General features: G+C 52.3%; 2 protein-coding genes across 2 annotated transcripts; one reads left to right on the top strand and one right to left on the bottom strand.

Annotated features, from left to right (window-relative positions):
- Positions 1–32,244: 32,244 nt before the first annotated feature.
- Positions 32,245–54,110, bottom strand: RUSF1 (RUS family member 1; the record flags this gene model as incomplete). The annotated part of the gene is made up of 14 exons (XM_082262113.1): positions 32,245–32,432; positions 32,571–32,642; positions 32,778–32,876; positions 33,120–33,190; positions 35,390–35,447; positions 41,297–41,481; positions 46,159–46,229; positions 46,762–46,863; positions 47,904–48,009; positions 52,178–52,210; positions 53,038–53,083; positions 53,167–53,281; positions 53,636–53,713; positions 53,979–54,110. 14 exons carry the CDS (start codon positions 54,108–54,110, stop codon positions 32,344–32,346), a joined length of 1,257 nt encoding a protein of 418 aa, XP_082118239.1. The 3' UTR covers positions 32,245–32,343.
- On the top strand, positions 54,014–99,633 carry PRR14 (proline rich 14). Its single transcript, XM_082262114.1, has 10 exons — positions 54,014–54,145; positions 60,272–60,486; positions 74,012–75,239; positions 75,600–75,628; positions 82,183–82,250; positions 82,415–83,102; positions 84,259–84,358; positions 84,810–84,907; positions 95,996–96,067; positions 99,314–99,633. The coding sequence occupies exons 2-10, from the start codon at positions 60,431–60,433 to the stop codon at positions 99,567–99,569; spliced, it is 2,595 nt and encodes an 864-aa protein (XP_082118240.1). The 5' UTR covers positions 54,014–54,145; positions 60,272–60,430; the 3' UTR covers positions 99,570–99,633.
- The last annotated feature ends 7,932 nt before the right edge of the window (positions 99,634–107,565 follow it).

A 107,565-nucleotide genomic window follows, 5' to 3' on the forward strand; every position in this document is an offset into this window, starting at 1 on the left:
GAGAAGGGAGAGGAGAGAGATGGAGGAGAGGAGAGAGATGGAGGGAAGGGAGAGGAGAGAGATGGAGGAGAGGAGAGAGATGGAGGGAAGGGAGAGGAGAGAGATGGAGGAGAGGAGAGAGATGGAGGGAAGGGAGAGGAGAGAGATGGAGGAGAGGAGAGAGATGGAGGGAAGGGAGAGGAGAGAGATGGAGGAGAGGAGAGAGATGGAGGAGAGGAGAGAGATGGAGGGAAGGGAGAGGAGAGAGATGGAGGAGAGGAGAGAGATGGAGGGAAGGGAGAGGAGAGAGATGGAGGAGAGGAGAGAGATGGAGGAAGGAGAGGAGAGAGATGGAGGAGAGGAGAGAGATGGAGGAGAGAAGGGAGAGGAGAGAGATGGAGGAGAGGAGAGAGATGGAGGGAAGGGAGAGGAGAGGGGTGAAGAAAGGAAGGGAGAGGAGAGAAATGGAGGAGGGAAGGGAGAGGAAAGGGAAAAGATGGAGGAGGGAGAGAAGAGGAGAGAAAAGAGTTGGAGGAGGGAAGGGAGAGGTAAGGAGAGAGATGGAGGAGGGGAGATAGAGGAGGGTAATGGAGGAGGGAAGGGAGAGGGGAGGAGGGAGATGGAGGAGGGAAGGGAGAGGAGAGAGAAGGAGGAGTGAGAGAAGAGGAGGGAAGGCAGAGGAGGTTGATGGAGGAGAGAAATGGAGGAGGGAAGGGAGAGGAGAAGAGAGAGATGGGGGTGGGAGGGGAGAAGAGAGGAGAGAAGAGAAGGGAAAGGAAGGCAGAGGAAAGAGATGGAGTAGGGAAGGGAGAGGAGAGAGATGGAGGAGGAAAGGGAGAGGAGAGAGATGGAGGAGGGAGGGGAGAGGAGAGGAAAGGAGAGAAGGGAAGGCAGAGGAGAGAAATGGAGGAGGGAAGGGAGAGGAGAGGAGAGAGATGGAGGAGGGAAGGGAGAGGAGAGGAGAGAGATGGAGGAGGGAAGGGAAAGGAGAGAGATGGAGGGGGGAAGGGTAAGGAGAGGAGAGAGATGGAGGAGAGAAGGGAGAGGAGAGAGATGGAGGAGGGAAGGGAGAGGAGAGAGATGGAGGAGGGAAGGGAGAGGAGAGAGATGGAGGAGGGAAGGCAGAAGAGAGAGATGGAGGAGGGAAGGGAGAGGAGAGGAGAGAGATGGAGGAGGGAAGGGAGAGGAGAGAGATGGAGGAGGGAAGGGAAAGGAGAGGAGAGAGATGGAGGAGGGAAGGGAGAGGAGAGGAGAGAGATGGAGGAGGGAAGGGAGAGGAGAGAGATGGAGGAGGGAAGGGAAAGGAGAGGAGAGAGATGGAGGAGGGAAGGGAGAGGAGAGAGATGGAGGAGGGAAGGGAGAGGAGAGAGATGGAGGAGGGAGAGGAGAGGAGAGAGATGGAGGAGGAAGGGAGAGGAGAGAGATGGAGGAGGGAAGGGAAAGGAGAGGAGAGAGATGGAGGAGGGAAGGGAGAGGAGAGGAGAGAGATGGAGGAGGGAAGGGAGAGGAGAGAGATGGAGGAGGGAAGGGAAAGGAGAGGAGAGAGATGGAGGAGGGAAGGGAGAGGAGAGAGATGGAGGAGGGAAGGGAGAGGAGAGAGATGGAGGAGGGAAGGGAGAGGAGAGAGATGGAGGAGGGAAGGCAGAAGAGAGAGATGGAGGAGGGAAGGGAGAGGAGAGAGATGGAGGAGGGAAGGGAAAGGAGAGGAGAGAGATGGAGGAGGGAAGGGAGAGGAGAGAGATGGAGGAGGGAAGGGAGAGGAGAGAGATGGAGGAGGGAAGGGAGAGGAGAGAGATGGAGGAGGGAAGGCAGAAGAGAGAGATGGAGGAGGGAAGGGAGAGGAGAGGAGAGAGATGGAGGAGGGAAGGGAGAGGAGAGAGATGGAGGAGGGAAGGGAAAGGAGAGGAGGGAAGGAAGAGGTATTAGATCGATGGAATTAGGGGGAGAGGTAAGTGTACAGGAAATGATTCCGGGAGGTCGTGTTGAATCTTCATTTGTCAGACAAATCCGACAGTCTTGATTTTTCTACATTACATATGGTGCGTGTTTCCTCGGTGGGGGGGGGGGGGGGCGGGGGGTGGCGGCAGTAAACTGGGGTGGTCAGGGACACAACGTGGTTCCTCAGTGGAGGGGGGTAGTAAACTGAGGTCAGGGAGACAACATGGTTCCTCGGTGGGTGAGGGGCGTTCAGTACAATGACGTGGTCAAGAAGACGATGTGTCTCCTCAGTGGGGGGGGCAGTAAGTACACCAGGGTGCTCAGGGTCACACTGGGGTGGTCAGGGACACAATGTGGTTCCTTGGTGGGGGGGCGGTCATTACACTGGGGTGGTCAGGGACACAACGTGGTTCCTCGGTGGGGGGCGGTCAGTACACTGGGGTGGTCAGGGACACAACGTGGTTCCTCGGTGGGGGGGGTGGTCAGTACACCGGGGTGGTCAGGGAGACAACGTGTTTCCTCGGTGTGGGGTGGTCATAACACTAGGGGGGTCAGGGACACAATGTGGTTCCTCGGTGGGGGGGGCGGTCATTACACTGGGGTGGTCAGGGACACAACGCAATTCCTCGGTGGGGGGGCGGTCATTACACTGGAGTGGTCAGGGACAAACCGTGGTTCTTCGGTGGAGGGCGGTCAGTACATCGGGGTGGTCAGGGACACAACGTGTTTCCTCGGTGGAGGGTGGTCAGTACCCCAAGGTGGTTCATGGACACAACGTGGTTCCTCGGTGGGGGGCGGTCAGTACAACTGAGTGGTCAGGGAGACAACGTGTTTCCTAGGTGGGGGGCGGTCAGTACACCAGGATGGTCAAGGACACAAAGTGGTTCCTCGGTGGGGGGGGGGGGTCATTAAACTGGGGTGGTCAAGGGCAAACCATGGTTCCTCGGTCGGGGGCGGCAAGTACACTGGGGTGGTCAGGGAGACAATGTGTTTCCTCGGTGTGGGGTGGTCATTACACTGGGGTGGTCAGGGACACAATGTGGTTCCTTGGTGGGGGGGCGGTCATTACACCGGGATGATCAAGGACACAACGTGGTTCCTCGGTGGGGGGCGGTCAGTACACCGGGGTGGTCAGGGACACAACGTGGTTCCTCGGTGGGGGGCGGTCAGTACACCGGGGTGGTCAGGGACAGAACGTGGTTCCTCGGTGGGGGGGGGTGGTCAGTACACCGGGGTGGTCAGGGAGACAACGTGTTTCCTCGGTGTGGGGTGGTCATTACACTAGGGGGGTCAGGGACACAATGTGGTTCCTCGGTGGGGGGGCGGTCATTACACTGGGGTGGTCAGGGACACAACGCAATTCCTCGGTGGGGGGGCGGTCATTACACTAGAGTGGTCAGGGACAAACCGTGGTTCTTCGGTGGAGGGCGGTCAGTACATCGGGGTGGTCAGGGACACAACGTGTTTCCTCGGTGGAGGGTGGTCAGTACCCCAAGGTGGTCAGGGACACAACGTGGTTCCTCGGTGGGGGGCGGTCAGTACAACTGAGTGGTCAGGGAGACAACGTGTTTCCTAGGTGGGGGGCGGTCAGTACACCAGGATGGTGAAGGACACAAAGTGGTTCCTCGGTGGGGGGGGTCATTAAACTGGGGTGGTCAAGGACAAACCATGGTTCCTCGGTCGGGGGCGGCAAGTACACTGGGGTGGTCAGGGAGACAATGTGTTTCCTCGGTGTGGGGTGGTCATTACACTGGGGTGGTCAGGGACACAATGTGGTTCCTTGGTGGGGGGGCGGTCATTACACTGGGGTGGTCAGGGACAAACCGTGGTTCTTCTGTGGAGGTCGGGCAGTACACCAGGGTGGTTAGGGACACAACGTGTTTCCTCAGTGGGGGGCGGTCAATACACCGGGGTGGTCAGGGACACAACGTGTTTCCTCAGTGGGGGGCGGTCAATACACCGGGGTGGTCAGGGAGACAATGTGTTTCCTCGGTGGAGGGCGGCCAGTACCACCGCGGTGGTCAGGGACACAACGTGGTTCCTTGGTGGGAGGGGGTCATTACACTGTGGTGGTCAAGGACACAATTTGCTTCCTCAGTGGATTGCGGTCAGTACCCCAAGGTGGTCAGGGACACAACGTGGTTCCTCGGTGGGGGGCAGTCAGTACAACGGGGTGGTCAGGGACACACCATGTTTCCTCGGTGGGTGGCGGCATTACACCGGGATGGTCAGGGACACAACGTGGTTCCTCAGTGGGTGGCGGCAGTACACTGGGGTGGTCAGGGACACAAAGTGTTTCCTCGGTGTGGGGTGGTCATTAAACTGGGGTGGTCAAGGACAAACCACGGTTCCTCGGTCGGGGGCGGCCAGTACACCGGGGTGGTCAGGGAGACAACTTGATTCCTCGGTGTGGGGTGGTCATTACACTGGGGTGGTCAGGGACACAATGTGGTTCCTCGGTGGGGGGCAGTTAGTACACTGGGATGGTCAGGGACACAACGTATTTCCTCGGTGGGGGGGGGGGGGGGCGGTTATTACACTGGGGTGGTCAGGGACAAACTGTGGTTCTTTGGTGGAGGGCGGTCAGTACACTGGGGTGGTCAGGGACACAATGTGTTTCCTCAGTGGGGGGCGGTCAATACACCGGGGTGGTCATGGGAACAACGTGTTTGCTTGGTGGAGGGTGGTCATTACACCGTGGTGGTCAGGGACACAACGTGGTTCCTTGGTGGGAGGGGGTCATTACACTGCGGTGGTCAAGGACACAATTTGCTTCCTCAGTGGATTGCGGTCTGTACCCCAAGGTGGTCAGGGACACAACGTGGTTCCTCGGTGGGGGGAGGTCAGTACAACGGGGTGGTCAGGGACACACCATGTTTCCTCGGTGGGTGGCGGCATTACACCGGGATGGTCAGGGACACAACGTGGTTCCTCAGTGGGTGGCGGCAGTAAACTGGGGTGGTCAGGGACACAAAGTGTTTCCTTGGTGTGGGGTGGTCATTAAACTGGGGTGGTCAAGGACAAACCACGGTTCCTCGGTCGGGGCGGCCAGTACACCGGGGTGGTCAGGGAGACAACTTGATTCCTCGGTGTGGGGTGGTCATGACACTGGGGTGGTCAGGGACAAACCGTGGTTCTTCGGTGGAGGGCGTTCAGTACATCGGGGGTGGTCAGGGATACAACGTGTTTCCTCGGTGGAGGGCGGTCAGTACACTGCGGTGGTCAGGGACACAACGTGGTTCCTTGGTGGGTGGGGGTCATTACACTGGGGTGGTCAAGGACACAATGTGCTTCCTCAGTGGATTGCGGTCTGTACCCCAAGGTGGTCAGGGACACAACGTGGTTCCTCGGTGGGGGGCAGTCAGTACAACGGGGTGGTCAGGGACACACCATGTTTCCTCGGTGGGTGGCGGCATTACACGGGGATGGTCAGGGACACAACGTGGTTCCTCAGTGGGTGGTGGCAGTACACTGGGGTGGTCAGGGACACAAAGTGGTTCCTCGGGTCATTAAACTGGGGTGGTCAAGGACAAACCATGGTTCCTCGGTCGGGGGCGGCAAGTACACTGGGGTGGTCAGGGAGACAATGTGTTTCCTCGGTGTGGGGTGGTCATTACACTGGGGTGGTCAGGGACACAATGTGGTTCCTTGGTGGGGGGGCGGTCATTACACTGGGGTGGTCAGGGACAAACCGTGGTTTTTCTGTGGAGGGCGGGCAGTACACCAGAGTGGTCAGGGACACAACGTGTTTCCTCAGTGGGGGGCGGTCAACACACCGGGGTGGTCAGGAACACAACGTGGTTCCTCAGTGGGTGGCGGCAGTACACTGGGGTGGTCAGGGACACAAAGTGTTTCCTCGGTGTGGGGTGGTCATTAAACTGGGGTGGTCAAGGACAAACCACGGTTCCTCGGTCGGGGGCGGCCAGTACACCGGGGTGGTCAGGGAGACAACTTGATTCCTCGGTGTGGGGTGGTCATTACACTGGGGTGGTCAGGGACACAATGTGGTTCCTCGGTGGGGGGCAGTTAGTACACTGGGATGGTCAGGGACACAACGTATTTCCTCGGTGGGGGGGGGGGGCGGTTATTACACTGGGGTGGTCAGGGACAAACTGTGGTTCTTCGGTGGAGGGCGGTCAGTACACTGGGGTGGTCAGTGACACAATGTGTTTCCTCAGTGGGGGGCGGTCAATACACCGGGGTGGTTATGGAAACAACGTGTTTACTTGGTGGAGGGTGGTCAGTACACCGCGGTGGTCAGGGACACAACGTGGTTCCTTGGTGGGTGGGGGTCATTAGACTGGGGTGGTCAAGGACACAGTGTGCTTCCTCAGTGGATTGCAGTCAGTACCCCAAGGTGGTCAGGGACACAACGTGGTTCCTCGGTGGGTGGCGGTCATTACCCCGGGTGGTTATGGACACAACGTGTTTCCTCAGGTGGGGGGCGGTCAGGGCAACGGGGTGGTCAGAGAGACAACGTATTTCCTCAGTGGGGGGAGGTCAGTACATCGGGGTGGTCAGGGACACACTGTGTTTCCTCGTGGGTGGCGACAGTACACTGGGGTGGTCAGGGACACAAAGTGGTTCCTCGGTGGGGGGTCATTAAACTGGGGTGGTCAAGGACAAACCATGGTTCCTCGGTGGGGGGCGGTCAGTACATTGGGGTGGTCAGGGAGAAAACATGTTTCCTCGGTGGGGGGCGGTCATTACACTGGGGTGGTCAGGGACACAATGTGGTTCCTTGGTGGGGGGGCGGTCATTACACTGGGGTGGTCAGGGACAAACCGTGGTTCTTCTGTGGAGGGCGGGCAGTACACCAGAGTGGTCAGGGACACAACGTGTTTCCTCAGTGGGGGGCGGTAAATACACCGGGGTGGTCAGGAACACAACATGGTTCCTCAGTGGGTGGCGGTCAATACACCGGGGTGGTCAGGGACACAACGTGGTTCCTTGGTGGGAGGGGGTCATTACACTGCGGTGGTCAAGGACACAATTTGCTTCCTCAGTGGATTGCAGTCAGTACCCCAAGGGGGTCAGGGACACAACGTGGTTCCTCGTGGGTGGCGGTCAGTACAACGGGGTGGTTATGGACACAACGTGTTTCCTCAGGTGGGGGGCGGTCAGGGCAACGGGGTGGTCAGAGAGACAACGTATTTCCTCAGTGGGGGGAGGTCAGTACACCGGGGTGGTCAGGGACACACTGTGTTTCCTCGTGGGTGGCGACAGTACACCGGGATGGTCAGGGACACAACATGGTTCCTCAGTGGGTGACGGCAGTACACTGGGGTGGTCAGGGACACAAAGTGGTTCCTCGGTGGGGAGGGGGGGTCATTAAACTGGGGTGGTCAAGGACAAACCATGGTTCCTCGGTGGGGGGCGGTCAGTACACTGGGGTGGTCAGGGAGTCAACATGTTTCCTCGGTGTGGGGTGGTCATTTCACTGGGGTGGTCAGGGACACAACGTGGTTCCTCAGTGGGTGGCGGTCAGTACACCGGGATGGTGAAGGACACAAAGTGGTTCCTCGGTGGGGGGTCATTAAACTGGGGTGGTCAAGGGCAAACCATGGTTCCTCGGTCGGGGGCAGCCAGTACACCGGGATGGTCAGGGACACAACGTGGTTCCTCGGTGGGGGGGGGGTGGTCAGTACACCGGGGTGGTCAGGGAGATAACGTGTTTCCTCGGTGTGGGGCGGTCATTACACTGGGGTGGTCAGGGACACAATGTGGTTCCTCGGTGGGGGGGGCGGTCATTACACTGGGGTGGTCAGGGACACAACGCAATTCCTCAGTGGGGGGGCGGTCATTACACTGGGGTGGTCAGGGACAAACCGTGGTTCTTCGGTGGAGGGCGTTCAGTACATCGGGGGTGGTCAGGGACACAACGTGTTTCCTCGGTGGAGGGCGGTCAGTACACTGCGGTGGTCAGGGACACAACGTGGTTCCTTGGTGGGTGGGGGTCATTACACTGGGGTGGTCAAGGACACAATGTGCTTCCTCAGTGGATTGCGGTCAGTACCCCAAGGTGGTCAGGGACACAACGTGGTTCCTCGGTAGGGGGCGGTCAGTACCCCAAGGTGGTCAGGGACACAACGTGGTTCCTCGTGGGGGGCGGTCAGTACAACGGGGTGGTCAGGGAGACAACGTGTTTCCTAGGTGGGGGGCGATCAGTACACCAGGATGGTCAAGGACACAAAGTGGTTCCTCGGTGGGGGGGGTCATTAAACTGGGGTGGTCAAGGACAAACCATGGTTCCTCGGTCGGGGGCGGCAAGTACACTGGGGTGGTCAGGGAGACAATGTGTTTCCTCGGTGTGGGGTGGTCATTACACTGGGGTGGTCAGGGACACAATGTGGTTCCTTGGTGGGGGGGCGGTCATTACACTGGGGTGGTCAGGGACAAACCGTGGTTCTTCTGTGGAGGGCGGGCAGTACACCAGAGTGGTCAGGGACACAACGTGTTTCCTCAGTGGGGGGCGGTCAATACACCGGGGTGGTCAGGAACACAACATGGTTCCTCAGTGGGTGGCGGTCAATACACCGGGGTGGTCAGGGACACAACGTGTTTCCTCAGTGGGGGGCGGTCAATACACCGGGGTGGTCAGGGAGACAATGTGTTTCCTCGGTGGAGGGCGGCCAGTACACCGCGGTGGTCAGGGACACAACGTGGTTCCTTGGTGGGAGGGGGTCATTACACTGCGGTGGTCAAGGACACAATTTGCTTCCTCAGTGGATTGCGGTCAGTACCCCAAGGTGGTCAGGGACACAACGTGGTTCCTCGGTGGGGGGCAGTCAGTACAACAGGGTGGTCAGGGACACACCATGTTTCCTCGGTGGGTGGCGGCATTACACCGGGATGGTCAGGGACACAACGTGGTTCCTCAGTGGGTGGCGGCAGTACACTGGGGTGGTCAGGGACACAAAGTGTTTCCTCGATGTGGGGTGGTCATTAAACTGGGGTGGTCAAGGACAAACCACGGTTCCTCGGTCGGGGGCGGCCAGTACACCGGGGTGGTCAGGGAGACAACTTGATTCCTCGGTGTGGGGTGGTCATTACACTGGGGTGGTCAGGGACACAATGTGGTTCCTCGGTGGGGGGCAGTTAGTACACTGGGATGGTCAGGGACACAACGTATTTCCTCGGTGGGGGGGGCGGTTATTACACTGGGGTGGTCAGGGACAAACTGTGGTTCTTCGGTGGAGGGCGGTCAGTACACTGGGGTGGTCAGGGACACAATGTGTTTCCTCAGTGGGGGGCGGTCAATACACCGGGGTGGTCATGGAAACAACGTGTTTACTTGGTGGAGGGTGGTCAGTACACCGCGGTGGTCAGGGACACAACGTGGTTCCTTTGTGGGAGGGGGGCATTACACTGGGGTGGTCAAGGACACAGTGTGCTTCCTCAGTGGATTGCAGTCAGTACCCCAAGGTGGTCAGGGACACAACGTGGTTCCTCGGTGGGTGGCGGTCAGTACCCCGGGTGGTTATGGACACAACGTGTTTCCTCAGGTGGGGGGCGGTCAGGGGAAACAGGGTGGTCAGAGAGACAACGTATTTCCTCAGTGGGGAAAGGTCGGTACCCCAGGGTGGTCAGGGACACACTGTGTTTCCTCGTGGGTGGCGACAGTACACCGGGATGGTCAGGGACACAACGTGGTTCCTCAGTGGGTGACGGCAGTACACTGGGGTGGTCAGGGACACAATGTGGTTCCTCTGTGGAGGGCGGTCAGTACACCGGGGTGGTCAGGGAGACAACATGTTTCCTCAGTGGGGGGCAGTCATTACACTGGGGTGGTCAGGGACACAATGTGGTTCCTCGGTGGAGTGTGGTCAGTACATCGGGGTGCTCAGGGACACACTGTGTTTCCTCGTGGGGGGGTGGTCAGTACCCCAGGATGGTCAGGGACACAACGTGTTTCCTCGTGGGCGGCAGTCATTACACAGGGGTGTTCAGGGACACAATATGGTTCCTCGATGGAGGGCGATCAGTACACCGGGGTGGTCAGGGAGACAACGTGTTTCCTCGGTGGGGCGTGGTCATTACACTGGGGTGGTTAGGGAGACAACGTGTTTCCTCGGTGGGGGGCGGTCAATACTGTCGTGGAAATTAATGGATTTTGGAGCATAGAAATTCGCTTGGTGCGCTGAAAACTTCGCTGCCCTCAAAACGCGCACTTGTAGATAATAATACGCGCCAAATGCCATTAATCCCTGAAAAGTACAATGTATGGCTCTTTCTATAAGGTTATCCCAGCGTGCTCGGCGACAAAGAAAGGAACAGATGCTCGCTGTAGTCAATTCAATGCCAACTGAAGATTCTCTCTGTGTCTTACAGAGCATAGCTCAGGTTTATTTACAGAACAAAAGGGGGTTACCTTCAAGACCACCAATCACAGACATGTATACATTCAAAAGTACAATAGAAAAGGAGTGAATGTTTATGGAATAACACGGCCGTGTGCAGAGACTCCAACTGCCATGTGAACAAAGCAACATGGTTTCTACATGAATTCTCATGGACTCGGCCACGCTAATTCACAAGCATGGACTCATTATAACCTGTTAGAGTGAATCCTATATAATATAGTTCATATAAACCATACCTGATAGTGATCATGCTATTGTTCCAGTGAATGGGACTTTATTATATCTGCAAAGGACAATAGTAGCAGCATTTCAATCATATGGATCAAATATGACAGAAAGATGCCAGCCATTAATCCTGGTAAAGGGCAGATATTATCAAGACAATGAGAATTCCACCTTACAAACATATCTCCGCAGTGAATACCGGGGCCCCGGCTGGCTGATATACATTTGTGCGGTGGAGTTCTCCTTGGCACTGCCATAGATCCGGACCAGCACCGCTGATAGGGATGATCAGGCTACAAGTAGTGTGCAGTCTCCATCTAATGGAAGGTTTCCACAATTACAGGTCTTTCCTCAATGCCAGTTAAAGTAATATTCACTGTACATAGCGATTACCGATAAACTGACACTGGGAGACATAATGGCAATTTAACTAAAAATACATCCTAAAGAAACGTCCACATAAATATTAATAACATTTCTACAACAGTACCCCGGGGTGGTCAGGGAGACAACGTGTTTCCTAAGTGGGGGGCAGGGGGCAGGCATTACATTGGGGTGGTCAGGGACACAACGTGGTTCCTCGGTGGGGGGCGGTCATTACACTGGGGTGTTCAGGGACACAACGTGTTTCCTCAGTGGGGGGGGCGATCATTACACTAGGGTGGTCAGGGACACAATGTGGTTCCTCGGTGAGGGGCATTCAGTATGCTGGACTGGTCAGGGACACAATGTGTTTCCTCAGTGGAGGGCGGTCAGTACCCCGGGGTGGTCGGGGACATACCATGTTTCCTCGGTGGGTGGCGGTCAGTACACCAGGGTGGTCAGGGAGACAACGTGGTTCCTCAGTGGGGGGCGGTCATTAGACTGGGGTGGTCAGGGACACAATATGGTTCCTCGTGGGGGTGGACATTACAATAGGGTGGTCAGGGACACAACGTGGTTCTTCGGTGGAGGGCGGTCAGTAGCCCGGGGTGGTCAGGGACACAATGTGTTTCCTAGGTGGGGGGAGGTCATTACACTGTGGGTGGTCAGGGATACACTGTGTTCCTGAGGTGGAAGGCGGTCATTACACTGTGGGTGGTCAGGGACACAATGTGTTTCCTAGGTGGGGGATGGTCATTACACTGTGGGTGGTCAGGGAGACAACGTGGTTCCTAGGTGGGGGGTGGTCATTACACTGTGGGTGGTCAGGGAGACAACGTGGTTCCTAGGTGGGGGGTGGTCATTACACTGTGGGTGGTCAGGGAGACAACGTGGTTCCTAGGTGGGTGGCCGTCATTGCACTGTGGGTGGTCAGGGAGACAACGTGGTTCTTCGGTGGAAGGCGGTCAGTACACCAGGGTGGTCAGGGACACAATGTGTTTCCTAGGTGGGGGGAGGTCATTGCACTGTGGGTGGTCAGGGACACAACGTTGTTTTTAGCTTTCGGGAGCGGTCAGTACACATTCTGAAATTATGATTTGTAGTAGTGTGCTCACATAAATATCTCCAGAATGACCCCCCCCCCTCTCTTTTTCTATATCTCAGGTTCTATAAGAATAGTTTGGGGTTCAGGTAGGTTCATTGCCTCGGATTTGTAGATGTGTGCTGACATTAACCTAGGGTTCTATAAGAATAGTTTGGGGTTCAGGTAGGTTCATTGCCTCGGATTTGTAGATGTGTGCTGACATTAACCTAGGGTTCTATAAGAATAGTTTGGGGTTCAGGTAGGTTCATTGCCTCAGATTTCATCCTTTTTTTTGTTTTGTTTTTAAAGAGCAACTCCACTTTTGTAGATATAAAGCTCCTCCCCCTCGGGGTGATCTCTGTACATTGCAGGGATTGTAACAATCTTTGTAGCAGATTCCTTCCTTTTATTCTTCTGAAGAAATCCCTGTGTGTCCCCCCCCCCCCCCATCCTGTGCAGACTAATTCTGAATGGGAGGGTCTGGTTCATTATAATCACCTGGTGCACTCTCAGTGTCTTGGTGAGGAAAGTTGCAGGGTCTGCATTTCTTCAGAAGTATTTAACCCCTTGGCGAATATCTCACCAAAACTGAAATTCCTATTGCATGGGATGCCCAAAATACTGTGGGACTTATATCTTAGTGCAGACTTCTGGGAAAATCTGTGAGCCAATCACACAACTGAAAATGACATTTTTGGGGGAGGTCCATATGCCATCTGTGTACTGAATGCCTCCAGTCGGCCATATTGAATGTTACAGGAAATTACAGAAAAGGAAAGGTCATATTATTACAGGAATTGTATACGCTACATTATTATTTTATTTCCCTGAAAGTGAATTTACCCTTTAAGGTTCAGGTTGGACACTAATCTCTTTTTCTCCACTACAGATGGAGGACGTTTATAATTGTTGAGTTTGTGTCAAGCTGGAAGTTGATTGCATGGAGGGAGGGCGAGTGATTCTTCTATGGGGTTATTTCCTCGTCCTCCAGGGATATTGTGGGGGAGGGGGAGGACTTGTCACATTTTCAGGTACAGGAGGATGTATGATTTCGGTCTTTTTATCCTGATCCTTTATTGATATTCTGGTGTCATGTGATAGGACACTGGCCAAGAGGACAGCCCTGTATAACCCCTCCCACTCCCAGCATGCCTCAATTAAAGGACTTTACAGGGAAGATGAAAATCCTATTTTCTTAATTGTACATCACAGGACACAAGAGAAGATTCTGGAACAATGGAGCGTTCCAAAGCATCCCGACTGAGGGGCCGGCAAATAACCAACCGGTCCACCTAACCTTCCGCAGGCTGAGGCATTTATGGGGAACCCAGGCTGTGCCCTCAGCTGTGCCGATACAGGAAGCTCACTTAGTGAATAAGGACAGATATAATAGAGATAGATGAACTTCCTCCTGTACCAGGTCCTCTTACCATCCTCATCCTCCTCCATCCTCCTCTTACCATCCTCATCCTCCTCCATCCTCATCCTCCTCCATCCTCCTCTTACCATCCTCATCCTCCTCCATCCTCCTCTTACCATCCTCCTCCATCCTCTTACCATCCTCATCCTCCTCTTACCATCCTCCTCCATCCTCTTACCATCCTCCTCCATCCTCTTACCATCCTCATCCTCCTCCATCCTCTTACCATCCTCCTCTTACCATCCTCATCCTCCTCTTTAAGACAAGGAGGGGGGAAGGCGGGACTTTAAATGAAACGCACGGTGGGATTAGCCGTGCGCCTCCATCCCTAATATCAATTGAGACAATGCAAAAAAGGTTGGGACTTTGAATGAGAGACATGACTGAGTAAAAAATGTTATATCATATTTATTGATACATAAAAAAGGGGGTAATAATAATGTATTGCACGTATAGGCTAGCATGGTATAATAACAGTAAAGTGATAAAGTACATATGTACACCCCGACAATAACAATCTCAAAAGAACCAACATGGCAATGAAACAGTAGTACAGAGCATTAGCATGACTTCATAACATCCATTGACTGACGCGTTTCGTGGACTAACGCCACTTCTTCAGAGTCGGTGTATGATCATATCTATAAGTAAATGAGTATAAGCGTATAAGTGCATTGCATTAGATGGTAGTCTGGAAATTGGGGGAGAAGGGGAGAAAAAAGGGGGGGAATGGGAAACAAGGTCCCCATAGCCCCAACACTTACACAGTGGTTCCAACAGTGACTGGTTCTGGGGGTGGGGGCAGCAACCCCTGATGTCTCCCCCGGGAGCTGAGGGCACGAGGGGTCCGCGGGTAAGGCGAAGGTGTCACATATAGAGTAAATTTGTAGAAATGTTGCTGGGTAAGCGGAGTATATCTGAATAGAGTAAATGGCCATAATTAATGGTAATTAATTGTATTAGGTATACAACTTGATGTTACTGAACTGAAGTGTGTGGTGAAGGAGAATAAAAATGGTGTAAGGATGGAAAATTAAGTGAGGTGAAATAGGGGGATGTGATGAGGGACTGAGATAATAAAAAGATTGTAAAATGGTCATGGTTATGATAAATGTATAACAGTAGCCAAAGTATATCTATATGAAATGAGTATAAATATTAACTGTAATAGATAAGTATGTACTATATAGGGGATATAAGGCTACTTAGTTGGTATGTATAGTAATAGAATATCTACATGACTATGTACTTTGTGAAGAACATAATGCTAGTAAATGGTATATGTAGTAAGGGAGTTGTGGTAAGGGAATGTCAAAACATTTAGCTTCCTAAAGATTAGCATCTTTAGGATGTGCAGAAGCAATCAGAAGAGAATCAGAGATTGGCGATAGGGAAGAGAATGAAGGAAGAAATCTCAGACCTCCAAGAAGGCTGGAATTTTCCCATAAGTTCAGACATTTCAGAAGAGAACTCCTCTCTCAAAAAGTCGAACCGGAGACACCCCTGAGGGGGCTATGTACATCTCTGAGGAGCAGTCTGGGCTTGCGGGATCAGGAACAGAGGATACCCCTGAGGGGGCTATGTACATCTCCAAGGAGTCTCTGGGCTTGCAGGGTCAGAAATGGAGAATACCCCTGAGGGGGCTAAGGAGGCCTCTGAGGAGCAGTCTGGGCTTGCGGAATCAGGAATGGGGATACCCCTGAGGAGCCCTCCAGCTGTTGTGGAACTACAAATCCCATGAAGGCATTGTAATAGTCTGATATTCACAGGCAAGACTGGGCATGATGGGAATTGTAGTTCCTGAACAGCTGGAGGGCCGTAGTTTGAAGATAGGTATAGAGGCGGATGGATTTCTATGGCCATGAAATGTTCTTCTGGAGGTTTTCTGTGTGAATCCAGGACTGAGCTCTCCTTATCTGCACAATGTTTGTCATAAAATCTATTTTTGAAGTCTTTATTTCAAAGTTCCAGAGGTTGTGATTGATAGGTGTGTGTAATCATTGATCTGCCAGATGGGAAGGTGAATGAGGGCAGTGAGGGTTTCATCATCCCATGTGCTGAACCCTCACCCCACCAACCGTTCCATGAGCTGCACTTTGTACACCAACTACATATTACCCCCCCTACTATACAATTACCCCCCCTCCTACTATACAATTACCACCCCCCTACTATACAATTACCCCCCCTCCTACTATACAATTACCCCCCCTCCTACTATACAATTACCCCCCCCTACTATACAATTACCCCCCCCCTACTATACAATTACCCCCCCCCTACTATACAATTACCCCCCCTCCTACTATACAATTACCCCCCCCTACTATACAATTACCCCCCCCCTACTATACAATTACCCCCCCCCCTACTATACAATTACCCCCCCTCCTACTATACAATTACCACCCCCCTACTATACAATTACCCCCCCTCCTACTATACAATTACCCCCCCTCCTACTATACAATTACCCCCCCTCCTACTATACAATTACCCCCCCCTACTATACAATTACCCCCCCTCCTACTATACAATTACCCCCCCTCCTACTATACAATTACCCCCCCCTACTATACAATTACCCCCCCCCTACTATACAATTACCCCCCCCCTACTATACAATTACCCCCCCTCCTACTATACAATTACCCCCCCCTACTATACAATTACCCCCCCCCTACTATACAATTACCCCCCCCCCTACTATACAATTACCCCCCCTCCTACTATACAATTACCACCCCCCTACTATACAATTACCCCCCCTCCTACTATACAATTACCCCCCCTCCTACTATACAATTACCCCCCCTCCTACTATACAATTACCCCCCCCTACTATACAATTACCCCCCCTCCTACTATACAATTACCCCCCCCTACTATACAATTACCCCCCCTCCTACTATACAATTACCCCCCCCTACTATACAATTACCCCCCCCCTACTATACAATTACCACCCCCCCACTATGCAATTACCCCCCCCTACTATACAATTACCCCCCCTCCTACTATACAATTACCACCCCCCCTACTATACAATTACCCCCCCTCCTACTATACAATGTGACTTCTTACTGGACGTATACAATTACCCCCCCCCCTACTATACAATTACCACCCCCTACTATACAATTACCCCCCCTCCTACTATACAATTACCCCCCCCCCCTACTATACAATTACCACCCCCTACTATACAATTACCACCCCCCCACTATACAATTACCCCCCCCTACTATACAATTACCACCCCCCCTACTATACAATTACCCCCCCCCCCTACTATACAATTACCCCCCCCTACTATACAATTACCACCCCCCCCTACTATACAATTACCCCCCCTCCTACTATACAATTACCCCCCCCTACTATACAATTACCCCCCCCCTACTATACAATTACCCCCCCCCCTACTATACAATTACCCCCCCTCCTACTATACAATTACCACCCCCCTACTATACAATTACCCCCCCTCCTACTATACAATTACCCCCCCTCCTACTATACAATTACCCCCCCTCCTACTATACAATTACCCCCCCCTACTATACAATTACCCCCCCTCCTACTATACAATTACCCCCCCTCCTACTATACAATTACCCCCCCCTACTATACAATTACCCCCCCCTACTATACAATTACCCCCCCCCCTACTATACAATTACCCCCCCTCCTACTATACAATTACCCCCCCCTACTATACAATTACCCCCCCCCTACTATACAATTACCCCCCCCCTACTATACAATTACCCCCCCTCCTACTATACAATTACCACCCCCCTACTATACAATTACCCCCCCTCCTACTATACAATTACCCCCCCTCCTACTATACAATTACCCCCCCTCCTACTATACAATTACCCCCCCCTACTATACAATTACCCCCCCTCCTACTATACAATTACCCCCCCTACTATACAATTACCCCCCCTCCTACTATACAATTACCCCCCCCTACTATACAATTACCCCCCCCCTACTATACAATTACCACCCCCCCACTATGCAATTACCCCCCCCTACTATACAATTACCCCCCCTCCTACTATACAATTACCACCCCCCCTACTATACAATTACCCCCCCTCCTACTATACAATGTGACTTCTTACTGGACGTATACAATTACCCCCCCCCCCTACTATACAATTACCACCCCCTACTATACAATTACCCCCCCTCCTACTATACAATTACCCCCCCCCCCTACTATACAATTACCACCCCCTACTATACAATTACCACCCCCCCCACTATACAATTACCCCCCCCTACTATACAATTACCACCCCCCCTACTATACAATTACCCCCCCCCCCTACTATACAATTACCCCCCCCTACTATACAATTACCACCCCCCCCTACTATACAATTACCCCCCCCTACTATACAATTACCACCCCCTACTATACAATTACCACCCCCCCACTATACAATTACCCCCCCCTACTATACAATTACCACCCCCCCTACTATACAATTACCCCCCCCCCCTACTATACAATTACCACCCCCCCCTACTATACAATTACCCCCCCCTACTATACAATTACCACCCCCCTACTATACAATTACCCCCCCTCCTACTATACAATTACCCCCCCACTATACAATTACCACCCCCCCCCTACTATACAATTACCCCCCCTCCTACTATACAATGTGACTTCTTACTGGACGTATACAATGCATCCCCCCCCCACTATACAATGTGACTTCTTACTGGACGTATACAATGTATCCCCCCCCCCACTATACAATGTGACTTCTTACTGGACGTATACAATGTATCCCCCCCCCCCCACTATACAATGTGACTTCTTACTGGACATATACAATGTATCCCCCCCCCCCCCCACTATACAATGTGACTTCTCACAGGATGTATACAATGCACCCCCCCACTATACAATGTGACTTCTCACAGGATGTATACAATGCACCCCCCCACTATACAATGTGACTTCTCACAGGATGTATACAATGCACCCCCCCACTATACAATGTGACTTCTCACAGGATGTATACAATGCACCCCCCCACTATACAATGTGACTTCTCACAGGATGTATACAGTGCACCCCCCCCACTATACAATGTGACTTCTTACTGGACGTATACAATGTATCCCCCCCCCCACTATACAATGTGACTTCTTACTGGACGTATACAATGTATCCCCCCCCCCACTATACAATGTGACTTCTTACTGGACGTATACAATGCAACCCCCCACTATACAATGTGACTTCTTACTGGACGTATACAATGTATCCCCCCCCCCACTATACAATGTGACTTCTTACTGGACGTATACAATGTATCCCCCCCCCCCCCACTATACAATGTGACTTCTTACTGGACATATACAATGTATCCCCCCCCCCCCCCACTATACAATGTGACTTCTCACAGGATGTATACAATGCACCCCCCCACTATACAATGTGACTTCTCACAGGATGTATACAATGCACCCCCCCACTATACAATGTGACTTCTCACAGGATGTATACAGTGCACCCCCCCCACTATACAATGTGACTTCTTACTGGACGTATACAATGTATCCCCCCCCCCACTATACAATGTGACTTCTTACTGGACGTATACAATGTATCCCCCCCCCCACTATACAATGTGACTTCTTACTGGACGTATACAATGCAACCCCCCACTATACAATGTGACTTCTTACTGGACGTATACAATGTATCCCCCCCCCCACTATACAATGTGACTTCTTACTGGACGTATACAATGTATCCCCCCCCCCACTATACAATGTGACTTCTTACTGGACGTATACAATGCAACCCCCCACTATACAATGTGACTTCTTACTGGACGTATACAATGTATCCCCCCCCCCCACTATACAATGTGACTTCTTACTGGACGTATACAATGTATCCCCCCCCCCACTATACAATGTGACTTCTTACTGGACGTATACAATGCACCCCCCCCCACTATACAATGTGACTTCTTACTGGACGTATACAATGTATCCCCCCCCCCCACTATACAATGTGACTTCTCACAGGATGTATACAATGCACCCCCCCCCACTATACAATGTGACTTCTCACAGGATGTATACAGTGCACCCCCCCCCACTATACAATGTGACTTCTCACAGGATGTATACAATGCACCCCCCCCCCCACTATACAATGTGACTTCTCACAGGATGTATACAATGCACCCCCCCCCCCCCCACTATACAATGTGACTTCTCACAGGATGTATACAGTGCACCCCCCCCCCCCCCCCACTATACAATGTGACTTCTCACAGGATGTATACAGTGCACCCCCCCCCCCACTATACAATGTGACTTCTCACAGGATGTATACAGTGGACCAACACCAGCAGATGACTCCCCAAATCATCACTGACTGTTCAAAATGTTGCATTTCCCCTAGAGCAGATCGGCCTTGGCCCATGCATGCTGGCTAGGATCATGATCCTCTATGATTCTCCCTCCACCAGAATCCGGATCAACGGGTCCCTGTCTCCTGCCTTCGGCATTCATAACGGCACACGCCAGGGGTGCCCCCTATCTCCACTCCTCTATGTTCTTGTAATGGAACACTTGGCCATTGCTCTCCGGACCAACCCTGACGTTTGCGGGATGTCCATTGGCCCCCTACACACCAAACTTGCGCTGTTCGCCAAAGATTTGCTGCTATACGTCACCTCCCCTCATCGTTCCTTCCCTGCGATACTGGCTGAGTTCGGTGACTTCAGCCTGCTGAGCAACTTCAAGGGGAACCATTCCAAATCGGAAATAGTAAATATCTCCCTGCCGGCGCCGACCCTTGGCCGAATATCAAGCAAGTACCCCTTTAAGACTGGATCACCTTCCATTCGTTACCTAGGTGTTACTCTCCCTTCGGACCCCTCCCGTCTTTTTCACGAAAATTTTGTTCCTCTCCTGACCAAAACACTCTCTGATCTCTGCACCTACTCTGCTAAACGACTGACTTGGTTTGTAGGGATTAATGCGTTGAAGATGGACGTTCTCCCTCTCTTCCTATATTTGTTCCAGGCACTACCTGTTCCTATACCGTCCCACTTCTTTGATAAATTACGCAAGGCCCTTTCTCATTTTGTGTGGCTCCAAAATCGACCTCGCCTGCGGTACACGACGCTTACTCTTCCGAAGTCCAGAGGTGGCACCGGTATTCCGGACTTCGCCCTATACTACCGTGCGGCAATCCTCACGCGCCTGGTGGATTGGTTCCATAACGGCCCCAATAAATTGTGGGTACAAATTGAACAGCTCCTCACCCCGGTTGACCTTAGGGCGCTTCCTTGGACCCCCTTACACCTTCGCGGATTGGTACCCGCCCAGGGTGGCCTGACTTCCCAGACCCTGCAGGTTTGGGATCGTCTCAGCGGGACGGGCCGACTCTCGAATCCCCAGGGTCCTATGACGCCCTTTTTTGGTACTCCGGCGTTTCCCCCGGCGGTCTCCTGTTCGACGTTTGGGCCTTGGAATGCGACAAATCATCGCCGTGTGTCCCAACTCTTGCGCACGGACCCTTCCTTGTTGCGCCCCCTCAACTCCAACGCAAGGGCTGGCGATTCTGCTGGCTGGTTGCAGCGGCAACAGGCCTTCTCCTATGTACGCTCCTTGCCTTCGCTGGATGAAGTGCGTGGGGATCCGTCGGCATTTGACGCCCTCCTGCTCCAGGACAATCCTCCCACGCACACGGTATCCCTACTGTACTCCCTGCTTCTAAATACTCTCCGTCCTGATCTTCCGACCTACACCGCCTCTTGGGACAAAGACTTGGGTCGAGTTCTCTCGGTTATCGATTGGTGTAAAAGCTTCGCTGTGACTCACTCGCTGTCGCCCGATACCCGCGTCCAGGAGAAGGGTTACAAGCTCCTGACACGATGGTACCGGTGCCCTTCTTCCGCTAAATACATTGACCCCCTCCAATCTGATGTTTGTTGGAGGTGTATGTCATCTAGGGGCATGATTTTGCATATTTGGTGGGACTGTCCTCAGATGCACCGGCTATGGGCCGACGTCCTTGCTCTGTACTGCCAGCTACGGGCAACCACGATCTCTGCCACACCGAAACTGGCCTTGTTGTCTCTGGTGCCTGGTTCCTTCCGCTCCATTAAGAGGGATGTTCTCAGGTTCTTCTTGGCAGCTGTCAGGGCTGTGATCCCCAGACATTGGAAAACCACCCATATACCCACTAGGCTGGAGTGGACCCTGGAATTGGATGCAATTAGGGACATGGAAAATTTGTTGGCACGGGAGGGGGGCAGAGAAGAGTGTTTCTCCACCACATGGATGTCCTGGGACATGTTCCGGTGCTCGGATGCCTTCAAGACCTGGATTGATGCCGCAGGGTTACCTGGAGCCGGTGGAACGTAGTGGGATGCGCGCAGCACCCCTCCCCCTCTCTGATCTTTCTTCTTTCCCTGTACTTGCTGGTCCTTTCTCGCCTCTCTTTCTGCCTCTGCTACCCCTCGCTCTCGTTATATGTCATTGACCACGATTGTGGTCTTTCCTCTGTTCTCGCCTATTACTCTTCTACATTACCCGACATAGTGCCTTGTCATGGCTCTCTGACCTCAACACTTGATAGCCTCTCTAGTTTAGAGAACCGCTGCACTGAGTTATACCACTGTTTTTTCTTTTATTACATGTCTGCTACAGTCGCCAGGTACCCTCCTGGGATATGACGGGTCTGTTCATGTGCCGCTTCACTCCACTTGGATCCCTATGGGCCTGGAGGTTTTCTCGGAAGACACGCTATTGTTGGTGACTACTGATGTATGCTGTGATTGCCGTATCTGTTTGTATTCTTGATTCTTGTTCTCTGCCCTGTACTACAAAAATGTGTACCTTCTTTCTTTTCTAATAAACAAAGATTGAACTAAAAATTTTGCATTTCATTTGGAAATGAAGGTCCCAGAGTCTGGAGGAGGAGTGGAGGGGCACAGAATACAAGTTCCATTAGGGCCAGTGTGAAGTTCCCACAGTCAGTGATGATTTGGGGAGCCGTGTCATCTGCTGGTGTCGGTCCACCAAAGTCAGCTCCGCCCTCTAGCAGGAAATTCTAGAGCTCTTCATGCTTCCCTCTGCTGACCAGCTTTATGGAGAGGCTGATTTCATTTTCCCCAGCAGGACTTGGCACCGCCCACACTGCCAAAACTACCAATACCTGGTCACATGATTATGGGATCACTGTACTTGATTGGCCAGCAAACTCATCTGACCTAAACCCCATAGAGAATCTGTTGGGGATTGTCAGGAGGAAGATGAGAGACACCAGACCCAACCATGCAGAGGAGCTGAAGGCCGCTATCAAAGCAACCTGAGCTTCCATAACACCTCAGCAGTGCCACAGGCTGATCGCCTCCATGCCACGCCTCCATGCCACACCGCATTGATGGAGTAATTCATGCAAAAGGATCCCCAACCAAGTACTGAGTGCATCCTATACTGTACATGGACAGACTTCTCCTCCTATACTGTACATGGACAGACTTCTCCTATACTGTACATGGACAGACTTCTCCCCCTATACTGTACATGGACAGACTTCTCCCCCTATACTGTACATGGACAGACTTCTCCTCCTATACTGTACATGGACAGACTTCTCCTCCTATACTGTACAGGGACAGACTTCTCCTCCTATACTGTACATGGACAGACTTCTCCTCCTATACTGTACATGGACAGACTTCTATACTGTACATGGACAGACTTCTCCTCCTATACTGTACATGGACAGACTTCTCCCCCTATACTGTACATGGACAGACTTCTCCTCCTATACTGTACATGGACAGACTTCTCCTCCTATACTGTACATGGACAGACTTCTCCCCCTATACTGTACATGGACAGACTTCTCATCCTATACTGTACATGGACAGACTTCTCCTCCTATACTGTACATGGACAGACTTCTCCTCCTATACTGTACATGGACAGACTTCTCATCCTATACTGTACATGGACAGACTTCTCCCCCTATACTGTACATGGACAGACTTCTCCCCCTATACTGTACATGGACAGACTTCTCATCCTATACTGTACATGGACAGACTTCTCCTCCTATACTGTACATGGACAGACTTCTCCCCCTATACTGTACATGGACAGACTTCTCATCCTATACTGTACATGGACAGACTTCTCACTAAGACATTTCTCTATTATAAATCCTTTTTTTATTGGTCTTATGTAATATTCTAATTTTCTGAGATGCTGAATTTTGGGGTGTCACTCGCTGGAAGCCAAAATCATCAAAATTAGAAGGAGGAAATGTGTGAAATCTCTCACTCTGTGTAACATCTATAGAAAATATAGGAGGTTACCTTTTTCAATTACTGAGAGTTTGATGATATTCTCTTTTATGAGATGCACCTGTATATATATATATATATATATATACACACACACACCTATACCCTCACCTGTTTCACCTGTATATATATATATATGTACACAGTGCCTTGCGAAAGTATTCGGCCCCCTTGAACTTTGCGACCTTTTGCCAAATTTCAGGCTTCAAACATAAAGATATAAAACTGTAATTTTTTGTGAAGAATCAACAACAAGTGGGACACAATCATGAAGTGGAATGAAATTTATTGGATATTTCAAACTTTTTTAACAAATAAAAAACTGAAAAATTGGGCGTGCAAAATTATTCAGCCCCCTTAAGTTAATACTTTGTAGCGCCACCTTTTGCTGCGATTACAGCTGTAAGTCGCTTGGGGTATGTCTCTATCAGTTTTGCACATCGAGAGACTGAAATTTTTGCCCATTGCAAAACAGCTGGAGCTCAGTGAGGTTGGATGGAGAGCGTTTGTGAACAGCAGTTTTCAGTTCTTTCCACAGATTCTCGATTGGATTCAGGTCTGGACTTTGACTTGGCCATTCTAACACCTGGATATGTTTATTTGTGAACCATTCCATTGTAGATTTTGCTTTATGTTTTGGATCATTGTCTTGTTGGAAGACAAATCTCCGTCCCAGTCTCAGGTCTTTTGCAGACTCCATCAGGTTTTCTTCCAGAATGGTCCTGTATTTGGCTCCATCCATCTTCCCATCCATTTTAACCATCTTCCCTGTCCCTGCTGAAGAAAAGCAGGCCCAAACCATGATGCTGCCACCACCATTTATTACAGTGGGGGGATGGTGTGTTCAGGGTGATGAGCTGTGTTGCATAACGTTTTGCATTGTTGCCAAAAAGTTTGATTTTGGTTTCATCTGAGCAGAGCCCCTTCTTCCACATGTTTGGTGTCTCCCCGGTGGCTTGTGGCAAACTTTAAACAACACTTTTTATGGATATCTTTAAGAAATGTCTTTCTTCTTGCCACTCTTCCATAAAGGGCAGATTTGTGCAGTATACGACTGATTGTTGTCCTATGGACAGAGTCTCCCACCTCAGCTGTAGATCTCTGCAGTTCATCCAGAGTGATCATGGGCCTCTTGGCTGCATCTCTGATCAGTCTTCTCCTTGTATGAGCTGAAAGTTTAGAGGGACGGCCAGGTCTTCGTAGATTTGCAGTGGTCTGATACTCCTTCCATTTCAATATTATCGCTTGCACAGTGCTCCTTGGGATGTTTAAAGCTTGGAAAATCTTTTTGTATCCAAATTCGGCTTTAAACTTCTCCACAACAGTATCTCGGACCTGCCTGGTGTGTTCCTTGTTCTTCATGATGCTCTCTGCGCTTTAAACAGACCTCTGAGACTATCACAGTGCAGGTGCATTTATACGGAGACTTGATTACACACAGGTGGATTCTATTTATCATCATTAGTCATTTAGGTCAACATTGGATCATTCAGAGATCCTCACTGAACTTCTGGAGAGAGTTTGCTGCACTGAAAGTAAAGGGGCTGAATAATTTTGCACGCCCAATTTTTCAGTTTTTTTATTTGTTAACAAAGTTTGAAATATCCAATAAATTTCGTTCCACTTCATGATTGTGTCCCACTTGTTGTTGATTCTTCACAAAAAATTACAGTTTTATAGCTTTATGTTTGAAGCCTGAAATGTGGCAAAAGGTTGCAAAGTTTAAGGGGACGAATACTTTCGCAAGGCACGGTGTGTATATATATATATATATATATACACATACATACACACATATATACACCTATACCCTCACCTGTGTATATATATATATATATATATACCCTCACCTGTATACAGTGGTGATCGAAAGTTTGGGCACCCCAGGTAAAAATTTGTATTAATGTGCATAAAGAAGCCAAGGAAAGATGGAAAAATCTCCAAAAGGCATCAAATTACAGATTAGACATTCGTGAGATGTTCCCTGTGCCACTGGCTGCAATACAACCCCAAAGCATGATTGATCCACCCCCATGCTTCACAGTTGGACAGAGGTTCTTTTCATTAAATTCTGTGCCCCTTCTTCTCCAAACGTACCTTTGCTCATTCCGGCCAAAAAGTTAAATTTTAACCTCATCGGTCCACAGAACTTGTTTCCAAAATGCATCAGACTTGTCTATATGTTCATCTGCAAAGTTCAAACGCTGATTTTTGTGGTGAGGACGTAGAAGAGGTTTTCTTCTGATGACTCTTCCATGAAGACCATATTTGTACAAGTATCTCTTTATAGTGGAATAGTGTACCACAACTCCAGTGTCTGCCAGATCTTTCTGGAGGGATCGTGCAGTCAAACGTGGGTTTTGAATTGTTTTTCTCACAATCCTGCGAGCCGTTCTGTCTGATATTTTTCTTGGTCTTCCAGATCTTGCTTTAACTTCCACTGTTCCTGATGACTGCCATTTCTTAATTACATTCCGAACAGAGGATATTGACATCTGAAAACGCTTTGCTATCTTCTTATAGCCTTCTCCAGCTTTGTGAGCGTCAACTATTTTCAGTTTCAGTTTTAATTTGAGGGAATTTACATCCAAATCAGGTGAAAGGTGTAGGAATTACAACAGTTTGTATATGTGCCTCACACTTTTTAAGGACCAAAAGTAATGGGACAATTGGCTGCTCAGCTGTTCCATGGCCAGGTGTGTGTTATTCCTTCATTATCCCATTTACAAGGAGCAGATAAAAGGTCCAGAGTTCATTTCAAGTGTGCTATTTGCATTTGAAATCTGTTGCTGTCAAATCTCAATATGAGATCCAAAGAGCTGTCACTATCAGTGAAACAAGCCATCATTAGGCTGAAAAAACAAAACAAACCCATCAGAGAGATAGCAAAAACATTAGGTGTGGCCAAATCAACTGTTTGGAACATCCTTAAAAAGAAAGAATGCCCCGGTGAGCTCAGCAACACCAAAAGACCCGGAAGACCACGGAAAACAACTGTGGTGGATGACCGAAGAATTCTTTCCCTGGTGAAGAAAACACCCTTCACAACAGTTGGCCAGATCAAGATCACTCTCCAGGAGGTAGGTGTATGTGTGCCAGATCAAGAACACTCTCCAGGAGGTAGGTGTATGTGTGTCAGATCAAGAACACTCTCCAGGAGGTAGGTGTATGTGTGTCAGATCAAGAACACTCTCCAGGAGGTAGGTGTATGTGTGTCAGATCAGGAACACTCTCCAGGAGGTAGGTGTATGTGTGTCAGATCAAGAACACTCTCCAGGAGGTAGGTGTATGTGTGTCAGATCAAGAACACTCTCCAGGAGGTAGGTGTATGTATGTCACCTTCACAACAGTTGGCCAGATCAAGATCACTCTCCAGGAGGTAGGTGTATGTGTGCCAGATCAAGATCACTCTCCAGGAGGTAGGTGTATGTGTGTCAGATCAAGAACACTCTCCAGGAGGTAGGTGTATGTGTGTCAGATCAAGAACACTCTCCAGGAGGTAGGTGTATGTGTGTCAGATCAGGAACACTCTCCAGGAGGTAGGTGTATGTGTGTCAGATCAAGATCACTCTCCAGGAGGTAGGTGTATGTGTGTCAGATCAAGAACACTCTCCAGGAGGTAGGTGTATGTATGTCACCTTCACAACAGTTGGCCAGATCAAGATCACTCTCCAGGAGGTAGGTGTATGTGTGCCAGATCAAGATCACTCTCCAGGAGGTAGGTGTATGTGTGCCAGATCAAGATCACTCTCCAGGAGGTAGGTGTATGTGTGTCAGATCAAGAACACTCTCCAGGAGGTAGGTGTGTATGTGTGTCAAAGTCAACAATCAAGAGAAGACTTCACCAGAGTGAATACAGAGGGTTCACCACAAGATGTAAACCATTGGTGAGCCTCAAAAACAGGAAGGCCAGATTAGAGTTTGCCAAACAACATCTAAAAAAGCTTTCACAGTTCTGGAACATCCTATGGACAGAGGAGACCAAGATCAACTTGTAGCAGAGTGATGGGAAGAAAAGAGTATGGAGAAGGAAAGGAACTGCTCATGATCCAAAGCATACCACCTCATCAGTGAAGCATGGTGGTGGTAGTGTCATGGCGTGGGCATGTATGGCTGCCAATGGAACTGGTTCTCTTGTATTTATTGATGATGTGACTGCTGACAAAAGCAGCAGGATGAATTCTGAAGTGTTTCGGGGAATATTATCTGCTCATATTCAGCCAAATGCTTCAGAACTCATTGGACGGCGCTTCACAGTGCAGATGGACAATGACCCGAAGCATACTGCGAAAGCAACCAAGGTTTTTTTAAGGGAAAGAAGTGGAATGTTATGCAATGGCCAAGTCAATCACCTGACCTGAATCCGATTGAGCATGCATTTCACTTGCTGAAGACAAAACTGAAGGGAAAATGCCCCAAGAACAAGCAGGAACTGAAGACAGTTGCAGTAGAGGCCTGGCAGAGCATCACCAGGGATGAAACCCAACGTCTGGTGATGTCTATGCATTCCAGACTTCAGGCTGTAATTGACTGCAAAGGATTTGCAACCAAGTATTAAAAAGTGAAAGTTTGATTTATGATTGTTAATCTGTCCCATTACGTTTGGTCCCTTAAAAAGTGGGAGGCACATATACAAACTGTTGTAATTCCTACACCGTTCACCTGATTTGGATGTAAATACCCTCAAATTAAAGCTGAAAGTCTGCAGGTAAAGCACATCTTGTTTGTTTCATTTCACATCCATTGTGGTGGTGTATAGAGCCAAAAAGATTAGAATTGTGTCAATGTCCCAATATTTATGGACCTGACTGTATATACACCTATACCTTCACCTGTAAAATATTTTTATAAAAATATACATACACACACACATACACCTGTATATACTGCCTTGTCATTGGATGTACAGATCACATGTTCATTCAATCGATGGTGTTCAGGGAGGGGGGGGGGGGAATTATGGACGGGAATGGGCGGATGTGAAACGTCTGCCTCAGTCACCCCATAGCGAGGAGATGACATCTGGTGCCATAAATCTCCAATCCGTGTCACGGCAGCTCATATTGCCGTCTTATCTGCATGCATTGCCTTCCCTCTGATGGTGCAGATATTGTGGACTCTGTCACCCGGAAAGAAATATGGGAGCGGCCATTCCTGACACCAGTGTACTCCATGCGAGGGCCGCGTATATCCTTCAGTGTACTCCATGTGAGGGCCGCGTATACCCTTCAGTGTACTCCATGTGAGGGCCGCGTATACCCTTCAGTGTACTCCATGTGAGGGCCGCGTATACCCTTCAGTGTACTCCATGCGAGGGCCACGTATATCCTTCAGTGTACTCCATGTGAGGGCCGCGTATACCCTTCAGTGTACTCCATGTGAGGGCCGCGTATACCCTTCAGTGTACTCCATGTGAGGGCCGCGTATACCCTTCAGTGTACTCCATGTGAGGGCCGCGTATACCCTTCAGTGTACTCCATGCGAGGGCCGCGTATATCCTTCAGTGTACTCCATGTGAGGGCCGCGTATACCCTTCAGTGTAGGCCATGTGAGGACCGCGTATACCCTTCAGTGTACCGCATGCGAGGGCCGCGTATACCCTTCAGTGTATTTCATGCGAGGACCACACAGCCCGCAGCCTAGATCTATATCCCCCGTATGCAGCTCGCAGCCTAGACTTATATCCCCCGTACACAGTCCGCAGCCTAGATTTCTATCCACTGTACACAGCCTGCAGCCTAGCCCTATATGCCCCGTACAAAGATCTTTATGCCCTGTAATCAGCTCATAGCCTAGATCTCTATCCCCTGTACCCAGCGTGCAGTCTAGAACTACATCCCCCGTACCCAGCCCACAGCCTAGATCTCTATCCCCCGTACCCAGCCTGGATCTAGATCTCTTGTACCCAACCCACAGCCTAGATCTCTATCCCCCGTACCCAGCCCGCAGTCTAGAACTATATCCCCCATACAGCCCACAGCCTAGATTTATATTCCCCGTACACAGACCAGAGCCTGGATCTCTATCCCCCCGTACGCAGCCCGCAGCCTAGACCTATATCCCCCGTACCCAGCCCGCAGCCTAGATACCTATCCCCCGTACCCAGGCCACAGCATAGATCTTTATTCCCAGTAAGCAGCCCACAGCCTAGATCTATATCCCCCATAACCAGCCTAGATCTATATCACCCGTCCCCCGTACGCAGCCCACAGCCTAGATCTCTTTCCCCCGTATGCAGCCCGCAGCATAGATCTCTATCCCCGTACCCAGCCCTGATCCTCGATCTCTATCCCCGTACCCAGCCCGCATCCTCAATCTCTATCCCCCTACCCAGTCCGCATCCTCGATCTCTATCCCTGTACCCAGCCCGCATCCTCGATCTCTATCCCTGTACCCAGCCCGCATCCTCGATCTCCATCTCCCGTACCCAGCCCTCAGCCTAGATCTCTATGCCCTGTACCCAGCCGCAGCCTAAATCTCTATCCTCCGTACCCAGCCCGCAGCCTAGATCTATATCCTCTGTACCCGCAACTCATATTCAATCCTATATACCCCCCCCCTCCATGTCACAGTACTGTATGTCATGGCCAGCACTCCTCTTGGTCAGCTGCTCTTGATATGTGGCTCTGGCCAGTCACAGGTAAGTGAAGGCGTCAGGCTCTTGTGGTGCAGACGCCAGAGCCGGGGGTGGTTCTGTATTGGTGCAGATGCCAGAGCCGGGGGTGGGTCTGTCGTGGCGCAGACGCCAGAGCCGGGGGTGGGTCTGTCGTGGCGCAGATGCCAGAGCCGGGGGGTGGGTCTGTCGTGGCGCAGACGCCAGTCGGGGGTGGGTCTGTCGTTGTGCAGATGCCAGAGTCTACTGGTGGGGCTCTCGTAGTACAGATGTCATGGTCGGTGCGAGGCTCTCGTGGAACAGACGCCAGAGTCGGTGAGAGGCTCTCGTGGTGCAGACGCCAGAGCCGGGGGTAGGTCTTTCGTGGTGCAGACGCCAGTCGGGGGTGGGTCTGTCGTGGTGCAGATGCAAGAGTCTGCAGGTGGGGCTCTCGTGGTACAGGCGCCAGAGTTGGTGAGAGGCTCTCGTGGTGCAGACGCCGGAGTCGGTGAGGGGCTCTCGTGGTGCAGACGCCAGTCGGGAGTGGGTCTGTCGTGGTTCAGATGCCAGAGTCGGTGAAGGGCTCTCGTGGTATAGATGCCGAAGTCGGTGCGGGGCTCTTGTAGTACAGGCTCCGGGGTTGTGATGGATCCAGTACTCACGGGGAGTATGTCCATCGGATAAGCTTCCCTTGCCCGGTAACAGAACGATACAAGATCCCGCAGCCCACCCAGTCACTAATCAGGACACAGTGTAAGGTGGTGAAAAACAAAAGAACGGTTTATTGAAAAATCTGAGAATTTATATACCACACACAATCAGATAAAAGCTTGATCACATTATTGTATGCAAAGGAAAGAGTATACAGGAAAATAATTAACATAAGAACAGCCAACATAAACTATGCTAATCCACCTCTAGCAACTAATAGTTGACAGTGATATAATTAACATGAGCTAATTAACGAGGCACTTTAACCAGCCTAGGTGACCAGACCATTCAGCACCTTCAACCCTGAATACAAAGTACTGTACAATATACATTATAACGAGTATAAAGACAGAGGAGAAGACAGACAGAAACAACAGGGGATCCAAATAACAATGGGAGGAAGACACTTAGGAGGCACACTATGGGAGAGACACATTATGGCAGGAGACCCCAGCCGTTTGAGCCGACTGCCATCTACAGTCATTGCTGGTTAGTAGGAGTCAGTAGGAAAGAGGCCACCCTGCAGTCCCCTCCAAAAGTCCCTGTTCTGGCTGGGTCTGTCACAGCGGTCAGGTGTTGGAACCTTGTAGTTCAGGAGGTGGGTGTCGGGCTCTCGTAGTACAGAGGCAGAGGTCGGGCTCTCGTAGTACAGAGGCAGAGGTCGGGTGTCGCGCTCTCGTAGTACAGAGGCAGGGGTCGGGCGTCTCGTAGTAAAGAGGCTGGGGTAGGGCTCTCGTAGTACAGAGGCAGAGGTCGGGCTCTCGTAGTACAGAGGCCGGGGTCGGGGCTCTCGTAGTACAGAGGCCGGGGTCGGGGCTCTCGTAGTACAGAGGCCGGGGTCGGGGCTCTCGTAGTACAGAGGCCGGGGTCGGGGCTCTCGTAGTACAGAGGTCGGGGCTCTCGTAGTACAGAGGCCGGGGTCGGGGCTCTCGTAGTACAGAGGCCGGGGTCGGGGCTCTCGTAGTACAGAGGCCGGGGCCGGGTGTCGCTCTCTCGTAGTAGAGGCAGGGGTCGGGTGTCGCGCTCTCGTAGTACAGAGGCAGGGGTCGGGTGTCGCGCTCTCGTAGTACAGAGGTCGGGGTTGGGTGTTGCGCTCTCGTAGTACAGAGGTCGGGGTCGGGTGTCGCTCTCTCATAGTACAGAGGCAGGGGTCGGGTGTCGCTCTCTCATAGTACAGAGGCAGGGGTCGGGTGTCGCGCTCTCCTAGTACAGAGGTCGGTGTTGGGTCTCGTGCAGACATTTGAGGTCTTTAATGAGCCAATCGCAGCGCACACTCCTGTTCAAGGGTCTTCTCAGAGTTCTTTTTTGGAATCCCAGTTTGCTCTCCAGTCATCTGGATCCAGAAGATGGCGATCCGTCATCCAGCCTGATGCGGAGAGTCCTACGAGAGAGAGCACCCCATGAATCAGTCACTGACAAGGAGGACCTAACCCTGACCATAATGGAAAGGACACCAATCATGGAGTACACCCAGTCACCTAACCCAGTCAAGTGACCAGAACTGGCAACTGATTATTACCTTGGCAGAAGTCTGGGAAGAGGTGATCCATCTGGGCATGTGTCTCCTCCAGGACAATGTAACGTTGGGGATCTGATGAGATAAGTTTGGAGAGTTCATAGTAAGTGATTCCTGACACCAAGAAGATAGCACAGGCTGATGAGAGACATGGGTGATGAGATCAGGCCTTCCTCCTCACAGCTCCCTCTATAGGAAGGATGACCTCACCTGAGCTCCCGGTTTTCCTGTGCAGAATCTCTGCATGGACCACGGATCTAATGATGTCCACAGTGCCTGCCTCTTCATGTAATACCACCGACAGCCGGCCTGCCAGAGACACACAACCCAGGGCTTAGCATGTATGAGGTGGCAGCGTGGGTTAGTTAGGCTATATGCCATGGCAGGGAGGGCTTAGTCTGGGTTAGTTGGGTTATATGCCAAGGCAGGGAGGGCTTAGTCTGGGTTAGTTGGGTTATATGCCATGGCAGGGAGGGTGAAGCCTGCGTGATCGGGGGATAAGGTTATTGATTCAGTGAGTATCCTGAGTAATAGTAGAAAACATTCCATTACCGGTATCGGCTCTCCAGCCCAGCAAGTAGCGGGAACGGTTTCCTTTCTTCAGCTGCTCCAGCTGGGAGACGCTATAAGAGAGCGAGAGAGGAAAGAGGTGAGGAGTGTGGAAGGACAGAGCTGGAGGGGTGACCTGACTATCCTAAGAGGAGATACACGGGGTACACACCGCTCCAGGGGTGACATGACTATCCTAAGAGGAGATACACGGGGTACACACCTCTCCAGGGGTGACATGGCTATCCTAAGAGGGGATACACGGGGTACACACCGCTCCATGGCTGACATGACTATCCTAAGAGGAGATACACGGGGTACACACCGCTCCAGGGGTGACATGGCCATCCTAAGAGGAGATACACGGGGTACACACCGCTCCAGGGGTGACATGGCCATCCTAAGAGGAGATACAAGGGGTACACACCGCTCCAGGGGTGACATGACCATCCTAAGAGGAGATACACGGGGTACACACCCCTCCAGGGGTAACATGACCATCCTAAGAGGAGATACACGGGGTACACACCCCTCCAGGAGTGATATGGCTATCCTAAGAGGAGATACACGGGGTACACACCGCTCCAGGGGTGACATGACTATCCTAAGAGGAGATACACGGGGTACACACCGCTCCAGGGGTGACATGGCTATCCTAAGAGGAGATACACGGGGTACACACCGCTCCAGGGGTGACATGACCATCCTAAGAGGAGATACACGGGGTACACACCTCTCCAGGGGTGACATGGCCATCCTAAGAGGAGATACACGGGGTACACACTGCTCCAGGGGTGATATGGCTATCCTAAGAGGAGATACAAGGGGTACACACCGCTCCAGGGGTAACATGACTATCCTAAGAGGAGATACACAGGGTACACACCGCTCCAGGGGTGACATGACTATCCTAAGAGGAGATACACGGGTACACACCGCTCCAGGGGTGACATGACTATCCTAAGAGGAGATACACGGGGTACACACTGTTCCAGGGGTGACGACTATCCTAAGAGGAGATACACGGGGTACACACTGCTCCACGGGTGACATGGCTATCCTAAGAGGAGATACACGGGGTACACACCGCTCCAGGAGTGATATGGCTATCCTAAGAGGAGATACACGGGGTACACACCGCTCCAGGAGTGATATGACTATCCTAAGAGGAGATACACGGGTACACACCGCTCCAGGGGTGACATGGCCATCCTAAGAGGAGATACACGGGGTACACACCGCTCCAGGGGTGATATGGCTATCCTAAGAGGAGATACACGGGGTACACACCGCTCCAGGGGTGACGACTATCCTAAGAGGAGATACACGGGGTACACACCGCTCCACGGGTGACATGGCTATCCTAAGAGGAGATACACGGGGTACACACCGCTCCAGGGGTGACATGACTATCCTAAGAGGAGATACACAGGGTACACACCTCTCCAGGGGTGACATGACTATCCTAAGAGGGGATACACACCGCTCCAGGGGTGACATGACTATCCTAAGAGGGGATACACACCGCTCCAGGGGTGACATGACTATCCTAAGAGGAGATACACGGGGTACACACCGCTCCAGTGATGACATGACTATCCTAAGAGGAGATACACGGGGTACACACCGCTCCAGGGGTGACATGACTATCCTAAGAGGAGATACACGGGGTACACACCGCTCCAGGGGTGACATGACTATCCTAAGAGGAGATACAAGGGGTACACACCGCTCCAGGGGTGACATGACTATCCTAAGAGGAGATACACGGGGTACACACCGCTCCAGGGGTGACATGACTATATTAAGAGGAGATACACGGGGTACACACTGCTCCAGGGGTGACATGACTATCCTAAGAGGAGATACATGGGGTACACACCGCTCCAGGGGTGACATGACTATCCTAAGAGGAGATACATGGGGTACACACCGTTCCAGGGGCGACATGACTATCTTAGCTTTATGTCATGATGTTGAGGTAGAAGCCAAACTAGCCACTGAGTGCACTGGAAGAAACCCCATCAATGGCAGGAAGTTCACTTCTAGGTCATATATATTGATTTCTATCTGAAGCCCAGATGAAGGGGGTATTTTTAGACCCTTGAAACGCATGGTATACTCTTTTGATTGTCCCCCGTACCCTTACTGAGATAAGTTGTATGTGGACCTTTCAGCAGTGGTGCCGCTCTTTAATTCTGTAATGTTTTTCACGTTAGAAATAGGACAAGTGATCTTTGTATTGTCAGTGATATAATAATAGTAAACTGTACCTGGAGATCAGTGTACTGAGGGGAACTCCCAGACAGAGCGGTACCTGCGAGCCCAGACCTGCAGAGAAGAACATAGTCACCTATCACACCCACCATGGCTGTGTTGTGGAAATTTTATTGTGGACATTTCTTTAGGTAGTTAAATTGCCATAATGTCTCCCAGTGTCAGTTTATCGGTAATCGCTGTTCACAGCGAATATTGCTTTAACTGGCATTGAGGAAAGGCCTTCCATTAGATGGGATGGCACAATACTTGTAGCAAGGAGAGTCTATCGCATAGATATATACCCGCCATTCGGGGCCCCGTACTGCGGAGATATGTTTGTGATGTATAATTCTTATCATTTTACCAAGATTAATGGATGGCATATTTCAGTCATACTTGATCCGTATGACTGAAATACTGCTGCTATAAAGCCCCATCGACTGGAACAAATAGCATGGTCACTATTAAATATGGTTTTCTATTAACTATATTTGATGGGATCCACTAACAGGTAATGAGTCTGTGTTTGTGAATTAGCGTGGCTGATTCATTAGAAGCCATGTGCTCTGTCCTTTGTAGCAGTTGGGATCCTTTAACCCCGTACACACACGTTTCGATCGTCGGCCGAACGATCGGCCGTCTTTTGTCCGAGGGCTGTCTTGTCTGTTGAAAACTGCAAAAGACTGCACACGAATTTTGTCGGCAAACAACAGCCGACTGCAGAAGTGATGTCATGTGATGGTTAACTTTCCTGGTCTTTTTTCTTTTCTGAGCATGCCCAGTCTTGCAAATCTGCTGTCTGTCGGCCAAATTCTGTACTGACTAGCGAACAATCAGCCGTTCTGGTGTTAGCCAACAAAAATTTTAATGCTTGCACGACAGATTCTTTTCGGCCGAAAGTGCGCTGTCGGCTGTCGGAAGCATCATACTAACAAGCCTACAATCGGCCGATCGGTCTTCGGCCGAATCTTTACAGCCGACAATCGGTACGTGTGTACGGGCCTTTAGACTCAGTCATGTTCATTCATAGGCATTCACTCCTATTGTACTTTTTGAATGTATACATGTTCTGTGATTGGTGGTCTTAAAGCCACTCCTTGTAACCCCCTTTTGTTCACTTGCTGTAAATAAACCAAGCCCTGCCCTGAGACTCAGATAGAGAAGGCTCACAGAGGAAGCACACACACAGCACAGACCCTACACACACACACAGCACAGACCCCACACACACACACACACACACACACACACACTCTCACATCCATTCATGCATGCAGACACACAGAAGCACACACAACCAACCGAATTTCTATGCTCCAAGCCCTATTCATTTCCACAACAGCTGGAGAGAAGAACACCATGACCTATCACACCACCACAACTGGAGAGAAGAACATGATGACCTATCACACCACCACAACTGGAGAGAGGAACATGATAACCTATCACACCACCACGACTGGAGAGAGGAACACCATGGTCTATCACACCACCACAACTGGAGAGAAGAACATGATGACCTATCACACCACCACAACTGGAGAGAGGAACATGATGACCTATCACACCACCACGACTGGAGAGAGGAACACCATGGTCTATCACACCACCACAACTGGAGAGAAGAACACCATGGCCTATTGTGATGGGAGTCACTTTGGTTGGGGGGGGCCTGTGGAACCCAGCTTACCTTAGAGAGTTTGGGAAATCCCTGTCTCAGTTCCCTAGGCCCCTCTTATGTGTAAGGCCCCTTTCACACGGGCGCACCGCCCGACGGGAGTCTATTCTGCTCAGCAGGGGGAAATCGATCCGCCGATCCCTGCTGAGCAGGTGGATGACAGCTCCGTCTCCGCTCTGTGTGCAGAGACGGAGCTGTCAGATCTCTGCTGTCCTCTATGAGGAGATCGGATGAGAACGGCCTGCCTGTCCGTTCTCATCTGATCCCATCCGATCCTCCAGAAGGATGGAAAATAGGGTTTCCATGCGTCCGGATTTTACGGACAGGATCAGAACGGATAGCAGCAGGTGTCTGCTGAAACCCGCTGCCCCATAGGGATGCATGGAGCATCCAATCAGGTTCGCCTGAAAAACTGACAGGCGGATCGGATCGCCCGCGTGAAAGGGGCCTTAGTGACCCTGTGTCTATTAGGAACACAGGGTGACTAAGAAAATGATGGACTTAATGGACACAGAATATGGTTTGGATTACTTAAATGGGACAGTGATATATATCAACAATATATCTCAAAGAATATATGAGACTCTGGGACTCTAGGCCTAGCTGCCAATAAGGCTTCACACAGACAATATATCTCAAAGATGCCAATATCAGCTCAATCACCTGTCTTCCACGCATTGTAAATTATGCTGATTTGCTCACCTATTGTTTACGGTGGATTCTCAGTGTTTACACCTAAGATAATGTGTATTGTATTGCAGGAGCTAGAGGGCGGAAAGTCTGCTAGTTAATTGGCTCAGGTTGACTGAATCACTGTCATCTATTAGTTGCGGAGTGGAAATAGTATACTGTTTGTGTTGGTTTTTCCTTAGATATGTTAATTATAATTCTGTATACAATTTCATCTGCATATGATAATGTAATAATGTATGATAATGCACCTGACCTGTGTGTGCTAATTTGATCAGGAGGGGGGAGGTCCATGCTGTATATAAATTCTGTGCGACTGTTCAATAAACCGAGATTCCAGTACAAGCTAAGTTGTCGGCTAGCTTTGTATGGGGCGGCTGGGAAAATCCGGTATACATGTTCACGACTAGGAGGAAGCCGTATACTGACGGAAGTCCACAAGTACAGTGTGGGTTGAGGTTTCCCTTACATTGGTGGCAAGCGGAGGGGTGCTTCCTGCAGTCTGGGACCTCCAAACATCCACCGGGATCCAAGGTCCGGATATCAGAAGCGGAGAGGTGCAGATATCAGCCGCCATGGAAGAGGAATTCGGAAGGAGGTTGCGAGAGATGCGGATACAGGACAGGGGACCGGTGTCAGAGAAGATCCTGCTTAGGATGGCATGATATATTCCGCTGGGAACTCTGGAAGGAAGTGCTAGCCCGTGAGCAACGACACCAGGGAAAAATCCAACCCTCCTTCCAGGAAAGGTACTGGTCCCAGTATGGGATTGTGGGTGCTGGTCACAGTATGGATTGTGGGTGCTGGTTTTGGGAGATAAATCGCACAAGGAATGGAAAGCTGAGTTGAGCAGGCTTGTCCAGGAGGAGATATGATTGGATGAGAGCTATAGAGCTCTCTGCTAGTATGTAACCCAAGTGTGCCCGTGGACAGCGGATGGCAGCCCAACGGAAGGCTTTGGCTACGGCGGTCTGGGACTGTCAAGTGGTCAGAGGACCCTAACTTCAGGAGCGATTTGGAGTGGCGGTTAGAGGAAATTATGGATTCCAGAGGAAAGATCCTGAACATCCCGGAAGTTCTCTGGGCACTGGAAGATTTGGAGTTTCTGGCCATCCAGGAATGGGAGCTGGAGATCGCCTACAGACGGTTGCTAGACTCTGCTCAGCACCAGCCACTATTACCGGGAAAGGAGTTTTTTCCACCTTTATTCATTTATTTAACCATTTATTTATTTGCTGATGATCGTAATTCACATGCGACTGCAATTCAATTGATTCACTTACTTCACTTATTTAATATTCACTGGCCTTTGCCGGCCAATTCATTGTTGTGATATTCATAATTATCAGCTTGTATTTTTTGAATATTTTGTTTATTACAGACACTTTATTTAATTTTGTGTTAGATCTCATGTCAAACAGTTCCTTTATATTCATCAAGTCTTATTTCCCTAGGCAGCGCCACTATCCCTTCTATTTTTATAAGGAACACCATGACCTATCACACCACCACAACTGGAGAGGAGAACACTATGACCTATCACACCACCACAACTGGAGAGGAGAACACTATGACCTATCACAACCACCACGACTGGAGAGAAGAACATCATGACCCATCACACCACCACAACTGGAGAGAAGAACATGATGACCCATCACACCACCACAACTGGAGAGAGCATCATGGTCTATCACACCACCACAACTGGAGAGGAACATGATGACCTATTACACCACCACAACTGGAGAGAAGAACACCATGACCTATCACACCACCACAACTGGAGAGAAGAACATGATGACCTATCACACCACCACAACTGGAGAGAGCATCATGGTCTATCACACCACCACAACTGGAGAGAAGAACACCATGACCTATCACACCACCACAACTGGAGAGAAGAACATGATGACCTATCACACCACCACAACTGGAGAGGAGAACACGATGACATATCACACCACCACAACTGGAGAGAAGAACACCATGACCTATCACACCACCGCAACTGGAGAGGAGAACACCATGACCTATCACACCACCACAACTGGAGAGAAGAACATCATGACCTATCACACCACCATGACTGGAGAGAAGAACACCATGACCTATCACACCACCGCAACTGGAGAGGAGAACACCATGACCTATCACACCACCGCAACTGGAGAGGAGAACACCATGACCTATCACACCACCACAACTGGAGAGAAGAACATCATGACCTATCACACCACCATGACTGGAGAGAAGAACACCATGACCTATCACACCACCGCAACTGGAGAGGAGAACACCATGACCTATCACACCACCACAACTGGAGAGAACATAATGACCCATCACACCACCACAACTGGAGAGAAGAACACCATGACCTATCACACCACTACAACTGGAGAGAACATAATGACCTATCACACCACCGCAACTGGAGAGGAGAACACCATGACCTATCACACCACCACAACTGGAGAGAACATAATGACCCATCACACCACCACAACTGGAGAGAAGAACACCATGACCTATCACACCACTACAACTGGAGAGAACATAATGACCTATCACACCACCACAACTGGAGAGAAGAACATAATGACCTATCACACCACCACAACTGGAGAGAGCATCATGGTCTATCACACCACCACAACTGGAGAGGAACATGATGACCTATCACACCACCACAACTGGAGAGAACACCATGACCTATCACACCACCACAACTGGAGAGAAGAACATGATGACCTATCACACCACCACAACTGGAGAGAAGAACACCATGACCTATCACACCACCACAACTGGAGAGGAGAACACCATGACCTATCACACCACCACAACTGGAGAGAAGAACACCATGACCTATCACACCACCGCAACTGGAGAGGAGAACACCATGACCTATCACACCACCACAACTGGAGAGAAGAACATCATGACCTATCACACCACCATGACTGGAGAGAAGAACATCATGACCTATCACACCACCGCAACTGGAGAGGAGAACACCATGACCTATCACACCACCACAACTGGAGAGAACATAATGACCCATCACACCACCACAACTGGAGAGAAGAACACCATGACCTATCACACCACTACAACTGGAGAGAACATAATGACCTATCACACCACCACAACTGGAGAGAACATAATGACCTATCACACCACCACAACTGGAGAGAAGAACACCATGACCTATCACACCATCACAACTGGAGAGAACATAATGACCTATCACACCACCACAACTGGAGAGAACATAATGACCTATCACACCACCACAACTGGAGAGAACATAATGACCTATCACACCACCACAACTGGAGAGAACACCATGACCTATCACACCACCACAACTGGAGAGAAGAACATAATGACCTACTACATCCGCACAACTTGAGAGAACACCATGGCCTATCACACCACTACGACTAGGGAGAGGATCATCATGACCTATCACACCACCACAACTGCTCAGAGCTGATAAATGTGCCAATCATACGGTGACCTCTGCCCTCCAATAATGACATACCGGGTAATAGTGGCTCCATGCAATTAGCTTCAGCTGGTCTAAGAATCCGTCCTTGTTGCAAAAAATGTTCCAGGATGATACTAAGTCGTGACTGGTTAAGAGTCTCCATGACAACTGAGCGGACAGCTCTGTAATTTGCATAAAGGTGGAGGGAGGTGAGGAAAAGAAAGAGAAGGTAGGTTACCCTTAAAAGACAAAAAAAAAAAAAAGAAAACAGACTGATCAGATACTGGAAAATACCGAATCCTCGTATCTATGTGACAAGAGGTGACAAAGCCTCTACGCTTTTTATAGTTCTACAGACCAGTCTCATCTGATATAACCTCCGACAATGCTCTACCTCTCCTCATCGTACAGATCTGTCCTTTCTGATGTCCCCTCCAATCCTCCACATCTCTACCTCTCCTCATCGTACAGATCTGTCCTTTCTGATGTCCCCTCCAATCCTCCACATCTCTACCTCTCCTCATCGTACAGATCTGTCCTTTCTGATGTCCCCTCCAATCCTCCACATCTCTACCTCTCCTCATCGTACAGATCTGTCCTTTCTGATGTCCCCTCCAATCCTCCACATCTCTACCTCTCCTCATCGTACAGATCTGTCCTTTCTGATGTCCCCTCCAATCCTCCACATCTCTACCTCTCCTCATCGTACAGATCTGTCCTTCCTTCTATCCCCTCCAATCCTCCACATCTCTACCTCTCCTCATCGTACAGATCTGTCCTTCCTTCTATCCCCTCCAATCCTCCACATCTCTACCTCTCCTCATCGTACAGATCTGTCCTTTCTGATGTCCCCTCCAATCCTCCACATCTCTACCTCTCCTCATCGTACAGATCTGTCCTTTCTGATGTCCCCTCCAATCCTCCACATCTCTACCTCTCCTCATCGTACAGATCTGTCCTTTCTGATGTCCCCTCCAATCCTCCACATCTCTACCTCTCCTCATCGTACAGATCTGTCCTTTCTATCCCCTCCCATCCTCCACATCTCCACCTCTCCTCATCGTACAGATCTGTCCTTCCTTCTATCCCCTCCAATCCTCCACATCTCCACCTCTCCTCATCGTACAGATCTCTCCTTTCTGATGTCCCCTCCAATCCTCCACATCTCTACCTCTCCTCATCGTACAGATCTGTCCTTCCTTCTATCCCCTCCAATCCTCCACATCTCTACCTCTCCTCATCGTACAGATCTGTCCTTTCTATCCCCTCCCATCCTCCACATCTCTACCTCTCCTCATCGTACAGATCTGTCCTTCCTTCTATCCCCTCCAATCCTCCACATCTCCACCTCTCCTCATCGTACAGATCTGTCCTTCCTTCTATCCCCTCCAATCCTCCACATCTCTACCTCTCCTCATCATACAGATCTGTCCTTTCTATCCCCTCCAATCCTCCACATCTCTACCTCTCATCGTACAGATCTGTCCTTTCTGATGTCCCCTCCAATCCTCCTACTATCCCAGTTCTACAGATCTCTCCTGCCTGATGTCCCTTCCAATCCCCCACACCTTATCCCCTCCTCGTCCTACAGATCTGTCCTGTCCGATATCCCTCTCTGATTCTCCACACCTCTCTTCCCTCCCAGTCCCACAGATCTGTCCTGTCTGATGTCCCCTCCAATCCTCCACACATCGCACATCTCTTCCTCTCCTCCTCCAATAGATGTGTCCTGTCTGATGTTCCGTCTGATCTTCCACAACTCTCAATATCCTCTCCATCACTGCTTCCAATCAGTTTTTGTTTGATGTCCCCTCTGATCCTCCTCACACCTCATATTTCTCCTCCTTGGTCCCATGTGATATCCCCTCCCCCCCCCCCCCCGATCCTCCACACATCTCAGCTCTCTCCTCCTTAGTCCCATTCGATGTTCCCTCAGACCCTCCTCACACATCATATCTCTCCTCCTCGGTCCCATGTGATGTCCCCTCTGATCCTTCTCACATTTCATATCTCTCCTGTCCAATGTCCCTTCCAATCCCCCACACTGTATTTCCTTCTGGTCCTACAGATCTGTCCTGTCTGATGTCACCTCAGATCCTCCTCACACCTCAAATCTCTCCTCCTCGGTCCCATGTGATGTCCCCTCTGACCCTCCTCACACGTCATCTCTCCTCCTCGGTCTCATGTGATGTCCCCTCTGATCTTTCTCACTCCTCGGTCCCATGTGATGTCCCCTCTGACCCTCCTCACACCTCATATCTCTCCTCCTCAGTCCCATGTGATGTCCCCTCTGACCCTCCTCACACGTCATATCTCCTCCTCAGTCCCATGTGATGTCCCCTCTGACCCTCCTCACACCTCATATCTCTCCTCCTTGGTCCCATGTGATGTCCCCTCTGACCCTCCTCACACGTCATCTCTCCTCCTCGGTCTCATGTGATGTCCCCTCTGATCTTCCTCACTCCTCGGTCCCATGTGATGTCCCCTCTGACCCTCCTCACACATCATATCTCTCCTCCTCAGTCCCATGTGATGTCCCCTCTGACCCTCCTCACACCTCATATCTCTCCTCTTCGGTCCCATGTGATGTCCCCTCAGATCCTCCTCACACGTCATATCTCTCCTCCTCAGTCCCATGTGATGTCCCCTCTGACCCTCCTCACACGTCATATCTCTCCTCCTCAGTCTAATGTGATGTCCCCTCTGACCCTCCTCACACCTCATATCTTTCCTCCTCGGTCCCATGTGATGTCCCCTCTGACCCTCCTCACACGTCATATCTCTCCTCCTCAGTCCCATGTGATGTCCCCTCTGACCCTCCTCACACCTCATATCTCTCCTCCTCGGTCCCATGTGATGTCCCCTCTGATCTTCCTCACTCCTCGGTCCCATGTGATGTCCCCTCTGACCCTCCTCACACATCATATCTCTCCTCCTCAGTCCCATGTGATATCCCCTCTGACCCTCCTCACACCTCATATCTCTCCTCCTCGGTCCCATGTGATGTCCCCTCTGACCCTCCTCACACCTCATATCTTTCCTCCTCGGTCCCATGTGATGTCCCCTCAGATCCTCCTCACACGTCATATCTCTCCTCCTCAGTCCCATGTGATGTCCCCTCTGACCCTCCTCACACCTCATATCTCTCCTCCTCGGTCCCATGTGATGTCCCCTCTGATCTTCCTCACTCCTCGGTCCCATGTGATGTCCCCTCTGACCCTCCTCACACATCATATCTCTCCTCCTCAGTCCCATGTGATATCCCCTCTGACCCTCCTCACACCTCATATCTCTCCTCCTCAGTCCCATGTGATGTCCCCTCTGACCCTCCTCACACCTCATTTCTCCTCCTCGGTCTCATGTGATGTCCCCTCTGATCTTCCTCACTCCTCTGTCCCATGTGATGTCCCCTCAGATCCTCCTCACACATCATATCTCTCCTCCTCAGTCCCATGCGATATCCCCTCTGACCCTCCTCACACCTCATATCTCTCCTCTTCGGTCCCATGTGATGTCCCCTCAGATCCTCCTCACACGTCATATCTCTCCTCCTCAGTCCCATGTGATGTCCCCTCTGACCCTCCTCACACGTCATATCTCTCCTCCTCAGTCCCATGTGATGTCCCCTCTGACCCTCCTCACACCTCATATCTCTCCTCCTCGGTCCCATGTGATGTCCCCTCTGATCTTCCTCACTCCTCGGTCCCATGTGATGTCCCCTCTGACCCTCCTCACACCTCATATCTCTCCTCCTCGGTCCCATGTGATGTCCCCTCTGATCTTCCTCACTCCTCGGTCCCATGTGATGTCCCCTCTGACCCTCCTCACACATCATATCTCTCCTCCTCAGTCCCATGTGATATCCCCTCTGACCCTCCTCACACCTCATATCTCTCCTCCTCGGTCCCATGTGATGTCCCCTCTGACCCTCCTCACACATCATATCTCTCCTCCTCAGTCCCATGTGATGTCCCCTCTGACCCTCCTCACACCTCATATCTTTCCTCCTCGGTCCCATGTGATGTCCCCTCAGATCCTCCTCACACGTCATATCTCTCCTCCTCAGTCCCATGTGATGTCCCCTCTGACCCTCCTCACACCTCATATCTCTCCTCCTCGGTCCCATGTGATGTCCCCTCTGATCTTCCTCACTCCTCGGTCCCATGTGATGTCCCCTCTGACCCTCCTCACACATCATATCTCTCCTCCTCAGTCCCATGTGATATCCCCTCTGACCCTCCTCACACCTCATATCTCTCCTCCTCAGTCCCATGTGATGTCCCCTCTGACCCTCCTCACACCTCATTTCTCCTCCTCGGTCTCATGTGATGTCCCCTCTGATCTTCCTCACTCCTCTGTCCCATGTGATGTCCCCTCAGATCCTCCTCACACATCATATCTCTCCTCCTCAGTCCCATGTGATGTCCCCTCTGACCCTCCTCACACCTCATATCTCTCCTCCTCGGTCCCATGTGATGTCCCCTCTGACCCTCCTCACACCTCATCTCTCCTCCTCGGTCCCATGTGATGTCCCCTCTGACCCTCCTCACACATCATATCTCTCCTCCTCGGTCCCATGTGATGTCCCCTCTGATTCTCCTCACTCCTCGGTCTCATGTGATGTCCCCTCAGATCCTCCTCACACCTCATATCTCTCCTCCTCGGTCCCATGTGATGTCCCGTCAGATCCTCTACAAATCTTACTATCCAGTATAAATGGTCTCCTCCAACCAGCGTGCTCGTTCCCCTCTTTCTCCTCCTCTGATGATCTCCATTTTTTACCTTCTTCTCCAGTTGAATTTCCTCCGATCGGTTACTCATCGCCTCCTCTGCTCTCCTCACATCTGGAACATTCTCTCTTCCACAATTTCCTTTGATATTTTTACAGATCAGAGATTCAAATTTCTTCCACTTACCACAGATTTTCTGACACCAGAGGGACAACCAGAAGGCTGACGAGTAACCCCGCGAGATTGACCAGCGTCTCCTGCATGAAGAACGGCGTGTCAGAGAGAACGGCGTGTGCACAGCGAGAAGAGAGAGCCATCCCTTCAGATGAATGGATGAGGAGGTGCACTATCCGACTCCGAGACCTCTTCATCCATCCATCCATCCAGACCCCCAAAAATCAATAAATGAGACACATGCTTACAATTCTTGGTAAGGAATGCGATCAATAACCCCAATCTGATCAATAACCCCAATCTGATCAATAACCCCAATCTGATCAATAATCCCAATCTGATCAATAACCCCAATCTGATCAATAACCCCAATCTGATCAATAACCCCAATCTGATCAATAACCCCAATCTGATCAATAACCCCAATCTGATCAATAACCCCAATCTGATCAATAACCCCAATCTGATCAATAACCCCAATCTGATCAATAACCCCAATCTGATCAATAACCCCAATGACATAACGATTACTCAGGCAAAGGGGAATGTGGACAGTTCTTCACATCACAAAGTCACTGAGAGCAGAAGGGGGGGGGAGGGGGGATCAGCACTGACCTGACTCCCATCCTTGGCACAGACATCGGCCATGTTGTCTCTTCTGGCTTGGTGAACTGTAAGAGCGGCACGTGTGGCCCCTCCCGCAACTCCCACAATGCACTGCAGCAGAGAACACAGAGACGCCATTACATCATAAACAGTCCCAACCCCCGCCCTATCCTAACCCATACTCCTCTCCTGCACCCCTCCACAGTCCCAACCCCCGCCCTATCCTAACCCATACTCCTCTCCTACACCCCTCCACAGTCCCAACCCCCGCCCCATCCTAACCCATACTCCTCTCCTACACCCCCTCCACAGTCCCAACCCCCGCCCCATCCTAACCCATACTCCTCTCCTACACCCCCTCCACAGTCCCAACCCCCGCCCCATCCTAACCCATACTCCTCTCCTACACCCCTCCACAGTCCCAACCCCCACCCTATCCTAACCCATACTCCTCTCCTACACCCCTCCACAGTCCCAACCCCCGCCCTATCCTAACCCATACTCCTCTCCTGCACCCCTCCACAGTCCTAACCCCCACCCTATCCTAACCCATACTCCTCTCCTGCACCCCTCCACAGTCCCAACCCCCGCCCTATCCTAACCCATACTCCTCTCCTGCACCCCTCCACAGTCCCAACCCCCGCCCTATCCTAACTCATACTCCTCTCCCGCACCCCTCCACAGTCCCAACCCCCACCCTATCCTAACCCATACTCCTCTCCTGCACCCCTCCACAGTCCCAACCCCGCCCCATCCTAACCCATACTCCTCTCCTGCACCCCTCCACAGTCCCAACCCCCACCCTATTCTTCTCTTCTTTAGGACAAATCCTTGTCCCATTCTTCTCCTCACCTCCACCGAGTCTTTCCCTGACCAATACTCTCCCCCCCCCCCATCCATTATACCTCTACAGAGTCCTTCTCTGACCCCCCCTCCCCCATCCATTATACCCCTGCAGAGTCCTTCTCTGACCCATACTCTTTCCCACCTCCCCCCCCATCCATTATACCTCTACAGAGTCCTTCTCTGACCCCCCCCCCCCCCATCCATTATACCTCCGCAGAGCCTGTCTCTGTCCACTGCCCCTCCCCCTGCACTGCCCCTGCAGATCCTTGTCAATAATCAGAGAATCTGCAGTAGCGGCTCCTGACCTTGAAGAGTCCAGCTGTGCACACCGTCAGAGTGAAGCATGATGGGAAGACCGGAGCTACAATCTCCATGAAAATTGCCATATCATTCAACACATCAGCAAACAGCCTAGAAAGGAGAAATATGGTCACAGCTGCATGGAAAGTCACCAAATAAAGATAAAAGACCAAGAAGAGCCCAAAACTAATGGTAAACATGTGACCATCTGCCACGTCAGAGGACAACATAAAAATCAGGAGGACACGGACAGAGTCAGAGGACAGGGTGTCAAAGGAGAGACCAGATTAGTAGGGAGGAGGGGAGGCCGGGGCTTGGAGTTCGGAGGACAAATAAAGCCATTGGTGGGCGGACAGCTTTATGCATATTTGGCGATATTGGTAGGGTTGGAGGATAGCGGGTGATATTGGTAGGGTTGGAGGACAGCGGGTTATGATGGTAGGGTTGGAGGACAGCGGGTTATGATGGTAGGGTTGGAGGACAGCGGGTTATGATGGTAGGGTTGGAGGACAGCGGGTGATATTGGTAGGGTTGGAGGACAGCGGGTTATGATGGTAGGGTTGGAGGATAGCGGGTTATGATGGTAGGGTTGAGGGACAGCGGGTGATATTGGTAGGGTTGGAGGACAGCGGGTGATATTGGTAGGGTTGGAGGATAGCGGGTGATATTGGTAGGGTTGGAGGACAGCGGGTGATATTGGTAGGGTTGGAGGATAGCGGGTGATATTGGTAGGGTTGGAGGACAGCGGGTTATGATGGTAGGGTTGGAGGACAGCGGGTGATATTGGTAGGGTTGGAGGACAGCGGGTGATATTGGTAGGGTTGGAGGATAGCGGGTGATATTGGTAGGGTTGGAGGACAGCGGGTGATATTGGTAGGGTTGGAGGATAGCGGGTGATATTGGTAGGGTTGGAGGACAGCGGGTTATGATGGTAGGGTTGGAGGACAGCGGGTTAGGATGGTAGGGTTGGAGGACAGTGGGTGATATTGGTAGGGTTGGAGGACAGCGGGTGATGATGGTAGGGTTGGAGGACAGCGGGTGATATTGGTAGGGTTGGAGGACAGTGGGTGATATTGGTAGGGTTGGAGGATAGCGGGTTATGATGGTAGGGTTGGAGGATAGCGGGTTATGATGGTAGGGTTGGAGGACAGCGGGTTATGATGGTAGGGTTGGAGGATAGCGGGTTATGATGGTAGGGTTGGAGGACAGCGGGTGATATTGGTAGGGTTGGAGGACAGCGGGTGATATTGGTAGGGTTGGAGGACAGCGGGTGATATTGGTAGGGTTGGAGGATAGCGGGTTATGATGGTAGGGTTGGAGGACAGCGGGTTATGATGGTAGGGTTGGAGGACAGCGGGTTATGATGGTAGGGTTGGAGGACAGCGGGTTATGATGGTAGGGTTGGAGGACAGCGGGTTAGGATGGTAGGGTTGGAGGACAGTGGGTGATATTGGTAGGGTTGGAGGACAGCGGGTGATATTGGTAGGGTTGGAGGATAGCGGGTTATGATGGTAGGGTTGGAGGACAGCGGGTTATGATGGTAGGGTTGGAGGACAGCGGGTTATGATGGTAGGGTTGGAGGACAGCGGGTTATGATGGTAGGGTTGGAGGATAGCGGGTTATGATGGTAGGGTTGGAGGATAGCAGGTTATAATGGTAGGATTGGAGGACAGTGGGTGATATTGGTAGGGTTGGAGGACAGTGGGTGATATTGGTAGGGTTGGAGGACAGCGGGTGATATTGGTAGGGTTGGAGGACAGCGGGTGATATTGGTAGGGTTGGAGGACAGCGGGTGATATTGGTAGGGTTGGAGGACAGCGGGTGATGATGGTAGGGTTGGAGGACAGCGGGTGATATTGGTAGGGTTGGAGGACAGCGGGTTATGATGGTAGGGTTGGAGGACAGCGGGTGATATTGGTAGGGTTGGAGGACAGCGGGTTATGATGGTAGGGTTGGAGGATAGCGGGTTATGATGGTAGGGTTGGAGGATAGCGGGTTATGATGGTAGGGTTGGAGGACAGTGGGTGATATTGGTAGGGTTGGAGGACAGCGGGTGATATTGGTAGGGTTGGAGGATAGCGGGTTATGATGGTAGGGTTGGAGGACAGCGGGTTATGATGGTAGGGTTGGAGGATAGCGGGTTATGATGGTAGGGTTGGAGGACAGCGGGTTATGATGGTAGGGTTGGAGGATAGCGGGTTATGATGGTAGGGTTGGAGGATAGCAGGTTATAATGGTAGGATTGGAGGACAGTGGGTGATATTGGTAGGGTTGGAGGACAGTGGGTGATACTGGTAGGGTTGGAGGACAGCGGGTTATGATGGTAGGGTTGGAGGATAGCGGGTTATGATGGTAGGGTTGGAGGACAGCGGGTTATGATGGTAGGGTTGGAGGATAGCGGGTTATGATGGTAGGGTTGGAGGATAGCAGGTTATAATGGTAGGATTGGAGGACAGTGGGTGATATTGGTAGGGTTGGAGGACAGTGGGTGATATTGGTAGGGTTGGAGGACAGCGGGTGATATTGGTAGGGTTGGAGGACAGCGGGTGATGATGGTAGGGTTGGAGGACAGCGGGTGATATTGGTAGGGTTGGAGGACAGCGGGTTATGATGGTAGGGTTGGAGGACAGCGGGTGATATTGGTAGGGTTGGAGGACAGCGGGTTATGATGGTAGGGTTGGAGGACAGCGGGTTATGATGGTAGGGTTGGAGGATAGCGGGTTATGATGGTAGGGTTGGAGGACAGCGGGTTATGATGGTAGGGTTGGAGGACAGCGGGTTATGATGGTAGGGTTGGAGGATAGCGGGTTATGATGGTAGGGTTGGAGGACAGCGGGTGATATTGGTAGGGTTGGAGGATAGCGGGTTATGATGGTAGGGTTGGAGGACAGCGGGTTATGATGGTAGGGTTGGAGGACAGCGGGTTATGATGGTAGGGTTGGAGGACAGCGGGTTATGATGGTAGGGTTGGAGGACAGCGGGTTAGGATGGTAGGGTTGGCGGACAGTGGGTGATATTGGTAGGGTTGGAGGACAGCGGGTGATATTGGTAGGGTTGGAGGATAGCGGGTTATGATGGTAGGGTTGGAGGACAGCGGGTTATGATGGTAGGGTTGGAGGATAGCGGGTTATGATGGTAGGGTTGGAGGACAGCGGGTTATGATGGTAGGGTTGGAGGATAGCGGGTTATGATGGTAGGGTTGGAGGATAGCAGGTTATAATGGTAGGATTGGAGGACAGTGGGTGATATTGGTAGGGTTGGAGGACAGTGGGTGATATTGGTAGGGTTGGAGGACAGCGGGTGATATTGGTAGGGTTGGAGGACAGTGGGTGATATCGGTAGGGTTGGAGGACAGTGGGTGATATTGGTAGGGTTGGAGGACAGCGGGTGATATTGGTAGGGTTGGAGGATAGCGGGTTATGATGGTAGGGTTGGAGGATAGCTGGTTATGATGGTAGGGTTGGAGGACAGCGGGTTATGATGGTAGGGTTGGAGGACAGTGGGTGATATTGGTAGGGTTGGAGGACAGTGGGTGATATTGGTAGGGTTGGAGGATAGCGGGTTATGATGGTAGGGTTGGAGGATAGCTGGTTATGATGGTAGGGTTGGAGGACAGCGGGTGATGATGGTAGGGTTGGAGGATAGCGGGTGATATTGGTAGGGTTGGAGGACAGCGGGTTATGATGGTAGGGTTGGAGGACAGTGGGTGATATTGGTAGGGTTGGAGGACAGCGGGTGATGATGGTAGGGTTGGAGGACAGTGGGTGATATTGGTAGGGTTGGAGGACAGCGGGTGATATTGGTAGGGTTGGAGGACAGCGAGTGATATTGGTAGGGTTGGAGGACAGCGGGTTATGATGGTAGGGTTGGAGGACAGTGGGTGATATTGGTAGGGTTGGAGGACAGCGGGTGATATTGGTAGGGTTGGAGGACAGCGGGTTATGATGGTAGGGTTGGAGGACAGCGGGTTATGATGGTAGGGTTGGAGGACAGTGGGTGATATTGGTAGGGTTGGAGGACAGCGGGTGATATTGGTAGGGTTGGAGGACAGCGGGTGATATTGGTAGGGTTGGAGGACAGCGGGTGATATTGGTAGGGTTGGAGGACAGCGGGTTATGATGGTAGGGTTGGAGGACAGCGGGTTATGATGGTAGGGTTGGAGGACAGCGGGTTATGATGGTAGGGTTGGAGGACAGCGGGTTATGATGGTAGGGTTGGAGGACAGTGGGTAACAGGCGGGTCAGAACCGGTTCCGGAAAGGTTGTACACACAGAATCACCTCCATCTCTTGGCATCGCAGTCCAGTTGACTCCTAAGTAAAGAAAAGAGCAGCCATGAATCTCAGGGAGGGGTTTTGGGCGGAGCAGCCATGAATCTCAGGGAGGGGCTTTGGGCAGAGCAGCCTCCTTATTGGCAGACGCTGATGCTGCTAATGCTTAGATAACAAAAACGCAGAGTGGCCGGCAACAGTAAGTATCAGATGCCAAAAAAAATGCCCCACACATAAACATCAGTTACCCCATTCCTGCAGGATATATTTGATTGCTCCTGCCCCTGAAGAAGTGGGCTGTATCCCGCGATACGCGTTGGGCTATTTAGGATGCAAATGATATACTCCTATATACTGGCCTGTACCACAATTACCGTCTATTGTTTAACATTGATCTACAATGATCAGAACCTGCATGTAACCAGCGTTCATTATTATGTTTGATGTCCATGTGACACGATTTGGTCTATTTGATGTATTTGTTATAATGTATACTACCTGTGTGGATTCTACTTAATAAATATCTAGTTTTATATTCTTCCTATTGTTGTTAATAATCCCTATTTTCCAGGTTTCATTGTGCCCATCGTTAGTTGCCCTCCCATTTAAAGTCCCAACTCTTTCTTCTTCTTCCATTGAACCGGGGATGGAAGCACAGACATGGGTTATTCATCAACTTCATTTAAAGCCCCAAAACCCCCCTCTCTTTCACACTCTGGAGACGGCTGCCGAGCTCGGTGTACATTCCATCCGCCGGGACAGCAGACTTCACCACACCGAATTTAAACATTCCGTTTGACCTTTGTTTTTTTCCACTTGATGGTGACCACAACCTGAGAAATGTAAATGTGAGACTGGGACCTTCGTACCCTTTCATCCAGGCGAAGAGAATCCGTCCAACCATCCCCGTGCCATCTACAGAGAAGACAGACTGCTTATTGGTGGGGGAAACAGAAGAGGAAGACAATACAACAGTATGAGGCAATCTTTGTGGGCACCTTTCAGGATCCACGTGACTGTGGCCGCTGCGACTGTGGCTGAACCGTCACCCACACCCGATCCACGGAGAAGAGAATGAGTAGCCAACGAACCGGTCACACTGCTGGCAAAGGCCTAGGAAGGAGATGGAAGTGATGCAATCAGGCAAAATGTAAACAAGGAGGGACCAGCCATGGAGGAACCAACCAAGGAAGGAACCAACCAAGGAAGGAACCAACCAAGGAAGGACCCAGCCAAGGAAGGACCCAGCCAAGGAAGGAAGGACCCAGCCAAGGAAGGACCCAGCCAAGGAAGGGACCAACCAAGGAGGGACAGGTGTGAGAGGATGAAGTGAAGAAAGGTAGATTCATATGTGGAAGTGTAATCAGTGAAGGTGGAATCAGAGGTGCAGCAGAGGAGGTACAACCAAGGACGGAGTAAACAGGGGCGGAGTATCTCTCCTATGCAGTATAAAACACACAGCAATACCTGGATAGTATCCCACAGCTGATAGGCCAAGTAGTCCTCACTCACACTGTCTGGGAAGCCATGAGGGAGGAACAGAGACTGAAAAAGGACAGAAACTGTGAGGAGGACAATTATCAGTCTAGAGATAAAAAAGATCCCCCCCCCCCCCCAATACACCTTTCTCCACCCCACTCACAAATCAACCTTATATCCTACCCACCCCCAGCATGTCCAAGTCCCCACCCCCTATTCCATGCTCCCCTCATTCAGTAACCCCAATACCCTCGATCCTGCAAAACCCCCACCAGGGCCTTGCGCCCCCCCCCACACTATACAGAGTTCACCCCAAACAGAAGGCTCTTACCACCAAGAGGTCCCGCAGGGAGCCATATGTATTCCGAGCCGTCTCCTTCTGACATGAGATGCGGCCATCTTTATCCCGAAGATATTTCTGAATGTCTCCAGTGCCGTATCGTTCCGTACTGACAACAGCCATGTCCTGGGATGGGACCTCACTAAGAGGACCTGTGTGTCAACAAGGTGAGGAGAGATAATGCCAAAGAGCTCAATTCTGGTCTCATCTGACCCCAGCACTTCCTCCCAATCCTGAATCCTGAATCATTTAGATGTTCTTTGGCAAACCTCAGACGGGCTGTACATGTGATTTCCTGAGGATGGGGACTCGCGATTGGAGGAAAAAAAATGCTTACTATGACCCTAAGAACACCATCCAAAAAGTCACCGTCCCTACAGACACCAGCCCTACAGACAACGACCCTACAGACAACGACCCTACAGACAACGACCCTACAGACAACGACCCTACAGACAACGACCCTACAGACAACGACCCTACAGACAACGACCCTACAGACAACGACCCTACAGACACCGTCCCTACAGTCACCGTCCCTACAGTCACCGTCCCTACAGTCACCGTCCCTACAGTCACCGGCCCTACAGTCACAGTCACTACAGTCACAGTCACTACAGTCAGGCATGGGAGGGAGAAACATGATGCTTTGGGACCGATTCTCTGCTATGGGTACAGGCCGACTTTGCCACATTGAGGGGCCAATGGACAGTGGGGGGGGGGGGGCCCATGTATGGTAAAACCTTGGATGAGAACCTTCTTCCCTCAGCCAGAACACTGAAGATGGGTCATGGATGGGTCTTCCAGCATGACTAAGGGGATCAAATACTTATTTTACTCCCTGAACTGCGATTCCATTTATAACATTTGTATCATGTGATTTTTCTGGATTTTTGGTTGATATTCTGTCTCTATCATATAAAATACACCGATGATAAAAATTATACACCCGCCATTTCTTTGTAATCTGCCAGGGATCAAATCATTATTTTCACCACTGTATATACATACACACCTCCCCCCATATACAGCATATATACCCTGCCCCCCATATACAATATATATATATATACACACACACACACACATACACACACACACATATACACACACTAATAAATATATATTTATATACACACACCTACCCCCATATACAGTATTTAATACCGCCGCTGGGCAGAAGTGTGGACTGGCCCTTCTCCCTGGAGTCCTTTCAGCCGCTGGGGAGAAGACAGGGTGGTGGGGCTCACTTCATCAGGCTGTTGGGGATCTGCGCCGACTGCCCAGCATCCCTGGGATATAGAGGTGAAGACTGCAGTCCCATCCACTACCACAGGAACTCCATCCTTTGTTAGTTGAGGGCAGAGGCCAGCTGCTCTCTGCTCTGTTGCCAGCTCTTCTGCTGGGTTGGTGTCATCATTCTGGGGCGCCGTCTGCTGCTGGGAAGGGGAGTCGGCTGCTCCATCTTCCTTACCCTCATCTGGCTGTTGGGACCTTTCTCTGGTACCTTCTCCCAGAGGCACAGATCCTGGCTAAGGGATGGAAGATAATTTCCTCCGCTATGACTGACTGTTGGGGGAGCGAGGACAACAACCTCCTCCCCCTGGATCCTGATCTGCTGCTGGGGAGTGGGGAGTGACCACCACCTTCTCACCCTGGGCCTCTGGAACTGCCGCAGGTGTGGGGCAGAGGTCTTGGACCCTCTGTCCAGTTGTCAGCTCTTCTGCCGTAGAAGTTTCTTGTAACTCCACAGATGCTGCTGTTGGGAAATCCCATGTCCCTGTCAGTGGTGTTGTAGAAAGGCCGGCTGCCTCTTCTCTCAGGGAGAGTGAAGCTGCTGTTGGTGTTGGGCAGAGCTCAGTCATGTTAGGCCCTGATGCCGGCTGTTCTGCAGGACAGTAAACTGAAAAGTCAGTGGCCTTGCACACATCTTCCTGGGTCACCAATTGTTGCAGGCAGAGGTCAGTAGCGCTAGGCCTGGATGGTTGCTCTTCTGCTGGAGGCTCCCTGGGAGGTTCCTCCTCAGCAGAAAAGTCTATTAAATCTCCAGTCTCTGGAATTGCTGAAAGTCCAGGGCACAGGCTGGTGGCACTTAGGCCCAGTGCCAACAGTTTGGTGGGGGATTTATCACCCATATCATCCTCCGATGGAAAGTCCATTAAATCTGTGATCCGTAGCTGGTGCTGGGTAGTGGGACTTACTGTCTCCACTCCCAGTGCTGTTTGCTGCTGCTGAGACGAGGGACCTACAATCTCCTCTCCCGGTAACGCTGGCTGGTGCTGAGCAGAGTCTAGCAGCCGTCTGTAGGCCATCTCCAGCTCTCATCCCTGAATGGCCAGAAACTCCATATTTTCCAGTGCCGAGAGAACTTCCAAGGTGTTCAGAATCTTTTCTCTGGAATCCATCATTTCCTCTAATCGCCACTCCAAATTGCTCCTGAAGTCCGGGTCCTCTGACCACTTCTCCAATGACAGTCCCAGGCCGCCATAGCCAAAGCCTTCCATTGGGCTGTCGTCCGCTGTCCATGGGCATACTTGTGTTGCATACCAGCGGAAGGCTCTATAGCTCCCGTCCAATCGTATCTCCTCCTGGACAAGCCGGCTAAACTCAGCTTTCCATTCCTTGTGCGGTTTATCCCCCAAAACCAGCACCCACAATCCATACTGCGACCAGCACCCACAATCCATACTGCGACCAGCACCCCCAATCCATACTGCGACCAGCACCCCCAATCCATACTGCGACCAGCACCCACAATCCATACTGGGACCAGCACCCACAATCCATACTGGGACCAGCACCCACAATCCATACTGGGACCAGCACCCCCAATCCATACTGCGACCAGCACCCCCAATCCATACTGCGACCAGCACCCACAATCCATACTGCGACCAGCACCCACAATCCATACTGCGACCAGCACCCCCAATCCATACTGCGACCAGCACCTTTCCTAGAAGGAGGAGAGGATTCTTCCCTGGTGTCGCTGCTCATGGGCTAGCATTTCCTTCCGGAATTCCTAGCGGATTACATCATCCCATCCTAGCAGGACCTTCTCTGACACCGGTCCCCTGTGCTGAGGACCTTCTCTGACACCGGTCCCCTGTGCTGAGGACCTTCTCTGACACCGGTCCCCTGTGCTGAGGACCTTCTCTGACACCGGTCCCCTGTGCTGAGGACCTTCTCTGACACCGGTCCCCTGTGCTGAGGACCTTCTCTGACACCGGTCCCCTGTGCTGTATCCGCATCTCTCCCAACCTCCTTCTGAATTCCTCTTCCATGGTGGCTGATATCTGTACCTCTCTTCTTCTGTTGTTATCTGGACCTTGGATTCCAGTGGATGTTTGGATGTCCCAGACTGCAGGAAACATCCCACTGCTGCCAACCAATGTAACGGGACCACCGACCCACACTGTACTTGTGGGCTTCTGTCAGTATATGGGTGGTGGGTGGCTGGCTGGTACAGTGCCTGTGGGTGTGGCTGGCTGGTACAGTGCCTCTGGGTGTGGCTGGCTGGTACAGGGCCTGTGGGGGTGGCTGGCCGGTACAGGGCCTGTGGGGGTGGCTGGCCGGTACAGGGCCTGTGGGGGTGGCTGGCCGGTACAGGGCCTGTGGGGGTGGCTGGCTGGTACAGGGCCTGTGGGGGTGGCTGGCCGGTACAGGGCCTGTGGGGGTGGCTGGCTGGTACAGGGCCTGTGGGGGTGGCTGGCCGGTACAGTGCCTGTGGGGGTGGCTGGCCGGTACAGGGCCTCTGGGTGTGGCTGGCCGGTACAGGGCCTCTGGGTGTGGCTGGCATCGTGCCTCTGGGTGTGGCTGGCTGGTACAGGGCCTGTGGGTGTGGCTGGTACAGGGCCTGTGGGTGTGGCTGGCCGGTACAGGGCCTGTGGGTGTGGCTGGCCGGTACAGGGCCTGTGGGTGTGGCTGGCCGGTACAGGGCCTGTGGGTGTGGCTGGCTGGTACAGGGCCTGTGGGGGTGGCTGGCCGGTACAGGGCCTGTGGGGGTGGCTGGCCGGTACAGGGCCTCTGGGTGTGGCTGGCCGGTACAGGGCCTCTGGGTGTGGCTGGCCGGTACAGGGCCTCTGGGTGTGGCTGGCCGGTACAGGGCCTCTGGGTGTGGCTGGCTGGTATCGTGCCTCTGGGTGTGGCTGGCTGGTACAGGGCCTGTGGGTGTGGCTTCCGGGAACAGTGCCTGTGGGTGTGGCTGGCTGGTACAGGGCCTGTGGGTGTGGCTTCCGGGAACAGTGCCTGTGGGTGTGGCTGGCTGGTACAGGGCCTGTGGGTGTGGCTTCCGGGAACAGTGCCTGTGGGTGTATGGCTGTGTTACACTCCTGAGAGACTCCCAACTCCAGACATGGCGGTCCAAGGCGAGGGAGGCGGCCTAAGAAGGCAGAAGGTTGGGCCCAGAGTCGCGTGGCACAACATACGCAATGACGTCACAACAATATCGGTAATATCGGCAAGTTCCGGGTCGATACCAATATATCGGGAAGAGTGAATATCGGCCCTCCAATAATCAGTTGATCTCTAATATATATCCCTCCCCCCATATACAGTATCTGACAATAGTAAGTACACCCCTCCCATGTGACAACACTGAAGAAATGACACTTTGCTACAATGTAAAGTAGTGAGTGTACAGCTTGTATAACAGTGTAAATTTACTGTCCCCTCAATATAACTCAACACACAGCCATTAATGTCTAAACCGCTGGCAACAAAAGTCAGTACACCCCTAAGTGACAATCTCCAAATTGGGCCCAAAGTGCCAATATTTTGTGTGGCCGCCATTATTTTCCAGCACTGCCTTAACCCTCTTGGGCATGGAGGTCACCAGAGCTTCACAGGTTGTCACTGGAGTCCTCTTCCCCTCCCCCATGATGACATCACAGAGCTGGTGGATGTTAGAGACCTTCCCCTCCTCCACCTTCTGTTTGAGGATCCCCACAGATGCTCAATAGGGTTTAGGTCTGGAGACGCTTGGCCAGTCCATCACCTTTACCCTCAGCTTCTTTAGCAAGGCAGTGGTCATCTTGGAGGTGTTTGGGGTCGTTATGTTGGAATACTGCCCTGCCCCCCAGTCTCTGAAGGGAGGGGATCATGCTCTGCTTCAGTATGTCACAGTACATGTTGGCATTCATGGTTCCCTCAATGATCTGTAGCTCCCCAGTGCCGGCAGCACTCATGCAGCCCCAGACCATGACACTCCCACCACCATGCCTGACTGTAGGAAGACACACTTGTCTTTGTACTCCTCACCTGGTTGCCCCCACACACGCCTGACACCATCTGACACCAAATAAGTTTATCTTGGTCTCATCAGAGCACAGGAGATGGTTCCAGTAATCCATGTCCTTAGTCTGCTTGTCTTCAGCAAACTGTTTGCAGCTTTCTTGTCCATCATCTTTAGAAGAGGCTTCCTTCTGGGATGACAGCCATGCAGACCAATTTGATGCAGTGTGCGGCGTATGGTCTGAGCACTGACAGGCTGACCCCTCCCCCACCCCTTCAACCTCTGCAGCAATGCTGGCAGCACTCATACGTCTATTTCCCAAAGACAACCTCTGGATATGACGCTGAGCACGGCACTCAACTTCTTTGGTGGACCATGGTGAGGCCTGTTCTGAGTGGAATCTGTCCTGTTATACCGCTGTATGGTCTTGGCCACCGTGCTGCAGCTCAGTTTCAGGGTCTTGGCAATCTTCTTATAGCCTAGGCCATCTTTATGTAGAGCAACAATTCTTTTTTTCAGATCCTCAGAGAGTTCTTTGCCATGAGGTGCCATGTTGAACTTCCAGTGACCAGTATGAGAGAGTGAGAGCGATAACACCAAATTTAACACACCTGCCCCCCATTCACACCTGAGACCTTGTAACACTAACGAGTCACATGACACCGGGGAGGGAAAATGGCTGATTGGGCCCAATTTGGAGATTGTCACTTAGGGGTGTACTCACTTTTGTTGCCAGCGGTTTAGACATTAATGGCTGTGTGTTGTCACTTAGGGGTGTACTGACTTTTGTTGCCAGCAGTTTAGACATTAATGGCTGTGTGTTGAGTTATTTTGAGGGGACAGTAAATTTACACTGTTATACAAGCTGTACACTCACTACTTTACATTGTAGCAAAGTCACATGGGAGGGGTGTACTTACTTTTGTCACATACTGTATACACTCCATTCTATATATACTCCATACATATCCCCCATATACAGTATATACCCCGTTATACACACACTGTACACCTCACACTATATATACATATACACACACTGACCTGTCAGCTCCTCTCCGCCTCTGATTGGCCGCCGCTGTCATGTGATCTCACCGGACAACGTGTCTCTATTATCTCTCGTCGCTGATTGGCTGCCGGCATCACGTGGCTTTACGACAATTCAAACCGCGTCATCATCCCGGGCCGGAAGTGAGTGGCGATAACAGAGATGTCACGTGAGGCGGGGGTGCGGCGGCAGCACAGGCGGCGGCTCCTGGTTTATCGGTCAGTGAGGGGGAAGAATTCCGGGGCTGAGGAATGGACGCCGCTGTGAGAAGTGTCTGACAGAAGCTAACACCGCACAGGCGCCGGATAGCCGCTCCTCCAACCCGGAAGTCTGTCAGCTTCTATCCGAACCTTTCCACACAGGAGCTCCGCTTCTCTTTACAAAGCTGAATGTAAACCGAGAGGGGGAGGATTCTGCAGAGGGGGCGGCGGGAAATAAACGGAGGGGGAGGAGATTGCGAGGAGGGCACTGCAGAGGGGGAGGAGACTAAATGGAGGAGGGCCTGAGTGGGCGGAGACTAAATTGATGGGAGGAGGGCACTACAGAGAGGAGACTGTAGAGGGGGAGGAGAATAAATGGAGAGGGAGGAGATTGCAGTGAGGAGGAGGGCACTACAGAGAGAAGACTGCAGAGGGATGGGGCACTGTATGGAGAGGAGGAGGAGGAAGCAGAGGGATGGGGCACTGTATGGAGAGGAGGAGGGGGAAGCGGCAGAGGGATGGGGCACTGTATAGAGAGGAGGGGGAAGCGGCAGAGGGATGGGGCACTGTATGGAGAGGAGGAGGCAGCAGAGGGATGGGGCACTGTATAGAGAGGAGGAGGGGGAAGCGGCAGAGGGATGGGGCACTGTATAGAGAGGAGGAGGCAGCAGAGGGATGGGGCACTGTATAGAGAGGAGGAGGGGGAAGCGGCAGAGGGATGGGGCACTGTATAGAGAGGAGGAGGAGGCTGCAGAGGGATGGTGCACTGTATGGAGAGGAGGAGGCAGCAGATGGATGGGGCACTGTATGGAGAGGAGGAGGGGGAAGCGGCAGAGGGATGGGGCACTGTATAGAGAGGAGGAGGAGGCAGCAGAGGGATGGGGCACTGTATAGAGAGGAGGAGGCAGCAGAGGGATGGGGCACTGTATGGAGAGGAGGAGGAGGAAGCAGAGGGATGGGGCACTGTATAGAGAGGAGGAGGCAGCAGATGGATGGGGCACTGTATGGAGAGGAGGAGGGGGAAGCGGCAGAGGGATGGGGCACTGTATGGAGAGGAGGAGGCAGCAGAGGGATGGTGCACTGTATGGAGAGGAGGAGGCAGCAGAGGGATGGGGCACTGTATAGAGAGGAGGAGGCAGCAGATGGATGGGGCACTGTATGGAGAGGAGGAGGGGGAAGCGGCAGAGGGATGGGGCACTGTATAGAGAGGAGGAGGAGGCAGCAGAGGGATGGGGCACTGTATGGGGAGGAGGAGGAAGCAGAGGGATGGGGCACTGTATGGAGAGGAGGAGGAGGCAGCAGATGGATGGGGCACTGTATGGAGAGGAGGAGGGGGAAGCGGCAGAGGGATGGGGCAATGTATGGAGAGGAGGAGGAGGAAGCAGCAGATGGATGGGGCACTGTATAGAGAGGAGGAGGCTGCAGAGGGATGGGGCACTGTATGGAGAGGAGGAGGCAGCAGATGGATGGGGCACTGTATGGAGAGGAGGAGGCAGCAGATGGATGGGGCACTGTATGGAGAGGAGGAGGGGGAAGCGGCAGAGGGATGGGGCACTGTATAGAGAGGAGGAGGCAGCAGAGGGATGGGGCACTGTATAGAGAGGAGGAGGAGGCAGCAGAGGGATGGGGCACTGTATAGAGAGGAGGAGGAGGCAGCAGATGGATGGGGCACTGTATGGAGAGGAGGAGGGGGAAGCGGCAGAGGGATGGGGCACTGTATAGAGAGGAGGAGGCAGCAGATGGATGGGGCACTGTATAGAGAGGAGGAAGAGGCAGCAGAGGGATGGGGCACTGTATGGAGAGGAGGAGGCAGCAGATGGATGGGGCACTGTATGGAGAGGAGGAGGGGGAAGCGGCAGAGGGATGGGGCACTGTATAGAGAGGAGGAGGGGGAAGCGGCAGAGGGATGGGGCACTGTATGGAGAGGAGGAGGCAGCAGATGGATGGGGCACTGTATGGAGAGGAGGAGGGGGAAGCGGCAGAGGGATGGGACACTGTATAGAGAGGAGGAGGCAGCAGATGGATGGGGCACTGTATAGAGAGGAGGAGGCAGCAGATGGATGGGGCACTGTATGGAGAGGAGGAGGCAGCAGAGGGATGGGGCACTGTATGGAGAGGAGGAGGAGGCAGCAGATGGAAGGGGCACTGTATAGAGAGGAGGAGGGGGAAGCGGCAGAGGGATGGGGCACTGTATAGAGAGGAGGAGACAGCAGATGGATGGGGCACTGTATAGAGAGGAGGAGGCAGCAGATGGATGGGGCACTGTATAGAGAGGAGGAGGCAGCAGAGGGATGGGGCACTGTATAGAGAGGAGGAGGGGGAAGCGGCAGAGGGATGGGGCACTGTATAGAGAGGAGGAGGCAGCAGAGGGATGGGGCACTGTATAGAGAGGAGGAGGGGGAAGCGGCAGAGGGATGGGGCACTGTATAGAGAGGAGGAGGCTGCAGAGGGATGGGGCACTGTATGGAGAGGAGGAGGCAGCAGAGGGATGGTGCACTGTATGGAGAGGAGGAGGCAGCAGATGGATGGGGCACTGTATGGAGAGGAGGAGGGGGAAGCGGCAGAGGGATGGGACACTGTATAGAGAGGAGGAGGAGGCAGCAGAGGGATGGGGCACTGTATAGAGAGGAGGAGGCAGCAGAGGGATGGGGCACTGTATGGAGAGGAGGAGGAGGCAGCAGATGGATGGGGCACTGTATAGAGAGGAGGAGGCAGCAGAGGGATGGGGCAATGTATAGAGAGGAGGAGGGGGAAGCGGCAGAGGGATGGGGCACTGTATAGAGAGGAGGAGGCAGCAGAGGGATGGGGCACTGTATGGAGAGGAGGAGGGGGAAGCGGCAGAGGGATGGGGCACTGTATGGAGAGGAGGAGGCAGCAGATGGATGGGGCACTGTATAGAGAGGAGGAGGGGGAAGCGGCAGAGGGATGGGGCACTGTATAGAGAGAAGGAGGCTGCAGAGGGATGGGGCACTGTATGGAGAGGAGGAGGCAGCAGAGGGATGGTGCACTGTATGGAGAGGAGGAGGCAGCAGATGGATGGGGCACTGTATGGAGAGGAGGAGGGGTAAGCGGCAGAGGGATGGGACACTGTATAGAGAGGAGGAGGAGGCAGCAGAGGGATGGGGCACTGTATAGAGAGGAGGAGGCAGCAGAGGGATGGGGCACTGTATGGAGAGGAGGAGGAGGAAGCAGAGGGATGGGGCACTGTATAGAGAGGAGGAGGCAGCAGATGGATGGGGCACTGTATAGAGAGGAGGAGGCAGCAGATGGATGGGGCACTGTATGGAGAGGAGGAGGCAGCAGAGGGATGGTGCACTGTATGGAGAGGAGGAGGCAGCAGATGGATGGGGCACTGTATGGAGAGGAGGAGGGGGAAGCGGCAGAGGGATGGGGCACTGTATAGAGAGGAGGAGGAGGAGGCAGCAGAGGGATGGGGCACTGTATGGAGAGGAGGAGGCAGCAGATGGATGGGGCACTGTATGGAGAGGAGGAGGGGGAAGCGGCAGAGGGATGGGGCACTGTATAGAGAGGAGGAGGAGGCTGCAGAGGGATGGGACACTGTATAGAGAGGAGGAGGCAGCAGATGGATGGGGCACTGTATGGAGAGGAGGAGGCAGCAGATGGATGGGGCACTGTATGGAGAGGAGGAGGGGGAAGTGGCAGAGGGATGGGGCACTGTATAGAGAGGAGGAGGAGGCAGCAGAGGGATGGGACACTGTATAGAGAGGAGGAGGCAGCAGATGGATGGGGCACTGTATGGAGAGGAGGAGGCAGCAGATGGATGGGGCACTGTATGGAGAGGAGGAGGCAGCAGATGGATGGGGCACTGTATGGAGAGGAGGAGGGGGAAGCGGCAGAGGGATGGGGCACTGTATAGAGAGGAGGAGGCAGCAGATGGATTGGGCACTGTATGGAGAGGAGGAGGGGGAAGCGGCAGAGGGATGGGGCACTGTATAGAGAGGAGTAGGGGGAAGCGGCAGAGGGATGGGGGCACTGTATAGAGAGGAGGAGGAGGCAGCAGATGGATGGGGCACTGTATGGAGAGGATGGGGCACTGTATAGAGAGGAGGAGGCAGCAGAGGGATGGGGCACTGTATGGAGAGGAGGAGGCTGCAGTGGGATGGGGCACTGTATAGAGAGGAGGAGGCTGCAGTGGGATGGGGCACTGTATAGAGAGGAGGAGGCAGCAGAGGGATGGGGCACTGTATAGAGAGGAGGAGGAGGCAGCAGAGGGATGGGGCACTGTATGGGGAGGAGGAGGAAGCAGAGGGATGGGGCACTGTATGGAGAGGAGGAGGAGGAGGCAGCAGATGGATGGGGCACTGTATGGAGAGGAGGAGGGGGAAGCGGCAGAGGGATGGGGCAATGTATGGAGAGGAGGAGGAGGAAGCAGCAGATGGATGGGGCACTGTATAGAGAGGAGGAGGCAGCAGAGGGATGGGACACTGTATAGAGAGGAGGAGGCAGCAGATGGATGGGGCACTGTATGGAGAGGAGGAGGCAGCAGATGGATGGGGCACTGTATGGAGAGGAGGAGGGGGAAGTGGCAGAGGGATGGGGCACTGTATAGAGAGGAGGAGGAGGCAGCAGAGGGATGGGACACTGTATAGAGAGGAGGAGGCAGCAGATGGATGGGGCACTGTATGGAGAGGAGGAGGCAGCAGATGGATGGGGCACTGTATGGAGAGGAGGAGGCAGCAGATGGATGGGGCACTGTATGGAGAGGAGGAGGGGGAAGCGGCAGAGGGATGGGGCACTGTATAGAGAGGAGGAGGCAGCAGATGGATGGGGCACTGTATAGAGAGGAGGAGGAGGCAGCAGATGGATTGGGCACTGTATGGAGAGGAGGAGGGGGAAGCGGCAGAGGGATGGGGCACTGTATAGAGAGGAGTAGGGGGAAGCGGCAGAGGGATGGGGGCACTGTATAGAGAGGAGGAGGAGGCAGCAGATGGATGGGGCACTGTATGGAGAGGATGGGGCACTGTATAGAGAGGAGGAGGCAGCAGTGGGATGGGGCACTGTATAGAGAGGAGGAGGCTGCAGTGGGATGGGGCACTGTATAGAGAGGAGGAGGCAGCAGAGGGATGGGGCACTGTATAGAGAGGAGGAGGAGGCAGCAGAGGGATGGGGCACTGTATGGGGAGGAGGAGGAAGCAGAGGGATGGGGCACTGTATGGAGAGGAGGAGGAGGAGGCAGCAGATGGATGGGGCACTGTATGGAGAGGAGGAGGGGGAAGCGGCAGATGGATGGGGCACTGTATGGAGAGGAGGAGGGGGAAGCGGCAGAGGGATGGGGCACTGTATAGAGAGGAGGAGGCAGCAGAGGGATGGGGCACTGTATAGAGAGGAGGAGGAGGCAGCAGAGGGATGGGGCACTGTATAGAGAGGAGGAGGAGGCAGCAGATGGATGGGGCACTGTATGGAGAGGAGGAGGGGGAAGCGGCAGAGGGATGGGGCACTGTATAGAGAGGAGGAGGGGGAAGCGGCAGAGGGATGGGGCACTGTATGGAGAGGAGGAGGCAGCAGATGGATGGGGCACTGTATGGAGAGGAGGAGGGGGAAGCGGCAGAGGGATGGGACACTGTATAGAGAGGAGGAGGCAGCAGATGGATGGGGCACTGTATAGAGAGGAGGAGGCAGCAGATGGATGGGGCACTGTATGGAGAGGAGGAGGCAGCAGAGGGATGGTGCACTGTATGGAGAGGAGGAGGCAGCAGAGGGATGGGGCACTGTATAGAGAGGAGGAGGCAGCAGATGGATGGGGCACTGTATGGAGAGGAGGAGGGGGAAGCGGCAGAGGGATGGGGCACTGTATAGAGAGGAGGAGGAGGCAGCAGAGGGATGGGGCACTGTATGGAGAGGAGGAGGCAGCAGATGGATGGGGCACTGTATGGAGAGGAGGAGGGGGAAGCGGCAGAGGGATGGGGCACTGTATAGAGAGGAGGAGGCAGCAGATGGATGGGGCACTGTATAGAGAGGAGGAGGCAGCAGATGGATGGGGCACTGTATGGAGAGGAGGAGGGGGAAGCGGCAGAGGGATGGGGCACTGTATAGAGAGGAGGAGGGGGAAGCGGCAGAGGGATGGGGGCACTGTATAGAGAGGAGGAGGAGGCAGCAGATGGATGGGGCACTGTATGGAGAGGATGGGGCACTGTATAGAGAGGAGGAGGCAGCAGAGGGATGGGGCACTGTATGGAGAGGAGGAGGCTGCAGTGGGATGGGGCACTGTATAGAGAGGAAGAGGCAGCAGAGGGATGGGGCACTGTATAGAGAGGAGGAGGAGGCAGCAGAGGGATGGGGCACTGTATGGGGAGGAGGAGGAAGCAGAGGGATGGGGCACTGTATGGAGAGGAGGAGGAGGCAGCAGATGGATGGGGCACTGTATGGAGAGGAGGAGGGGGAAGCGGCAGAGGGATGGGGCAATGTATGGAGAGGAGGAGGGGGAAGCGGCAGAGGTATGGGGCACTGTATGGAGAGGAGGAGGGGGAAGCGGCAGAGGTATGGGGCACTGTATGGAGAGGAGGAGGCAGCAGAGGGATGGGGCACTGTATAGAGAGGAGGAGGCAGCAGAGGCATGGGGCACTGTATAGAGAGGAGGAGGAGGCAGCAGAGGGATGGGGCACTGTATAGAGAGGAGGAGGCAGTACAGGGATGGGGCACTGTATAGAGAGGAGGAGGCAGCAGAGGGATGGGGCACTGTATAGAGAGGAGGAGGAGGCAGCAGAGGTATGGGGCACTGTATGGGGAGGAGGAGGAAGCAGAGGGATGGGGCAATGTATAGAGAGGAGGAGGCAGCAGAGGGATGGGGCACTGTATGGAGAGGAGGAGGAGGAGGCAGCAGATGGATGGGGCACTGTATGGAGAGGAGGAGGGGGAAGCGGCAGAGGGATGGGGCACTGTATGGAGAGGAGGAGGGGGAAGCGGCAGAGGTATGGGGCACTGTATGGAGAGGAGGAGGAGGCAGCAGAGGGATGGGGCACTGTATAGAGAGGAGGAGGAGGCAGCAGAGGAAGGTGGCACTGTATGGGGATGAGGAGGAAGCAGAGGGATGGGGCAATGTATAGAGAGGAGGAGGCAGCAGATGGATGGGGCACTGTATGGAGAGGAGGAGGCGGCAGCAGCAGAGGGATGGGGCACTGTATGGGGAGGAGGAGGAAGCAGCAGAGGGATTGGCCACTGTATGGAGAGAAGGAGGAGTCAGCACAGTAACTGGCCACTGTATGGAGAGGAGGAGGCAGCAGAGGGATGGGGCACTGTATGGAGAGGAGGAGGAGGAGGAGGAGGCAGCAGAGGGATGGGGCACTTTGTGGAGAGGAGGAGGCAGCAGAGGGATGGGGCACTGTATGGAGAGGAGGAGGGGGAAGCTGCAGAGGGATGGGGCACTGTATGGAGAGGAGGAGGCTGCAGAGAGAGGGGGCACTATATGGAGAGGAGGAGGAGGAGGAGGCAGCAGAGGTATTGGGAACTGTATGGAGAGGAGGAGGGGGAAGTGGCACAGGGATGGGGCACTGTATAGAGAGGTGTGGGCAGCAGAGGGATGGGGGCACTGTTTGGAGAGGAGTAGAAGGCAGCAGAGGGATGGGGCACTGTGTGGAGAGGAGGAGGAGGCAGCAGAGGGATGGGGCACGGTATGGAGAGGAGAAGGAGACTGCAGAGGGATTGGGCCATGTATGGAGAAGAGGAGACTGCAGAGGAATCGGGCACTGTATGGAGAGGAACAGGTGGCGGCAGCAGAGGAATGGGGCACTGTATTGATCGGAGGCAGCAGAGGGATGGGGCACTGTATGGAGAGGAGGAAGAGGCGGCAGCGGAGGGATGGGGCACTGTATGGAGAGGAGAAGGAGGCAGCACAGTGACTGGCCACTGTATGGAGAGGAGGAGGAAGCAGAGGGATGGGGCACTGTATAGAGAGGAGGAGGCAGTACAGGGATGGGGCACTGTATAGAGAGGAGGAGGCAGCAGAGGGATGGGGCACTGTATAGAGAGGAGGAGGAGGCAGCAGAGGGATGGGGCACTGTATGGGGAGGAGGAGGAAGCAGAGGGATGGGGCAATGTATAGAGAGGAGGAGGCAGCAGAGGGATGGGGCACTGTATGGAGAGGAGGAGGAGGCAGCAGATGGATGGGGCACTGTATGGAGAGGAGGAGGGGGAAGCGGCAGAGGGATGGGGCACTGTATGGAGAGGAGGAGGGGGAAGCGGCAGAGGTATGGGGCACTGTATTGAGAGGAGGAGGAGGCAGCAGAGGGATGGGGCACTGTATGGAGAGGAGGAGGCAGCAGAGGGATTGGGCACTGTATGGAGAGTAGGAGGAGACAGCAGAGAGGGGGAACTGTATGGAGAGGAGGAGGCAGAGGTATTGGGCACTGTACGGAGAGGAGGAGGGGGAAGCGGCAGAGGGATGGGGCACTGTATGGAGAGGAGGCAGAGAGATTGGGCACTGTATAGAGAGGAGGAGGGGGAAGCTGCAGAGGGATTGGGCACTGTATAGAGAGGAGGAGGCTGCAGAGGGATGCGGAACTGTATAGAGAGGAGGATATGGTGGGTAGGAAAGTGCGCTGATTCAATATAGGGTGTGCTGCTACCTTAGAGTGTATGTTGTAGAATATGTAAAGAAATCAGGTGCGCTGCCCTAGTGCATATGTGCAACATACAAAATGATGCAAACAAATAAACCAAAAATGCAATAATAATGCAAAAAAATGAAAACGTATGCAATTCGTGTAAAACAAAAAATGTCCAGAAGGTGACTAGTGATACACCAATGTGCAATAAACGTCCATGTTATAAGTCCATAAATAAAGTGCAAAAAATGGTGACATAAGCTTCCAGCTTGGGGAAAGGTGAACTGTGATTGGAAGGTGCAAAGTCCCACCACCAGCTTGGCCTCTTACCAGAAGTTAAACGTTAAGGGCATATATGAATATGACTGCTCCAAAGGTCATGCAGCCAGGTAGAAAAATTCCCAGAAATACAGAAGGCACTCTGACACACTCGTGCTCCCTAGACTCTTACCGGACAAAAGCCAAACAAGAAGCCTGGTTCTATGGTGATGAGTGGTCCTGCCGGGGGTTACTGGACTCTAGGATGGCTGATGTAGTCCTTGTGTCCAAGAGGAACAGACCCAGTCAGAAAGCCTGACGAAAGAAGATCCTGCCAAAGGTGACTAGACTCTGATTGGCTGCTGTAACTCCTTAGTCTGGTTGACCTCAATAATAGGGGACACAACAGAGGGGACCGCAATAGTGCATTACCAACAGTAGATATTTATTAAAAACAAATGGTTGCACTTACAGTTGTGAAGACAATAATAGCGAGTTCCCTCACGGAGGAGCTGTATGGCGGGGTCCGCCTGCAGTGCGGACCGCTGCCTGGTCTAGATGTGATGACGCGGCGCCTCCTCTCTGACGCGTTTCTCCCGATAGGGCATCCACTTAGATAGGAGGTAGGTCTAGGGAGCACGAGTGTGTCAGAGTGCCTTCTGTATTTCTGGGAATTTTTCTACCTGGCTGCATGACCTTTGGAGCGGTCATATTCATATATGCCCTTAACGTTTAACTTCTGGTAAGAGGCCAAGCTGGTGGTGGGACTTTGCACCTTCCAATCACAGTTCACCTTTCCCCAAGCTGGAAGCTTATGTCACCATTTTTTGCACTTTATTTATGGACTTATAACATGGACGTTTATTGCACATTGGTGTATCACTAGTCACCTTCTGGACATTTTTTGTTTTACACGAATTGCATACGTTTTCATTTTTTTGCATTATTATTGCATTTTTGGTTTATTTGTTTGCATCATTTTGTATGTTGCACATATGCACTAGGGCAGCGCACCTGATTTCTTTACATATAGAGAGGAGGAGGCTGCAGAGGGATGGGGAACTGTATGGAGAGGAGGAGACTGCAGAGGGATGGGGAACTGTATGGAGAGGAGGGGGGAAGCTGCAGAGGGACGGAGCACTGTATAGAGAGGAGGAGGCTGCAGAGGGATGGGGCACTGTATGGAGAGGGGAGAGGAGGATACTGCAGAGGGATGGGGCACTGTATGGAGAGGAGGAGACAGCGGCGGGATGGGGCACTGTATGGCGTGGAGAAGGAGACTGCAGAGGGATGGGGCACTGTATGGAGAGGAGGAGGCTGAAGAGGAATAGGGCACTGTATAAAGAGGAGGAGGAGGCAGCAGAGGGATTGGGCACTGTATGGAGAGGAGGAGGTGGAAGTTGCAGAGGGAAGGGGCACTGTATGGAAAGAGGAAGGAGGCAGCAGAGGAATGGGGCACTGTATAGAAAGGAGGAGGAGGCAGCAGAGGAATGGGGCACTGCATGGAGAGGAAAATGGTGCAGAGGGATGGGGTACTGTATGGAGTGCAGAAGAAGACTGCAGAGGAATTGGGCACTGTATAGAGAGGAGGAGGTGGCTGCAGAGAGATTGGTCACTGTATGGAGAGGAGGAGTCAGCAGAGGAATTGCGAACTGTATGGAAAGGAGGAGATTGCAGAGGGATGGGGCAATGTATGGAAGAAGGAGGCAGCATGAGGAGGAGGAGACTGCACTGTATGGAGTGGAGGAGGCAGAGAGATGGGGCACTGTATGGAGAGGAGGAGGGTTCTGTAGAGGAATTGGTCACTGTATGGAGAGGAGGAGGGGACTGTAGAGGGATTGGGGACTGTAGAGGGATTGGTCCCTGTATGGAGAGGAGGAGGGGACAGTAGAGGGATTGGTTACTGTATGGAGTGGAGGGGGAGGAGACTGCAGAGGGATTGGTCACTGTATGGAGAGGAGAAGGAGACTGCAGAGGGATTGGTCACTGTATGGAGAGGAGAAGGAGACTGCAGAGGGATTGGTCACTGTATGGAGAGGAGGGGGAGGAGACTGCAGAGGGATTGGTCACTATATGGAGAGGAGGAGGGGACTGTAGAGGGATTGGTTACTGTATGGAGAGGAGAAGGAGACTGCAGAGGGATTGGTCACTGTATGGAGAGGAGGAGGGGTCTGTAGAGGGATTGCTCACTGTATGGAGAGGAGGAGGGGACTGTAGAGGGATTGGTCACTGTAGGAGGGGATTGTAGAGGGATTGCTCACTGTATGGAGAGGAGGAGGGGGCTGCAGAGGGATTGGCCACTGTATGGAGAGGAGGAGGGGTCTGTAGGGGGATTGGTCACTGTATGGAGAGGAGGAGGAGGGAACTGTAGAGGGATTGGTCACTGTATGGAGAGGAGGAGGGGACTGTAGAGGGATTGGTCACTGTATGGAGGGGACTGTAGAGGGATTGGTCACTGTATGGAGGGGAGGAGACTGCAGAGGGATTGGTCACTGTATGGAGAGGAGGAGGGGACTGTAAAGGGATTGGTCACTGTATGGAGGGAAGGAGGGGACTGTAGAGGGATCGGTCACTGTATGGAGGGGAGGAGGGGACTGCAGAGGGAATCGGTCACTGTATGGAGGGGAGGAGGGGGCTGCAGAGGGATCGGTCACTGTATGGTGAGGAGGAGGGCACTGTAGAGGGATTGGTCACTGTATGGAGAGGAGGAGGGGACTGTAGAGGGATTGGTCACTGTATGGAGAGGAGGAGGGGACTGTAGAGGGATTGGTCACTGTATGGAGAGGAGGAGGGGACTGTAGAGGGATTGGTCACTGTATGGAGGGGAGGAGGGGACTGTAGATGGATTGGTCACTGTATGGAGGAGACTGTAGAGGGATTGGTCACTGTATGGAGGGGAGGAGGGGGCTGCAGAGGGATTGGTCACTGTATGGAGGGGAGGAGGGGACTGTAGAGGGATTGGTCACTGTATGGAGGGGAGGAGGGGACTGTAGAGGGATTGGTCACTGTATGGATGGAAGGAGGGGACTGTAGAGGGATTGGTTACTGTATGGAGAGGAGGAGGGGACTGTAGAGGGATTGGTCACTGTATGGAGGGGAGGAGGGGGCTGCAGAGGGATTGGTTACTATATGGAGAGGAGGAGGGGACTGTAGAGGGATTGGTCACTGTATGGAGAGGAGGAGGGGACTGTAGAGGGATTGGTCACTGTATGGAGGGGAGGAGGGGACTGTAGAGGGATTGGTCACTGTATGGAGGGGAGGAGGGGACTGTAGAGGGATTGGTCACTGTATGGAGGGAAGGAGGGGACTGTAGAGGGATTGGTCACTGTATGGAGAGGAGGAGGGGACTGTAGAGGGATTGGTCACTGTATGGAGAGGAGGAGGGGACTGTAGAGGGATTGGTAACTGTATGGAGGGGAGGAGGGGACTGTAGAGGGATTGGTCACTGTATGGAGGGGAGGAGGGGACTGTAGAGGGATTGGTCACTGTATGGAGAGGAGGAGGGGACTGTAGAGGGATTGGTCACTGTATGGAGAGGAGGAGGGGACTGTAGAGGGATTGGTCACTGTATGGAGGGGAGGAGGGGACTGTAGAGGGATTGGTCACTGTATGGAGGGGACTGTAGAGGGATTGGTCACTGTATGGAGGGGAGGAGGGGACTGTAGAGGGATTGGTCACTGTATGGAGAGGAGGAGGGGACTGTAGAGGGATTGGTCACTGTATGGAGGGGAGGAGGGGACTGTAGAGGGATTGGTCACTGTATGGAGGGGAGGAGGGGACTGTAGAGGGATTGGTCACTGTATGGAGGGGAGGAGGGGACTGTAGAGGGATTGGTCACTGTATGGAGGGGAGGAGGGGACTGCAGAAGTATTGTGCATTGTAGAGAAAGAGGAAGGAAAGGGAAAAGCGCGCTGTGCAGAGAGAAGAGAAAGTTACCCTTTGTCACATGCGCCCCCCCCATACACTCCCCGGCCACCTTATTAGGTACACCTTGCTAGTAGCGGGTTGGACCCCCTTTTACCTTCAGTTTTCTTGGCATAAATACAAGAAGGTGTGGGAAACTCCATAGTGACATGTTGGCATCACACAGTTGCTGCAGATTTGTTGGCTGCACATCCATGATGCCAATCTCCCATTCCACCACATCCCAAAGGTGCTCTATTGGATGAGATGTGGTGAGTGTGGAGGCCATTGGAGGACGGTGACCTCATTGTCATGGTGAAGAAACCAGTGGTGAGATGATTGGAGCTTTGTGACACGGTGCATTATCCTGCTGGGAGGAGCCATCAGAAGATGGGGACACTGTAGTCCTAAGGGGATTAACATGGACCTCAACAAGGCATTTTCCTCCACACAACTGCCGCTCACTGGATATTTTCTCCCTTTCCCACTATTCTTCCTCGTTCTAATGCTGGGTTTGAACTTCAGCAAGTCATCTTCACCACATCTAGATGCCTAAATGCTTTGAGTTGCTGCCATGTTATTGGCTGATTAACAATTTGTGTTACCAAGCAGTTGAACAGGTGTACCTAATAAAGTGGCCGGTGAGTGTATATGTGCAGTACTCCAGACAGGACAGATATAGGACAGTGTGTACAGTCCCGCCTCTATGGCACTGGGTGGGTGATGGGCAATAACTATTTGTTTTATGGTTTATTGGAGGGATTATATGTATTCTATTCATATCCGGAAATATCAAGCATGAACCATTCTCTCTGTTGCAGTCCTTCTCCTGATGACTTGCAGACTCCACCTACCCTCCAGGAGAAAGAGGTGACCCCAGGCACTGAGTCCTCCTTACAGACTTCTGCTTCCAGATATCATAGAAGAGCACTCCCACACAATCCCTCATTAAAGAGCACACCTTCTAGAGGTCATGTTAATGTACACCGGCGTGAGCCCCTGATACGGACCAATCGTTCTACGAATCAGGGGAATGTAGCCCCGAATGAGCACCTATTACAGACTCCCGTTTTCAGAGATCACAAGGAAAAAGCCCAGCATGGACCCTCGTTACAGACCCCTTCTTCCAGTAACCACAAGGAACTAGCCGATTGTAGACCCCCATTACAGACCTCCTCTTCTTCCAGTGACCCGAAGGAAATAGCCCATTGTAGACCCCCATTACAGACCTCCTCTTCTTCCAGTGACCCGAAGGAAATAGCCCATTGTAGACCCCCATTACAGACCCCTTCTTCCAGTGACCACAAGGAAACAGTTCAGCGTGGAGCCCCATTACAGACCCCTTCTTCCTGTGACCACAAGGAAACAGTTCAGCGTGGAGCCCCATTACAGACCCCTTCTTCCTGTGACCACAAGGAAATAGCCCAGCGTGGAGCCCCATTACAGACCCCTTCTTCCTGTGACCACAAGGAAATAGCCCAGCGTGGAGCCCCATTACAGACCCCTTCTTCCTGTGACCACAAGGAAATAGCCCAGCGTGGAGCCCCATTACAGACTCCTTCTTCCAGTGACCACAAGAAAAAAGCCCAATGTGGAGCCCCAATACAGACCCCTTCTTCCAGATTTTACCAGGAAAAATCCCAGCATGGACACCTTATACAGACCCCTTCTTCAGGTGACCCCAAGGAAATAGCCCATCGTAGACCCCCATTACAGACCCCTTCTTTTAGTGACTACAAGGGAAAAGCACAGCATGGAGCCCCATTTCAGACCCCTTCTTCCAGACATTACCGGGAAAAATCCAAGCATGGACCTCCAATACAGACTCCTCCTTCCAGTGACCACAAGGAAATAGCCCACCATAGACTCCCATTACAGACCCCTTCCAGAAATCACAGGGCAATAGCCCAGCATGGAACCCAATTCCAGACCACTCCATCCATATACCATAGACCTCGGAATGAGCATTGCGCTTGCCTGTTGGCATCACCTTTGGAGAGGACGGCTAACCGGATCCTGTTTGTGGAACTGCATGATGTTGCAAGTCAGGTGAGTGAGGTCATGTGATCCTGTGTATATACTCCTGTAAGGAAAGCACTGTACATGTGTGCTGTATTTACTGCCCCCCCCCCCAGATTTATCTGTGTTTAGGGACTCCTGAAAGGTGTAATCCCAGCAATAAACGGGAGAGGTGATCAGCTGCTTTGGGTTTCTTTTGCCTAAGGAAGGAAGGGCTGTGAATGGAGGAGGTTGAACAGTGTCGGATGAGTGATTCCTGAGAATGGAGGAGGTTGTATAGGTGTCAGGGGTGAGGATGATTCCTGAGAATGGAGGAAGTCACAGTGCAGAAGCACCCCCTATGCTGTGATGAACTAACTGTCTTTCTCTGTGTTTTTTTTTTTTTTATAGGTTGGTGCACAGTCTCCGACCACTGACCGGTAAGTAGCCACATACCCATATCGTGAATGCTTTCTATGGTTGGCCATTCTTTTCAAATTCTTTATTAAGCAGAACAATAAATACAGAACAAAATAAGGGTACATCCAAAATAGGCAAGTTAGACACAGTAAGACAGGACGTAAATGTAGGGCATCAAACCAATGAATAAGTATTAGAGCCACAGAGAATTATCAGTCTCTAAGCGCGGGCAGAGGCAGCTCGGAGGAGCTGACCATATGAGAGGGTAATGGATAGTATCAACTCCAAGTAACAGTAGAGGAGAGTGTGGAATAACTAAGCCAATACATTAAAACGGACATATCCAAAGTAAATATTTCCAGAAAAGGAACGAAGAGGGGGAAGGCAGGGAAGGACAAAGAGGATAGGATAAATTACCTACGGAGAAAAAGGAGGAGGAGAAACTCCTGGTGGTTGAAAGAGACAGGGAGGGGGCCAAAAGGAAGGGGGTGGGAGGTAAGGCGGAGGTGGGGAGAGGCAAAAGAGGAGGAAAAAGAGAAGAGCAAAGAATGAAAAGGAAGAGGGAAAGCAGGGTCGTCCCGTGCGGGTGACCCCTCACCCAGCCACCTCGTAAATCAAGCAGGGGGAGTGCTGAGAGCTTGGCCTTCGTCGGAGAGAAGAAACTCATTCCAGCAGGCCCAGGTTTTAGAATACTGTTCCTTTCTTCCCTGTGCAGTGAACACCAAGTCCTCCAGATCATTGATCCTCTTCACTCTTCTGAGCCACAGGGAGGTGGACGGCGTGGGGTCATGGTCTTCCAGCAAAGACTTATGCACGACTTCGCAGCATCTGTAAGGTGTTGGAGCACAGAGCGCTTGTAGCATCTCGGGGCCATACCCGAGCAGTGAAGAAGGAAAAAAGCCGGGTCATCAGGAATGACGCGGTCCGTCATCTTCTGGGAGATCCTGCGCACCTCGGTCCAAAAATCCCGGAGCACAGGGCAGCTCCAGAAGATGTGGGATAAAGTGCCCCTATCCCCCTGGCATCTCCAACATCTGTCAGAGGATCCAGGAAAGATGTGGCTAAGCCTCGTTGGGGAATAGTACCAGTGGGTGAGAATCTTATAGTTAGATTTCTGAATGCGCGTGCATATAGAGGACTTAAGGGAAAATCTAACCATGTTGCGTCGTTGGGGCTCGGAAAGCACCCTGTGAAGTTCTCGTTACCATTTCAAGATTCCCGGTAGGACAAAGTCTTCGGGGGGAGAGAAAGAAGGTCATAAATTTGAGAAAGAGTGTGGGGAAGGCGGCCTGGGGCAGTCAGAAGGTGCTCAAAAGGTGTCAGGTCCCGTACAAATGGAGAGGGAGGACCCAATTCTCGAATAAAATGGAGAAGTTGAAGTGCCTGCCATCGGGAGAGTCGAAACCTACCAGTCTGTGTCGTCAAGTGAGAAAGGGACGGCCACCCGTCACCCACGAGGAAGTGGGAAACCTGGAATGTGCCCTCCAGTAGGAGATCTATCCCAAATCTATCCCCCTCGCACCCGGGCAGGAACCGCGGGTTCCCCAAGAGCGGGTACAACGGAGACTGTCCGTCCGACAACCCCCTACCGGTGACTATCGCCGAGCACGTTCGGAGCGTCGGCCCAACAGTAGGGTGTAGTCTGGCCGAGGTCGGGAGGTCCCGAGAGAGCAATGGCGCTCTAGGTAGGTACAGTGGGAACAGGGACGTCTCCAGACTCACCCACAGTTTCAGGTCGGCGTGACGGGCCCAATCAACCCACCGCGTCAGCATGGTTGCTTGATAACGGCGGGGGTCCGGTATCGCCACCCCCCCCATATGTTTTAGGCAGGACGTCCTGCCAGCCCATACGAAATTCGTAAAAATTGATTCGACCCTCCCCTCCTAAAGAAGGCCGCCGGAATGAAGACCGGAATCGTCTGGAACAAGAATAGGAGTTTAGGCAGAATCGTCATCTTCAAGATGTTACAGCGTCCGAACCAGGAGTGGAGTCCCGAGGTCCATTTCTTAAGGAGGGCACGGATCACTGCCAGCAGGGGTGGGAAGTTGAGATGGAATAGATCCGCCGGGTCTGGAGACAGCCAGGTGCCCAGATATCTCAGGCCCGCCGATGCCCACTTAAAGGGAAAGTTACGCGAGAGCGAGTCTCGTAATGCTGGTGAGAGCGCAACCCCCATGATCTCTGACTTGGAGAAACTAATTTTTAGATTAAAAAGAGGGCCGAATGAATCGAATTCCTTCAAGAGGCAGGGCAAAGAGAACAAGAGGTCATCGGCGTAGGCCGAGATTTTATATGCAGTGTCTCCCACTGTGATCCCAGAGATATCCGGGTTCGAGCGGATCTTTGCCAGGAAGGGTTCCATGGAGAGCGCAAAAAGCAGAGGTGAAAGAGGACACCCTTGGCACATGCCATTGAGAATGCGGATCGGATCCGAAAAGGACCCCATTCGCCTTCACTCTTGCCCCCGGGTTGGTATAGACTCTCGATATCCAGGTCTGCATCTGTTGCAGTACCTCAAACAGATACAGCCAGCTGACCCTATCAAACGCCTTTTCCGCATCAGTACTCAGGAATATCGCTGGGGTATTAGAGCTTTTGGCAACGTGTATCAGATTAATGACTTTGGTAGTGTTGTCCCTGGCTTCTCGCGTGGGGACAAACCCCACCTGGTCCAAGTGTACCAGGGCGGGAAGATGGGATTGAAGGCGGAGGGCCAGCATTTTAGTAAAGAACTTGAGATCCGCATTAAGCAAGGATATCGGGCGGTAGTTACCGCAGACCGACGGGTCCTTCCCCTCTTTGGGGATCACCGAAATGTGGGCGCTCAAGGTGTCCTCACGGAAGGAAGAGGAGAGACCCACCGCATTGAAGAGCTTGAGCATCGGGGGACCAAGTGGGAGTGGAGTATCTGGTAGTAAAGCACCGTGAAACCATCCGGACCCGGTGCCTTTCGCTTCTTCGCTGAGGCGACGACTGCTGAAAGCTCCTACTGCGTAAAGGGGGATTCCAATTCTTCCCTAACCGGGGATGAGAGACGGGGGAGAGTAACCGAGTCCAGGTAGGCCGTTAAGGACGACCTATGGGACCATTGCTGAGGGAGACCATAAAGGCGAGCATAGAAGTCTCCAAAGCAACGTGAAATATCCTTGGGGAGATGCAATTTAGCACCCCCACCGTCCACCAGAAAGGGGACATATGAGGAAGCCTGCTGCGCCCATAGGGATCTGGCCAAGACCCGCCCACATTTATCTCCAGATTCGTAGGTAATCTTCTTGCAACGCTGAAGGGCCGCCTTGGCCCGGTAGCGCAGCAGGTCTGCAATCTGGTCTCTAAGGCTGGTCAATTAAGCCCCGGCCGCCGGGTCTCAATTTATGGCGGTCTTCCAACACCAAAACCTCCGCCAGCAGGGCGTTCAGGCGCGCCTCCCGTTCCCTCTTAAGCCGTGTCCCGTGGCTGATAAGGACCCCCCTGATAACGGCCTTGTGGGCCTCCCATACCACCCCTGGGTCACTGTCTTGGGTGGCATTGAGCCTCCAGTGCCAATCAGAAGCTCTACCACTGAGGTTAACCGTAAGCGTGACTGGGGCGTGGTCTGACCAGGTTATAGAACCTATGTCCACCACAACAGTCGACTGATTGAGGCGGTGGGGGACTAGGAACAAGTCGATGCGGGAGTACACCTGGTGCGCGTTAGAAAAGAACGTGTAATCCTGTTCACTTGCGTGTAAAATACGCCAGACATCCACCAGTTGGAGTTCGTGGAGTAGGGACTGAATCTGGCATCGCGTGCCTCGGGATACAGCCAAAGTACCCGTAGAGGTGTCTTAAGGATGGATCAAGCGGAAGGTTCAAGTCCCCTCCCAGGAGTAGTGTGCCTTCCTGAAAGTCCCGCAGGGACGTTGGTGATTTGCGGAGAAAGACCTCCTGGTGGGAATTAGGGGCGTAAATTGTTGCGAGGGTAACCTTCACATCTCCCAGGCGGCCCTTCAAGAACAGGTATCTGCCCCTCGGGTCCTCCCGGCGATCCAGAAGGGACCAGGGGAGACGGTTGGAAATCAAGATGGACACTCCTTTTGATTTGGATTCAGAGTTGGCTGCATGGTACATGCACGGGAAGAACCTATTCTGGAGAAGGGGAAGGCCCCCTGTTTTAAAGTGGGTCTCCTGTATGAAGGCAATATCCGTGCGGAGGCGTCTTAACTCACCCAACAGCATACGTCTCTTCTCAAGCACATTAAGCCCTCTGGCATTGAGCGTGGTCACCCGCACAGGATCCATGAAGAAGGGAAGAAGCGGGACAGGCAGGAGTAGAGGAGGGAAGTCGAAGGGTAGGTGGTGGGGAGAAGGAAGAGGGAGGAGCCCCCCGCAAAGAGAAAAAGAATTGGGGGTGGAACCGAAGGGGAGAGGTGAGGGGGGTGGGAGAGGGGTAGTACCAAAGTCACCCCCTAGAGCGGGAGAAAGCAAAGGAGACAGAAATCCGGGGGGGGGGGGGGAGGGAGAAGAGCGACAATAAGGGTCAAGGCGGGAAACGGGGGAAAGAAGAGAGAGCGAGAGGGGGGGGGGGGAGATAGGAGAAACAATGAGGTGGACAAAGGTAAGTAGGGAGAGTTGAGGAAGGAAGAAAGCTAGGAAGGAACAACAAATAGCACCCGGGGTCTTCCCTTACCAGGGACCAACCAGCTACGGGGTGTAGTCCTAATGGGGGGTAAGACCTAGGACAGAAACTGCACAAGAAAGGGTGAGTACTCCGGCCAGTACCCACCCCACCTATCGGGCACAGCACAGTAAATGGTAGTGAGAAAACAGAAAATCACAGAGTCAACTGCCATAAAACAGAATAACAGAGAACATGAGATCACAGCGCCAGTGGCAGGATCCCCCAGCCGTGGGACACCCCTGATAAAGGAAAAAACAGGAGGGGTCCCCTGGCCACAAGGACCCAGAGCCAGAAACAGTATGCATCCTGAGCAAGGTAGAGGAACAGATCGCATAAGTAATATTAACAGTAATAACAATAAACCCCTGCAAGCACTCCAGGGCCCCAAGAAATCAAACCCCCCCCCCGCGGCAAAGAGGCCCATCCCACAAGGAAGAGATCCCCAGCAGGTCTGGCTCAGGTGAGGCCCAACACAAGCGGAGCAGTGCAGCACCCAAGGTCAGACGCCACATCAGGGGTCACCCCCATATACACTCCGCCTCCCGCCCGCCTCCAGGCTCAACGCGCCCCCAGCCCGTGGCAACCGGGTACTCGCTACCCCTGGGGGACCCTTAAGTAATCCGCCACCGATAGTTCCCCCCACCCAGGCAGCCGCCACTCCACCGCCCGCCCCAACCCCCTCAAGGGGGGTCCATCACGGAGCAGGGACACCGGGAGGGCGGGCACCCCACAGATCCACCCCCTTAGACGTAAACAAACAGGGATCCAAGCCCTAACAGGGTGACAAGCTCAGGTGCATATGCAGGGGATCACTCGGACTTCCCGCACCGCAGCAGGCGGCTCCGGCTGCAGCCGTCGGCGGCTCCTAGACGATCGGGGGGTAAAGCTCCTCTCTCGGCCCGGAGTGGATGGGGGCCTGCGGTTTGGTCCCGGGAGATGCTGTAGCCAGTTGGAAAACCTGGATCGGTGCCATGTCCAGGAAGGTGTATAGAGCCAGGAGGTCGTCTGGATGATGTACCGAAAACGAAGAGGCTCCCTTGCGGACCGTAAGGGAGATGGGGAATCCCCATCTATACGTACAGCCCAGTTGGCGGATCCGTTCCAGCAAGGGGCGAATCAGGGCCCTGCGTTGTAGCGTGGCCCGAGAAAGATCAGGCAGGATCCGGACCCTGGCCCCATCAAAGTCCACTTCACCCGCCTCCCACTCCTGCCTGACAATGATATCCTTGTGGGTATAGCGATGCAGTTGGCAGATAACATCCCGGGGTCGGTCTACATCATTGGAGCTGGGTCCCAGCGCCCTGTGGACCCTATCAAGTTCCAGGGATGCTGGCGGTATGTCCGGGGCCAGGCGCTGGCAGATGGCCAGTACAGTGGGCTGCAGGGAGCCTTGACCCGTAGCCTCTGGTATCCCCCCTCAGCCGCAAGATATTCCTACGACACCGGTCCTCCATCTCCTCTAAGCTCAGTTGCAGCACATTGACGTAAGTGGCCTGCACAGTCTGCTGCTCCTCCAGCGGCAGCACCCTCGTCTCAAGGGAGGTAACGGAGGTTTCCCCAGCAGTCACTCTATCGGTTAGGAGATTTCCTCCAGGTACTGGGCCAAGGCCTCAAAGTCCCGCTTAGTAGGCAGGGCTTGTATCAATGCCCTGAGGTCTCCCGCATCCCCCGGAGTAGCGGTCAGCGAGGCAGAAGACCGAAGCGGGTCTCGGAAGTAGCGGTGCAGTTCCGAGCCCGGTGAGGTGCGAAGAGGTTTTCTGGGTCCTCTCCTGCGTCCGGTGCTCATTCCGAGGCAGCTAGTGGCAGTGAAAACGGAAAGTTCAGGGTGAGGTGGCCGGAGCTCAGACAATGTGCTTCCCTACGCTGCCATGTCCAGCTGGTTGGCCATTCTTATCTCTGTTATCTGCTTGTTTCAGGATGCCGGTGAGTGGTGATTGTTCTGTGCACTGCAGTGTCCGTCCTCCAAACCAGTGTGATGTCCAAGGTAAGGACCAAGTCTTCTCTGCTCAGTAATATCCGGACCTTTTCCCTGTCAGAGAATGTGTTCTGCTTAGTAATATCCGGACCTTTTCCCTGTCAGAGAATGTGTTCTGCTTAGTAATATCCGGACCTTTTCCATGTCACTGTCTTTTTTTCCCTTGTCTGCAGATGTTCCTGTCCTTCCAGGATCCACAGAGCTCCCCCCTGATCTTCTCCCCTGCAGTCCGTCCAGTCCAGCACCCCCTCTCCTGTCTCCACCTGCGAAGGTTCCCGGGTGGGGACTGGGCCCGCTCTTTCAGAGTGTCCGTTCCAAGCTGGAAAGCTTTGCTGAAATTTTTTTTTCGCCCAAGAAGAGTCGCCAAGGGACAGAAAATGAGCAAGTTGTGGAGCAGCCTCAGTCTCCCAGCGTCTCCCCGGGAGAGGAGAATTATGCTGCAGGTGGAGAGGACTCTGCATTACATCCTTCCAGTTCTTCCTCTGATACTCCATCCAGAATGCAGGCTGAGGATAACTCCCTTCCCCCGTCCTCCAGCACAGACATGAACCTTCAGTTAAAGATTGAGATCTCCAGTCCTGTTACCACATTGTGCCGCCCACCCCTTCAGCGCTGTCTGTCCTGCCCCTTGCTGCCCCATCGTCCACGGAGGTTCAGCTTAGAGACCGCAGAGCCGGATGTGCCAGTGTGTTCCTGCAGAGCCAAGATCTCCAGGAAAAGGAGGCACAGTGTGGGCACCATAGAGGAATGCCGCAATCTACAATTGTCACCCATCTCTTTAACCTGCCTGAGAAAGGAGAAGCACCCATCTGCCCTCTATACAAGCTGCCAGCCGGAGAGTGTCCTCCAGTATGCCATTAGGTATGGAGCCTCCAATCTACGATAGATTGCTTAGTCTAATCTGCCTTCAGGTTCTACAGTCTGCCACTAACACAACTACTCCTACCTATGTACCTTTAATCTGCTGCCAAAGCTACAGCCAATCTCTGCCCATGTGTGTCCGGTGGGGCCTTTCTCTGCCCATGTGTGTATGGTGGGGCCTTTCTCTGCCCATGTGTGTACGGTGGGGCCTTTCTCTGCCCATGTGTGTCCGGTGGGGCCTTTCTCTGCCCATGTGTGTCCGGTGGGGCCTTTCTCTGCCCATGTGTGTACGGTGGGGCCTTTCTCTGCCCATGTGTGTACGGTGGGGCCTTTCTCTGCCCATGTGTGTCCGGTGGGGCCTTTCTCTGCCCATGTGTGTACGGTGGGGCCTTTCTCTGCCCACGTGTGTGCGGCGGGGCTGTTGCCTGCATTTCTCTCTGTGTGTATTCTCTTTGAGTGGGGTTGATGTGGTTGTAGTGGGGGTCTCTCTGCGTAGGTGTGTACTGATTGTAGCCAGGGGTCTCTCTGGGTGTGTCCTGGTTATAGCGAGGGTCTCTCTGTGTGGGTGTGTCCTGGTTGTAGCGGGGGTCTCTCTGTGTGAGGGTGTCCTGGTTGTAGTGGGGGTCTCTCTGTGTGGGTGTGTCCTGGTTGTAGCTAGGGTCTCTTTGTGTGGGTGTGTCCTGGTTGTAGCGAGGGTCTCTCTGTGTGGGTGTGTCCTGGTTGTAGTGGGGGTCTCTCTGTGTGAGGCGGTCTCTCTGTGTGGGTGTGTCCTGGTTGTAGCGGGGGTCTCTCTCAGCGTGAAGCGGTCTCTCTGTGTGGTTGTGTCCTGGTTGTAGCAGGGGTCTCTCTCAGCGTGAAGCGGTCTCTCTGTGTGGGTGTGTCCTGGTTGTAGCGGGGGTCTCTCAGTGTGAGGCGGTCTCTGTGTGGGTGTGTCCTGATTGTAGCGGGGGTCTCTCAGTGTGAAGCGGTCTCTCTGTGTGGGTGTGTCCTGGTTGTAGCGGGGGTCTCTCTCAGTGTGAAGCGGTCTCTCTGTGTGGGTGTGTCCTGGTTGTAGCGGGGGTCTCTCTCAGCGTGAAGCGGTCTCTCTGTGTGGGTGTCTTCCTTCCTCCCTCATGGTGATCCCTCATCCCGCTTGTCATGTTTTCCTTCCCTCCAGCTCCCCGCCTGGCCGGTGTTTGGATGGAGTGAGAGAGACGGAGAGGAATTCGGGGGGCGCTGACTCAGCAGAGGAATCTAATCCTCTCTCTCAGTGCAAGGTGAGAAGCTGGACATTTAAAGGAGAACTCCAGGCAGATGTTAGGCAGTGAAAGGTTTAAATACCCACATTTGTGGTTATACTAGCTTCCTATACTCCCCTGCACACCAGTACTGGAAGACGAGGGGGCAGATGGGGCTTTTTTGCTTTTCTCAGTGTTGACCAATAGTGGAAACCCGCTTACCGAAGAGGAGAGTGTACTACCGAGTCTATTGGTGTGCTGCTGGTACTTCATTCATAGGCTGAGGGGGGAGGGGTGATGACGGAATCAGAACTTCAGTAGCTTTTCTTCCGGAAGTCCCCAATATATGGATGAGTAACATTGGCCTGCTGTTTGGTAGGATAGGTATGTAATGGAGGTCCTGATTTTATGGTTTGTGCCTGGAGTTCTGCTTTAATGCAGGAAGTGTGCAGATTGTAGAAGTCAGAACTAGCTGTGACTTTTCTTTCAGGAAATAAAGGAGCACAAAGTGTCCAACATTCAGATACGGAAAAGAGTGGCAAAACAAGAACGGACTCTAACGCCAATGGGCCTCCCCAAACGTCTCCGGTAAGAGAGTGCGAAAGACTGGACCTCCCACATTGATGGGCCCTTCTCATTGATAGGACCTCCACCATGATGGGGTCTCCTCATTGACTGGACCTCCACCGTGATGGGGGTCTCCTCATTGACTGGACCTCCACCATGATGGGGTCTCCTCATTGACTGGACCTCCACCATGATGGGGTCTCCTCATTGACTGGACCTCCATCATGATGGGGTCTCCTCATTGACTGGACCTCCACCATGATGGGGTCTCCTCATTGACTGGACCTCCACCATGATGGGGTCTCCTCATTGACTGGACCTCCACCATGATGGGGTCTCCACATTGACTTGACCACCACCATGATGGGGCCTCCACATTGACTGGACCCCCACCATGATGGGGTCTCCTCATTGACTTGACCCCCACCATGATGGGGCCTCCACAATGCTGGCTTTGAGTGGGACGAAGATAATGACTAATATTTTTTATCTAAAAGATGAAAAGTGCAGTAAAGGAGCTCATTTTGTGGCCGCTTCATGCACGTCACATAATTTTCCTAATCATACAGCACAGGATACAAGGTACTTCATCTTATTGACTACTTGGGTTATGCTGCCACCATCAGGTGAATGAACACTAGCCAGGAAAAGGCAGGAATCCCCGCCCAGACATAACCCCTCCAAGCTCCACTAAGCCTACGTTTTTTGCTGGGTGTTGGAGGTGCCTATGATAACTCCTGAAGATTTCTCTTCATGGTCTGTTCTGCACACCCCGCTGGAGAAGGGAAAGGCTTAATTTGGATCGATCACTTGGGGCCAAGAGGGGCGGTACCTAGAGTCAGCGTGGAGGAGTGGGGACAACCTGTAATAATCAACTCTGAATCCTGCAGCCAGTGGTCTTTGGGGTACACAGTATCCACTGAACTTTCTTGCTGTGTGCTGTACAGGGCAAGGGCGCTGATCACCTTGGGGGGGGGGAATCGAATACCTAAAGGGTTTGCCTTTTTGGCCCTGGAATAGTGTCTGCCTCAGTGGGGAAATATGTAGATGTTTGGTGTTAAGGGGTGGATTGTGCTCAGTGACACAATCATGTGCGTTTGCCACTTTCAATCTGTAAACACGCACAATCGTCAGTTTCTGCAATATCCCCACGCCAGTGTTCGGCAGTTATTGGGACACGTGTTGTTCTGGGGTGACTTGGCCATTGGGTTCTGGCCTTGGCTTCCTTATTTGGTTCCAGGCCTACTGTCCCTCAATAAGCCACGGCACAGAGGGATGATGATGGGGGGGGGGGGGCTCACGAATCCCTCTGGTAGGGTGAGGGGACATCTGTCACTCTCTGTGGCTGTCTGGACTCACTGCTTTCCCCTCAATATTTATGTGCTGAACAGTATCTCCAGAACCTTGTAGTGGGGTCCTCCCCTGCTCTGTTTTAGTTCTGGGTGTGCTGGCCTTGTAGGGGGCCCTCCCCTGCTCTATTTTGGTTCTGGGTGCGTTGATCTTGTAGCGGGGTTCTCCCCTGCTCTATTTTGGTTCTGGGTGTGTTGGTCTTGTTGGGGGCCCTCCCCTGCTCTATTTTGGTTCTGGGTGTGTTGGTCTTGTAGCGGGGTTCTCCCCTGCTCTATTTTGGTTCTGGGTGTGTTGGTCTTGTAGCGGGGTGCTCCCCTGCTCTGTTTTGGTTCTGGGTGTGTTGGCCTTGTAGCGGGTGCTCCCCTGCTCTGTTTTGGTTCTGGGTGTGTTGGTCTTGTTGGGGGCCCTCCCCTGCTCTATTTTGGTTCTGGGTGTGTTGGTCTTGTTGGGGGCCCTCCCCTGCTCTATTTTGGTTCTGGGTGCGTTGATCTTGTAGCGGGGTCCTCCCCTGCTCTATTTTGGTTCTGGGGGTGTTGGTCTTGTAGCGGGGTCCTCCCCTGCTCTGTCTTGGTTCTGGGTGTGTTGGTCTTGTAGCGGGGTCCTCCCCTGCTCTATTTTGGTTCTGGGTGTGTTGGTCTTGTAGTGGGGTCCTCCCCCGCTCTGTCTTGGTTCTGGGTGTGTTGGTCTTGCAGTGGGGTCCTCCCCTGCTCTATTTTGGTTCTGGGTGTGTTGGTCTTGTTGGGGGCCCTCCCCTGCTCTATTTTGGTTCTGGGTGTGTTGGTCTTGTAGCGGGGTTCTCCCCTGCTCTATTTTGGTTCTGGGTGTGTTGGTCTTGTAGCGGGGTGCTCCCCTGCTCTGTTTTGGTTCTGGGTGTGTTGGCCTTGTAGCGGGTGCTCCCCTGCTCTGTTTTGGTTCTGGGTGTGTTGGTCTTGTAGTGGGGTCCTCCCCTGCTCTGTCTTGGTTCTGGGTGTGTTGGTCTTGTAGCGGGGTCCTCCCCTGCTCTATTTTGGTTCTGGGTGTGTTGGTCTTGTAGTGGGGTCCTCCCCCGCTCTGTCTTGGTTCTGGGTGTGTTGGTCTTGCAGTGGGGTCCTCCCCTGCTCTATTTTGGTTCTGGGTGTGTTGGTCTTGTTGGGGGCCCTCCCCTGCTCTATTTTGGTTCTGGGTGTGTTGGTCTTGTAGCGGGGTTCTCCCCTGCTCTATTTTGGTTCTGGGTGTGTTGGTCTTGTAGCGGGGTGCTCCCCTGCTCTGTTTTGGTTCTGGGTGTGTTGGCCTTGTAGCGGGTGCTCCCCTGCTCTGTTTTGGTTCTGGGTGTGTTGGTCTTGTTGGGGGCCCTCCCCTGCTCTATTTTGGTTCTGGGTGTGTTGGTCTTGTTGGGGGCCCTCCCCTGCTCTATTTTGGTTCTGAGGGTGTTGGTCTTGTAGCGGGGTCCTCCCCTGCTCTATTTTGGTTCTGGGTGCGTTGATCTTGTAGCGGGGTCCTCCCCTGCTCTATTTTGGTTCTGGGGGTGTTGGTCTTGTAGCGGGGTCCTCCCCTGCTCTATTTTGGTTCTGGGGGTGTTGGTCTTGTAGCGGGGTCCTCCCCTGCTCTGTCTTGGTTCTGGGTGTGTTGGTCTTGTAGTGGGGTCCTCCCCCGCTCTGTCTTGGTTCTGGGTGTGTTGGTCTTGTAGTGGGGTCCTCCCCCGCTCTGTCTTGGTTCTGGGTGTGTTGGTCTTGCAGTGGGGTCCTCCCCTGCTCTATTTTGGTTCTGGGTGTGTTGGTCTTGTAGTGGGGTCCTCCCCCGCTCTGTCTTGGTTCTGGGTGTGTTGGTCTTGTAGCGGGGTCCTCCCCTGCTCTATTTTGGTTCTGGGTGTGTTGGTCTTGTAGCGGGGTCCTCCCCTGCTCTGTCTTGGTTCTGGGTGTGTTGGTCTTGTAGCGGGGTCCTCCCCTGCTCTATTTTGGTTCTGGGTGCGTTGATCTTGTAGTGGGGTCCTCCCCTGCTCTATTTTGGTTCTGGGTGTGTTGGTCTTGTAGCGGGGTCCTCCCCTGCTCTATTTTGGTTCTCAGCATGTTGGTCTTGTAGCAGGGTCCTCCCCTGCTCTGTCTTGGTTCTGGGTGTGTTGGTCTTGTAGTGGGGCCCTCCCCCGCTCTGTCTTGGTTCTGGGTGTGTTGGCCTTGTAGCGGGGTCCTCCCCTGCTCTATTTTGGTTCTGGGTGCGTTGATCTTGTAGCGGGGTTCTCCCCTGCTCTATTTTTGTTCTGGGTGTGTTGGTCTTGTTGGGGGCCCTCCCCTGCTCTATTTTGGTTCTGGGTGTGTTGGTCTTGTAGCGGGGTGCTCCCCTGCTCTGTTTTGGTTCTGGGTGTGTTGGCCTTGTAGCGGGTGCTCCCCTGCTCTGTTTTGGTTCTGGGTGTGTTGGTCTTGTTGGGGGCCCTCCCCTGCTCTATTTTGGTTCTGGGTGTGTTGGTCTTGTTGGGGGCCCTCCCCTGCTCTATTTTGGTTCTGGGTGCGTTAATCTTGTAGCGGGGTCCTCCCCTGCTCTATTTTGGTTCTGGGTGTGTTGGTCTTGTAGCAGGGCCCTCCCCTGCTCTATTTTGGTTCTGGGGGTGTTGGTCTTGTAGCGGGGTCCTCCCCTGCTCTGTCTTGGTTCTGGGTGTGTTGGTCTTGTAGCGGGGTCCTCCCCTGCTCTATTTTGGTTCTGGGTGTGTTGGTCTTGTAGTGGGGTCCTCCCCCGCTCTGTCTTGGTTCTGGGTGTGTTGGTCTTGCAGTGGGGTCCTCCCCTGCTCTATTTTGGTTCTGGGTGTGTTGGCCTTGTAGCGGGGTCCTCCCCTGCTCTGTCTTGGTTCTGGGTGTGTTGGTCTTGTAGTGGGGTCCTCCCCCGCTCTGTCTTGGTTCTGGGTGTGTTGGTCTTGTAGCGGGGTCCTCCCCTGCTCTATTTTGGTTCTGGGTGTGTTGGTCTTGTAGCGGGGTCCTCCCCTGCTCTGTCTTGGTTCTGGGTGTGTTGGTCTTGTAGTGGGGTCCTCCCCCGCTTTGTCTTGGTTCTGGGTGTGTTGGTCTTGTAGCGGGGTCCTACCCTGCTCTATTTTGGTTCTGGGTGTGTTGGCCTTGTAGCGGGGTCCTCCCCTGCTCTGTTTTGGTTCTGAGTGTGTTGGCCTTGTAGCGGGGTCCTCCCCTGCTCTATTTTGGTTCTGGGTGTGTTGGTCTTGTAGTGGGGTCCTCCCCTGCTCTGTCTTGGTTCTGGGTGTGTTGGTCTTGTAGCGGGGTCCTCCCCTGCTCTATTTTGGTTCTGGGTGTGTTGGTCTTGTAGCAGGGCCCTCCCCTGCTCTATTTTGGTTCTGAGGGTGTTGGTCTTGTAGCGGGGTCCTCCCCTGCTCTGTCTTGGTTCTGGGTGTGTTGGTCTTATAGCGGGGTCCTCCCCTGCTCTATTTTGGTTCTGGGTGCGTTGATCTTGTAGCGAGGTCCTCCCCTGCTCTATTTTGGTTCTGGGTGCGTTGATCTTGTAGCGGGGTCCTCCCCTGCTTTGTCTTGGTTCTGGGTGTGTTGGTCTTGTAGCGGGGTCCTCTCCTGCTCTATTTTGGTTCTGGGTGCGTTGATCTTGTAGCGGGGTCCTCCCCTGCTTTGTCTTGGTTCTGGGTGTGTTGGTCTTGTAGCAGGGTCCTCTCCTGCTCTGTTTTGGTTCTGGGTGTGTTGGTCTTGTAGTGGGGTCCTCCCCTGCTCTGTTTTGGTTCTGGGTGTGTTGGTCTTGTAGCGGGGTCCTCCCCTGCTCTGTTTTGGTTCTCAGCATGTTGGTCTTGTAGTGGGGTCCTCCCCTATTCTGTTTTGGTTCTGGGTGTGTTGGCCTTGTAGTGGGGTCCTCCCCTGCTTTGTCTTGGTTCTGGGTGTGTTGGTCTTGTAGCGGGGTCCTCCCCTGCTCTGTTTTGGTTCTGGGAGTATTAGACTTGTAGTGGTGTCCTCCTATCATGTTCAATGATTTGGGACAAGTAGTCATGAAGATCCCTCCCCTCCCCTCTTGTCTGTTCCTGGTATACCTGACATCTTCAAGTCAATGTTCATTCACCTGTAGGTGGCAGTATAACCCAAGTAATCATTACTATGGTCCTCTGTGTCCTGTACCCCAAGGAAAGGATTTTACAGGTAAACTACAACTCCTAATTTCCGGGTCATTCCTTCTGATCAGACCGATATCTTCTTCTACAAAGAATGTCTTCCTGGACACCTCTCCACCAATGTCTTCCATTGTCTGAGTGTAATGGAATTAGTGTCCTGGGTGACTCCAGGCAAAGCCGCCTTCTCTGACTTTTCGATGTGTTTGAGGAAGGTTAGACCTGCTCTTAGGTTTTTAGTGCTTTCTGTGTCCCCATTGGGGGGATTCACTCCTCTCTCTGTTCTTGGAGGTAGGAGAAATCTTTCAATGGGGACACTTGTTGTGACAGAACCTCAACCCACACTGTGCTTGTGGACTTCCTACAATCTTGAACGTATATACCATATTTTCCCAGCCACCCTACATACAAAGCTAGCCGACAACTTAGCTTGTACTGGAATCTCTCCTTTATTGAACAGTCACCCATTTTATATACAGCATGGACATCCCCTCCTGATCAGATTACCACACACAGGTCAGGGGTTGCCTGATTACATTATCATATGCAGATGAAGTTGTATACAGAAATAGAATTAACATATCTAAAGAACAACCAACACAAGCAGTATACTATTTCCACTCAGCAACTAACAGATGACAATGATTCAATCAACCTGAGCCAATTAACTAGCAGACAATCCGTCCTCGAGCTCCTGAAATACAATACACATTATCTCAATACACAAACAATAGGGAAAGCCTGTCTCTGACACTGAAGGATGTGGAACAAAGCCAATGTGATTGGCTCTTTCAATGACATGTTCAGAATCAAACAGGAAAAGTCCTCACATATTTCTTGAGAGATATTGATGATAAATATTACTCTCCCTTTTGAAGTTATCCAAACCATAAAGTATCTGTCTGTCACTCCCAGTGACGTTGAGTACCGTCACATATCTTCCCCCCCAAAGGTAAACTAACCAGGTACCAGACCTCCAATCAGTCTGTGCCTGAGTTAGTCGGGTAATAAGTCCCAAAGAGTCCATCCATCATGGCAGCTTCCTTGACAAAGTTCCACATAGTTTGTAAGTTTGTCCTGGCAGGGCGCATGGAGCTCTCGTAGCCAATCAGTCTGTGGAAGTCTGGTTTGGGAAGGCCAGACTGGGCTTCTTGGTCACCCTGTGTCCCTAATAGGCACAGGGTGACTTAGACATAAGAGGGGCCTAGGGGGCCGAGAGAGGGATTTTCAACCTCTCTCTAAGGTAGGTTGTGTTCCACTGGCCCTCCCAATGCCTGTATCCACCCCGTACCCCAAGAAAATTGTCTGGAAAACAGCGTTACCCAGCCAACCTCTGCCTCTCTCGTAGAACACAACCCCATGCTGGGGAGAAGTGTGGACTGGCCCTTCTCCCTGGAGTCCATTTAGCCGCTGGAGAGAGAACAGGGTGGCTGGGCTCACTCCATCATCCTGTTGGGGATCTGGGCCATCTGCCCGGCATCCTTGGGGTAGCCAGGTCGAGACCGTAGTCCCATCCACTTTTTCTTTATGAAAATAAACCAGTGCTTGTTCAGCAAGGCTGACATCCTCCTGTCCCAATGCCAGACCTTTTTCTGGGGTTGTGTTAGTGGAAATCGAAGTCCCTTCCACTACCACAAGAAATCAATCTTCTGTTAGTTGAGGGCAGAGGCCAGCAGCACTCTGTCCTATTGCAAGCTCCTCTGCTGGGTTTCTGTCAGTGAATACCGCAGTCCCATCCACAGATATCAGCTCAAGCTGCAATTGTGAGGTGCTGATTGCATTCTCTCCCTGGAGCTCCTGCAGAGTTGATTGTTGTGGGCAGAGGCCAGTAGCGTTCTGCCCAGCTGCCAGCTGTTCCACTGGTAAGTAAAGTGAAACATTGGTGACCTTGCACAAATCCTTCAGGAAGACTGATTGTTGAATGCAGAGGTCAACAGCGCCATGCTCTGAAGTCAGCAGTTCTGCTGTAGATTCACTGGGTTGTTCCTCAACCGAAAAGTCTATTAAATCCCCAGTCTCTGGTGGTGTCTGGGGATCGAGATTCACCATCTTCTGTCTGTGGAATCCAGAAGATGTAACTGGTGCTGGGCAGAGGCTAGCAGAGCTCTGCCCTGTCAGCACTTCAGCTTTGGGGACGGCAATCTCCGGAGATTTCGCTGCTGAACGTGTTCTAGCAGTTTCCTGTATGCCCTTTCCAGATGCTGTTCTTTCCTTAGTAAGTGTTCTAGATCAGGTTCAAGCTCTGAGACCCCTGTGAGACGGAGCATAGCCTCTCTGTATTCTCGCAGGTTCTCAAGGGTAGGTTCGCCTTCATCACCAAACACGAACGCATCTGTAAGGCTTTCCCACAGCAATCCAGGGCCACCAAAGTCATATCCCTCCGAAGAGCATTCTGCTGGACCAGCCTGTCGAACTTGGATCCCCATTGCTCCTGGGGCCTCTCCCCCAGGAATGCCATCCACAACTGCCGTTGGTCACTGGCCCATTGCCCTGGGGTTGGCAAGCACTTGCCTTGGTATATACCAGCAAGCAGGAGGGCTCCAATCCAGAGCTCCACCCGAATATGCTGCCTGAGCTCCAGGTATTGATCCGCAGACCCCGTCCTGGGGTATACTGAAAGGGTGATCCGCAGCACCCCCTCGAACTCTGATGCCAGATCCATACCTCTGTTGGGTCGACCAAAGTCTGCTATTCCGATCTTGGATGCCGGTGGAGGTTTGGATGTCCCAGACTGCAGGTAGCATCCCACCGCTTGCCCCAAATGTAACGGAACCTCAATCCACACTGTGCTTGTGGACTTCCGTCAGTATATGGCTTCCTACAGTCTTGAACATATATACCAGATTTTCCCAGCTGCCCTCCATACAAAGCTAGCCAACAACTTAGCTTGTTCTGGAATCTCTCCTTTATTGAATAGTCGTCATACAGAATTTATATACAGCATGGATCTCCCTCTCCTGATCAGATTACCACACACAGGTCAGGGGTTGCCTGACTACATTATCATATGCAGATGAAATTGTATACAGAAATAGAATTAACATATTTAAAGAAAAACCAACACAAACAGTATACCATTTCCACTCAGCAACTAACAGATTACAATTATTCAATCAACTTGAGCCAATTAACTAGCAGACGATCCGTCCTCGAGCTCCTGAAATACAATACACATTATCTCAATACACAAACAATAGGGGAAGCCTGTCTCTGACACATGAAGGACATGGAACAGAAGCCAATGTGATTGGCTCTTTCAATGACATGTTCAGAATCAAACAGGAAAAGTCCTCACATATTTCTTGAGAGATATTGATGATAAATATTACTCTCCAAACCATAAAGTATCTGTCTGTCACTCCCAGTGACGGTGAGTACCGTCACACTTGTCTAGGAGGAGAATCGCCCTCACTTTGGGAGATGTCCTCCCACTTCCTGTTCTGTTTGTAGGACAGGAAGTGAGGAGGCAAAATCTTACGAATCTAGATGGGTGTGAATGTGAGCAAAATCAATTCTCACACCTAAAAAATGACTATATGGTGACATGTGATCAGTGAACTGTTATAGTGCAACATTTGTGCTAAAAATAACCACCAAATAAATAGAAATGTCCCAATCCAGAAAAAAGTCCTAATCAGCAAGTGTCCAGTGAAGAAATGTGCAGCGTGCTCTGTGCTGTCTTCCTAATACAAATTAGTGCCAATCCATTGGAAATCATGCGATAAGTGAAGGTGAACTCCCAATATCCGACACACTTCCCGGACTCCCCTTAGCAATACTGCATAGGGGTCATTCAGGGTTTGGTTATCCTGGGGAGCACTTTATTTCCTGGTCCCCCAGCGGTAGATGGACCTTTTAGGGTGTATATGGAATATCTTCAGTGGACATGAATTCACAAATGACGGAAGAAAAAGATCTCCATAGTAAAACAATGTTTTGAAATTTTATTATAAAAAGCAGAAACGCACTTACAAATTAGTATCTGTAAAATCGTTATTGGTACAGCAGACGTCTGTGGTAACGCCCACTGGGAGGGACGAAACGCGTCAACGCAATTTCCGGCTGACAGCAGTACCAACGACGTCATTTCCGGTCACCGAGCAGAACGCAAATAGGGAAATGCACAGCTAAAGCGGCCACACGAGAACCGTCATTTGTGAATACATGTCCACTGAAGATATTCCATATACACCCTAAAAAGTCCATCTACCGCTGGGGGACCAGGAAATAAAGTGCTCCCCAGGATAACCAAACCCTTAATGACCCCTATGCAGTATTGCTAAGAGGAGTCCGGGAAGTGTGTCGGATATTGGGAGAGCACCTTCACTTATCGCATGATTTCCAACCGATTGGCACTAATTTGTATTAGGAAGACAGCACAGAGCACGCTGCACATTTCTTCACTGGACACTTGCTGATTTGGACATTTCTATATATTTATACATTTATTTGGTGGTTATTTTTAGCACAAATGTTGCTCTATAACAGTTCACTGATCACATGTTACCATATAGTCATTTTTTAGGTGTGAGAATTTATTTTGGTCACATTCCTGTAGATTTGTAAGATTTTGTTGTCGCCCCTTTTCTTGCGCTGTGTTTTAATGTTTTTTATTGATCACACGGAGAGGAGCAGCTGCAACTTCGGGTTTTTTTAGGCTCCGTATCACAGAAAAAACAGCTTCCCCAATACCTCCTCACCCTATCAGCGTGCACTACATAGTCTGCTATACCCCTACACCCTGTCACTTAGTATGGAGTGTGCATCGGAGCAGCATGCACTATACTGTCTGCTATACCTCTACACACTCCATACACCCAGACCTCTATGTACACGCCCCCCATACACGGGAGACCTCTGTCTACACGCCCCCCATACACGGGAGACCTCTGTCTACACGCCCCCCATACACGGGAGACCTCTGTGTACACGCCCCCATACACGGGAGACCTCTGTGTACACACCCCCCATACACGGGAGACCTCTGTGTACACACCCCCCATACACGGGAGACCTCTGTGTACACACCCCCCATACACGGGAGACCTCTGTGTACACACCCCCCATACACGGGAGACCTCTGTGTACACACCCCCCATACACGGGAGACCTCTGTGTACACACCCCCCATACACGGGAGACCTCTGTGTACACACCCCCCATACACGGGAGACCTCTGTGTACACACCCCCCATACACGGGAGACCTCTGTGTACACACCCTCATACACGGGAGACCTCTGTGTACACACCCCCCATACACGGGAGACCTCTGTGTACACACCCCCCATACACGGGAGACCTCTGTGTACACACCTCCATACACGGGAGACCTCTGTGTACACACCCTCATACACGGGAGACCTCTGTGTACACGCCCCCCATACACGGGAGACCTCTGTGTACACGCCCCCCATACACGGGAGACCTCTGTGTACACGCCCCCCATACACGGGAGACCTCTGTGTACACGCCCCCATACACGGGAGACCTCTGTGTACACGCCCCCATACACGGGAGACCTCTGTGTACACGCCCCCATACACGGGAGACCTCTGTGTACACGCCCCCATACACCGAAGCCACCTTAGATGTTGGCCTTGTGTCAGGACAGTTCAACCGCCTATAAGACTATTTACAGACGCATCCATCAGAAACATACAATCACTTCTGTCTGTCCTACAGATTGCAAAAAGACGACTTCAGCCTGGAGGAGATCTACACCAACAAGAATTACCATACACCCACCGAGAAGAGGTCAGCACACGCAGTGTCACAAGGGGCGTCAGCAGGAAGGAAGCTGTATGATGAATGTGTTAGCAAGGAGGGATTTGATCCCAGGAATGGAGGGGCGTGAGCTCAGCCAGCGGCACAGCCGGGGAGGGGCGTGAGCTCGGCCAGGGGCGCAGCCGGGGAGGGGCGTGAGCCCGGCCACTGGCGCAGCCGGGGAGGGGCGTGAGCCCGGCCACTGGCGCAGCCGGGGAGGGGCGTGAGCCCGGCCACTGGCGCAGCCGGGGAGGGGCGTGAGCCCGGCCACTGGCGCAGCCGGGGAGGGGCGTGAGCCCGGCCACTGGCGCAGCCGGGGAGGGATGTGAGCCCAGTCACCGGTGCAGTCAGGGAAGGATGTGAGCCCGGTCACCGGTGCATTCAGGGAGGGATGTGAGCTCAGTCACTGGTGCAGTCAGGGAGGGATGTGAGCCCAGTCACTGGTGCAGTCAGGGAGGGATGTGAGCCCAGTCACCGGTGCAGTCAGGGAGGGATGTGAGCCCAGTCACCGGTGCAGTCAGGGAGAGATGTGAGCCCAGTCACCGGTGCAGTCAGGGAGGGATGTGAGCCCGGTTACCGGTGCAGTCAGGGAGGGATGTGAGCCCGGTTACCGGTGCAGTCAGGGAGGGATGTGAGCCCAGTCACCGGTGCAGTCAGGGAGGGATGTGAGCCCAGTCACCGGTGCAGTCAGGGAGGGATGTGAGCCCAGTCACCGGTGCAGTCAGGGAGGGATGAGGGATGTGAGCCCAGTCACCGGTGCAGTCAGGGAGGGATGTGAGCCCAGTCACCGGTGCAGTCAGGGAGGGATGTGAGCCCAGTCACCGGTGCAGTCAGGGAGGGATGTGAGCCCGGTCACCGGCGCAGTCAGGGAGGGATGTGAGCCCAGTCACCGGTGCAGTCAGGGAGGGATGTGAGCCCAGTCACCGGTGCAGTCAGGGAGGGATGTGAGCCCGGTTACCGGTGCAGTCAGGGAGGGATGTGAGCCCAGTCACCGGTGCATTCAGGGAGGGATGTGAGCCCAGTCACCGGTGCAGTCAGGGAGGGATGTGAGCCCGGTTACCGGTGCAGTCAGGGAGGGATGTGAGCCCAGTCACCGGTGCATTCAGGGAGGGATGTGAGCCCGGTTACCGGTGCAGTCAGGGAGGGATGAGGGATGTGAGCCCAGTCACCGGTGCAGTCAGGGAGGGATGTGAGCCCGGTTACCGGTGCAGTCAGGGAGGGATGTGAGCCCGGTTACCGGTGCAGTCAGGGAGGGATGTGAGCCCGGTCACCGGTGCAGTCAGGGAGGGATGAGGGATGTGAGCCCGGTCACCGGTGCAGTCAGGGAGGGATGTGAGCCCAGTCACCGGTGCAGTCAGGGAGGGATGAGGGATGTGAGCCCAGTCACCGGTGCAGTCAGGGAGGGATGTGAGCCCAGTCACCGGCGCAGTCAGGGAGGGATGTGAGCCCAGTCACCGGCGCAGTCAGGGAGGGATGTGAGCCCAGTCACCGGTGCAGTCAGGGAGGGATGAGGGATGTGAGCCCAGTCACTGGTGCAGTCAGGGAGGGATGTGAGCCCAGTCACCGGTGCAGTCAGGGAGGGATGAGGGATGTGAGCCCAGTCACCGGTGCAGTCAGGGAGGGATGTGAGCCCAGTCACCGGTGCAGTCAGGGAGGGATGTGAGCCCAGTCACCGGTGCAGTCAGGGAGGGATGTGAGCCCAGTCACCGGTGCAGTCAGGGAGGGATGTGAGCCCAGTCACTGGTGCAGTCAGGGAGGGATGTGAGCCCAGTCACCGGTGCAGTCAGGGAGGGATGTGAGCCCAGTCACCGGTGCAGTCAGGGAGGGATGTGAGCCCAGTCACCGGTGCAGTCAGGGAGGGATGAGGGATGTGAGCCCAGTCACCGGTGCAGTCAGGGAGGGATGTGAGCCCGGTCACCGGCGCAGTCAGGGAGGGATGTGAGCCCGGTCACCGGTGCAGTCAGGGAGGGATGTGAGCCCAGTCACCGGTGCAGTCAGGGAGGGATGTGAGCCCAGTCAACGGTGCAGTCAGGGAGGGATGAGGGATGTGAGCCCAGTCACTGGTGCAGTCAGGGAGGGATGTGAGCCCAGTCACCGGTGCAGTCAGGGAGGGATGTGAGCCCAGTCACCGGTGCAGTCAGGGAGGGATGTGAGCCCAGTCAACGGTGCAGTCAGGGAGGGATGAGGGATGTGAGCCCAGTCACCGGTGCAGTCAGGGAGGGATGTGAGCCCAGTCACCGGTGCAGTCAGGGAGGGATGAGGGATGTGAGCCCAGTCACTGTTGCAGTCAGGGAGGGATGAGGGATGTGAGCCCAGTCACCGGTGCAGTCAGGGAGGGATGTGAGCCCAGTCACCGGTGCAGTCAGGGAGGGATGAGGGATGTGAGCCCAGTCACCGGTGCAGTCAGGGAGGGATGAGGGATGTGAGCCCAGTCACCTGTGCAGTCAGGGAGGGATGAGGGATGTGAGCCCAGTCACCTGTGCAGTCAGGGAGGGATGTGAGCCCAGTCACTGTTGCAGTCAGGGAGGGATGATGGATGTGAGCCCGGTCACTGGTGCAGTCAGGGAGGGATGTGAGCCCAGTCACTGGTGCAGTCAGGGAGGGATGAGGGATGTGAGCCCAGTCACCGGTGCAGTCAGGGAGGGATGTGAGCCCAGTCACCGGCGCAGTCAGGGAGGGATGTGAGCCCAGTCACCGGTGCAGTCAGGGAGGGATGTGAGCCCAGTCACCGGTGCAGTCAGGGAGGGATGTGAGCCCAGTCACCGGCGCAGTCAGGGAGGGATGTGAGCCCAGTCACCGGTGCAGTCAGGGAGGGATGTGAGCCCAGTCACCGGTGCAGTCAGGGAGGGATGTGAGCCCAGTCACCGGTGCAGTCAGGGAGGGATGTGAGCCCAGTCACCGGTGCAGTCAGGGAGGGATGTGAGCCCGGTCACTGGCGCAGTCAGGGAGGGATGTGAGCCCGGTCACTGGCGCAGTCAGGGAGGGATGTGAGCCCAGTCACCGGTGCAGTCAGGGAGGGATGTGAGCCCGGTCACTGGCGCAGTCAGGGAGGGATGTGAGCCCAGTCACCGGTGCAGTCAGGGAGGGATGAGGGATGTGAGCCCGGTCACTGGCGCAGTCAGGGAGGGATGTGAGCCCAGTCACCGGTGCAGTCAGTTTAGAAGAAGCTGCAGAAAAGATGGACTAATCCATTGCTTTCGTGTGGTGGAATGATCCATGTCTCTTCCCTCCATACAGAAAATTTGAAACCATATTTGAAGAGCCACTAATAAAGGGTGGTACTCTCATCCTTACAAGCCAGCGCCCTCTGCGAAGAATGATGGTATTTAAGGACAGCAGCGCCCCACGCAGAAGAAAGAAGAAAGGACGAGGAGGTGGGCGCACCCGGAGCTGTGTGGACAACAAAGGAAGCGTGAACTCTGAACGGTTACTGCAGCACAAACTGGACCAGCTGGAGGCCGAACTTCAAGAGGAGGAGATGGAGCTGAACTAAATCATTCCCACCGCAACGAGTGCCTTCATCTCTCCGCCGGGGACCGCTTATGTGGTGGTCATCTGTCTCCTGGCTGATGGGATCATCTATCTCCTAGGGATGTCATATGCTGTAGTCCTCTATGTCCTGGGGCTGCCTTAGGTTGTAGTCATCTGTTTTCCTGGGCTGATGGAAGGTGGTAGTCCTCTGACTTTCAGGGTCAGCTGATGATGTAGTTATCAGTCTCTTAGGATGGAATTCGGTTGTAGTCATCTGTTCTCCTGGGCTGGTTGAAGTGGTTGTCATCTATCTCCTGGGACCAGCTTTCGTTGTAGTTATGTTTTCCTGAGCTCATGGAAGGTTGTAGTTCTCAGTCTCCCGGGCCTGGCTTATGTTATAGATCTTCCAGTTCCCGTTTATATTTTGGAAACTTCTCTCCTGGGACAGACATACAGATTGTTGTATATCGGTTTTCCTGGGTTGATAGAAGTAGTAGTCATCTATTTCCAGGGTCTGGTTGAGGTGGTAGTCATCTGTTTCTTGGGGCCTGATGAAGTGGTAGTCCTCCATCTCCCAGAGTCAGTTGAAGTGCTAGTCGTCTGTCTCCCGGAGACGGTTGAAGGGGTAGTTGTCTGTCCCCCGGGGACGGTTGAAGGGGTAGTTGTCTGTCCCCCGGGGACGGTTGCAGGGGTAGTCGTCTGTCCCCCGGGGACGGTTGCAGGGGTAGTCGTCTGTCCCCCGGGGACGGTTGTAGGGGTAGTCGTCTGTCCCCCGGGGACGGTTGCAGGGGTAGTCGTCTGTCCCCCGGGGACGGTTGAAGGGGTAGTCGTCTGTCTCCCGGAGACGGTTGAAGTGGTGGTCGTCTGTCTCCCGGAGACGGTTGAAGTGGTGGTCGTCTGTCTCCCGGAGACGGTTGAAGTGGTGGTCGTCTGTCTCCCGGAGACGGTTGAAGTGGTGGTCGTTTGTCTCCCGGAGACGGTTGAAGGGGTAGTCGTCTGTCCCCCGGGGACGGTTGAAGGGGTAGTCGTCTGTCCCCCGGGGACGGTTGAAGGGGTAGTTGTCTGTCCCCCGGGGACGGTTGAAGGGGTAGTCGTCTGTCTCCCGGAGACGGTTAAAGGGGTAGTTGTCTGTCCCCCGGGGACGGTTGAAGGGGTAGTTGTCTGTCCCCCGGGGACGGTTGAAGGGGTAGTTGTCTGTCCCCCGGGGACGGTTGAAGGGGTAGTTTTCTGTCCCCTGGGGACGGTTGAAGGGGTAGTTGTCTGTCCCCCGTGGACGGTTGAAGGGGTAGTTGTCTGTCCCCCGTGGACGGTTGAAGGGGTAGTTGTCTGTCCCCCGGGGACGGTTGAAGGGGTAATCGTCTGTCCCCCGGGGACGGTTGAAGGGGTAATCGTCTGTCCCCCGGGGACGGTTGAAGGGGTAATCGTCTGTCCCCCGGGGACGGTTGAAGGGGTAATCGTCTGTCCCCCGGGGACGGTTGAAGGGGTAATCGTCTGTCCCCCGGGGACGGTTGCAGGGGTAGTCGTCTGTCCCCCGGGGACGGTTGAAGGGGTAGTCGTCTGTCCCCCGGGGGCGGTTGCAGGGGTAGTCGTCTGTCCCCCGGGGACGGTTGAAGGGGAAGTTGTCTGTCTCCCAGAGACGGTTGTAGTGGTGGTTGTCTGTCTCCCGGAGATGGTTGAAGTGGTGGTCGTATGTCTCCCGGAGACGGTTGTAGTGGTGGTTGTCTGTCTCCCGGAGACGGTTGAAGTGGTGGTCGTCTGTCTCCCAGAGACGGTTGAAGTGGTGGTCGTCTGTCTCCCGGAGACGGTTGAAGTGGTGGTCGTCTGTCTCCCGGAGACGGTTGAAGTGGTAGTCCTCTACACACAATGATTCGGAGAAGTACTGTATTATGTATATACTTTGTGTGCAACTTCCGTTTTGTTTGCTAATAAATACTTTGCCTCATTTTCCTTACTGGCCCTGTATGGAGTGATAGAATGACTCAGGCTTAGGTTTAGACTGATCTCCATGTATAAACACATAAGGGGGGATATGATCTCCATGTATAAACACATAAGGGGGGGATATGATCTCCATGTATAAATACATAAGGAGGGGGATATGATCACCATGTATAAATACATAAGGAGGGGGATATGATCACCATGTATAAATACATAAGGAGGGGGAATATGATCTCCATGTATAAATACATAAGGAGGGGGATATGATCTTCATGTATAAATACATAAGGGGGGATATGATCACCATGTATATATATATATATGTATATATATATATATATATATACATAGGAGGGGGATATGATTTTCATGTATAAACACATAAGGGGGGGGGGATATGATCTCCATGTATAAATGCATAGGGGGGGGGGGGATATGATCTCCACGTATAAATACATAAGGGGGGATATGATCTCCACGTATAAATACATAAGGGGGGATATGATCTCCACGTATAAATAAATAAGGGGGGTATGATCTCCATGTATAAATACATAGGGGGGGATATGATCTCCATGTATAAGCACATAAGGGGGGATATGATCTCCATGTATAAATACATAAGGGTGGATATGATCTCCATGTATAAGCACATAAGGGGGGATATGATCTCCATGTATAAATACATAAGGGGGGGATATGATCTCCATGTATAAATATATAAGGGGTGTATGATCTCCATGTATAAATACATAGGGGGGGATATGATCTCCATGTATAAATACATAAGGGGGGGGTATGATCTTCATGTTTAAACACATAAGAGGGATTTGATCTCCATGTATAAACACATAAGGGGGGATATGATCACCATGTATAAATACATAAGGGGGGATATGATCTCCATGTATAAATACATAAGGGGGGATATGATCTCCATGTATAAACACATAAGGGGGATATGATCTCCATGTAGAAATACATAAGGGGGGGATATGATCTCCTCCATGTATAAATACATAAGGGGGGATATGATCTCCATGTATAAATACATAAGGGGGGATATGATCACCATGTATAAATACATAAGGGGGATATGATCTCCATGTATAAATACATAAGGGGGGATATGATCACCGTGTATAAATACATAAGGGGGGATATGATCTCCATGTATAAACACATAAGGGGGGATATGATCTCTATGTATAAATACATAAGGGGGGATATGATCTCCATGTATAAATACATAAGGGGGGATATGATCACCATGTATAAACACATAAGGGGGGGGGGGGTATGATCACCATGTATAAATACATAGGGGGGTGATATGATATCCATGTATAAATACATAGGGGGGTGATATGATATCCATGTATAAATACATAGGGGGGGGGGATATGATCTCCATGTATAAATACATAGGGGGGTGATATGATATCCATGTATAAATACATAAGGGGGGATATGATCTCCATGTATAAATACATAAGGGGGGGATATGATCACCATGTATAAATACATAAGGGGGGATTGTAAGATCCTGGCACTCTCAGTGCCTTCCTATCACATCTTTGCTACTGCTAACTATCTAGTGATAAGTACCCCACAGGGGATCCCTTACTAACTTTACTTCACTATCATCTACTGCATATATCAAGACTATCTCTATCTAAGCTACTCCTATCATCTGCATAGATTGTGAGCTCTTGGGACTACCATCAACTATCTCTGCACTGGGTTACTCTATCTTCTATACATGATTGTTAGAACCTATCTGCATACTACCATCACCTACCACTCTCTTGAATACTATTACTGAGTGCTCACCATACTATCGCCTGTCTCTCACCTCTATACTATCATATATTCTATCACTCCAGGAACATCATATAGAGTATATGTATATTGCATAACCAGGCTGTACACAGTGATGAAGTCCTGAGAGTTGGATATGTTGTTCAACAGAATCTCTACACGACTACTGAGTGTAACAATTCTGCAGCTGCAAATCCATTCACTAACAAAAAACGCATGAGCGTTACAGATTGAACGAACCCTTAAAAAAAATATGGATTCAGCAGAATTGTCCACTCAAGTGACACAGTTAACACAACAAGTAAATGAATTAATACTTGCTCTTACTGAGGTAAAAGAGGAAAATCAGACATTGAGACAGCAGATAGCCCGTATTTCACAGCCTACTGCCGCTCAACCCCCAGAACCTCTTGTCTTTCTACCAGACAGGTTTGATGGTTCCCGTTCCTCTTTTCTTTTTTTTCGGATGGATTGTGAGCTCCTATTTATCCTTAAGCCCAGGACCTATCATAATGACTTTATTAAAGTTCGTGCTGCCATTAATTTGCTTTCTGGCAAAATGAAAACGTGGGCATACCAGAAACTGCAAGAAAAAAGTCCGATCCTAGACAATTGGGAGTCATTTGCAATTGCGATGCACTCCCAGTGTCTCCCCTCCCAAAAATCTACTCCTAAACCTGCTCCAGGTATACGCAGACCCCGGGTACCTAGGAAAAAAAGGAAACCAAATGAATATGGTGATCCTGCCTGGTCATGGTACAAGCCTGCCTTAAACAGTCAGCCTTGTCACTCTGACACATCTCATTTGAACCCTGATCCTACAGAGATGGATGAGGAGCCTATGGAGATTGGTGCCGTACATACTAAGTTGTCCTTAAAAAAAAAAAGAACACAGGAGAATCTGTGGCCTTTGTTTTTATTGTGGAGAAGGGGGACATTTCATTACATCTTGCCCAACCCGACCCCATAGGCCTAAGGCTCTCCCAATGGAGGCCAGGCGAATCCGAACGGTCCTCCCTGAAAAACAGCCTGGAAATTACCAAGGCTGTTGCCAGCCCTGTCCCCGTTCTATATCAGAAAAGGACACCCAGGAATTGGCAGATGTTGGTATAGATACTCCTATTTTGGCAAGCACACTTATAGCTCCCAATGAAAACATTGAGATTCTTGCACCTGACTGCATACGCGCTTCTAATGGCACAGTGGTACGTAGGGGGGATCTGAGGTTATTTGAAGAAGCATTGGTTGCTATGACTACTTCGGATGTTTATGCGTCTGATTTTAGTGAGGGGTTCATATAGCAGACAACCTGATCCGATTCTCGTATCGGCAACAAGTCCTATCCGATTCCCACATCGGTTACCAACCTGATCCGATTCTCGCATCGGCAACCAGTCTTATCCGATTCTCATATCGGCAACCAGCTTATCCGATTCTTACACAGGCAACCAGCCTTAGAGGCCTTCCGGAGCCGGCCTTACGGGGGGGGGGGTACTGTAAGATCCTGGCACTCTCAGTGCCTTCCTATCACATCATTTCCGGGTGCGTTCCATCTACCTAGGTAGATGAAGCACATATAGGTGTGTTTCCCTTTAAGAGTGCTGACATCATCATGAGGCGCCGGACTGAACAGCTATTTAAACCACCAGCTTTCACTCACATGTGTTTGTTCAATGTGCCTTGATGCTTACCTGCCTTGTGAAACCGCATGTTCACCTTACCTTGTCTTGTGCTGCCGGAGCTTCCAGCTTTACCCTTTACCTGAACTGAACCGGAACCTCGCTACGGATCCCGTATCTCGCTACCGGATCACTCCTTACTACTGGACTTTGCTACTGCTAACTATCTAGTGATAAGTACCCCACAGGGGATCCCTTACTAACTTTATTTCACTATCATCTACTGCATATATCAAGACTATCTCTATCTAAGCTACTCCTATCATCTGCATAGATTGTGAGCTCTTGGGACTACCATCAACTATCTCTGCACTGGGTTACTCTATCTTCTATACATGATTGTTAGAACCTATCTGCATACTACCATCACCTACCACTCTCTTGAATACTATTACTGAGTGCTCACCATACTATCGCCTGTCTCTCACCTCTATACTATCATATATTCTATCACTCCAGGAACATCATATAGAGTGTATGTATATTGCATAACCAGGCTGTGCACGGTGATGAAGTCCTGAGAGTTGGATATGTTGTTCAACAGAATCTCTACACGACTACTGAGTGTAACAATTCTGCAGCTGCAAATCCATTCACTAACAAAAAACGCATGAGCGTTACAGGGATATGATCTCCATGTATAAATACATAAGGGGGGATATGATCACCATGTATAAATACATAAGGGGGGATATGATCTCCATGTATAAATACATAAGGGGGGATATGATCTTCCTGTATAAATACATAAGGGGGGGATATGATCTTCCTGTATAAATACATAAGGGGGGATATGATCTCCATGTATAAATACATAAGGGGGGATATGATCTCCATGTATAAATACATAAGGGGGGATATGATCTCCATGTATAAATACATAAGGGGGGGGATATGATCTCCATGTATAAATACATAAGGGGGGGGATATGATCTTCATGTATAAACACATAAGGGGGTATATGATCTCCATGTATAAATACATAAGGGGGGGGGGATATGATCTTCATGTATAAACACATAAGGGGGGATATGATCTCCATGTATAAACACATAAGGGGGATATGATCTCCATGTATAAATACATTAGGGGGGGGTATTCCATTGTGAAGGCAGTCACAGAGGCCACAGCATCAGGGGAGTTTCAAGGAAAAAGCCAACATAATGAAGGGGTCTAAAGCATAGCATCAGGAGGCAAGTGGTATAAATGTAATGTGCAGGGTATTCAGCTCCGAGTCTCTAGGCGTTCCAGCCACGAAATGACAGCCTCAGGGTCATCAAAAAAAATTGACTCTTTCCGCACCCTCAACCTTAAGCCAAGCCGGGAATAACTGGATTTTTGACTTACCGTAAAATCCTTTTCTCTTAAGCTCATTGACAGACGCAGATTTCATATCTTGATATCCGTAGGGTATTACTGTCCCTACAGGAGTAGGACACTAGGCAGAAAAAAAGTTCTGGCTACACCTATGGGCAGTCCCAGGGGGTATACCCTCTCTCTCCCTGGTATAGGATGTCCGTTATGTAACAAAGCAGTGTCAGAGAAACCACACCAACCCAACTCAAAATAGAGGGGCGGGTACTGCGTCTGTCAATGAGCTTAAGAGAAAAGGATTTTACGGTAAGTCAAAAATCCAGTTTTCTCTGTCGCTCATTGACAGACGCAGATTCCATATCTTGATATCCGTAGGGACGTCCCAAAGCAGTGCCATAAATGAGGGGTGGGATAACAGAAAAAACCCAATCCAGAAGGCCAACCAGAAGAACAGAGGACTCATCGAAACAAGATGAGACCCACCTGAAAAAAACAGAACCACCGAGGTAGACCAAAGGTCCCCTCAAACACCAGCCAGCAAAAGCTTGCGGCCAAAAGAGGCATCCCCGTACGCCAGCACATCAACTTTATAAAATTTAGTAAAGGTATGAACAGACGACCAGGTAGCCGCCTTGCAAACCTGAAGCACCGACGCCTGATGGCGCAAAGCCCAGGAAGCACTAAGAGCCCGAGTAGAGTGCGCCTTAACAGGGAATGGAGGAACCCGACCCTTAATAGAATAAGCCTGCACCACCGTCTGCCTGATCCATCTGGAGATAGTCGCGGCAGACGCAGGCAACCCTTTTTTAGGGCCATCCGTGATCACAAAAAGCGAATCAGACTTACGAAAGGAGTCAGTAGTAGCCAAGTACACCCTGATTGCCCGAACCACATCCAAGGAGTGCAACGCAAACTCCAGAGGATGACTGGGCTTAGGACACAGGGAAGGCAACACAATATCTTCATTTAAGTGAAAACCGGAAACCACCTTAGGAAGGAAGGATGGATTTGGACGAAGAACCACCTTATCCCTATGAACCACCAGAAAGGGGGAACGACAGGACAACGCAGCCAGTTCCGACACCCTGCGCGCAGAAGTGATAGCCACCAAAAAGGCCACCTTCTGGAATAAGGTAAGCAGGGGAATCTCCCTAATATTTTTAAAGGGAGGTTTCTGGATAACCGACAACACCAAATTAAGGTCCCAGGGTGGCGAGGGCGAGCGCACCGGAGGAACCAGGTGCCGCACCCCATGGATGAAA

The sequence above is a fragment of the Pelophylax lessonae genome, assembly GCF_965119305.1.
Source record: "Pelophylax lessonae genome assembly, chromosome: 6".
NCBI lineage: Eukaryota > Metazoa > Chordata > Amphibia > Anura > Ranidae > Pelophylax > Pelophylax lessonae.

Excerpts from the sequence above, each read along its gene's own strand:
- PRR14 (XM_082262114.1), top strand. The coding sequence starts at position 60,431 with ATGTCACGTGAGGCGGGGGTGCGGCGGCAGCACAGGCGGCGGCTCCTG. Across the intron at positions 75,240-75,599 it reads TGCATGATGTTGCAAGTCAG|GTTGGTGCACAGTCTCCGAC; the intron begins GTGAGTGAGGTC and ends TTTTTTTTATAG. Across the intron at positions 82,251-82,414 it reads AAACCAGTGTGATGTCCAAG|ATGTTCCTGTCCTTCCAGGA; the intron begins GTAAGGACCAAG and ends CCTTGTCTGCAG.